Raw genomic sequence first — 144,179 nt, 5'->3', positions numbered from 1 at the left:
CCAGGGCCTGCAATCTAGTAACTTCCATGAGTTGCCGGAGGAAAGCCTCGTCCACCTCATCCCCCTGGTCCGGTGGGCTATAGCAGACTCCCACCATGACATCACCCTTGTTGCTCACACTTCTAAACTTAATCCAGAGACTCTCAGGTTTTTCTGCAGTTTCATTCTTGAGCTCTGAGCAGTCATACTGCTCCCTTACATACAATGCAACTCCCCCACCTTTTCTGCCCTGCCTGTCCTTCTGGAAAAGTTTATATCCAGCCATGACAGTACTCCAGTCCTGCGAGTTATCCCACCAAGTCTCTGTTATTCCAGTCACATCATAGGTCTACTCATGTGAGTAAGGACTACTTGTATGAGTGAGGGTCTAGGACTAGATCCCTGGACTCTTCAGGGCAGGAAGTTAAGTAAGGCACAGTTTGCTGAGGGTAAAACTCATATGTGTGCAGAAGGTCAGCATAAGACCAATGCACCATTGAAGACCCTGTGTAGCGGGGTGAATTCCATCTGTATATTTGGGTGCTGTGTAGACAGATGGCTACATAATACATGACTCCTTGGTTTTAACAAGGATTTTTGTCCTGTGTACTGAGATGATTTTCTTATTAGCCTATGGACAGGTGGTGTTTCCTTTGTCACTTTTTAAGATTTTATCTGGTTACCATTTTCAGCTGCTGCAAGACATCCAGTCCCCTCGTCAGCCGGAAAGTCAGCAGCAGCATAGCCAACTCCTTTCTCAGCATCAAGAAGGACCTGAGGCTCTGTGTAAATCAGAGGGAATGGGCCAGATTCTGCTCACAGTAAAGCCACTGAAGTGAATAGAATCACTCTGGATTTACATTGAGGTAGAAAATCTGGCCAATAATATATAGAACAAGTTCTAATTTTGGGCCAGATTCCGCCCTCATTACTTGCACTGAGTAGCTCCTTATTCTGGGAGGAATCCCATGGGATTACTTGAGAAGTAAGGTACTACTCAGTGTGAGTAAGGGTAGCAGAACTTGGCCCTATGTCTACAGTGAGGTATTGTTCATGCCTGCATGTCTGTCATTAATTACCTTGCCTTTATCCCTGTCCAGCATGAAGTCAGCATGTTCCACTGTGGAGAGGATGTGAAGCACAAATATGGACAAATCCTGAGCCAGTATGAAAAGGTAAATCACTGTTTGCTTTCTGACGTAGCTACTGCATGTGCAGAGAGTTTCTCATGCTGGAAGTAGGAGTCTGGCTTTATTATATGACAGCTGAAATGCTGCTGACTTGAGATGCTATCTTTCCTCTCCGGATCACCTCTGATGGAAAGTGCCCTGTGAGACTCTTGCTCTGCGGCTGCTGTAATGATTCTGTGTTATGTAAAAGGCCATTCGTCCTCCGAGCTGTCAATGCGTTGCGTTCCTCTAGGTGGCACCCACAGACTCTGCAGAGCAGTGCGTGTTGTCTGGGGTTCTCTGCTCAGCGTCACCTCCTGGATGCCTTGTTCTGATCCTAGGACCTTCACTCTCAACCTTGTTTGTTCATTGTTGGTTCCCCAGGCTTGGCTGATTTCTGGGTTCTGTGGCCTCACCCTCACTGGGTAGGGAAGACCTATGTTGCTTTGGTGGAGCTCTGCCTACCAAAGCCAGTCATCAAATAGGCTGGCACCTTTCACCAGCACTAAGATTAACTTTAAAATCAAAAAAGAGAAGAAAATGAAACAAGCAGCTGAAGTTCAGTGTGAGGATGGGAAAGGGCGGGAGGGCGTGGCTGAGCGCGTGCACGAGAGCGCGTGTGTGTGAGCTATTTTCATCGTTTGTCAGAGCAGCAACTGAATATTTATTGCTCTCTTGGTTGCAGACATTGGTTCTGGGGCCTTGTTGGGAAACCAAACGGCCCTTTAAAAATGAGCCTCTGTTGTTATAACTGAATTAGCTGTTCAGCGAGCAATACTCTCCCTTCCCTTTCAGATGGACGTTAAGTCTGCAGGTCTGAAGGCTCTTGGGGAGCTGGATATCTTATTGGACCGGACGGACAAGGCTGATTAGATGGAAATCTAGACCTGCCATCCTGCAAGGCCCCATCTTGCCACCTTAGAAAAACTCCCATTGAATACAGATAAGTAAGACATAGGATTGGGTCCTAAATCAGGCTCTCTAAATAGTTCTTTTAGGGCCTGAATTCCTGCTTCCATTGAAGTCAATGGGAGAGTAACTGTGGACCTCAGTAGGAACAGGATCAGGCCTTTCATTGGCAGAGCTGAGGGTGCCCAGCACCTCACAGGAGGAGGCACTCAGCACCCTGCATGATCACACCCAGAACCTCTGTGGCTCCAGTCCAACAAACACAGCTGTGTAACTTGAAGCATGTGAATAGTCCCAGTGAAGTTCTCTGTAATGTTTTGTGACAGAGAAATATTTTCTACAATGCAGATTTTTTTCAGTTTTTATTATTTATTAATAATTTATTTATTTGTATTAATTGTATTTATTGATCCTCCAGCTTAGTATTGTTCTGGGCTAAATTTATGTACAATGTACCTTTAACGTATTGTTAAAGCCAGCAAGCACGGGTGTGCTCCCTATTTGTGGGGCATCGGACAAGTGTGCGTTCATGGAATCATAGAATATCAGGGTCGGAAGGGATCTCAGGAGGTCATCTAGTCCAACCCCCTGCTCAAAGCAGGACCAATCCCCAATTTTTGGCCCAGATTCCTAAATGGCCCCCTCAAGGATTGAACTCACAACTCTGGGTTTAGCAGGCCAATGCTCAAACCACTGAGCTATCTATTGTACGAACCCCTCCCACTTTTCTGAAATAAAAAGTACTGGAATGATGGTATTGTACCTAGCCTGTATGTGAAAATGTCCCTTAGCCAAACCCCAAACAATAATACAGCTGATTAATAACAGCCTGTGATTATACAGAACCATCCATTCAAAGAGGTCAAAGCACGTTACAAACATTAATTAATTAAGCATCCCAAGAGCCCTGTTCTGGCAAGGTAAGATTATCCCCTATTTATAGGTGCGGAAATAGAGGCAGAGGCGTGAAGTGACTGTCTAAAGTCAAACAAGAAGGTTCTGGCAGTGCTGGAAACAGAACCCAGGTGTCCTAACTTTCGTCCATTGTTTTACATGTAAACTCATCCATTCATGTCCACCAAATGTCTCTACTCATGTCCTTATCTGACCAGTCAAAAAGTGGCTGCTGTCACCTGCAGCTTAAAGAAAGAGCCTTGACATCCCTCATCTGGGTAGGCATTCATACCACTTTCATCACCATGCCTTCCTTCAGTAATGCATTCATAAATGAGTCAAGGTGAACCCAGTTTCATTTATTTAGGGCATCCATGAGAGCATGCTTCCTATGCAGTCCACAGGCATTTTGTGGTTTCAGGCCTGTGGTAAGTGTGTGTAACAGATTAGCACGGGCATTTTGCCTGAGCATGTAAGTCATGTAATTTATGTTCCTGGTACCAGTGTGGTCTGAATGTTTAGGATGTTTAAATTACCCCTGCTGAAGTTGTCCCATGCTGGAAAGTTCAGCACAGGGGTGGGAGCAGCATCCAGGATCTGGGTTTGGCCCATTTAGTTCTGCAGAGGAAAAGCTCCACTTCAAAAACCGTCGAGAGTAAGACATGCCTCTTACACCTGCTTTTCCTGGGACAGGAAGAGAATGATCTTTCCTTGCCTCTCAGTTTTCAGAGACTGCTGGCATGGCACAGCGACAAGGATGGTTCCAGCAGCTAAATGGACAGTCATCCATCAGATCCACTTCAGCATTGCACATACCCTCATGAGACAGAGACTTGCATTTTGCAGTGTCTCCTTTTCTCTGGGTAACTGGCCGGTGTACTCAAATCGTCACCAAGCCCCGGGGGAGGGAATCTGAGAGAAAGGACACATTATTTTTATCCACATAAGAGGACAGTCCTAGACATTTGTATAACTGAGTGAGTTTATTTGTTTCTATTCAGTGTGGCCAACTCCTGTGATTTTATTGTGATTCTCATGATTTTATACTGATTATCACTTTTTTTTAGTGTTTTTCTTAAAGCCCCAGCTGCTGGAATCATGCTATTGCATGAGAGTCTCAGCTTCAATTAATAAAGAAGAAAAAAGAGTTTCTTGCCTGAATAGAAGAAAAAAACCTGGAAAAATAAAGCAAGGGCAACCTAACAGCTGAAAAGTCAGAAGACAAATAAAAAGACCCCAATATTTATTTAAAAAAAACCCCTCATTTTTAAACTCTCACAATTTTGGGGGACTGGACTCAACGGGGATTTTTGAACATTTGGGGTTGGCAACACTATTTGTTAAGAGACCCTGCGCAACCAATCACAAGAGCACTTAGACAGGACTTTACCAATGAATACATCCCAGACACTGAAGCCTTTAGAAAGGGCTCAGTGCCCCCCATGGACTTCAAGGACTGCAGTCAGCACCATTAAGAACATTGTCAGTTCCTAGCGCTAAAGTGCTGAGGTTCATGTGAGCCTCCTTTTCACGCCCTGCCCCTCTCTTCCCACAATGCCTCACTCTTCATGGGCCGATAAAGTATCTTCCAAACCAGAGGACAACCCTAGTCACCAAAGTCTTCCCCACCTCCGCTGCTCCAGTGATTGGCCTGCTGCTGGCAAAGGCAATTTCTAGTGAGGCCTTAGAGGTGGTTTTCAGTGGCTCTTCCCTGCAGGAGCAGCGAGGAGGATAAGAAACCACTTGGGGAAGAGTCTGTTTTCCAGAGTTGTGTAATTCTATCCATGACATATGGAAATAACCTCCCCATGCCATTAAACAGACGTTGCTTAATGCTTGTGATTTCACCACTGTCAGCCCAATCCCAAGAGGGTCTAGCAAATACCTCATCCATCCTGTGTGCATCTAGTCTGCACTGCCTCTCCACGTACATGTTGGGTCCTTGTAGCAGGTGCTGTTAGATTTTTAACTGGAGCCAACTGAATCATTTGTCGCTAAGAAGGCTCTTTTTTTTCTGTTTTCAAACTGACTCTGATTTCTGAGGATGCCTTTGTTACCCGTAAGTGTTCGTGTGGACGCACTTCACGCTAACTGGGCTTTACTCTGATTCGTTTTAAAAAGGAAAAGCTTAAAGCAACGACATTTCGAGCCCGAGACCAAGTCCTTTTGGAAGCTCAGAAAGATTGAGCAGGGACTGTCTCTTTGTTCTGGGTTTGTACAGGACCCAGAGCTCCTGCGATATAAACAGCGCAAGATTTTAAGGTGGATAGAGAGATGATTAGAGCCATTAAAATCCTATTTGAAATGTCCTTATGTCTAAATCGGAAATGAAACACAACATGCAAGATATTTTTAATCATTTTAAGGAAGCCTGTGGTCAACATTTGCCTTGAAAACTCCCCATTCTCTTTTAGATTAAAATTTCCTGTAATTATTCTGGCTAAGTCAGCATTTCGATCCATCATATCGCACCCCCATTCCCACACTGTGGTATACAGACTCTATACAACCCAGCTGTTCACACATGGGATCCAGTCCAACAGGCCGTACTCACACAAAATAATTGACTTGTGTTGACTTCACTGGGACTATGTACTTGACTCAAAACTATACATATGAATAAGGGTTGCAGGATGGGCCCTTATCCTGTACTAGACATTGTTGGCGTTGTGGTAATTATCTCTGAAGTTAAAGTCAAAAGTTAAAAGAGAGGAGATAAAAACACTTAAAAATCATAAAATGCTGCCACCTAATGGCAATCCTGATGCTGCAATAATTCAGGCCGAAAATGTTAGTTGCGTGCAGACTGTAAGCGCAGAAGGGAACATGGGTCCAAACTTTGCTCCCCTTTCCGCCATTGTAACTCCATGGATTTTCAGCTTATCGCTGGTGTAATTGAAAGCAGGATCTGGCCCGTACACCCTGTTCTACAGAGCTTCAGGCTAGATTTGCAAAGGTATTTAGGCATTTAAAGGTACAGATAAGCACCTATTCGGATTTTCAAAAGCTCCTAGGTTGGTTGGGTGCTTAACACTGTGGGGACATCGAACAGCAGATATGATTTTTGCTGCTCACCAAAGACACTACAATGGTACACTATAAAGAGATGTTGCGTTGAAATCAATCGGAGTTAGGTACCTAAGCTCCTTAGGTGCTTTTGAAAATCCCAGTAGATGCCTATCTGGATATTTAGGTGCCTAAATACTTTTGAAAATCTGGCCCTTGCCCGACATAGCATTGGCTTTGTCTCACAGTAATTATGCATTTCTTTTAACTACAGGGTTTTGTTTGCAATATGTTGCAGGTCAGGAGGTTTACTTCTGATTCTTTTCCTTTTATCATGCAGCATAAAAGTGAACAGAAAAGTGTGTCATGGACCAGAGGATATCAGGTGAGAGCAGGTATGAGATTGTGGATTTGTACAACTAAGGGCAGATTTGCGAAACATTGGTCGGGGAAAGTGGTGGAAGAAGTTTGCATGGCTACTGCCTATGCTGGTTCCACCCTGAATATAAGCAGAAGACTTCACTCTCAGGAGCTAGTCATAGAATCAGAGAATATCAGGGTTGGAAGGGACCTCAGGAGGGTCTAGCCCAACCCCCTGCTCAAAGCAGGACCAATCCCCAACTAAATCATCCCAGCCAGGGTTTTGTCAAGCCTGACCTTAAAAATTTCTAAGGAAGGAGATTCCACCACCTCCCTAGGTAACGCATTCCAGTGTTTCACCACCCTCCTAGTGAAAAAGTTTTTCCTAATATCCAACCTAAACCTCCCCCACTGCAACTTGAGACCATTACTCCTTGTTCCGTCATCTGCTGCCACTGAGAACAGTCTAGATCCATCCTCTTTGGAACCCCCTTTCAGGCAATTGAAAGCAGCTGTCAAATCCCCCCTCATTCTTCTCTTCCGCAGACTAAACAATCCTAGTTCCCTCAGCCTCTCCTCATAAGTCATGTCCTTCAGCCCCCTAATCATTTTTGTTGCCCTCTGCTGGACTCTTTCCAATTTTTCAACATCCTTCTTGTAGCGTTGGGCCCAAAACTGGACACAGTACTCCAGATGAGACCTCACTGATGCCGAATAGAGGGGAACGATCACGTCCCTCGATCTGCTGGCAATGCCCCTATTTATACATCCCAAGATGCCATTGGTCTTCTTGGAAACGAGGGCACATTGTTGACTCATATCCAGCTTCTCGTCCACTGTAACCCCTAGGTCCTTTTCTGCAGAACTGCTGCTGAGCCACTTGGTCCCTACTCTGTTGCGGTGCATGGGATTCTTCCGTCCTAAGTGCAGGACTCTGCACTTGTCCTTGTTGAACCTCGTCACATTTCTTTTGGCCCAATCCTCTAATTTGTCTAGGGCCCTCTGTATCCTATCCCTACCCTCCAGCATATCTGCCTCTCCTCCCAGTTTAGTGTCATCTGCAAACTCGCTGAGGGTGCAATCCACCCCATCCTCCAGATCATTAATGAAGATACTGAACAAAACCGGCCCCAGGACCGACCCTTGGAGCACTCTGCTTGATACTGGCTGCCAACTAGACATGGAGCCATTGATCACTACCCGTTGAGCCCGACGATCTGGCCAGCTTTCTATCCACCTTATAGTCCATTCATCCAGCCCATACTTCTTTAACTTGCTGACAAGAATACTGTGGGAGACTGTATCAAAAGCTTTGCTAAAGTCCAGTAATAACACATCCACCACTTTCCCCTCATCCACAGAGCCAGTTATCTCATCATAGAAGGCAATTAGATTAGTCAGGCATGACTTGCCCTTGGTGAATCATGCTGACTGTTCCTGATCACTTTCCTCTCCTCTAAGTGCTTCAAAATTGATTCCTTGAGGACTTGCTCCATGATTTTTCCAGGGACTTAGGTGAGGCTGACTGGCCTGTAGTTCCTCGAATCCTCCTCCTTCCCTTTTTTAAAGATGGGCACTACATTAGCTTTTTTCCAGTTGTCTGGGACCTTGCCCGATCGCCATGAGTTTTCAAAATAATGGCCAATGGCTCTGCAATCACATCCGCCAACATCTCTAGCACCTTTGGATGCAGTCCAGCCCCATGGACTTGTGCTTTTCTAAATAGTCCTGAACTACTTCTTTCTCCACAGAGGGCTGGTCACCTTCTCCCCATACTGTGCTGCCCAGTGCAGTAGTCTGGGAGCTGACCTTGTTTGTGAAGACAGAGGCAAAAAAAGCATTGAGTACATTAGCTTTTTCCACATCCTCTGTCACTTGGTTGCCTCCCGCATTCAGTAAAGGGCCCACTCTTTCCCTGACCTCCTCCTTGTTGCTAACATACCTGTAGAAACCCTTCTTGTTACTCTTAACATTGCTTGCTAGTTGCAACTCCAGTTATGATTTGGCCTTCCTGATATCACTCCTGCATGCCTGAGCAATATTTTTATACTCCTCCCTGGTCATTTGTCCAAGCTTCCACTTCTTGTAAGCTTCTTTTTTGTGTTTAAGGTCAGCAAGGATTTCACTGTTAAGCCAAGCTGGTCACCTACCATATTTACTATTCTTTCTACACATCGGGATGGTTTGTTCCTGCAACCTCAATAAGGATACTTTAAAATACAGCAAGCTCTCCTGGGCTCCTTTTCCCCTCATGTTGTTCTCCCAGGGGATCCTGCCCATCAGTTTCCCTGAGAGAGTCAAAGTATTCTGCTGCTCTGCTTTCTTCCCTGTGTCAGGATCCTGAACTCAACCATCTCATGGTCACTGCCTCCCAGGTTCCCATCCACTTTTGCTTCCCCTACTAATTCTTCCCGGTTTGTGAGCAGCAGGTCAAGAAGAGCTCTGCCCCTAGTTGGTTCCTCCAGCACTTGCACCAGGAAATTGTCCCCTACACTTTCCAAAAACTTCCTGGATTGTCTAAGCACTGCTGTATTGTCCTCCCATCAGATATTGGGGTGATTGAAGTCCCCCATGAGAATCTAGTAACTTCTGTTCCCTGAAGAAAACCTCGTCCACCTCATCCCCCTGGTCTGGTGGTCTATAGCAGACTTCCACTACGATGCTAGTGGCCTAGCATCATTTGTCAGCACTAAATTAACACAAAAATTAATTTAATAGCTAGTTAGCTAGCTAGCTAGATTTCTTCATATGTAAGCATTAAATCTGAACTTCTGGTCTCCTAAACTACCCTTTTTCGTCTTCAAATAGTTTCCTATGCCAAACTGGATCCTGCCTGGGGTTACCTCCTCTAATGCTGTGTTTAATCTGTCTTGTCACAATCAGGTCTATGTATTTTTCCTTCCACTTGTCTCACTGTCAGGGTGCTGTACAATAGTGTCTCAATCCAGAATGGGTGTGTTTCCCCCCATGTGCTTTGAGATCATTTCCCAGAGTCGCTGTTCAGCACTGCGGTGCCTGAGGGCAGCTTATACGGATTATATACGTGGCATGTTTCCTGTTTTCAAGTCAGAGCAACAAAACATGAATGGGGTGGTGACTTCGTGAAATGCCATCACTTCACCTTCAGGTAAAGCTGCTTGTCACAGAATAAAATCCAAATCAGGCTCTTGATTCCTGAGAACCATTCCAATGAAAGCACTGGGACTGCTTCTATAAGGGCCTGATCCAATGAAAAGTGAAAGTCTTTCCTTTGACTTCAGTGGGCTTTGGATCAGCTAAGCAAGGAGTGCAGGACTGGGCCTCACATCTTGGTGGGCCACACGGAATTCCTCTCAGGGTCCAATATTTTTGCATTCTTATCTCATTCACCAGATAAAATTAATTTAATTTAAATTAATTTAATCCATTGGGAAGAAGGATGGTCTTGGGGCAGAGACACAAATCTGGGAGTCAGCAGATCTGGCTTCAATTCCTGGTCTCAGGCTTCCTTGGGACAGGTCACCTCCTCCCTCTGGGCCTCAGTTTCTCTCTCTCTCTCTCTGTGAAATGGGGCTTGTACTGCTCCCCAACCACGGATGTGGGAGGGGTTGTGAGGCTTGACTCACTAATGTTGGTAACAGGCCTTGAGAGAGATAGGTAGAGGTAGAGCTGGTTGGAATATGCTGTTTCACTGAAGTGGAAACGTTTTGTGGAGATGTATTGGTTTCCACAAAAGTTTTGTTGAGAAGGTTTTTAGGTCTAGAGGTGGGGTGAGGAGAAAGGGAGAGTTTCTCTAAGGGTATGTGTACACGTGGAGCTGGGGTGTGATTCTCAGCGGGAGGAGACATACTCACACAAGCTCTCATCGAGCTGACAAGTTAAAAATAGTGTATGGCCACAGCAGTGCGAACAATGGGAGAATGTGCCCATCTGAGATGCTAGGCACGTCCTTGGAGTGGCTAACCTGTCCAGCCGTTTGTGCTGTCGTGGCTACACTCTATTTTTAACGTGTTAGCTTGACCACAGCTAGTGCGGGTATATGTCCTTAAGCTGGGAATAATATCCCCCCTTAACGTGTAGAGCAGTTAGGGTACTGGCAGGGATGTGGGAGAAGCAGGCTCAAATCCCTGTTCTGCGTGACTTGGAGTGATCTGGGATGAAAAGCTCTGCTCAGATTTAGTCAGAACAGGGACTTGAACTTGGCTCTGCTACAGCCCGGGTCGGTACTCTAACCCCATCAGGTTACAGAACACATTCCAATGCAGAACAAAAACAAAGTTCAAAAACTTGTCACGAAACAGAACTGTCGTTCCCTGGCCAGCTCTAAGAGCTCTAGAAGCTCTCAGTAGAGATCGAAATGTTAAATGATTGTTTAAAAGACTGTATAGTGTCATATGCCTTTTTATCATCTGTAATGAGATCACACTAAATATATCTGGACACATGCCCAATCAGCGAGTGAGTCCAAGTTTTAGAGGGAGGGATTTGAAGACAGAATTCCTGGGCTCTGCTAATGAGTTCCCGTGATACTTCGTGGAAATGGCTTGTACGTTTTCATGTGCATCAGTTTCACCTATCTGAAAAAAATACTCATTTTCTTGGGATGGTGGGAAAAGTAATAAACTCCCATTCCGAAAGTACACGCGCGAGGTGTTAAAGCCATGTCAGACAGCGCTGGCGAAGAATTGATTGTTTGCTTTGGGAGGGAGAACCAACAGATGTGTCGTTTTCATTTCCTTTTGAACCCACGTGGACTTTTTTTTCTTGCTGAAACGAAAAACCAAGCAATTTTCCTTTGGGTTGAATGAAATGTTTTCAGTGTGGTTTCGAAATGACATTTCTAAATGAAACTGTTTGTTTGGAAGTGAAATGTCAAAACAGTTCATTTAGAAAACGTAGAAACAAACGGTTTTGGCTTTTTCAAAAAAAAAATCCTTGTTTTTTATTTGGCTGAAATTATTCACCAAATTTGACCCACATTTGTGAATAGTTTCTGTTGCCCACAAATTGTGTTTTTGCGGACTTTACCATTCAACCAAAAAAATTCAAGCAGCTCTAGAGGACTGCGCTATCTGGTACTATAATCCCCCTTTGCTTGGAGTGTAATTGCAAGAGTTTTATTAGCCTGCAGGTTCTTTGGTGTTCTGGTCCCATCTTATGTCAAATGCTAGGAAACAGTGAAACAAGGTGAGTAACTGAATGGCAATGTCCAAGGAAGTTGTGCTGGTGGTTCAGTAGCTGGCACTTTCCCTTTTGACAGGTTTCAGAGTAACAGCCGTGTTAGTCTGTATTTGCAAAAAGAAAAGGAGTACTTGTGGCACCTTAGAGACTAACCAATTTGAGCATAAGCTTTCGTGAGCTACAGCTCACTTCATCGGATGCATACTGTGGAAAGTACAGAAGACGTTTTTATACACACAAACCATGAAAAAATGGGTGATTATCACTACAAAAGGTTTTCTCTCCCCCCACCCCACTCTCCTGCTGGTAATAGCTTATGTAAAGTGATCACTCTCCTTACAATGCGTATGATAATCAAGGTGGGCCATTTGCAGCACAAATCCAGAGTTTAACAAGAACGTCTGAGGAAGGGGGGGGCAGTAGGAAAAAACAAGGGGAAATAGGTTACCTTGCATAATGACTTAGCCACTCCCAGTCTCTATTCAAGCCTAAGTTAATTGTATCCAATTTGCAAATGAATTCCAATTCAGCAATCTCTCGCTGGAGTCTGGATTTGAAGTTTTTCTGTTGTAATATCGCAACTTTCATGTCTGTAATCGCGTGACCAGAGAGATTGAAGTGTTCTCCGACTGGTACATGAATGTTATAATTCTTGACATCTGATTTGTGTCCATTTATTCTTTTACGTAGAGACTGTCCAGTTTGACCAATGTACATGGCAGAGGGGCATTGCTGGCACATGATGGCATATATCACATTGGTAGATGTGCAGATGAATGAGCCTCTGATAGTGTGGCTGATGTGATTAGGCCCTGTGATGGTGTCCCCTGAGTATAGTTGGATAGGTTAACGGTATACTCTTAGCCCAGCAGAAGCAGCTGTCCTATCTCCGGGCCTCTCCTTCTGCCCCTCCACTCCCACGAACATGATTACAGTTCTGTGGTGACCTAGAATCCTATTTTCGACGTCTCCGACTCAAGGAATATTTCCAACACACCTATATTGTTAACCTATCCAACTATGCTCTATACTATACACCCCTGGAACCCCGACCTGGGATATTCTATCTACTACCCAAGATCCATAAACCTGGAAATCCTGGGCACCCTATCATCTCAGGCATTGGCACCCTGATAGCAGGATTGTCTGGCTATGTAGACTCCCTCCTCAGGCCCTACGCTACCAGCACTCCCAGCTACCTTCGAGACACCACTGACTTCCTGAGGAAACTACAATCCATCGGTGATCTTCCTGATAACACCATCCTGGCCACTATGGATGTAGAAGCCCTCTACACCAACATTCCACACAAAGATGGACTACAAGCCGTCAAGAACACTATCCCCGATAATGTCATGGCTAACCTGGTGGCTGAACTTTGTGACTGTCCTTACCCGTAACTATTTTACATTTGGGGACAATGTATACCTTCAGATCAGCGGCATTGCTATGGGTACCCACATAGCCCCACAGTATGCCAACATTTTTATGGCTGACTTAGAACAACGCTTCCTCAGCTCTCGTTCCCTAACGCCCCTACTCTACTTGTGCTATATTGATGACATCTTCATCATCTGGACCCATGGAAAAGAAGCCCTTGAGGAATTCCACCATGATTTCAACAATTTCCATCCCACCATCAACCTCAGCCTGGTCCAGTCCACACAAGAGATCCACTTCCTGGACACTACAGTGCTAATAAACGATGGTCACATAAACACTACCCTATACTGGAAACCTACTGACTGCTATTCCTACCTACACGCCTCCAGCTTTCACCCTGACCACACCACACGATCTATCGTCTACAGCCAAGCTCTGCAATACAACCGCATTTGCTCCAACCCCTCAGACAGAGACAAACACCTACAAGATCTCTATCAAGCATTCCTACAACTACAATACCCACCTGCAGAAGTGAAGAAACAGATTGATAGAGCCAGAAGAGTTCCCAGAAATCACCTACTACAGGACAGGCCTAACAAAGAAAATAACAGAACGCCACTAGCCGTCACCTTCAGCCCCCAACTAAAACCCCTCCAACGCATTATCAAGGATCTACCACCTATCCTGAAGGATGACCCATCACTCTCACAAATCTTGGGAGACAGGCCAGTCCTTGCCTACAGACAGCCCCCCAACCTGAAGCGAATACTCACCAGCAACCGCATACCACACAACAGAACCACTAACCCAGGAACCTATCCTTGCAACAAAGCCCATTGCCAACTGTGCCCACAATATCTATTGAGGGGACAGCATCACAGGGCCTAATCACATCAGCCACACTATCAGAGGCTCGTTCATCTGCACATCTACCAATGTGATATATGCCATCATGTGCCAGCAATGCCCCTCTGCCATGTACATTGGTCAAACTGGACAGTCTCTACGTAAAAGAATAAATGGACACAAATCAGATGTCAAGAATTATAACATTCATGTACCAGTCGGAGAACACTTCAATCTCTCTGGTCACGCGATTACAGACATGAAAGTTGCGATATTACAACAGAAAAACTTCAAATCCAGACTCCAGCGAGAGATTGCTGAATTGGAATTCATTTGCAAATTGGATACAATTAACTTAGGCTTGAATAGAGACTGGGAGTGGCTAAGTCATTATGCAAGGTAACCTATTTCCCCTTGTTTTTTCCTACTGCCCCCCCCTTCCTCAGACGTTCTTGTTAAACCCTGGATTTGTGCTGCAAATGGCCCACCTTGATTATCATACACATTGTAAGGAGAGTGATCACTTTACATAAGCTATTACCAGCAGGAGAGTGGGGTGGGGGGAGAGAAAACCTTTTGTAGTGATAATCACCCATTTTTTCATGGTTTGTGTGTATAAAAACGTCTTCTGTACTTTCCACAGTATGCATCCGATGAAGTGAGCTGTAGCTCACGAAAGCTTATGCTCAAATAAATTGGTTAGTCTCTAAGGTGCCACTAGTACTCCTTTTCTTTTTCCCTTTTGAGTCCATGCTTAGCCAATGACCAAACTCAGGGCCAGGTAATGTGCCATGTTTCCAATGAGATGGCAACCTGAGATTTCAGTCATTTAACGTGGATTGTTGCATTGGCCGAGCTGTATGTTGGAGACCCAGGACTGGACTAGCAGGGCATGCTGCTTGTCAGGGATGAGGTGTATTGGCAGAGATCACTGTCTTTTTTTGCAGAGTGACACGGCACGGGAGTGTGGGCAAGAACAGGGTAGAGAGGGAGATGCTTCAAGGTGGGCTGAGGATGGAGCCGACTCTTTTTTTCCTTCTCAGGAAATCCCCTCCCTTAAGCACTGCCCTCCAGCTTCCTTGCTTGCCACTCCCCGGGGGACACTTTCCATGTACACACCTTTTTCCGTTGCACCAGAGTCATTTGCTCATTTCCAGCAACTCTGTGCAGGCTTGGGCCTGTCACCCCACTCATTCCTTTCTGTGTCTAAGTACACAGTCCATTAGGTCCTTTTACAACATGTGAAACGTAGTGATACGAGAGAAACTGATCAAAGCAGCAGTCTCCCCTTGTGGAGAAGTATAGGGAATATAGATTTTATATATAATTTTTCTATTGAAACGATTAAATATTGTCACTTTTCTTAGCTACGTTCAGGAACAGCAGTATTTAATAGAAATTGAACAGGTTGGCTTCATGGAGGATCTATAGGATTTTATAGGGTGAAAACAACAGAGTTCTATAGAAATTAGAGTTAATCTAATATTAATTCAATAGGGATGAAACCAGCAGGGTTTCACAGAAATTACTCTAAACTCCTATAGATTTCAATAGAAAATGCCAACCATTTGGTAGGTTTTGGGGAACATTATCCAAGGAATTTAAGTTTTTGTTAAATTCTATAGGATTTTTCCATAAGGAATGGGACAAATTCATCCCTGGTATAATTCTTTTAACTTTCTGTTTGAGCTAAATAGATTCAGCTCCCTGAGTCTTTCACTGTCAGCATGTTTTCAAATCCTTTATTTATTCTTATGGCTCTTCCCTGAACCCTCTCCAATTTTTCAACATCCTTCTTGAAGCGTGGACACCAGAACTGGACACAGTATTCCAATAGCAGTTGCACCAGTGCCAAATAAAGAGGTAATATAAACTCCCTATTCCTACTTGATAGTCCCCCATTTATATTACCAAGGATTGCATTAGCCTTTTTGGCTACAGCATCGCACGGGAGCTCATGTTCAGCAGATTATTCACCATCACTCAGAAAGTCTTTTTTAGAATCGCCGCTACCCAGGATAGAGTTCCCCCGCCCAATAAGTATGGCCTATATTCTTTATTCCTGGATGTTCCGAGACCTTACAAATGGCTGCACTGATAAGCTTAGGGGACAGCTAACGCAACTGTGATGTAAAGCTGCCCTGAGGCCACAAGGGAAGGGCTGGTACAGGGAAAACACACAATTAGCACTCAAACTATTTCCAAAGAAGAAAGTTTTTAATCACTACAGTCCTACACAGTATGAGCCAGACTCCTCTCAGGTGTGAAGCCAGTGGAGTAAACTCAAGAATGAATATGGCTCTGACTTCCACTCTCAAGGAAGGCTCCACATCTGGGTCTTAATGCTGAAATCCCAGAACCCTGACTTTAGAAAAAAAAATATCTTCCATTGTTGTATGCAGTATTGTTGTAGCCATGTCAGTCCCAGGATCTTAGAGACACAAGGTGGGTAAGGTAACATTTTTTACTGGACCAACTTCTGTTTTCTCACCAAACACAAGTTGGTCCAGTAAAAGATATTACCTCACCCACCCTGACTCTTCGGAAGAAAACAGCAGACGAATCATTAGTGGCTGAATTTCTTTCTTTCTTTCTTTCTTTCTTTCTTTCAATAACATCTCAATGTGCATGTGCTTATAAGTGTGTGCGTTGATATCTATACACATATTATATATATAATGCCCCTCTGTCATGTACAATGGCCAAACCGGACAGTTCCTACGTAAGAGAATAAATGAACACAAATCGACATCAGGAATTGTAACATACAAAAGCCAGTAGAAGAACACTTCAATCTTCCTGAACATTATATAACAGATTTGAAAGTAGCTATACTTGAACAAAAAAACTTCAGAAACAGACTTCAAAGAGAAACAGCAGAACTAATTTGCAAATTTGCAAATTTAACACCATTAATTTGGGCTTGAATAGGGATTGGAAGTGGCTGGCTCATTACAAAAGCAGCTTTGCCTCTCCTGGAATTGACACCTCCTCATCTATTATTGGGAGTGGACTACATCCACCCTGATCGAATTGGCCCTGTCAACGCTGGCTCTCCACTTGTGAGGTAACTCCCTTCTCTTCATGTGCCAGTATATTTATGTCTGCATCTGTAATTTTCACTCCATGCATCTGAAGAAGTGGTTTTTTTTACCCATGAAGGCTTATGTCCAAATAAATCTGTTAGTCTTTAAGGTGCCACCAGACTCCTTGTTGTTTTTATTTTTATATAATATATATATACTCTCTCTCTCTCTCTCTCCTGTGTGTAAATACACACACACACACAGAATTAAAAGTCACGCCACTTCCTTAACATTTTATAATAGACTTAGAGAGGGTACCATTCATGTAAGGTGCTGAACAGATTATATTTAAAAATAATTCCAGAGAATAAGGCTAGTCATACCCTATTCTCTTTAGTTTACTCCATCATAGTCTGTTAGATGTATACATCATAAAGACAGAGTGGGATATGGGAATATGAATTTCTGTCTATCCTACTGTCCAAACACCTCTGCCCCTTGTTTGACATCTCCACCAAACTTTCACCAGACGATCAGACTCCACAACCTCCCACTTGTTCTAGAAACATAAACTGAAAAACTTGCATCCCAGAGAAACTTAAGTTCCAGCTTTGTTGAAACTATTTCATCAGGGCTATTTCCTAACTTGCATTATCTACAGACCATTCTATCTACCCCACCATCTCATTGAAAAGATAATGGTGTAAACACAGCTATTTTTAAAACTCTGCATTGATGAATTACTTCTTCATGCTGCCTTACCCTTTTTCGATGTAAGGCCAGAACAGGAGCTATGAGAATCACTTGTATTTTTAATGACTTTTGGTGTCTCAGAACCTCAGCACCACCTGGGATCAAGAAAAGAGATTAGAATGTGGAACTGCACTAAATTAGATTGTGCAACTGCACTAAAGCAGGGGTAATCAATTACTGTTTGTCAAAGTCCAAATTTCTTGGTCAAGGTCCAGACACCAGAGAAAATAATACAAAAACAAGAACAATAATGATGATAATAATAAGTAAATAAAAGGATGTTGCAGTCTGTTCGAAAGCATCTGGCGGTCCGGATTTGGCCCACGGACCACCGATTGACTACCCCTGCACTGAAGCAACACCTGCCTGATAGGCTAAATGTCAGATTTTTAAAAGCCCTCAACATCCAAAGTGCTGAAGTCGAGCTCTTTCGAAAATCTGGCTGTAAGTGTCACAAGAAAAACTACTGGGGGCTGAGCACATCTGAAAATCTTGCCATAATATGTAAATTAATATTCCTGAGTAATATCCCGTAATGATAACAGAGTGGAAATGAGTTTCTGTAGGTGTCTGGCTACCTGAGTTCCTGGTGGAATGATTATTTCATTGCTGCTGGGATTTCATTACGTAGTACAATTAAGGAGGTGTTCAAGTGCCTAGAGCCTTGGAGAGGCAATTTTTGTTAATCATTTTATGTCTAAATAAATAAATAAATAAAGAGTCTGGGTGATGGTGGCTGCCCAGCTGTTGATGGAGCTGATTTGTTCATCCTTGACTAAGTGGCAGGTGCCACATACTGGGAGTCACGCAGAACCTGTAGGACATTGTTGGAATAGAAGAAACCTGATGAGAATGTCAGGCTAGCCTGGGACACTCTTAAGGGAGGCTCTAGTTAGTGAGTCTCATGCAGGTGCTGGGCTCAAGACTAGAACTGGGTGAAATTTTTTGACCACAACTTTTTTCTGTAACAAATGCGGGTTCAGTCACCCTGAAACAAATTTTGTGAATTTGTGTCGATTTTTGCCAAATTGATCATTTTGGGGGAAAATCAAATGTTTCCAATATTTTGATTTGAAACACCTTATTGTTTCAAAATTTAATTGCTTAAGAAATGTGTAAATGTTAAAAACTGCTCAAAATTAAAATGAAATATTTTGGTTTGGGTCAAACAATATGTGTAATTCAACCCAAAATATATATATTTTTTTACTTTTGATTTGTTTCACCCAAAAACAATTTTTTTCATTGTTCAGGATTGCCAGTGAAACAAAAAATCCATTTTTGTGCAGCTTTACTAAAGCCTTTATGGCAATTCTGGTTATTCTTTTGACTTTTATTGTAGTTCCTTTCCATGTACTGCACAAGGACTAGTAGGTGATATCACTTCTTTTCCTAGCTTGGGCCCTGTGTCAACATTTTCTTCAATAGGACTAAAGTACATGCATAAGTGCTTCTCGAATAGGGATGGACTTAAGCATGTTCTTAAGTACTTTTCTGAATCAAGGTCTTGGTCTGCAGACCTTTTTAAAAATGAAACAAACCAACTCACCTTCTTGGCCTCTGTTTCAGATAGATAGAGATAATGGTCTTATACCTAATCCATTTACACATTGGTATAAACTATATTAAGCTCTTGGAACTTCTTTCTCAGGTAAATGTTTTGTCTTTACCCTCCTGCATACTCAGGTGCTTGGGGCACCCACCAGTTTCCAGCATTTATTTCGGTCTTGTGCTGGTCTTTTGAGGCTTGTGAGAGACACGTTGATAGATTTGGCTTCTCTCTCTTTTGTTCTGCATCATGTTTCTCTAGGTAACCCTCTTTTCAAGCGGTGTTCATATTATTACTTGCTGTGTAAATGGTGTTGGTGGCATCTTTAAAGTGTGTCCTAAGTGTGGCCATTGTTTTCTTACCACTGTGGATGTTTTAGATTGGGTTTGCTCGCTTTGAATTTCTGATGTTTCAGGCAACTTTCCAATGAACTCTGAAGATAATTTCCAGTTATTTACTCTGGAATAAGTTAATCTTCTTGTCAATTACTGTTGTCCATTTTTCTCTCTCACACTCTCTTTCAGCACCCACATAAAAAACTAACTTCTACTGTCAGCAATTCTGTTTATCTTTAATAAAAACTTAATAAAACCTCTGTTTAGTTACTGTCTTTTGTTAAAAGGAGCAATGGTGTGAATCTTAGGCACTGCATTATTGCAAAGGAAGTAGGTCCTAACCCATCTCCTATTCAGTTTCAAAATCATTATAAATCTGCAAGTACATGAAGTCACTTTCTAATTACTCATGACTAGGATATTTTTTGGGGGGGGTGTTGTGAAACTGTTGAAATATGCAAATGAAGCCTAGACAGGAAGGTAGGAGAAGCCACCCCCACGCTAGTGTACCTAACAGCTGAAAGGGTTGGCAGGAAATTTCCTTTCACTTGTATAAAAAGGACCAGAAACCTGCAGTTAGAAGCAGAAATCCATAAACACCAAACTACTGTCTCCAAGGAACTCAGGTAAGAAATGAAACTGAGTACTCTACTTTATGCTAACATAAAAATAATGATGCTATTTTTTAATGAACTGTATATTAAAAACCAGCATGGTCCAGTGGTTAGAGTATGAGATAAAGATTCAAGAAACCCGGATTTTATTCCCAACTAATGTTGACTTGCCACTTGATTGTGGGAAAGTCTCTTCCATTTCTCTATGCCTCCATTTCCCCATCTGTGAAATGGTGATGTTACTGATGTATCTTTGTAAAGTACTTTGAGATATCTGGGTGAAAAGAGCTATAGAATAGCAGAAGATTTCTTATTGTTTATTTTAAATGGGTTTAAACATTGAACGTGGATTGTCTGCAGCCTAGAGGAATTGAATTATTTTGCTTTAGTCTATGAACACTTTCTATAGCAACAAAAACAATTTTAAACTATGCTTGAAAAACCGGCAAAAAACCTGCCTTCTTGAACATGATATCACATTTTGTGACTGATCATATTTTTGCCCCAGCACAATCTAGATTCTACAGTTGACCATTTATACACAGGGAATAATTAAAATGACATCTAAATATTATTTTCCCATATGAAATCACATACAAAGAGCCTAGAAAGGTCATTTTAAATTACCTTTAGAATAATTAGTAGGTCATTAATAATGACACTGATTACTTGAAGGGATGCTATTCATGTGGACTATCCATGAGATCCCATTATTCTCTTATATTTAGTATGAAAGTAGGAAGGGTGATCTTGTGGTCAAGTGAAAGGACTGGGAATCAGAACTTCAAGGGGTGGCTTGATTACAGTCTATAAGTACCTACATGGGGAACAAATATTTAATAATGGTCTCTTCAATCGAGCAGAAAAAGGTGTAATACGATTCAATCGTTGGAAGTTGAAGCTAGACAAACTCAGCCTGGAAATAAGGTGTAAATTTTTAACAGTGAGAGTAATTAACCACTGGAACAATTTACCAAGCATCAGAGTGGAGTCTCCATCAGTGATAATCTTTAAATCAAGATGGGATGTTTTTCTAAAAGCTCTGCTCTAGGAATTACTTTGGGGAAGTTCTATGGCCTGTGATATGCAGGACGATAGACTAGCTGACCCCTTCGGGCCTTGGAATCTATTAAACTTCTGGTTCTATTCCCCAGTTCTGCCACAAACAGCCCGGGCGGAAAGTCAGTAAACCTCTGGGCCTGTTTCCCCACACGTAGAACTCTTACATACCTTTCAGAGGAGTTTTAGGGACACATTCATTTATGTTTGTAAAGTGCTTTGAGATCCTGGTATATAAAGTGCTCAGGAAGGGCTAAGTATTATTACAGAGTAAACTCATGTCCCTCTGGATTATAAAAGCTTCAGAACCCAAGAAAAATAGAATGAAAAGGGTGGTGTCAAGGGTGAATTTGGCCCATTACTCTTAAAATTAAACAAACTCACTTTTGTTGGTAGCATGGTCACTTTTGTTCATGATTTCCATCAACAACATACCTGGCATTTAATAATATTTAAGAGTTTTAGACTTGGTGAGGAAAATGAATGGAACAGTTGCTCCAGGGAAGCAATAGAAGTCCCATCACCTGACTTAAGACTGTGATTCAACAAAGCCCATAAGCACATATATTACTCCATCACTATTCAGCCAAGTGCTTAAGTATATTATATATTACTATGCTGACTTCTACTAGATGAGGCTCTGTCCCACTGAGTCAATAGGCTGAAGACAATGTCAAAAGGAAGATGAGAAGATAAGGAAAGAAATTGAGAGACAAGGTGGGTGAGGCTACAACACTTCATATTTGAAAGAAATTGAGTCATTCATTTCTAATGACAATTGAAATTGGCAAAGTTGGATTCCATGGAAGGCATTACAGAGATGAATGAACTAGTGGAGAACACATTCAATCATACGTGTATAAACAGCTAAGTATGCTGACCAAAGACTTGGTTTCAGAGGTGCCAATCACTCGTAACTCCAGGTGAAGTCAATGGGAGCAGCAGGTGCTCAACACCTCTGAAAATCTGGCTCAGCATGAATGTAACATTGCAATCCCCATTTCTTTTTAACAGGGGCAGTTCAGCCTGTTCTGTAGAATGATGATGGCCATGAGTCATTTCTGCTGCCTGGTTTTGCTTCCATTTTTCTTTGGTGAGATTCTAATGATGGAAGGAAGAAGGCTCCGCTTTGGTGACTGTGAACTGAGTGGTGTGTCTTTTCAGGAACTAAGGGACTACTTTGGTGCAATCAGAGGAGCCACTGTAAGTACTGCCTGGAAATGCTTGTTGGCTTCCAATCTGTTCACAGGAAATCACAAGTGCATATTCAGAAGTCTGAATTAAAGGAGACCAATCAGAGCATTGGCTAACATGACATCTAGAAGCAAGTTCAGAGGCAGAACAGAAGCAGACTCAGATGAACTGAACACCACATTGAATTATCCCTGTGGAAAGTGAAAGGAATTTGTAACCAACATTCTGCTTTCTTTACCATTTATAGTAGTCATTAGGTTGGAACAAATGCCCATAGATACCCAGTTCAATGGCATTTGAAACCAATGGAAAAAAGAAACAGTAGCCCCAAGCAAAACTCTCAGGTGGCTGGCTATAATTTTAAGCCAAAAATAATGGAAACTGATTTCCCCTTTTCATGCCTTCATTCAAATGATGTCTAAGCTCATGCTCAAATAAATTGGTTAGTCTCTAAGGTGCCACAAGTACTCCTTTTCTCTTCTTTTTGTAATTGCAGCAAGCCCAAGACCGCATGACTGACGTCGTATTGCTGAAGACAGTTGCTCTGCAAGGAGTCCCGGTAAATGCTGTCATTTGTCAATAAATCCTGTTGCTCGGAGTAGGGAAGCTCTCAAGTAATTTCCTGCCTCCTCTCCTCCCGGTTCGAATTTACCTTCACACACAAAAGCTTTTTTCCATTTCTAGTAGCGCTTTTCATATCTTCCTCTTGTCACTTCCCTGAAGGGAGACCTTCAAGATTCCTCATTACTCTATTCCTTTCACCACCAGCCTCTTCTCCTTGTCCCATGCCTTACTTTGCCCTCAAGACCAGAAACCTTAGAGTAATTTTTCATCCCAAAAATCTACCTTACACAGGTCATGTGTCTAAAAGACACATCCCCCCACCTGCTTTCCCTCTTCCTCCAGAATGTCCTGCGCTGTGCCTGTGACTCTTCATAGCTGAATGTGGTCTTTTCATTTCTGCAGCTCTGCCTACACCTAAAGCCCTTCTCTCCAAGACCCTGTGTCATTTGTAATCTAAAGATCTTACTCTAAGAGCTACCTCTGCAGTTTACCCTTTTGAGTGTTTCCCCTTAATGCATTCTGAAAGGCATTTTATGAAGAATACAGTATAAAGAGAAGATATTCTCCTCTTCAAGCTGCCCCAGATCTATTTCTTATTCTGGTCTCCTGCTCTGTGCAGAACTTCCATTGGCTTCCATTGGAGTTTCCCGTGCCAGACATGCACTACAGATCTGATGCCGCTATAGTCACAATAGGTCCAAAGCTGAGCTCAGAGAGAAGCATTTTGCCCAACTTACGTTGCAATGATCTCATGGACAAAAGCAAGCTGAGAGCTTGCTAGATGAAATGTGAGCATGAATACAATGGAAAATAATCTTGGGAAATGGGCATGGCAACCAGGGCTCAGTGTGACCAGAGGAACCACTGCTTGAGCATTGGAGTTAAACTGCTTGAGCATTGTGCTGAATTGCCTATGATTTCAAGATTTACTTTGCAAATATATGTGTGTCTTTCATTTAAGTTAATGCATATAACAAGAGACTTTGCATGCAAATGAATAAGAAACATAGGATATTTTGACACTGCAATAAGCCTCATGTCCTCTCCTCTTCCCTTAGATTTCAGAGAGCTGCTGCTTATTCCGCCATCTGTTGAGGTTCTACATTGAAAGTGTTTTCAGGCACTATGAAGCAACAAGCCCCCTACTTCGCAGAAGAACCAGTAGGCTGTCTAACTCCTTCCTCAGCATTAAGGGGAAACTGAAACACTGTGTAAGCATGGAGGCTATATCAGGTTTCTTTTTAATGCCATGAAATAGGGGCCAATAACATCACGAAAAGATGGAGACTTGGGTCCAATAGTTACAAGAACAGTGTGTGAAATATGTTTAAAAAATAAAACCTTGAATAAAATAAGCTAGCATAGCCTGTGCTGTCAGTTCGAATAACACCTACCTGCTGGGTGACTGAATGACTCCGGAATTAGAAATGGGACATAGGCCCAGATCCTCAAAGGTACTTTGGCATCTAAAATCTCATTGTTTTAATAGGAATTAGGTGCCTAAATACCTTTAAGGAGCTGGGCCATAAAGCTTTTCACCTCTAGGCCACCTGTTGGTAAACACTGACCATGGGTTGACATCTTTTCTGAAATGAGTGGGTGGATCTCTGTCTAACTCCTAGTGGACACTGATGAGAAAAACAGCATCATAACTGGTGATAGTTCCCATTCTTTTGCAGTCTAAGCAAAGTAGGAAAGGACTGACTCCATGGGCCATGGAGATTGAGCAAGCTTTCTCTTCTGCAAACCAGGGTGGGGGCAATATAGGGTAGCCCACTTAGCTCCAGAGCACGGACTTCAGTCTCCAGGGCTGCCCCTAAACCAGTCCCAAAAATAGGCAATAAGCAAAATTGTTTGCTTTGCCCAATAGTTCTAACAATGTATTTGTTTTCTTTTACATAGCATGATCAGCAGAAGTGTTCCTGTGGGGAAGTGTCAAACAGTAGATTTCAACTCATCAGAGAGGAATATGAAAAGGTAACTTGGGGGATTCTCCCAGTCATCCATTGCACAATTGATTTCTATCGCTGGTGGGGGCGGGGAGAGGGAACAAACAGGACACCACCTCATTATTATTAATTTGTATTATAGTAGCACCTGGAGGCTGCAACCAAGATCAGGGCCCATTGTACTTGATGTTGCACAGACACACAGGGCGAGACAGTCCCTGCCCCAAAGAGCTTAGGCCTAGATTTTGAAAGGTATTCAAGCGTTGTTGTACTCTGTGTTGCAACATGTAGCTGACTTAGGAGCCTAAATCTCATTTTTAAAAAGGATCTCGTCACTTTAGGAGTCTAAATCCCATCAACTGTTGCCCAAGTGATTTTTGAAAATGGGAATTAGGCTCCTGCAGCATTTAGGGTTTTTTTGATAATTTTGCCCATTGTTTTTAAGAATCAGAATTTGCAAATAGTTGCCACACGTTGATGTCTAAGCTACCAGCTTTCCTCCAGATTTTACTTAGAAATGAACAGTGGTGACTATATGGTACCTATTGGCTAAATCATGAATTTTCCCGGGGGCTACCATTTCAGTCGCCATTCTTCAATTCATAAGATGAAGAGAAAATCAGTTAAAAAAATTAAAATGAGCTCCTTTAGTAAAGTGCTGCAGGATCACATGAATTACATAAGTAAAACGGGTAGATGCAAAACCAAATCGATATGATCAACCTTTAATGTTATCGACAGCTTTTTATGAAGGCACTAACACTATGACTTGGTTTTATTTCTTTAGCTGGACAGAAACGCTGCAGCAAACAAAGCACTGGGTGAGCTGGATGTTCTCTTCGTCTGGATGGAAGGGACTAAGGGCTAAGAGCACGGAGAAAATCTGGAACACAGCCTATTTTTCATTTTATTTATTTCAAAATTATTTACAAATCTTCCTGTCGTCTTTTTTTTTTTTTGCTTTCTGTAACACTGTAAACTGACGTAGCTTCTTGGAAGCCCAGGGAGGTCGGACAGTGTACCTGTGTGTATGTTAATTGTTTGTTACTGAAAGAGGCAGATGTCTGCATGGCTCAAGGAGAAATTCCCCAAGATCCTGATCTTCAGAATCCCAAGGGATCTAGTGATGTAGGCTGCGAGCTACTTTCATTTGATGGAGCTGCACAGCTAAAACACATTTGCCTGATCCTGGAATGGTGAGCACTCACTGCTTCTCAGCCCCAGGCCACGGAGTGGAGATGTCACATCAGGAACAAATTGATGTTGTTTCCCTTTCACAGGGCCCAACAACATTATATCGCTACTTTTCTGGTACTTACTGCTAACGATGGCCCTGAACTAAACGCTGGATCTAAATCAGTTCAGGAGCATCTCTTTCAGCCACATTGTTGCACCAGTTACATTAAGAAGCCAGAATCTTCACCCACAGATTCAACAGATAATTTTTTAAATTGTTCTTTGCCCCTGTACTGTTTGGTCCCAATCAGGGCTAGAAATAGAGGCACCTGAATACTGTGAAACACTCTTCCAAGAGCATTTCCAGCCTATCTGGAAGGAAGAGGTACCAGAAAACTCACAAGAGCCCCTTTTCTTTTCATCCGAAGGTCGTTCTCAAAACTGTAACCCTTACTCCCCTAAATGGTCCTGTTAACTTGAATGAGACTGTTTCTCTGAGTACAAGATCAGGCACCACACTTTCCAGCTCAAGTGGCCTTATTCTCCTTTCACTTACACCCATGTAGGTCAGGAGTAACCCCACGGTAGTATATGGAGATGTGTAGCTATATATCTGGAGTGAAATCCTGGCTCTACTGAAGTCAAATGGGAGTTTTGCCATTGGCTTTGAAAGAGGCCAGGACTTCACTTCTGGTGTCAGTGAGATGAGAATCAGTCCCAAGAGGTTTAGATGAACTTAGATAAGTATTCACCCGAAGTGGAACCTTTTGAGGTTCTCACATCACATTATGCACAGGTATAAGTGACAAGAGCTTATCAGACACTAACTTGTAAAATATCTTAGAACTAAAACTACATTTCCATGATAACACTCATCTGAGATCTCTAATGAAAGGTACTATGCAAGTTCCAAATGTTATTTATTTTAAATAAGGTCTATTTAAATAATTGGTTTTATTTAAGATGTATTTATAGTAAAACGTATTTAAGGTGTATCTGTTCTTATATAACTAATATGGTATAGATCGTATTGTCTGTTATTCAGTATGTACACATTGTACAAGTTACTAGCAGTGAATAATGTCACTGAGAAACTGATATCAGGTGTAATGACAATATTTGTTCTTGCAATATTTTGAATGTCTAACTGTATTTAAGGTGTATGGTCAAAGTTCTTTGCTTTTTTGCAGCTAATAAAAGTTACTTCATTTCAAAACGGATGGAGATCATTTCTTTCATACAGATGTTAGGGGAAGGGCAGCATCTGAGAAGGGGGAGAGAGGGTCTGTACTGTCCTTCTGTCTGCAGAACAGACAGGACTCAGCCATGAGAAATATAAGGAAGATTCTTTATTGAAGCTACTGGACACAGATGGGCCCTGTGGTTGTCTTTCGCTCCCAGACTAACACAGCCCATTCTGTCCAGTGTATCCACGTGGGGGTCATACTAAGTCCTGTCCAGGAATCCGAAGTCATGGAAGAGAATGGTGACTTGAGAACAGGATCCAGAACCACTGTGAAGGTCACGGTGAAGTAGCCTGGGATGATACCTTCTGCCTGGACCGTAGCAGTATAAGCTCCCCAACCCCACCACACTAGTAGGGGTATACACGGAGGGACTTCTCTAGGGCTGTGATAGTAGTTTAGGGTGTGAATCTAATTTCACTTATACTGCTATAAATTAAATGTGAGACACGCTGAATGAGGTAATGTCTTCTATTGGACCAATTTCTGCTGGTAGAAGGTAGAAGGTACAAGCTACACAGAGTTCTTCTTTAGACCTGGGGAAGGAAGCGGAGTGTTGGAACTGAATATAAATTGGGACAGATTGTTAAGCAGAAAGGGTAACACATTGGAATTAAACATAACTTCACTAATATCAATGGATTTACATCAGTGTTAAATTGGGATCAGGCCTGTAGTCTCAATAACAATAAGCAGTCACCTAAGATTTTCTCCAAAACATTTTTATTTATTTCAATGAAAAACATGTATAAAGTATTTGGAAAGGGGGGGGGACCCCAAAAACCAACCCTCTGTTTTCCAGCCAGTTTCATAGATGATCAGAAATTTCACACCAAAAATGCAGTTGATGAAACATGAGAAAATTTGCAAAACAATTCTCCTTTTTCTGGGCACTGGATTACCAACTATATTCACCTAGTTCAAGCCAACAATAAAGATGAAGTTTAACGTTATCTCAAAATGTCAATGAGCTTATAGGGGTGAAATCCATTCTTGTGCAATGAGCAAACCTAGGCAACACTTCAGTCTATTAACCTAATTTGAGGATTTAAATGGTGCTTAGGTCCTGCACTGGCCCTCTGCATAGGAGAAATCTTCAGCCATAGTCAATAAATATTGAGGGGGAAAGTTTACCTCTGCTTATAATTGTTTGCCTCAACCTGCATGTTTTGGCAACCATCTGTACAGACCAAGATCTGCAGCGCAAATTAGAAAAATCACACTTAAACAACCACAGCACATCCATTGTACCTTTGTAAACTCAGCACGAGCACGTTGTGTGGAGAAAGCATACAGACCAGCTTCTGCAGGGCAGTGTGGTTACAGAGCACCAAAGTAATGCTTTGATATGTAGGGTTCAGGTGCCGATTGGAGGCGGCTTTGTATGGGCCTCAAGTCCTTCCTCAGCTGTGCCTGGTGATCCATGCACAAATGTGCAATCACAGCAGCTCTTATAAGTCAACTCTGCAGTGATATGAGTCATGCAGTACATGAGAACCTAGGAAAAAATCATAGACAGTAGGTGGTAATGAGAGAAGTGTCTTTTTATAAAACATTAAATCTAGCCGTGGGTCTAAGGTGGTGTGAGGCAGGGAAGAATACTATGCGTGCCTACTCATCTCCGTCACGACTAGATATAGTGGAACAGATTCTCAGCCTTTTGTACGGCAGACTCCTATAAGCCGGGCAGGGTTATACCAGTAAAGTCGCCTTATGTTGAAATAACTGCCCACAAAAGGGATTGCATGGACAGAAGGGAGTGTGAGGGGAAGTACTGAGATTCGGCAGGGGAGGGAGTGCTCCCGGATGGGCAGGAGGATCCCAGGGGTTCCTCCCTGCTCCCTGGCTTGATCCCAGGTGCCAAGGTACCTGCTCCCGATCCTTTGGCACCTACGAACTTCTTCCCAGCCCAGTCCCAGGTGCCACGGCAGCTGCTCCAGCCCTGCCAAATCCTACTCTCTGCTCCACAGCTTATTCCTGGGCCCCAAGGCAGCTGCTCCAGCCCCTCTGGGTCCTGCTCTGGGTGTGAGTTTAGGCAGGAATGGCTCCCTGCCAGGTTCCACTGCCCCTGAGAGGAGTCACAGAGGTAAAACTAGTTTGGCCAAAAAAAAAAAAAAAAAATCACACCTCTCGTCAATGTAGCGATGCCATAAAATGTGTAAGTGTAGCACAGGCTAGCGTGACTGAGGAACCCAGGCAGCGATGGCCACTGACACATTTTAAAAGGCATTACTAGGGAGCTCAACCGCTTACTGCCATGTGTGCCTTTGAAAATCTTCCTCACAAAATCCCAGTGACAGCCAGTGACACCAGTGTGCCTAAGTGACCTAGACGCTTCTGAAAACCTGCCTCCGGAGTCGATGGAGCCTGAGGCTTATTCCCTAGCTGTTGTTTTTTTAAAGTGGTCTAAGAGCACCGAGACAACTTTGTACTGCAGTGGGAACACAATCTAATGAGTTAATCTGAAGCAACTCTTGGCTCTCAGTAAAGATTCCTGGCACTTGTGTGCCTTGGCGGCTGGAAACACGTAATCAGCAGGAGCATCATAATGTTTATACAGCATGCTTCAACAGTAGAGGTCAAAGCACTTTGCAAACGAGGTCACTCCTTATCCCTGTTTTACAGCTGGGGCAACTGAGGCACAGAGTGGGGAAGTGCCTTGCCCACGGTCACCCAGTAGACTAGTGAGAGAGCTGGGAATAGAACAGAGGTCTCCTGTATCCCAGCCCCAGTGTTCTAACCCATAGGCAACATTGCCTCCCTTCCAAGATGATGTGACTATTACAGGGTTTTGCAAACCTGGCAAAATCCACTGACTGTCTGAATAGCCAAGACTGCAAAGAAAAAGAAAAAAGAACGACACAAATTACAACTCCCTGTGCGAATTTAACTGCATTTTTCCAGCTTGCCCCTCAATTTTCAGAAAAGGCAGGTCTCTCACTTGTTTCACCAATGCTTAAAAAGCCTCCTTGAACATCCAGTTATCTGGCACCTTCTGTCAATTATTGCCAGCAAAAAAGGCTGAGTCGTGTACATTATGTAAGTGCTGTGCATTTCCCAAATGAAAGCATTTCCTGCTGTGTCTTCTCATAGCATCACTATGAACATGTAACCAGCTTGACTGGGACAAAAGAATAGGGTGTGTAATATAGAGCCTGGCCTGTTGAGTCGGGACTATAATACCCCTTCCTGTAAACTAACACTGGAAATACCCATGGTCACAATCTTTATGTTGGGTTTCAGCGTAGCAGCTGTGTTCGTCTGTATCCGCAAAAAGAAAAGCAGTACTTGTGGCACCTTAGAGACTAACAAATCTTTATGTTAATCATTATCTATCCGTGCCACTATGTCTATCAGAGCTAACGTATCACTCCTATACTTATGAGTCGGTTATATTAATTGAGTTCATTACAATTTTCTAGTTTCGCTATTTAATAGTTTACCACACACGGGGGCCTATTTCGGTCATTCCCAGGGGCTATATGAAGAGGATGACATTTAAAAAGAGAAACTGAGTCTGGGTATCAGGAAAATGGCCTCACTGTGAGATCAATTAGGTAGTGGAATACCCTAAGAAAAGATAACATTCTTGTCATTAGGGACATTTCAACAAGACTAGAAAAATTCTTTAAAAATGTACTCTGTGCTAGCCAATAAGCCTCCTGTGCCAGGACTAGATAACCAAGCTATCCCTAATTTCCATGATACAGATCTGTGCCTCAGTTTCCCCATTGAATTCCCTTGTAACGTGCATTGAGAGCTACAGATGAAAAGCCCTCTGTAAGGGCTAGGTATTATTATGTTATTACTACTACTGTTTATACCCACTCAGACATTGCTCTGATTAGCGCCTCAGAAATGGCAGCATTATAAGGGTTAAACCTGTCAGACAAAAATAAATTGTCAGTTAAGTCACATGTCTTGCAAATTACTTCCTAGTGTTGCAGTTTATTGCATAAACTGAACTCACCACTGGGCAGCCATATCTCATGCCAAAATTATCTCTCTCTTTTTGTTGTTGTTGTTGATGACTGGTGAACTTTTCTCTAGAAGAGGATAATGGAACTAGTCATCCCCTAGAGAGGAAGGAGGTATGAGCATGAACCTGTCTTCCCTTCTGTTACTGCCAAGAGATGAGCTTTTGTTATATCTTAGAGACGTGGGGCAGATTGCACCTCGATGGCTGGTGAGGGGAAGGCGAGTTGGAATTACTAATGGGTAGTTTGCAGTAATGAAGGAAAGAAAGTGCCCTTTGAGGGTTTTTGTCTCTCTGTTTCTCCCTCTCTTGAACCCTCTCCATGGGCCTGAAATACAGATTAACCATAACAACTCAACAAGAGGGAATGTATGTGATGGTTAGCGCCTGGAACAAAAGATCTACAATAACAGCCTGTCTCTCCAGCCCCTTCATGCCTGGTATAGGACGAGCCAGGGTAATGGGAAGCAGTTCTAGGCCTTGATACCCAGAGAAATATGCTTTCTCCAGGCCAGGCAGCCCTGCAGAACACAGCCACAGGGCTGCCTTCTGAGGACCCCATCGTAAGCCCTATTGTAGGGGACATGCTGAGGGCCGGAGGGGTATGTTGCGGTGGGAGATTTGGGGCAGTGCTGCAGCCCATTAAGGCAGCCCAGGGAGGTTGCTGTAACCTAGACAGGCCTCTCCAGCCCTCAGAGCAGCCTGGGAAGGTACTAAAGCTGCCAAAAACTTCCCAAGCCCCATTTCCCTCTGGCCTGTGAGTTCTGTGCTGTGCTTCTTAGAGACACAGCACCAAATCTCACCCCTAGATTCTATTCTGAACGCTGCCATTGATCTCTGTGGGATCTTGGGCAAATCATTTCGCCTCTCTGTGCTCCCGTTTCTCCAGTTGTAAAAAGGGGCGAATAACATGCCCTGAGAAGGGAGCCTTATGTAACTGGCTTTTATAAAGCACTGGGTCCTGGCTATATGAATGCAAAGTGTTATTGTTTATCCCCTTTATTAAGCAGACATGCCCTCAGAAGGCATCCTCAGGAGTTAATAATTGTCTGCTGCAGGTGGACGTAATCTTCACAGCAATATTAAAAGGTTTAATAGGTTTAATAGGTGTGGATTTAAGTTACATGTACTGTTGGGTGAACCCCGAAAGGTTGGCAGATTCCATTTGGATAAGTGTCCAAACCTTTTGGGTCTGAAAATCAGGGCTAGAAATCTCACAAGAATCTCATGCCGTATTTCAGCTCTTCCATTTCTGCTTCCAGTTGGAATCAGTGCAGAGGCAGGAGAGGACATGACCATTAAAGGGAGAGGTGTGGGGGAATAAAATTAACCCAACTTTTTCAACTTATTGTTAATTTAGCATTGTTGGATCAAATTCACCTGTAGTGTAACTCCAATGGAGTTACATCAGGGATGGATTGGGCCCAAAGTATGAAAAATGTAATATACACTTTAGCTAACAAGAGGCTGGACATAATCAATCAGATGAGCTGTATTTTTAGCCCAGTGAGTGGTTTGTTAAATTGAGTCCCAGTTAATAGGAGATCTGGGGTCAAATCCAGAGCCAGTATAAGTGGCTATAACTTCATTGAAATCAATGGAGTTTCACTTGATTAAGCCAGGACTCTGTTCTCTGTGAATTTGCTGTCTGATTCACCATGCAAAGTCCCATAATGCATGGCAACTTCTGTAGCTCTAATCTCCATCTCCCTGGATGGAATGGAATAGCGGCTGCAGTGATAGCAGACTGCAGTGTCCTTCATTCCAACCTCTTTTATGTGTGGAAAGGATTGCCGGGTTCCTGACATCTCTGCAGCTTCTGAGCAGCACGATGAAATATCATTCTCAGCTAAAGGAGCAGTGTGGGTGATGCAATGCAGAAACTGCTGCATGCCTTCTTGGAAAAGCTTCAGACAAGGGGATGGCTTTGATGAGAGGCCAAAACATCTGGATAGCATCAGGAACTGACAGCTCAGGTAATTGTGGATGATACTATCAGCCTTATCATACTTCAGAGAGAAATTCCTACTGAGAGGAGAGGGAGTGGTAGAGGTAGAGAGAGAAAGGCCTTAAAATAGACTCCTTATCTATTTGTACACTTCCTACAGTGTCCGTGTTACTGCTTTCTTGTGGTGGGTGGGTCAGTCATGGGAAATGGCTTGGTGATCTAAGCTCAGCTACCTAATAACTGGATTTCCTAGCAGCCCACGCTTATAGTTCTTTCGTGCTAGTTCTCAGCTCAAGTATGAGGCTCACTACTGAAGTCCTGCTGAACAAAGCAACCATGTAGTAAGCAGCAACTTCCTATAATGGCTCAGAGTTGGGAGTCCAACCTGACTGCTGACACATTTCACTCTATTTCCCTTTTCACCCCCACCAGCAGCTCTTTCAGTCAACATGAACACCCAAGGTTTTTAGTTTGGGCCATCAGCACAGGGTTGTCTCATCCAGCTTGCTGCAGCAATAGGGTCACATCAGGAATGTTTTCAGTATTTGATGGTCTCAGGGCTGGCCTTATGGGTGAACACTGTGGTCAGGGGAATGCCATGGTCAAAAAGCAAGGAGTGAGGCAGGCCTGGGGTGCAAAGCTGCAGAAGGGAGCTTGGAGCAATGTGTGAGGGGAGGCAGTGGGGCCTGAGGCCAATGGGTAGGGGGTCAGGGGCACCAAAATACAAGTTTGACCTGGTGCCATTTTCCCTTCGGCTGGCCCTGGAGGGCCCCTTGCTCACGCATGTCTAGTCTTCGCACACAAGCCCCAGCTGGTGCAGAGCAAGTCTGCCCAGTTCTACAGTAGTGTGCCACTTGGAACACATTAGCCCAGCTCTACAAAGGCTTCACTGGCTTCCTGTGTGTTTCCAACTGCTGTAATTGATCTATGCAGATGGTTTGCCAACCTAACACCCTGCCTCCCTGTGCGTCATCCAGCCCCAAGATCTGAAATTCTCAGTGGTGGGTCCTGGAATTTGTTCCTTCTGTTGATCAGACAGAGCCTGAGTTTGCTGGCCATCAGAGCCTGATGCAAGGCGTATCTGTTTGATTAGGGCTTCACCTAAGAAAGGAAGTGATTAGATAATGTAAGAAGGAGTGGAAGTCAGTCTGGGTCTGTATCTGCTAGCTAACGGTGTATACATGTCCCTCCTAAATTAATTTAAGATCAACAACTTGGGCTGCAGTAGCCTATTGGTTAATGCTCTGCCCTAACATGTAGGAGACCGGGCTTCATTTCCCAGGATTACCCCATAGAGGCCATCTGGGTTTGAGTCTGTTGCAGAGGCGGATCCTGTGTCCTAACTGTTCGTGCTCTGCACGGTTACACTGCCTGGGTAAGCTGGGTAAGGTATCTAGCCCTTTATAGCCTATCTCAGGGGGTCTCACACTTCATTGCACCGTGACTCCCTTCTGACAAAAAAGATTACTACACGACCCCAAGAGGGGGGACCGAAGCCTGAGCCCCGCCACCCCAGGATGGGGGAGGGACACCCGAGCCCCACCATCCAGGGCAGGGGTGGGGGGCCAAAACCCAAAGATTCAGTGGGGGGAGGTGGGAAGCCTGTAACCTGAGCCACGCCACCCAGTGCTGAAGTACTCGGGCTTTGGCCCCGGACGGTGGGGCTCAGGCTGTGGCTTTGGCTTCAGCCCCAGGTCCCAGCAAGTCTAACGTCAGCTCTGGCGACTCCATTAAAACAGGGTCATGACCCACTTTGGGGTCCCGACCCACAGTTTGAGAACCGCTGGATCTGGATGTTCCTGCAGTCTGTATAAACACATTGGTATTACTTGACTTGCCACTTTCCCTTTCCTTAGCACTGCACTGATGCTTGTTTGTCCAGCTGCGCAACTTTGCTTCAGCAATTTTTGTAAATCCACCCCCGTGCCCCCGGCATCCCCCTGTCCCCAACAAAAAGCAGGGAAGGAAAGGAGCAAGACAGGATTCACAAGGCTCATGCTGAACCTGGGAGCATCTTGCACTGTAGCCAAGTGCATTACTACCACAGTGGAGGTGCGTGTTACGTAAGCCAAAGGGAATGGGATTGTCAGGGGTGTCTGAGGACAGTTCCGTAACCATATCCCGAAAGCTCTCAGCCCACACGCCCATCAGCCAGTGGTGCATGTAACATGAGTAACGTTAGACAGTGAGGCCAAGTCTGCTTTCAGCATGATAAGGGTAAAGCTGGGCCGTGTAGGAGACGGAGCTTTCTTGGGAACTGGTCCAATACTGTGGAATAAACTCCTCCGGGAACTAAGGGCCATCACAAACCTCATCCCTTTTCACTCCAGGTGCAAAGTGCGTTTCTTTGACCTTGCTTTCTCTAACGTAAATTTACAGCAATCTGTATATTTAAAAACAAACAAACTTAAAACCCTACCAAGACAAGACCCTGCACTGCATATGCTTCTCCCCCTGGGGAGAGGATGACAGAACAAACAGGTGACAGATGTTGGTCGTGATGTTTAATGCACTACTGGGAGGCACTCAGATGCATTAGCCCATATGAGAACCTGCATAGAATAGAATAGTTGCACTGGTAAAAATGCAAAGTAACTCAAGGGACTTCAGTGGGTTTACACTAACATTGTACTGTTGTAAATGAGAATAGAATCTTGCCCTCTGACATGAGTGAGCACCTGCTGTAGATTGGAAAGACCATAGGTGGAGAACAATTAATTAGAGATTGAATAGTTGTGGGTGAACTTACCATTCCTGTCAGCTCCCTCGAGCCTGCGGGGTAACACGCTGTAGATATTTTCCATTGGAATGTGCCCTTGGCCACGTTCGAGCGCGCTCAACCTCAGATTTATTCCATAGCTTTCACTGGAAGCTGCTTCTCCAAAACATCCAGACATGTAGATTGTAATACCTATAAACCAATGGCAGTCAGCCAGTCTACAGACGAAATACATTTAGCCTTCGTGATTTGCTATAGTCACCCTGACATAAACTAATGGCTGGATTTTGAGAGTCCTGAGCACATGCACCTCCCACCAGTGGAAATGTGCCGTGTTGGCACCTATGTAAATCAGACTCTAAAGCAGTTATACTGTTGGTATAACTTCTACAGCAACTTACAGCCAAAGACTCTGTTCACCAGACTTCACAAAATGGATGACCAGTTGCTTACACTGTCTTCACTGAAATGCAGCCCCCTCTGGGATGGAAGGCAGGCGTATAGCCACATAACACAACAATTCAGGTGAGCAAATGAAGTAGGTTAAGTAAACGAAAAATCGTGAATTGAAATTGTAGGGCAATTTTATGCAGGCAGAATGTAATTAGTCAAATTGGAATTTGGCCGGGACATGGCAACTAACACTCAGTCATCAGATATGGATGTTCACAACGTAGGTTTTATGTTTCATCTGAAATTGTTTTATTGCCTATCTAGCTGTTTGGTTTGTTTGGTTTTTTTTCTAGAAATGAAGCCAGCTGACTGGTAGTTTTTCCCTTGATGTGATAGGTGCAAGTGTGATAGGTGTGGTACAAGAACCAAAATAAAATAGAATAAAATATTTGTGCAAATATCAGCTATTTTCACGAGTATTCGTGAATTTGATCCATGTTACGGTTTTGCTTTTGCAGCTACTTGCAGTTTTCATCGTGAAAAATAAAAACATTATTTTCTGCAAGAGGCAAGGAATTATGTGAATTTATCCAAAGCAGAAATCAATCCTTTTCAAAGAGAAATTATAGTTCTCCAACTGTGGAAACTGTCTTGTCCTTTCTTTTTACCACAGAGTGGCAGGTACCACAGACTGGTATAAGAAGTATGTGACCTTTCTCTTACCTTTCTTCCCTCGTAGCTGTTTTCTAACAATTATCATAGAAGCCACAAGCAGCATCATCATCAGGAGAATTGGTATCAGGATTTGAAAGACATCATTCCCATAATTGCTTCTCAAGAGGCTGGAAAATAATGAGTCAAAGGGGGAAGTGGTTTCACTGCCAGTTCTGACATGCAGATCCACTCCTCACACAAACAGCTTGGTTGACCCGGCAGTATTTGTAAGCTTGAGAGGAAATGAAATGATCTAGGGGAGAGTTCATGCTGGAAAATCCCTGAGGGGGAAAGTTTGTGGAACTCACCGATTTGTATGCCTGGGATTTGCATAGCTGATTGTCCTGGAACTTTTTGGAATCCCTTTTGTTATACTTCCAGTCTCTGCAAAGGTAACAATGCTGCCAGTGACGGCTGCAGGCATGATTATTGTACCTTCAGGGAATTTGATGCCAGGCGCAGCATAGGAGGTATATTTTGCCCATGTTCCATTAGTCATCTGTGGTTGTGTGACTCCTGGGGGAAAGCATATTAAAATGAACTGTTGCTACATTTCCCATTCTTGAACATGTGTAACTTTTCCAATAAAGCAAGTTTCATAGTCAAAACTAGGGATGAGTGCGAGGGGCAAATGTTGATCTCACACGTATATTAACCTGGAGACACTCCATTGACTTCAGTGGAGTTACGTGGATTTACACCAATATGAGTGAGACCCAAACTTGGCGTGGGCTTTTTGTTTTCTAAATTGTAAAGCTCTTGAGCAATATTCTGCACTCATTTCCTCATACTGTATTCGGTAGGTGGACATAACTGAGGTTAGGAGTTAGCCTTTCTTTGGCCTTGAGGATCAAAGATGCTAATTGTAAGGCTGGAGCTAGTCACTATCTTTGAAGGATATTACTGATGATCCATGACAAATAGACATTTGCTGCAAAAAATCTAGATTCTAGAACATAGTGGACATGGTTCTGCTCTCATATAATAATAATTAATCATTCATCATTAATTAATAATATAATAGGCTGAAGCCTGGCTGGGAGAGAATATATGGACAGACACAATGACCTTGCCAAGTGTCTGCATTGGAGCCTCTGTGGCAAGTGCAGATTTAAACACCCTATGCAATATTATGACCACCAAGTTGAAAACCCTCTCGAGAATTAAGAGGCTAAAATTTTATGGACTCAGGCCATTGGCACAGACAGAACAGAGCAGGCAAACGGGCTGAACATAGGTGGTGTAGAAAAGAAGACCAATAAGGCGATGATAATTAATATGGTCATACCAGCAAAAAAGCATAGAAAAAGAAACAAGAGAAGATAGCGAGGTTTGAAGAACTTTCCCATGAAGTGGAATGATTATGGGAAACTAGAACAAAGACAGTCCCAGAGATTATTGGAGCACTCAGAGCAATCGCCAAGGGTATGCATGAGCAGCTCAGGAATATGTTAGGAGTGCAATACATCCTGATCAGTGACCTCCAGAAGTCAGCGCTCTTAGGTACTGTGAAAATTTTAAGGCGAGTCACAGGAGAACCAGTGCATCTGAGCACCTAAAATGCAGGAATTCTGCGGAGCGTTTAACAAAGCTCCTGACTACTCAAGCCAACAGAGTCAGTTTGTGGTCAGGATTTATGATGACTCCTGGGGATAAATTTTAGACAGCAGCTTTCCCTTTTTAAGCTTAAAGATCTTTTATGTTTTGAAGGTTGTTTAAAAAACCCCACCATCCCCATTGTTAATATGAAGGGATAATTAATAATAATAATAATTAACATACTTACCTCTCATTAAAAATATATGTTCTTTAGAGCTGAGAACATGTTACAAAAGAAGTCAATGTTATTATCTACATTTTACAGCTGGGGAGGTTGAGATACAGATGAAGTGACTTGTCCAAAGTCACCCAGTAAGCGAGTGGTGGAGCTGGGAAAAGAACCAGAGGGGCAGATCTACAGCTGGCATAACTGATCATGCACCAGCTGAAGACCTGCCTCAGGTTTCCCAAGCCCCAATCCAATGCCCTATTCATTAGGCCACACTGCCTCTCCCTTACACCCACTGTACACAGATATGACTCTGTTGCCGGCACCCAGTGCCGAGAGGCAAAACAACAGCGGGGGTTCGTTACCTGGTGTGTTTTACTTAATAATCACAACGGGGTGGAGAAGCAGAAAAGTTTATTTGCAGCTGCAAACAAGGTACAGGGAGAATAGAATCTCAAATCCTGCACATCAGAGCAGGTCATTACACACACTTTTTTATTCCTTAATGCTACTGCACTACACATCAGCCAATTAAAACTTTACACAAATACTCTGCCTTCTTTATATGCCTTCCTTATATGGGTTACAACAATGTTTATTTTTTGCAACCGTTAACAAGCATTTTTAGCAACTTAAACAACCAGCACATTTTGTCTGGCCTTGTAACAATCTCCTATTATTTTAACTTGGCGTCAGCAAATTTCACACTATGAGGCATTATCTGCGGCTGCAACATTGTTTTAAGAGCAAAAGAGCTTACTCAAACCAGCCAGGCCTGAATTCTATTAAGGGGGGTTGAGAAGAAGCCCTTAGGCCTTCAGCAGAGAGACTTCCTCGACCCTTATGGCCTTTCATCCCCTCAACTGAACTAGTGGCCATGCCCTGGGGTCTCCAACAATTCCCTCTTTTGAGAATACTTATTTTTATTGCTTGAGTTTTTTTCTTTTTATTTATTTACTAGCGGGCTATGCATAAAATTAAAATTTTTAAAACTATGCAAAATAAGCATTTTTATACAGGACCACATTTAAAACAGTAAACATAACATGATTAATACAGGGAAAAAAACCTTAAATAATAGGCTAAAGAACTTACTTAGCCACGGGGAAAGGCCCCAACTAGAAAGTAGAGAGCCTAGCCAATTTCTTTTAGCTTGTTGATGAATGCCCTTTATTAGCTGCTTTAGGCATTGTAAATTAGCTTTTACGGATGGCCTTGCATTTGTTATATTAAAGCAACACATGCCTGCAAACTTTTGGCATAGGTGACCATGGTGTAGAAGCAAATAGTTTACAGCCAGCCTGTTTTGTAGCATACCCTGAGGTATTTTTTTTAACTTATGTGAGAGTTGGGCCAGGACGGTTGAGGTTAAATTAATGGCCTTTGCCACCGTGCAGACAAGGTGCTTTATTGCGTGATAATTATGCACCACAAGCCCAGGAATATTAACTAAGGAAAAGGCCAGAGCTGCTGCCTTAGTTTTTGAGAATAAGGTTTTTTGAGAACGACGTTGCGTTTACTGCACTTTGGGCTAGTGCCAGCCAGGTATTTACGGGTACAATGCCTGAAACAGCCGTACCAGTTGGGCACATGGCCAAGAGAGGGAATAAAATATACTTTTCCATCTATTTTTTTGCCTTTTTGGCGGGATGCTGTTTAAATAGTAAGTTTAGTTTAAGATTTTTAGTGGAGGAGGCTGAATGCACGGTTTACTTTTTAGCCTGGGGGGGGGGGTTGACACCGCTTTCAGCCGGGTATAATGAATTTAATTTTTGTGTTTTTTGACTTTTGCTGCCGTGTGGGCGACCAGCAGGACGGTATAGGGTTTTTTTTACTTTTTTTGGAGGGGCTCGTCTTTCCAGGTACGTACGAGCACTGAATTACCAGGCTGCAGGGAGTGGATGGGTGAGTTTAAGGATAGAGGCTGGGAATTTTTAGTATACCTGTGAAGAGACAAAAGAACAGCAGACAGAGAACACATATACTGAGACAGAAATTTAGTTTTTAATTTTTATTTTTTTTTGACACAACCAGTGTACTATTTATAGGCCATGCCCTTTTAAACATAATTTTAAAGGGACTGAGCTTTAATTTATTTTTTGGGAGAGCACGGTTGCGGAACAGAACTAGGGGCAGGGCATCAGGCCACCGTAGGGAGGCCTTTTGGCATACTTTTGAGAGATGTTGCTTAAGGGTTTGATTGGTTTGCTTTACTACCCCACTGGCTTGCGGTTTTTAAGGTGTATGGAGTTTTTAGGGAATTTGTAAGGCGTTTGCAATGCTTTGGATGATTTTTGATGTGAAGTGTGTTTTATTGTTAGATTTTATTTACTGGGGAAGTTTAAAGTGAGGAATAATCTCCTTAACAAACTTGAGAGCCACGGTTTTGGCAGTGCAATTGTGACATGGAAAGGCTTTTGGCCATTTGCTGAATTTATTTACTATGACAAGGAGATACTTGAACGCTTGGGTTCGGGGAAACTTAGTAAAGTTTATTTGCCACACCCGTCCGGGGCCTGGAGTGGGTTCCAGGGCCGCTGGTGGTACTGGGTGTTTTGGTTGGGGGTTATTTTTTTGATAAACTAGGCATTTTGCCTGTACCTGGGCAGCCAGGGGTTTGAGTTTGGAGGTTATGAAGTACTTTTTTATTAGTTGGATAAGTGCCTTTCTGCCAGCATGAGTGGTTTGATGTAATTTTTGTAATACTGGCAGAATTAGGCCCTTTGGTAAGAGGACTTTTTTTTTAGGGAATGAAGCCATTCCTCCTTTTTTCTGGAGACTAAGTTTGTTAGCTAGCTGTTTTGTTTTTTTAGAATACTGAGGGGTTGGGAGCTTTTTTACTGATGGGATAAGGGCATGCATATAGGTGTTTTTAGTTTGAGGGGACATTAGGGTGGCAGCATGCTTTGCTTTTTTATTTGCCCTGGCATTACCCCTGGTTATATTTTGATTTTTTTTTTTGATGGGCCTTATAGTGTGCCACTGCCACTTTTAAAGGGAGCTGCCGTTAGAAGCCAGAGAATTTGGGGCCCGTACTTCACTGGAGAGCCTTGGGCTGTCAGCATTTTTTTTTTTTTTGTTCTTACAGGCCAGCATGAGCATGCAGCACACTAAAAGCATATTTGGAATTAGTGAAAATATTGACTTGGTATTTTTTTAGGCAGTTTGAGTGCACGGGTTAGGGCTCAGCCAATTGGGCAGAGGTTTTAGTGGGCAAACTTTTAGCTTTGACGGTGTTATTGAGGGTTATAATAGCATAACTTGCCTTTTTTTGTTTATTTATTACTATGCTGCGACTATTAGTGTATCACTTATAATTTGCATTTGGGAGGGGCACCTTTTTTAAGTTTGGGCGGCTAGAATATTGGGCATTTATGATTTTTAAACAGTTATGTTTTTGTTTTTTAGTTTTTGGTAAGAGGGTGGCAGGGTTAAGGGATGGACAAGGCTGCAGCGTGACCTCAGGGTTTTTTAAGAGCTTTGCTTGGTATCTTTGCCTGTGGCTTTTGTTATAGTGAGGGAGTTTGCTACTGGCAACTGGAGGGGTTGATTTATAGCAGTTTGTGCCGCTTTAGAGTTTACTAAAAAAATCTATTTTATTTTTACCTGCATTTTTACTCAGGGTTCCGGGGGTAGGATGATTTGTTTTTTTTTTGACACTCCTATTTTTGTTTTTTTATTGCTATTATAGAGGTACCCCTCCTTTTTTTTTTTTTTGTTTGGGCAATTATTATTTTAGTGTTTTTTTTGCTGATACAGGGCACACTGATTGCGCCCCAGTTGTTTTTTTTTTGTGGGCCTGGACGTTTGCGTCCACGGCCCCCTTTTTTTTTGTTTGTTTGTTTTTGGTGCCTGCCTGCACCGCCGCTACTATTAATTTTACTTTTTTTTTTTTTACTTTTTTTTTAAACTATATACTTGATTTGTTGTTTTTAAAATTTGTGCCATGGTTATACTTATTAAATTTTTTTTGTAGCTTTTTTTTAATGTCGGGGGCTGCCCTGCTTGTAAATATTTTTTTAATAATTGCTTTAGTTTGCGGATTATTAGGATTTGCATGGGTATACTGTTGGATTGTGTTTTGAATGCGCTGTAAAAAGGCTTTAGGGCTTTTTTTGGAGTTTTGCGCTACTTTATATGGTTTAGTTTAATTATTCTGTCTGACAGCTGCATGACGGAGTCCATACAGTAGCAGCTTTTTATAGGAGGTAAGGTGGGTTATAGCCTGATTGTTATTTGGGTTTTATTTAGGATTTTTTTATAGGAACTTGATTATTTGGGATTGGGATATTGTTACGGTTTTGGTTATATTGCTTTTTTGCTTTTTTTTTTTGCTTTAGCTTTGACCTGTTTTTGTTTAACCTTAGTTAATATGTTTGCAGAAGGACATTACAATTATCCCAGTCTTGCTGGTAGCTGCTAAGACATTTTTTAAAAACCGATACAAACTTGCTTGGGTTGATAGAAAATTCTCCAGCCTGTGCTTTGAAAGAGGCCAGGTCTATAGGATTAAAAGGTGCATGAGTATAGACCTGCATAGTAAGAGCAGCTTGTTCTTTCTATTGCATTACGGGCGATTTTAGTTTTGGTAAGTAACAGGTATAGTTCAGCAGATGGAGCTTGAACCTTACTATGAGCTTTACTAGGAATTTTATTTTGAGCCTCGCTCTGTGTGGGTGTAAGGGCCGAAGGAGCCTCGCTCTGTGTGGGTGTAAGGGCCGAAGGAGACACCGGATCTGCCATTACATTTGGGGTGGGGGTCCGGGGACTGACATTAATTGCTACCGGGCCAATCGGGGTTAAATTACAGCATTGTAAAATATTAGTACAAGACCACAAGGTTATAAACAAGTAAGCATACGAATGCTTATTTTACTTTTTTGTTTGCTGACAGAACAGGAGTAACTGGAGGATTGTATTATGATTTAGTGATTTTTTGGGAGGCCACTGTTTTTGGTTTTTTAATTGGTACTGAGGCCAGTTAACTATACAAAATTGCTTTAATTTACCCTTAGTTATTGGATTTGATTTAAATACCTTTTAATTTACTAAAATACACTTTAGGGGCGTGCACCGTACCCTACCTCCTGTGCTTTGTTTCTGTCCCATATCTACAGGGTAACTTTGGGCGTTTTTAGGTTTTAACAGAGCATACAATTTGGATTTTAAAAGGTTTTTATCTTATTTAAGGGACCAGTTCCCCACCGTTGCCTGCAGCTGCTTTTTTACTATGTGAGTTCGTTGCACCATTGTGCCCTTCGGGGTTGATTAAACTGCGTCTCCTCCGCGCCCCCCGATGAACTTACTGGTGCGCGCTGGGCGTCAGTTGTTGCTGCAATCCTTGACCTCCAGAATGGATTTGGGCAAGGCTAAATTGCAGCCTTGTTGCCCACCCAAAAACGCCAAAAGCTGTTGCCGGCACCCAGTGCCGAGAGGCAAAACAACAGCAGGGGTTTGTTACCCGGTGTGTTTTACTTAATAATCACAACGGGGTGGAGAAGCAGAAAAGTTTATTTGCAGCTGCAAACAAGGTACAGGGAGAATAGAATTTTAAATCCTGCACATCAGAGCAGGTCATTACACACACTTTTATATTCCTTAATGCTACTGCACTACACATCAGCCAATTAAAACTTTGCACAAATACTTTGCCTTCCTTATATGGGTTACAACAATGTTTATTTCCTGCAACCTCTAACAAGCATTTCTAGCAACTTAAACAACCAGCACATCCTGCCTGGCCTTGTAACTATCTCCTATTATTTTTAACTTGGCGTCAGCAAACCTCACACTATAAGGCATTATCTGCGGCTGCAACATTGTTTTAAGAGCAAAAGAGCTTACTCAAACCAGCCAGGCCTGAATTCTATTAAGGGGGGTTAAGAAGAAGCCCTTAGGCCTTCAGCAGGGAGACTTCCTCAACCCTTATGGCGTTCCATCCCCTTGACTTAACTAGTGGCCATGCCCTGGGGTCTCTAACAACTCCACTGATTTTGATGCAGTCACTCCATACTCCAGTCTAACCGAAAGCCAAATCAAGACTCACGCTGAATATAACCATTATAGCACAGCCAGGTCCATACTGTCCTAGTTCTGGCAATACAAGCCAACAGCCCCAGGGAAAGGAATGGAGGAAACAAGCCCCACTCCTAAAAGGGAAGGCAAAAAGAACGAGAAGAAGGGATGTGTGTCACACAACATTGTCTGACCTTCGTGCCTGTGCACTCACCCATGGGAAGATCTAACGCCCTATTAACTAAGATCCAGGAGCCTGGTTTTCTGAGTATATTAGCAGTGGCAGCTGCCACGTGTTTATAAATATAGTCAGAGAGAGTAACAAAAAACGACAACAACTTGTTGAGTCCTCAGAGGCTTAATCTTGATGGGAACATTCAAAAATAAATGCCTCGGTATTTAGGATTTGTTGATGATTTTCTTTTTGAGAGGAAAGACAATCTCACAGGGAAATCAGTGGACTGGGGCTCAGGAGATTTGAGTCTGCCACAGACTTCCTGTGTGAGCATGGGCAAGTCACTTAGACTACATTGGGACTCAGATCCCCATCTGTCAAGTAGGGAGGATACTTCTACAGCCTCCCTGTGAGGATAAAAACCATTGACAAGTGCGAGGTGCTCTGATACCACAATGATGAGGGGGAAGAATATAAATTCCTAGATTAGACAGATAATTATACAGTAGTGAATCCAGTGCTGGTGAAAGGTGCCCTGAAAGCTTCCAAACACTCACAGCCCAGGCAGCTATGGCATACAATTCCCACGTGCATCACCATATTAGTGTGAAGTTGAGAGACCTCCCGCACTCTAAGGGAGAGATGGGGACCAGTTAGTGCCAATTCCCTTCCCTCGCCTCCCGTGGGGCTACAGAGAGGGATGCAGCAAACCTCACCTTCAGTGTCAGGGCCTTTGCTGCCAGACTCTTCTGATACCACAATAGGTCTCTCATGTCCCAGGGGTTCAGCAGACAACATGCCCGTTCTGGGTGGAGCGCTCCCTGCATGGAACAGAACCAGATGTGTTCTAGAGCACATTCTAAAAAGTCACGATCCAATTTTCATTACTAAAGCTAGACTGTAAGAGGTACTGCCCAGAGTGGTGGTGTGTCACCAGTGACGCTGTGCAACCAGAGTGCTACTGTACAGAGTGCTCACATCGCCTCCGTGGCACTGTGTCGGCAATGATACTGTACAGAGTGACACTGGATTAGCAGTGACACCATACCGTCAGAGTGATACTGCACTGCAGAGGGAGATATACTGTACAGAGTGACTGTGGAGTGATCCCGTACCATTGGAAACCTCCAGCTCCACTTGGAGGGTCCTTCCACTGCCTCTGTCGTTTTGATTTCCTGTCCCACACGTGTACAGCCCAGCGTCCTCCTCTTCCAGCCTTGTGATTGTAATTTGAAATATTCCTTCCCGAGGCCCCTCAGTGACGGATATTCTATTCCTGTAATTCTCATTGATGTATGGAGAGGTGGAGACGATGGTGACACAGATCCCTGTCTCGAGCTCCCTGCACCAGAATTTTCGCCTGGAAATGTCCTTCGCGGGACACTTTATAGTGATGGATCCTCCAACCTCACCAGTCACTTGAATGCGTCGTCTTGCTGCACTTGAAACTGATGACAGAGAGAAAGAAGTCACAGGGCCTGAGTCACATTTATGCTAAAGGGGCGTCACACCAAGGCCCTGTCTTCACTACCCAAAAAGGTGGGTCCTGACCATATGATAACTCTCACAAGGTAAAATATGAGTGAAGACAAGGCCTTAGGCCCCTTTATAGAATCATAGACGTGTAGGACTGGAGGGACCTCAGTAGGTCAGCTAGTCCAGTCCCCTGTGCTCAAGGCAGGGCTACAGAATAACCAGGCCATTCCTGACAGGTGTTTGTCCAATAGCTGTTCTTAAAAACCTCCAATGACAGAGACTCTACAACAGTGGTGGGCAACCTGCAGCCCATCAGGGTAATCTGCTGGCAGGGCCGTGAGACTGTTTACATTTTTCAGAGTAGCAGCCGTGTTAGTCTGTATTTGCAAAAAGAAAAGGAGTACTTGTGGCACCTTAGAGACTAACCAATTTATTTGAGCATAAGCTTCCATGAGCTACAGCTCACTTCATCGGATGCATTCAGTAAAAAATACAGTGAGGAGATTTATATACACACAGAACATGAAAAAATGGGTGTTATCATACACACTGTAAGGAGAGTGATCACTTAAGATGAGCAAACACCAGCAGGAGAGCTGGGGGGGGGGAAGAAAACCTTTTGTAGTGATAATCAAGGTGGGCCATTTCCAGCAGTTAACAAGAACGTCTGAGGAACAGTGGGGGGGAGGGAGGGGAATAAACATGGGGAAATAGTTTTACTTTGTGTAATGACTCATCCACTCCCAGTCTCTATTCAAGCCTAAGTTAATTGTATCCAGTTTGCAAATGAATTCCAATTCAGCAGTCTCTCCTTGGAGTCTGTTTTTGAAGTCTTTTTGTTGTAATATTGCGACTTTTAGGTCAGAGATCGAGTGACCAGAGAGATTGAAGTGTTCTCCGACTGGTTTATGAATGTTATAATTCTTGACATCTGATTTGTGTCCATTTGTTCTTTTACATAGAGACTGTCCAGTTTGACCAAATATACAAGGCAAAGGGGCATTGCTGGCACATGATGGCATATATCACATTGGTAGATGTGCAGGTGAACGAGCCTCTGATCGTGTGGCTGATGTGATTAGCCCCTATGATGGTGTCCCCTGAATAGATATGTGGACACAGTTGGCAACGGGCTTTGTTGCAAGGATAGGTGCCTGGGTTAGTGGTTCTGTGGTGTGGTGTGTGGTTGCTAGTGAGTATTTGCTTCAGGTTCGGGGGCTGTCTGTAGGCAAGGACTGGCCTATCTCCCAAGATTTGTGAGAGTCATGGGTAGCCCTTCAGGATAGGTCGTAGATCCTTGATGATGTGTTGGAGAGGTTTTAGTTGGGGGCTGAAGGTGATGGCTAGTGGCGTTCTGTTATTTTCTTTGTTGGGCCTGTCCTGTAGTAGGTGACTTCTGGGTACCAACTAAAACCTCTCCAATGCATCATCCCCCCTCCCACCCCCCGCTCTCCTTAAGTGGTAATTGGTATTAGCTCATCTTAAGTGATCACTCTCCTTACAGTGTGTATGATAACACCCATTTTTTCATGTTGTGTGTGTATATAAATCTCCTCACTGTATTTTCCACTGAATGCTTTCGATGAAATGAGCTGTAGCTCACGAAAGCTTATGCTCAAATAAATTGGTTAGTCTCTAAGGTGCCACAAGTACTCCTTTTCTTTTTGTTTCTTCGTCCGCAGGCATGGCCACCCGCAGCTCCCAGTGGCTGCGGTTCACAGCATTCTCTTGATCAACATTATATGTCTCTGAGGGTATGTCTACACTACAAAATTAGGTCGAATTTATAGAAGTCGTTTTTTAGAAATCGTTTCTACATAGTCAATTGTGTGTGTCCCCACACAAAACGCTCTAAGTGCATTAACTCGGCGGAGTGCTTCCACAGTACCGAGGCTAGCGTCGACTTCCGGAGTGTTGCACTGTGGGTGGCTATCCCACAGTTCCCGCAGTCTCCGCCGCCCATTGGAATTCTGGGTTGAGATCCCAATGCCTGATGGGGCAAAAACCATTGTCGCGGGTGGTTCTGGGTACATGTTGTCAGGCCCTCCCTCTCTCCCTCTGTGAAAGCAAGGGCAGACAATCGTTTCACGCCTTTTTTCCTGAGTTACCTGTGCAGATGCCATACCATGGCAAGCATGGAGCCCGCTCAGCTCACTGTCACCGTATGTCTCCTGGGTGCTGGCAGACGCGGTACTGCATTGCTACACAGCAGCAGCAATCCATTGCTTTGTGGCAGCACAGTGCAATAGGCCTGAAAACCATCATCATCGTGTCCGAGGTGCTCCTGGCCGCCTCGGTAGGGTCGTTCAGGAGCGCCTGGGCAGACATGGACGCAGGGACTAAATTAGGAGTGACTTGACCAGGTCATTCTCTTTAGTTCTGCAGGCAGTCCTATTGTACCATCTCCTGCCGAGCAGCCAGGAGATGTGGATAGCTTGCAATCCTACTGCACCGTCTGCTGCCAGCCAAAGATGTAAAAGATAAATCAAGTGGATCAAAACAAGAAATAGACCAGATTTGTTTTGTATGCATTTGCTCCCCACTCCCTCCATCTGTGAAATCAACGGCTGACAATCATTTTGGTGAGGTCTGTCAGGGGCACCTTGAAAACTTTAACAGAGGTTCAATCCTGCCTGAAATACCAGAGGCAGGGATAGCTTAGTGGGTCGAGCATTGGCCTGCTAAACCCAGGGTTTTGAGTTCAATCCTTGAGGGAGCCATTCTGTGTGACAGTTGTTTTTGTTTCTCCTTGATGTAAAGCCACCCCCTTTGTTGATTTGAATTCCCTGTAAGCCAACCCTGTAAGCCATGTCGTCAGTCGCTCCTCCCTCCATCAGAGCAACTGCAGACAATCATTCTGCGCCTTTTTTCTGTGCGGATGCCATACCACGGCAAGCATGGAGCCTGCTCAGATAACTTTGGCAATTAGGAGCACATTAAACACCATGTGCATTATCCAGCAGTATATGCAGCACCAAAACCTGGCAAAGTGAAACCAGGCGAGTAGGCGACGTCAGCATGGTGACGAGAGTGATGAGGACATGGACGCAGACTTCTCTCAAAGCACGGGCCCTGGCAATGTGGGCATCATGGTGCTAATGGGGCAGGTTCATGCGGTGGAACACCGATTCTGGGCCCAGGAAACAAGCAGAGTGGTGGGACCACATAGTGTTGCATCTCTGGGACGATTCCCAGTGGCTGCAAAACTTTCGCTTGCGTAAGGGCTCTTTCTTGGAACTTTGACTTACTTTCCCCTGCCCTGAAGCGCATGTATACCAAGATGAGAGCAACCCTCACAGTTGAGAAGCGAGTGGCAATAGCCCTGTGGAAGCTTGCAATGCCAGACAGCTACCAGTCAGTCAGGAATCAATTTGGAGTGGACAAATCTACTGTGGGGGCTGCTGTGATGCAAGTAGCCAACACAATCAAAGATTTGCTGATATCAAGGGTAGTGACCCTGGGAAATGTGCAGGTCATAGTGGATGGCTTTGCTGCAATGCGATTCCCTAACTGTGATGGGGCCATAGACGGAACCCATATTCCTATCTTGGCACCGGAGCACCAAGCCGGCTAGTACATAAACCACAAGAGGTACTTTTCAATAGTGCTGCAAGCACTGGTGGATCACAAGGGACGTTTCACCAACATCAACGTAGGATGGCCGGGAAAGGTACATGACGCTCGCATTTTCAGGAACTCTGGTCTGTTTCAAAAGCTGCAGGAAGGGACTTTATTCCCAGACCAGAAAATAACCGTTGGGGATGTTGAAATGGCTATAGTTATCCTTGGGGACCCAGCCTACCCCTTAATGCCATGGCTCATGAAGCCGTACACAGGTAGCCTGGATAGTAGTCAGGAGCTGTTCAACTACAGGCTGAGCAAGTGCAGAATGGTGGTAGAATGTGCATTTGGACGTTTAAAAGCACGCTGGCGCAGTTTACTGACTCGGTTAGACCTCAGCGAAACCAATATTCCCACTGTTATTACTGCTTGCTGTGTGCTCCACAATCTCTGTGAGAGTAAGGGGGAGACATTTAGGGCGGGGTGGGAGGTTGAGGCAAATCACCTAGCTGCTGGTTACGTGCAGCCAGACACCAGGGCAGTTAGAAGAGCACAGGAGGGCGTGGTACGCATCGGAGAAGCTTTGAAAACCAGTTTCATGACTGGCCAGGCTACGGTGTGAAAGTTCTGTTTGTTTCTCCTTGATGGAAACCCCCTCCCCTGCCCCTTGGTTCACTCTACTTCCCTGTAAGCTAACCACCCTTCCCTCCTCCCTTCAGTCACCGCTTGCAGAGGCAATAAAGTCATTGTTGCTTCACGTTCATGCATTCTTTATTAATTCATCACACAAATAGGGGGATAACTGCCAAGGTTGCCTGGGAGGGGTGGTGGAAGAGGGAAGGACAAGGCCACACAGCACTTTAAAAGTTTAAAACTTTAAAACTTATTGAATGCCAGCCTTCTGTTGCGTGGGCAATCCTCTGGGGTGGAGTGGCTGGGTGGCCGGAGTCCCCTCCACCACGTTCTCGGGCGTCTGGGTGAGGAGGCTATGGAACTTGGGGAGAAGGGCGGTTGGTTACACAGGGGCTGTAGTGGCGGTCTGTGCTCCAGCTGCCTTTCCTGCAGCTCAACCATATGCTGGAGCATATTAGTTTGATTCTCCAGCAGCCTCAGCACTGAATCCTGCCTCCTCTCATCACACTGCCACCACCTGTCAGCTTCAGCCCGCCACTTACTCTCTTCAGCCTGCCACCTCTCGTCCCGATCATTTTGTGCTTTTCTGCACTCTGACATTGTCTGCCGCCATGCATTTGTCTGTGCTCTGTCAGTGTGGGAGGACAGCATGAGCTCAGAGAACATTTCATCGTGAGTGTGTTTTTTTCACCTTCTAATCTTCACTAGCCTCTGGGAAGGAGAAGATCCTGTGATCCTTGAAACACATGCAGCTGGTGGAGGGAAAAAAAAGGGACAGTGGTATTTAAAAAGACACATTTTATAGAACAGTGGGTACACTCTTTCATGGTAAACCTTGCTGTTAACATTACATACATAGCACATGTGCTTTCGTTCCAAGGTCTCATTTTGCCTCCCCCCACCGTGTGACTACCCCCTCAACCCTCCCCCCCCCCCCGTGGCTAACAGCGGGGAACATTCCTGTTCAGCCACAGGCAAACAGCCCAGCAGGAAAGGGCACCTCTGACTGTCCCCTTAAGAAAAGCACCCTATTGCAATCAGGTGACCATGAATGATATCACTTTCCTGAGGATAACACAGAGAGATAAAGAACGGATGTTGCTTGAACGCCAGCAAACATACACTGCAATACTTTGTTCTACAATGATTCCCGAGTGCGTGCTACTGGCCTGGAGTGGTAAAGTGTCCTACCATGGTGGACGGAATAAGGCTACCTTCCCCAGAAAACTTTTGCAAAGGCTAATGGAGTACATCCAGGAGAGCCGCGAATGCCAGGGCAAATCAATCATTAAACATGCTTGCTTTTAAACCATGTATACTATTTTAAAAGGTACACTCACCAGAGGTCCCTTCTGCAGCTGGCGGGTCCGGGAGGCAGCCTTGGGTGGGTTCAGGGGGTACTGGCTCCAGGTCCAGGGTGAGAAACAGTTCCTGGCCTTCGGGAAAGCTGGTTTCTCTGCTTGCTTGCTGTGAGCTATCTACAACCTCATCATCATCTTCTTCCTCATCCCCAAACCCTGCTTCCGTGTTGGCTCCATCTCCATTGAAGGAGTCAAACAACATGGCTGGGGTAGTGGTGGCTGAACCCCCTAAAATGGCATGCAGCTCATCATAGAAGCAGCATGTTTGGGGCTCTGACCTGGAGCAGCCATTTGCCTCTCTGGTTTTCTGGTAGGCTTGCCTCAGCTCCTTAAGTTTCACGCGGCACTGCTTCGGGTCCCTGTTATGGCCTTTGTCCTTCATGCCCTGGGAGATTTTGACAAATGTTTTAGCATTTCAAAAACTGGAACGGAGTTCTGATAGCACGGATTCCTCTCCCCATACAGCGATCAGATCCCGTACCTCCTGTTCGGTCCATGCTGGACCTCTTTTGAGATTCTGGGACTCCATCATGGTCACCTCAGCTGATGAGCTCTGCATGGTCACCTCTGCTGATGAGCTCTGCACTCACCTGCAGCTTGCCACGCTGGCCAAACAGGAAATTGAAATTCAAAAGTTCGCGGGCCTTTTCCTGTCTCCCTGGCCAGTGCATCTGAGTTGAGAGTGCTGTCCAGAGCGGTCACAGTGGAGCACTCTGGGGTAGCTCCCGGAGGCCAATACCATCTAATTGCATTCACAGTACCCCAAATTTGACCTGGCAAGGCGATTTCAGCGCTAATACCCTTGTCGGGGGTAGAGTAAGGAAATCAATTTTAAGAGCCCTTTAAGTAAAAAAAAAAAAAAAGGGCTTCATCGTGTGGACAGGTGCAGGGTTAAATCGATTTAGCGTTGCTAAATTCAACCTCAACTCCTAGTGTAGACCAGGGTTGAATGGGTAGGGTCCTGATCCTTCCACCCTGTTTGTCACTGCAGCATCTGAGTTCCACTAGGGCACTTGTTTGAATTCTCCTTGTATTTAAACTTGAAGGTTCCCAACTCTGGAATTCAGTCCCCCTCTAGTGTAACAGTGCCCCAGGTCTGTTGACCTTCAGCATATAACACTGTGTCCTCCTGTCAGATGTTTGCCTGAGGGAGGGTGGATCTGAATGGGCAGGAATTGTTTTCTGGTTTGGTAATGCCCTTTTCTGTTGGCTTTTTGGGAGCAAAGGCTGATTTTCTGGAGCACAAAGTCCCAACAACTCTAATTGAAGTGCATGAAAGCTGAGGGAAGATCAGGCTCCATGTTTTTATTGCAAGCCATTCGTGTGCCCTGAGCTAAGTAAGGGATGGCACAGTTTATAAATCAATCAGTAATTCAATAAAGTAAAACATCAGGTTATGGGCAGGGTTCCCCATCCATCTGTCTGTGCTGTAATCCCTTGCTGTGATCTATTTTCCTGGGCCTAGCTTGATAAAAATAGCAGGATAAATTCCACACATTACCACAGTGTGGAAGCTAATGGCTTGCTAACCACAAAACAACATGTTTTAGGAGTTTCAGAGTAACAGCCATGTTAGTCTATATTCGCAAGAAGAAAAGGAGTACTTGTGACACCTTAGAGACTAACCAATTTATTTGAGCATAAGCTTTCGTGAGCTACAGCTCACTTGCATCCGATGAAGTGAGCTGTAGCTCACGAAAGCTTACGTTCTAGGAGTGCTTATGATTATGCACAAAATCCAGCAATCTCTGATGCAGTGTGGGAAAGAGTTGCTTCCAGATGGAAATCTTGATTGCAATATGAGTTTTGCTTGAGTAACGATGGCTGGCTGGACTTGACCCTATGGGTCAAATCCTGGCTCCTTTGAAGTCAATACTAAAACTCTCATTGACTTCAGTGGATTCAGGATTTCACCCCTATATCTTTAACATCCTGGATCCAGTTTACAAACATTGAGTTCATTTGAAAGCTTTTATGTGCCCAGTATCCCAATTTAGCTAACATTAAGTTAATGTTGTGTGCCCAATTAACTAACTTAGGTTTGTAAATCACTATGCATTAGAAACAAGGCTCACGTGAACAAGGCTCACGTCTCTAAAATAAAAATGTTCTTTTGTTCTGCAAAATTAAAGCATCTCAAGCTATTCAGTGTTCTTGGAAAGCCACAGAAATATTTCATGGTCCAGCGTCGAACAATTCCTGACATTTCAGACTTAACCAACTGCCAGACCCTTAATTTCCCCCCCACGAGAAAGAAATGTACAAAGTTTTAAAAATCACATTGGACGTTTTTGGAGGGTAAAAACCCTCTGCAATTTGTGATAAAAGCAAACAGGCCCAGTAAACTGTTTAACTGTAGATGACCCAAGTCTAAAAACAAAGCTCAAAGGCATCTTCTTTGTTCTTACCTGCTATTTCCCTGACACACTTTTTTAATCTATACAACCCCTTACCTTGCAGCAAGAAAAGTAACGTCCTGATGAACTCCATCTTCTCCCTTAGTAAAACAGGAGAGTGCACGCTCCGTGATGGCTGCTTGCTTCCTGTGGCATGTATTTCCAGTAACAGAAAGGAATAAAGCAACAAAAAGCACTCGCTATGCTTGAGGTTCTCTGTCAGTTCCTTTCTCTCTCTACAAATGGTATGCAAACCATAAAGGCCGTTTTATAGGAGGCTTCAAAACATATTGGACCAAATTCATCCCAGGCGTAACCTTGTTGTGAGGTTGCACCTGGACTGAATTATTTTCTTTCTTTATTTAGATTTCTGTCTTATGTGAACCCCACATCAAAGAGCACTCCGCCCCCACCATCCAAAGCTCTGGGTGCTTTAGACATACCGTTAAAAACACGGGAGATGCAAAGTAAAAACCAACCCAAAGCAGCAGCACTTGTTCCACTTAATGTATGTCATTTGATCACCAGTCCTATCACCAATGCAGCTTAAACCTTCCTTTACACCCCAAGCTTGTCTACACGGGGGAAAAGCCCAGAGTAGCGGCTGTGCACTAGCTAGTGTTCACTAGCTACTCTGTGTGGACGCAAAAAGAAAAGGAGTACTTGTGGCACCTTAGAGACTAACCAATTTATTTGAGCATGAGCTTTCGTGAGCTACAGCTCACTTCATCCGATGAAGTGAGCTGTAGCTCACGAAAGCTCATGCTCAAATAAATTGGTTAGTCTCTAAGGTGCCACAAGTACTCCTTTTCTTTTTGCGAATACAGACTAACACGGCTGTTACTCTGAAATCTGTGTGGACGCTCCACCTGCCCGCTAACAGTGCCCTCAGCAAGCCCAAAGTTAAGCTAACGCACACAAAGGCACTCTGAGTCAAAGGAAGTTGCAGCATGTGTAGACATACCTGAGCTAGCTTTGATCGGGCTAGCTCCAGTAACACCCACAGAAGCATGGGTGGCAGCATGGGCTGCAAAAGTCCATCCAGGACTCTGGATGTGTATTCGAGTGACTAGCTCCAGCTGCACCCTGTGCTGCCATGGCTTCACTGCTATCGTTTTTGGAGCTAGCTAGAGATCTATTTCGGGTATGGCTACCCATGCTGCAGTGACATCTCCGCAGTGTAGACATACCCGTAGAGTCGGGCCAATTATGTTAGCATAACCAATATGGCATGAGCTTATTTCAACCCTACTTGAACTGCCGGAGTCCCAGAGTTCAGGCTGACCTTGGATGTTACTGCTTTCATGCTCTGCTTGAGCAAGAGGGTGGGAAAGGGAGTGCCAAGGGGAAGTGAGAGAGGCAATCCGGTGGGAAAAAACGATGAGTAAAGCTGGAGAAGAGAGTGAGGGAGGGTGAAAAAACAAAGGGAAGGAGCCTGGATACAGAGAGAAAACTCTCGCTTTCCCCCGGTCCTTCGGGCTAAGGTGCAGAGGGTTTGCGGAGGGAGGCAGCCTCACTTTCCTGCTGTCCTTCTTGGAACTCTGCCATGGTTCCCAGTCTCCAGGGCTGTCTGCCCAATACCTTTCAGCAGCACATTATTAAAATAAAGAAATGTAGCATCACTGACCTCTGCTCACTGAAGGAATTAATAGGGTGATACATGAGTGGCCCATAGCAGGCACACCCTTCCTTTTACCAATATGTATATGTATATCCCTTTTATAGGTTGTGAGAACCCAGCCAGTGTTACTTAAAAAAACCAGCCTATTTTTGCTTATAGTATGTGGTACAATAATACAGGAAGCGTTCATGCATCTCCAGGCAGGTGGTGTGAGGCAGGGTTTGCCCCTTTGGCTAGCTTCAGTGTTATCGCTATCAACGTCCCCTACTACTAGCCGAGCAATGCTCTCGTGCTTCCTCCCAGCTCTGATGACAAACCACAGTGGCTTTCTTTGAAGCAGGCGGATGGCAAGGTCAGGAAATAACACTGCCTGGAGGGTGTCGTCATGGAACATTTTCTTGAACATGAAGACTATGGGCCTGATTTTCTTCCTGTTTACACCAGTTTCACATCATGCCAATGCCACTGACTTCAGGGCAGTGACGTCCCCTTGTTTACACTGGTGTTACTGAGAGGAGAGTCAGACCCAATAAACCTGAATCAAAGCCCATCATAGTCATTGGAAAGACTCCCATTGACTCCAATGGACTTTGGGTCAGGACCCATGTTCAAAATGTCTGAGTGTGGTTTAAAACTCTTCACTTCTCCTTTTTCTCCCACTCTGCGTCATGCCTCTTCTCCCTGAAACAGACTCCCACTTTCCATATGTCAAGTACCCCCCGCTTCTTAAAACCCTCCATGAAACTTTCCGACATTTTCCCTTGAACCTTCTCACGTGTGAACCACTGTCCCATGTTTTGTATTTGTCTATGTTTGGTTGGAACCTCGTTACAGCAAAGGCCCTCTCTAATGTCTTCAGCAAAGTTCAATGCATTTATTCACCGCTCTGTGCAATGACAGTGCCTTAGGCAGCTGCTTTGCTGAGACCACCTGTTTTTCATGCTGACCAGTTTTGTCTCATTGTTACTTTGTTCCCCTGTCTGTCTCCACTTCTTGTCTCACCTCATATACTCAGACCATAAGCTCTTTGAGGAACCTGACCCCTGACTGTGGTCCCTAGGAGTGCTGTCATGGAAAAAATAGTTAATGTATAAAACTTTTAAGAGTTCACAAATAAGGCAGTAAGAGAACAGGTTGGTTAGAGAAGTACAAGGATCTGGCACTAACCAAAGGACTCAGACTTGTTTGTGCGTTGTGCTATTTTTTATTAATTTTTCCCGTGGCTTTTCCAAGTATCAGAAGCAGCACAGGAACCAGTACACAGGCCCCCAGATGCTGCAGTGAGCATGAAATAATTCGAAATGTCTCAAATACAAGGTCTTTTTGCCCTAAACTTGCTGCCGCCCCAGCTGCCCTTCACTGAGATTTGACGGGAGCCTGTGTCAATAGATTGATGGCTGGTCAAGTGTGTTTTTTGTACCAAACGCTATGGAATGAGGAAGGTCAGTATTCCTGTCTCAGGATCCTAACCAGATCTTTTGGTTTTCTGGATGAAGGATTCTATTGATAGCGGGTGTGCAGCTGTTTGTTCCCTCTGCTTTAGCCCATCTCCATATCTGAGACAGCCACTGGAGTTCACCTTTCAGAGTAACAGCCGTGTTAGTCTGTATTCGCAGAAAGAAAAGGAGTACTTGTGGCACCTTAGAGACTAACGAATTTATTTGAGCATGAGCTTTCGTGAGCTACAGCTCACTTCATCAGATGCATACCGTGGAAACTGCAGCAGACTCTATATATACACAGAGAATATGAAACAATACCTCCTCCCACCCCCTGACAGTCAGTGCCGGTGGCCTGTTACCCTGATGATCTCAGAAGGGAGACGTGAAGGCCCCACCAGAGGGGATCCTGGCACCTAGAAGTGAGGATGGCAAGAGATAAGGGTTTAATCTGGGTCAGATTTTCTTCCTCAAACCAGCTCCTTTGCACCGTGCAAGGGGCATAAAGAAGCCTGAACCGGGCCAGATGAGAACCCCCTTGGTGAAAAGCCAGGCACCTCCTGTGATGGTGCCCCCCATAGGGCTTTATGGAAATATGCTTATGAATATATATGACATAACTGGAAGATGTTCTATGCTACATATGCCATGTAACATATCTATGTAAAGGGTATGATCTACTGAATCTATTAATCCTATTTGCATGTATCATTTTTGTGTTCAAAGTTATGAATATTGGCCGTGTATTGGCTTGAGTTCTAAATAACCTTAGTTGAGCGTTTGGTCAGTTCCTGGAGAAAGGAATTCGCCAAGTTAAGTGCCCAGTCAAGAAGCACTTAAGGAACAATGCATCTTGGAAGGCTCCAATCCACATAAGAAGTCTTCCTGGAGACATTCAAGATGCCATGTGGCTGCTGCCTGTAAAACTGAGTCATGCATGGACATGTGACTTGTCCAGGTGACTCCAGAACTCCATCTTGGAGCTGGACTTTGCATAGGAGAGAGGAGGGGGTCTCCACCTACAAGAGAAAGTCTATTTAATCCCATGGGAGACCTCTCCATTTGGTCTTCAGCTGGCTAAGGAGATAGCCTCTCCACCCCCAAGGATACCTGAAAGAAACTGGAACAAAAGACAGTAACTACAGGGGGTGTGAGTGATTGCTGGACCTGGACTAAAAGGAGATTAGTCTGTAAAAGGAAGCTTACTGGAACCGGTGAGGTTTTGTCTGTATTCAGTTTTATTAGACATGCGGGTTTTATTTTATTTTGCTGGGTAATGCACTTTGTTCTGTCTGTTACTACTTGGAACCACTTGGATCCTACTTTCTGTATTTAATAAAATCACTTTTTACTTATTAATTAGCCCAGAATATGTATTAATACCTGGTGGGGGCGGGGGAGACAAACAGCTGTGCACATCTCTCTATCAGTGTTATAGAGGGTGAACAATTTATGAGTTTACCCTGTAAATTTATTTAGGGTTTGGACCCCATTGGGAGTTGGGCATCTGAGTGTCAAAGACAAGAACACTTCTGTAAGCTGCTTTCAGTTAAGCCTACAGCTGTTAGGGGACGTGGTTCAGACCTGGGTCTGGGTTTGCAGCAGGCTAGCGGGTCTGGCTCAAACTAGGCAGGGCACTGAAGTCCTAAGCTGCCAGGGCAGGAAAGCAGGAGCAGAAGTAGTCTTGACACATCAGGTGGCAGCTCCCAAGGGGCTTTCTGTGATCCAACCCATCACACCTCCATTTTCTGTGCCTGTAATCACCCATCCCTTGTGTAGGGGAAGTGCTGGGGACAGGAGAGGATGGGCAGCTGAGCACAGTTGTGCTCTACCAATTCTCAGTTGGTGTACGGTTCCTTGGGGACCATAGCCAGCTGGTTTTGAGTCAGGTTAGTGCAGCCCCTGGGAGGGACATAGGAGGGCTTGATCTGAGTGTTCTTGACACCTAGAAGACAGACCAGCAAGAGAAAAGAGTTAGATGCCAATCTTTCTAATCCCCCTGTGCTGCTGTAATTTACACTGAGATCTTGACTGGCTCCCAGACAATCCCCATCCTTACTCCACTATAATGAGCAGATCCCAGCCCAGGAGAGAATCTAGCCCTATATGTATATGTTACAGTATGGTATAAGTGTACCTGGTGTCTCCAGAGGCTTCTGGTTTTGAGTGACGAAAACTAGGAGATAATCCCAAATCCCAAGTGTTTTTTATCCCTCGCCAGCCCCTTGCAAAAATGTGCCTCTCCCCATGGCATTCACTCCAGGTGGTATCAGAAATTGAACAGAATAACTGATCTGCTAAAATACAATCATATTCTTTATTGGTTGTGAAGAAAAAACAATTCCAGGCTACTTGTCCGGCCTACAGGTACTGCCTTATCGATTAAAACGCTCACAGGAATCAAAAGAGAGACTCACATTGTTCTAAAATATTTCCTGGTGCTTTAAAATCAAATGAGATGTGAATCTTAAATGTATCCTTAGGTCACTGCCATCCTTGGGGCTTGGTGAACTCCAAAAGGTGTGAGCCCAGCCTGCAGGAGAGCAAAGGCATTAGACCTTTATTGCTATTTCACCTCAAATTTGCTTGAAATGAGATCCTTTGCCCTAAAAAAAAGGGCTGGGGAATCAAACTTCTGAGGGTTCAGCTTCCCCAAGGCAACTTATTTTTGACCAGAAGATTCTTATTATATCACCACTCACAACCTCATTACAAATCTTTGAGGAACTGAAAGATCTAGATGTAGCAAAATGTTTGACAGTAAGAAATAGTGCAACTTGCAGATCTGTTGTTCACTGATTCAGAACACAGGATCCTTTTCAATCATTATTGCTTTTTGCTTGTAGCATCTTCAGGAGCAATTGTACTGGGACAGTTGAGGAACTTGCTAAGCCTGTCCTTGGGCTACTTTGTTCGCTTGAAGCAGGAATGTGGTGTAAGCAAGATCAGCCTCCTCCTTGGAACCCTGAGTAAAAGGAGAGGAGAGCTTGCTTTATTTCCAAATTTTTCTCATATCATAAAGACACTTTACACTTGTCAAGTGACTTTCAGCTAAGGATCTCAAAGAAATTTACTAACCAGTTAATTCAAAGATACTAGAAGAGCATTCTTCATAAGAACTTTGAAACTTGTTCCCTATTCTCACCACCTTGGTCCAAAATGGCCCAAACATGGCCTTCTGGCAATGCTGCAAAAGCCTATTTATTCTATAACAATTTGGGGGGCAAGTTCCTAAAGGTGTAAGGGGCTTTTCTGATGCTTTGATTTACTGTTTGGGCTCCTGGCACCATTAATTGTTAGGGCACCTAGAACTGTTTGTTGTGGACTTTTTTTTAATAGTTTTTGACAGCTTGAGGAACAATAATCCGTAACTAAGCCTTACAGCACTCCTGTGGGATGTGAGCATATCTTTATCTCATTTTACAGCTGGTTAAAGTGACTTGCCTGCAATCACACACAAAGTCAGGAGTAGACTTTGCAATAAAACAAGGGAATCCAGACTTCTAGTTCTCCCACTCAAACCACCATACAGCACTCCTTCCTGGCATTAGAGAACTACTTGGTTTAACAGAGAAGAACCCGAAAGCAGCTGGATCACTGTGGCAGGCTCACAGCTCCTATTGATCCAGTAATCTGGCAGTTTTGGATTTATCAGTCTCCTCGCCCAGACTCAGGCTTCCAGAACAATAACACCTGCTAATATTTCCAGCGGAACTGAAACCATGAATCAAAGCTAAGTGACTGCTGTTGAGTTCTATGCTCTAATGATGTAGGTGCAGCAAAGGGTTAGAAACTCCAGTGGAGAGGCTGCAGGTGTGATGCTGAATAGGCTGCTAATTGAGAAGTAGTTGACCATAAATAGGGCATACAGGGGGGAAAGGAGCTTTTGCTGCTGAAGCTCTGCTGCCTGAAAGAAAGACTAGGCTGTATGCAGCACCTTGGGTTATACATTCTAGCGGTTCTTACCCTTTTCACCTTCGGTGGTTCTTCTGCACCTTCAGCATTGCCAGGGGTAGTTATAAATTCTGAAAAGCATCGGAGATGTTAGGGTACTCTGCATGGGAGATCGTGCACTGTAGGCCAAGCCCCACTTATTCAGTAACTCCTACATGCACTAAACTGCTGCTGATGTTCAAGGTACAACTTCTTCTCTGGGATGGATGTCAGGCTGAAGTACTAGTACCGTAAAGCTTTTGCAAACGCAGCCACGACACTTCCTTTCCCATGAGCCAACTGTGCTGCATCTGCATTACGTGCTAAGCATCCCTGCGTATTGAGCCAGGAAGCCTCTAGATTTCTAGGGTAGAACAAACATCTTTGTGTTTCTTTAAAACAAGTTGTATTTTCTGTTTCCAAAGATGGCAATCACCAGTGAGACTATTGCCCACACACTCAGTTTGGCATTTAATATTGTAAGCACTTCTGGGAGAATCTGTTTTATATTTAGCCCAGTGTAGAAACCATCCATTTTGCAGTTGCTTGCTAGATACATTTTTTTTTATTTTAAGTTTTGCTTTTGCACAACAAAGTGAGAAGATCCCAGTATCTTTTTAGTAGCCAGCAGCCTCAATGCAGAATCCTCTTTATCTGCACTATCCCCTAGGCCAGTCATTTCTTTACCTCAAGATACGTTATGGGTGGTAAAGTTTTAATGTGGAACTTACCATCCACTCCTCCTATCTGGGTCTCCTGAGCATCATTTATGCCCACATTGTCCTTCGCTCCATAATCTGCGGCATTCTCAAATTCTGACATGCTAATATTTGTTCGGTAGCTTCCAACCGAAACCAAATCTGTTAAAAGGGAGGCAGAGAGCAGACATACACACACAACATTATTTAATACAATGAGCTCCTTTGTTTTATACTTTCAAGGCTTTCTTCAAGCTCTCTGCTACTGCCTGGTTTTTAGAGAGAGACAGCTATAGATCTGAGCACACGGCTGGGGGAGCGGAAGCTCTAATGCCAGGAAGACATGGCTCTTGTTGCAGCCTCATTTTCCCTGTCTGTAAAATGGGATGGTGGGAGGGTCAATCAGCTAGACGTAAAGTGCTCTGAAGTACAATAATATTATTGCGTCCAGGCCATACATATTATACTTTGCCAACAATGTTTTATGTGGAGTTTCTTTGTTCCGGGGCAAAAGGCTGGGACACTGTTCCCACCATTCCTATATGAGTGCTCTGACGGGGAGGCCCATAGGAGCAGCCCAGACCAGTACAGAGACTGTTCTACATGTCATACACCTTCTACCTCCAAATCTACAGTATTCCCAAAGCTCCCTGGGAGGCTAATAAAGAAAGTTAGGACTCACCTGTGCGCTTCAGGAGCCTAAATTTAACAACCACAAAGGCTGTAGCAAGGAGCAGACACACAGCAGCAATGGGGAGCAGGACTGAGAGAATCACCTTAGAGCTGTCATGTTCCTGAGAGCTGGAAAGGGAGCAATTGAGCAAAACACATGTGTGATCCCTGTGATTTTATATTGCTCTATCCAAGACTGTATAACACAGATGAACCAGCATAGCCTAGAAGATCTATATAGAAAGCTTGTGTACAATTACGTACACAGAAATGCTTAACAATGGCAAAATCATGGATAGCCACTCAAAATTCAGAATTGAGTGGGATTTTTTTTAGAACAAAATCATCATTGCCTTCACATAGTGATATTCATCTACAGATGTCAGAGCTATTAATAAACAATTAATAAAGCATCTTGACATTCCAATGAGGCAGATAAATATCTTTATCCCCGTTTTGCAGATGGGGTAGTTGAGACACCGATGGGTGAATTGGCTTCTCGCAATCCCAAAGGGAATGAGCGTTCCAGGTTCCTGGACCTCAGTGTACTGTTCTAGCTACTAGAACATGTTGCAACCTTTGTACCAACAGAAGCCTGAGAAGAATGAGTATTTGCCAAATGGCATTATGAGAAATGATGGATAAAAGTCAAAAAAATTGGAGTTCAGAGTGAATAAACCTAAGGAGTTTGGATGATTACCCAAAACTGAGCCAAAATTTTGATATGGGCAAAATTTTGCTGGGAAACATGAATGCACAGTCTCTGACAGTAATTCATACTCATTGGAACTGAACACATCAGAATACATGAAAACTATAAAAAAAAAAAAGTTTGGTTGTAAAAATGGACACAAGTTGGATGGGGCAGGGGAATTCTTACTCTTTTCCAAACCACTTTGGAACAAAGTCTTTGAGGGACAGACCTGGGTGAAGAGTTGTCATCTAGGACCCCGGCTCTGTTTCGGGAATTAATACTAACTTCGGAGCCTGTGTCGGAAACAGCATTGGGAGAGACTGCAATTTCAGCTTCAAACCGTAGTAGATGGAAGTGGTGGGTTATTTGCATCCAGCATCACGGCAGAGAGAGAGAGAGAGAGAAAACCCCAATATATTGTCAGCACTTGATTCATAAATAAGACAATTTTCAAAAGCACCTAAATCCCTTTTTCAAAATGTTCCCGTTGATTTTCAATGGAACTTTGATTCCTAAGTGATATTTTAAAACAGGAGTCACTTGTACCAAATGACCTCATAAGAAAATCTTGAGTGGTCTTCCTAGCCATGTATTAAAAATAGTTTTTAATCCCAAACTGTGTTACTAGTATGCTCCAGAATACGACTCAAATATTTGATATGCTTTTCACCATTTATATTGCATGTTACTTTTCGCATTTCACTCAGCAAGGACACTGCTTCCCTTTCATTTCTAGCCAGTTGCTCTTCCTGGTTCTCATGCATTAGTTAACACAAGGATATTGGGTTTGAGTTTCCAAAAACACATGGTTGTGTTTGCCCCCAACTTCCTCCAACCCTCTATCCCAAGAAAAAATTATCTTTATTTTAAATGTACTGAGATGGAGTTGATCAATCAAGTTTCCCATCTATAAAATAGTACAATAGTCCTTATTTTCTTGTTCCCTGTGCTCTTCTCTATGTAAACTGTAAGCTTTTGGGGGCAGGGAGTGTCTCTTATGAGCACAAAGGGACCCTGGTCTTGGCCAAGCTTCCTCAGTGCTGCTGTAATATAAATAATAATAAATAAATAATAGGGGGCTGAAATGTAAAAGTGGTGCAGACTCCATTCTTTTTCCAGACTTGTTATAGTGACTGGAAAATGGAAGAATGCTGTAACCAATGCGTGAATGAGAGTTACAGCGATAAACATTGTGAACACCGTGAGATCCTTAGTGAAACAAAGTGTGGTCTGTCCAAGACAAAGGAGATTATGATGTTCTGAAATGCCACCACTTGGTTGTTGTTTCAAGATAGTGCCTCTCAATGGAATGACACCATTATGGGTGAGCATCGTGGCTACAGAGAAAACCTTGCCTGTTTTGTCTTGTAATAAATCCTGAAGCTCACCTCCGTTTACTGTCAGGTACACTGCCATGGTTTCCCCATAGCGACCAGAATTGCTCACTCCACACCAATACCACCCTTGGTCTGTCTGTATTACTTGGTCAAAAGTTAGGTAGAGTGTCCTCTTCTCCTTGTCACAGTTCACAACCAGGCCGGTTTGGTTTTGCTCAGAGGAGATGAGAGTTTGGCAGCCAGTATTACGCCACTTGCACCAGTATTTCTGGTAAGAATAATATTTGCATGGATAAGAGCATGGTATAGTGACCCGTGTACCAATGACTGCATCAATCTCTTTTGGTCCTGTTAAACCAGGTTGCCCTGTTAGAAGGGAAACAAAAGAGTGAGACTGATTTTGATGACTTGAACAATTAATATTCAGAAGTACTGTTATCAACAAGGTGTTAATAAGAATATATAATTACTATGTAACTACATGGTACAGAATGTATCTATGAGGGTAAACGCACTTTATATTGCTTTTGTAACACTTAAATGTACTATATATGTGTATGGATACATATATCCCTATGTACTTTATAGTGTGTATATATATGGCATTTAAATAGCATTTGTGCCAGAAAAGCTTGAAAAAATAGTAAAAATGTTTGGTGGGAAATTAGTGAAATCTTTGCAAAAAAATTTCAAACATTGTCCAAAAAAAAAGTTTCTGCTGAAATCTTGGACTTTTTGAAAAATTTCCACCAGCTCTAATTTGTACCTTAAAATGTCAAGCTTTACCCATTACGATTATGAAGCTAAGAATTAGAAAATAGTTCTCCTCAGGAAAGCGAGGCTCTGCTCTTGGATGCTGCTTTGGGAGGAACAAAGATCAGGTACCCGTATCGCTTGTGCTGGCAGAGACCCTCATCACTACATGTGCTTTCATACCTTCTATAATCTTCAGCTCCTTTGTAGATTTCCTTTCCGTATCTCCATCCGTCATACACCAGTAATATCCTGCATCCGCTGCTGTCAGCCGGTTCATTATTACCGTGAATGTTCCATTTTCCGGGTTATCATGCAGGACTATCCTTCCTTCATATGAATCTATCATACTTGCAAGGTTGTTTATTAACTGACTGCACCCATTCTTCCTCCATTTGCACCAGTATTTGAGTGTGTAATTCCCACGTGGATCATAGCGGCATTCGACAGATACTGAACCGCCTATGACTCCATTTATTACATGTCGTCCCTGGGGGACAGATGTCTCTGGAGATACAAAATGGAACATGTTCTGTTAGGCTCCTCTCACACATTTCATGTTGTGCTAACATGCACGCTGCGTGTGCCTCATGTGGTTGGTTGGGTCTGTTCCTTATAAAAAAACATTTTAAAGTCAAGTTAATTGCAGGGATGAAATATAACAGACTGACAATGCTGGCGCCGGCAGAACAGAACCATCACAGCATGGTCAGAGAGAGCTCACGTTTCCCTCACACACTGCCTCCTGCCAGCCCCCCGTGGAATAATGGGAGTCTTTCCCCTGACTTCTGTGGACTTTGGATCTGGCCCTTGTGCCTCAATCCTGAACTGGAGGGACCCCCCCTAGAAGCCAGAGAGTAGTTCAATCCTCCACAGACCTGTCAAGAGAGCCAGCAAGGACACCAACGATAATGGGCATTTCCTTGTCGATTAAGGTTTAACATGGATGGTTCATGAGAAGTTTTGGTGTCCCCTTCACTTGGAACCTGTGGAGAAAGCTGGGGCACAATGGCATGGCATCAGGCCAAACAATGTCTTCTCCGCGCATCTGGGAATCCAAACACAAGTGGAACAATAGGAGCCACACATGCCTTAAGTGGCTGCTGTTCCTCTTGAGGCAAGTCTACACAAGCTCTGCATTGGCGCAGCTGTGCCGCTGAAGCGTATCAAGTGAAGATGGAAGACGTGCTCTCCCGTTGTTATAATTACTCCACCTTGGCAAGAGGCGTAAGCTAGGGCGGCAGGAGAGTGTTTCCTGACAACATACCGCTTGTGTCCCTTGGGGGGTGGGAGTGGTGAATTTTTCACACCCCTGAGCATCATAAGTTAAATTGACTTAAGCGGTAGTGTAGACCTGCCCTAAGATTATTAGTGCATCCAACTGAGCATAGAAATACCTTTGTCTTATTGCCTGTAGCATCTGCTCTTTGCACTTGTGTTTCGGAAACTAATCCAGAATGAAGCAATGAGGCTAATTTGCAGCAGGCAGATTATGCAAAGGGAGATCGATTCTAATAGGCAGTAGTCTCCCAAAGAAAGTGGTGGAAGCCCCATCGTGGGAGACATTTAAAACTAGACAGGAGAATAGACTGTAGGGAGCTACCTGGGATGGCTGAGGGGCTAAACTGTATGGGCTCTGACCAGCTCTAACCTTTTCTAAATTCTGTAGTTCTTTCTCTTCATCTTGGATCAATATTTCTAAAAATTGCTTAGGCAGGCAGCCTTGTGGTCAGGAAAATGTGTCTGGGTTTTTTTTCTTCTATAGTCTGCATTTGAGATAAGCCAGTTAACTGGATCAAGCAGGAGTTTGCTCACCCCAATTCTGTAAAGAGAATTTGCCTTTTGCACGTGTCATCATGACCTTCTCTAAAGGCTGGCTCACACAGAGGGTTACAGCCTATCACAGCTGCCTACTAATGGAGTTACTTCTTCAACTCAAGTGATAGTTTTTCTGATGAAGGCTCAAGTTTAAACCCCTGCTGTCAACAGACAATGGACATTGCAACATAGAGTCTTTGGGAGAGGGATTTTTGTCTTCTTTTTTGTCTGTGGACGCACATAGGACACCGTTGGTAGCTAAATAGATGAAAACATAAAAGAATAACAAGTACAATTCTTGTTCTCTCTAGATAAAATTAAGAGTATCAGTGAGATTTTCAAGGGAAACTCAGACCCTTTGTAAATAAAATATTAGTCTCTTCAGACTGTTGGAATGGCTGAAATCTACACACCCTGGCCATCGCTCACCTTGGTAGACATGCACATCCAGTTCCTTGGATTCTCCTTTCTCTCCGTAAGTCCCAGCCCCACACAAATATACACCCGAATCTTCCTTCCTCAGCTGGGTCATATAGAGGCTGAATGACCCAGGAGGCTCCTGAGGGCTCAGCAAAACTCTCCCTTTGTAGTTTTCGTTAACGTTCCCGTAGGTGTCGATGACAGTAGAGCAGCCGGTTTTCCCCATTCTGCACATGTACTTCCTCTCACTGCCATATTCCGGGCCAAACACACAGTTGATGGTCACAGAACCGCCCAGCTCAACGTAATAGAGTTCGGCTTCTTCAGGCACTTTTGGACCTGTGTGAATGATAGTCCAAGTCAGTATCCAGAACCCAGATTGTATTGCAGTTTACAACACGCTTCTATACCATGCCCTATTGCACTTCAGTAATCATACTCTTCTATACTTCTCTATACTACCCCAGACTGTACCATAGCCTACTCCAGTATAGTATACCTTACTGGACCATACCTCTATACACATTACCATACTTTTCAACCCTGCATCATTTTGTACCAGGCCACCCCATATGCACTGCATTGCAGGATATCTTAATGCACCATGCTACTGTGCACCATATCATATGTGTCTACGCTATGTCATAGGGCACTATTTACTCTCCCATACTACAGTAGACCATGACGCGTCATGTACTATGCTATGCTGCACCACATGATCGCATATGGTGTTGTAAATTACAAACAACCTTTATTTTTGCTGAGTTAGCCCCTTCCACTCAGGAGAGTAGATAAATCAAGGACTGGTGGAGAATTTTGGCTGCTGTGAACAGAATTAGTGTATATCTCCTATTTTATATGGTACCTTTACATTATAGCAATGGGGGTCCTAGAAATGCAGAGATCTTGGTTATTACTCAAGGTACCAATCACCTTGCTCTCTTGGATATTGTCGATGGATAGATTTCCTAAACACAATTATTACAAAAGAAAAATAATATAAGAACCCCCAGGCTGTAGCTACCCTTGGAAACATCCAGCTTGACTCTGAAGGAAAGTCCTTTATCATTGAGACCAATGCCACATTTATAAAAGCTGATGTCCTTTTCCGCTAGCTTTGAGATCTCAATGGTGAAGATGCCTTGCTCTGGGAAGTCTGTGATTGTCGCTCTGCCCGTGAAGTCTTGAGCAGTGTAGCCACTGGAAGAAATGACGGTCACACATTGCCTTGTTGATTCCTTGCACCAGTATTTTCTGTCGTGGCGGTTCACACTGGTGCGAGGGTAGAAGCATTTCACAGTAACTGATCCTCCCTGCAAACCAGTCACCTGCCTCGGTCCGAAGATGGGGCTTGAACTTAAAACTGGCAAGAGGAAACGTGTTTCATGTTATTCACTACAAATCAAGTTATTATTACACGAGCACCTTCAGGCCCCAATGGAGATAAGGGCTTCACTGAGCTAGGCACATAGCTACAAACACAAAATAAAAGATAATCCCTACCCCAAAGAGTTTTCAGTCAAAATAGCCAGGACAGACAAAAGGAAAATTAAATGGCTTGCCCAAGGCCACATAAGGAGTCTATGGCAGAGCCAAAAATTAATCTCCTGTGTTCCAGTCTAGTGCCTTAGCCACAAACCTCAATTTGTTTCTGAAAGCGCTGTGAAATTTCTGTGGCAATACAGAGTGGCAATACAGAGTGGTAGTTACTTGTGATGGTTCATCCAAACCAGTTTAAGTAAGAACCAATTCAAACCTTCATGCCAAACTTGAAATGAACCTCACTGTTTTAGCTCACTTGGCTTTTTAACATTCTTTTAATGTTCTTGCAACCTTGGATTTTGAATCATAGGCAGAAATATTAAATAGTTGTGAAAATAGTCACTGTTCTAATTATTCCATCCTGGCTCAAACCAGCATATAGCTGAAATCTTGCAAAGCAGTGGGTCCCTGTCAGAGCTAGGCAACTCTTCCTTAATGATGGTTTCATCTGCTAGTTTTGTTGCAAACCCAAAACTCAGGTTTTGCCCATAGTTTCACTGAGTTTCAAGAACTTTTGAGGGGTTGGGGGGCCTGAATTTGCAGAGGTCCCTGGGGCTGATTTTATCTTTTAAAAGAAACAATGCTGAACATGATGGGTATTATATTATTTTGGGCCAAACCCAGGCAAATTGATTGGGCTAAGCTTTACACTGAAATTTTAGGTCCACTTGAACCCAAAACTCAAAATGAAACTCGGGCTGTGGAATCCAAACAACAAAATTGAGGAAAGGTTTCTGTGAGCCCCCAGGAACAAATACTGCAGTGCATCACACAGCTCTTGTTCCTAGGAGATTTCAGACGAAATACCACACCAATGAGAAAAAGACAAGGAATGGGAAAGCCAGGAAATCTGATATATCAGCTGACTTGCCTGTAGTCTGAATGGTCTCAAGAGATCAGCAAGGGCTATAAAGAACATTCATCTATTTGGTCATAACTATGTATTCACTGATAGCGACTATATAAGATTAGCCTTACACTGACTGTGCTAAACATCGACACATCTCTCACACTCTTGATTAGATACTTACTTCTTGCAGACTGAGCTTGGAGGAAGGAGAGCAAGAAGATGAACATCAAGAAAGTCATTTTCCTTTCAGATGCCTGGTTCCCCAACCTCTCCTGAAATCTGTAAATAACCACATTCAGAAGGTCACAGTATTTATTTAGTTGGATATTTAAAAATTTTTAAAACCACCTACTGAACTGGTCCATGATACAAACACCCTGAGTCATGAGTTCAGCCACGTGCATGGAGTGTTACCAGAAACATAGGCCTATAGCCATTTGTACTAACGGAAAAACAGTGTGATCTAGGGGTCACAGCAGGCAACTGGAACTCAGAGTTCTTGTGTTCTTGGCTCTACCATTGACTTATTATGTGATGAGAAATAGGTCACCTAATATCCATGGACCCTAGTTTTTTCTTAGTAAAATGGGGTGTCAGGTTGTTTGGGGTGCAATCCAGACCAGTGAGGGGTTGAGTCACTACCTGCCTCATAACCGTAGGTGCCTCAAATGCTATGCTACTGTAACTCCCTGCCTGGGATGTTCAGTCAGCAGCAAGCATGCCGGTCACACCCTGAGTGTCTCTATAACGGCAGCTCTGATCCAGCAACTCTGAACCCAGCAGTCTGCCAGCAGCACATCAGTCACATTCCTGGTCTCTGTCAGCCTTGGTTACTACCTGTAGAGTGGCCTCAGCACACTCCCAGTCCTGAATTTTCCAAAATCATGTGCTCTGTAATGTCCAGTCCCCTCCTGGGCAGTTCAGAAAAAATAATGTTTATTTTTCCCCTCTAAAGTCACTTCACTGGGGCAAATACACCCTGCATTAGTTTATCGTAAAAAACCCAAATGTATTAACAACAGGACATAGGATAAATGATGCCAAGTAAAAGCAATAGAGTTTGAAAGGGTTACCAACAAACACAAGTGAAAAAACACATATCTAAAAGACTAAAACTTGATCTATCAAGGTACAGGCTTTATTTAAAATGTTTTGTCTCACCAGTCCTTCTCCTTCCCAGCCATGGCTGTTTTTTCCTCTATCAGGACCTTCCACAGAAGTCCAAGAGACTGGCTTCCCTTGTCTTCCTAGGTGAAAGATGTTTGCCTAAGTGGCATTCAGTTCCTAGAGACTTCACCCCCACCTTGTTGAAGCACCCATCCTTCTCAGCTCACAAAAGCTCTGTCCCCTTTTGTCTGTACTCTCATATCTCTGCTTATATCTCCCAAAATTTAATGACGTTGCTTCAAGAGGCAGGATGACTTCATTCTTCCCTTCCTGTGGGCTTTCCATCTCCCTGTATGTAAACAGAACTTCCATTGTCTTGATTCCACCATGCTTAGTTTACATAGGAGACAGGTAAATAGCTGTTACGTTCCCTCCTGTACGGGAGAGACGTGTTTCTCCCTTTGTTTGGACATAGACTGTAAAGCCTTATATCAATGAGTATCCATAATTCCTTAACATCCATAAGTGTTAATACATACATTTTATGATGATATTAAACACCAGTGTGTCATTAGTTTTCATAAACACCTATTTGATACACTTTAATAATACAATAATATTGTATACAATCAGTTGATTCAGTTGCTTATCACTTGAGGTTCAGCCCCCTGTCTTTATAGATCAGTAAACTTTCACAATGTAGTCTCTGGAAAGTAAAAACCCAGAACAAGCTTCTCTCTCCTTCTGGGGGTGGACATAGAGGTTCTACTGTCTCCTTGCCCACTTGATAGATTTATTTACCTGTGTGATGGGGTGTCCCCCACCCCCCACAACACGTACCCTGAAGGGGTTAATGGAGCCCAGATAGGCCAATTAACCTATTAGGCTGAAGGCTGGAGGAAAGCTCTAAGTAGGGGAAGCTCACCTGTGCAGGAACAGGAGGGCTTCTATAAAGCCAGGGAGCTGAGAGCAGGGAGGGGACTGTAAGGAGGTAGTCTGCAGTAACTCCCTTGGATTTGGGGGCTATAGAGACAAGTAGCCCATGGTGACTCCCTAGGAGGAGGGAATAGAGAGGCTGGTAAACCCCAGAGATGGGGGAGTGCCAGGGTAAGAAGCAGCCTAGTGAGTAAGCAGCAAGGTTGGGGACTCAACTGACCTTGGTTGTGTGTGGTAGGGTGTGTGGTTGTGTGTAGCTGGGACCCAGAGTAGAGGGTGGGCCTGCGTTCCCTTACCTGCCACTGGGGAAGTGGCACTGGTGGGGCAGTGACTGGAAGACTGCCTGGGTCACTGTGCGAGTGACAGAGACTTTGAAGAACTGTCTCCTGGAAGGGGAGAACACCAAGTGACCTGGCTGGAGGGCCGAGTCACGGAGAGGATGCGGCAACTCCTGGAGCAAGAAAGAGGCTGCAGACCAGATTGAGAGAGGGAGTGACGGCATGCCACCGAGGAAGTGGCATTGTTTCTGGTGAGCTATTCCCCAGAACAGCCAGGAGGAGGTGCCAGACCTGTGGTGAGTGAGTGCCCATCACAAACTGATATGTAAAAATGGGCCTTCATTGTCTCTGCCTGAAGACAGGCTGGTCAGAGAATCAAGTGGCCATTCCGTTGTCTAAGGTACATTGTGCTTAAGCGTTGCTAGCCATGCACATTTTAAGACTATAATTTTAGCACATGGTCATAACATTTTGCACAAACCCTGTGTATACATCATACAAGAATATTAATGCTCGGCAAATTACTGGTTTTCCAGTGATACCTTACCTGACATCTTTTTAGGTACAGATTGTAACCATAGTTGACTTGGGGTACACTGCATTGGTCAGGCCAGCTGAAACTCCTAGCCTGATACCATTAGACCTCTAGCTATCTGGCATCAGGATGTTCTTAAAGTCTTATGGGGATAATCATAGTAACCTGTCTCCCGTGGGGTATTGCTATGCTAAATGAATTAATGTCTGTTAAATTCTGTATCGTCTTTGCATAAAAGTCACTATAGTCTGTAGGCCTGCTTTCAGAAAGATTGCTTGCAAAGGTCTGATTTCCATCCATTAGAGGGCAGTGGTATCATTCAGAAAGTACCATCTAGTGCATATTTCCTGTCTATGGTACAATGGCATTCTAAAACAATCCAGTCTGGGCAGTGTTAGCACATGAGTTTCTGTAAGAATGAAATGAATTATATGAGAATAAATGTACAGTAGATCTCTGCCCAGTGGAAGGTTTCCATGGATAATTTACTCTGGAGGACCAGGCTTGGACCACAGCATTCCACAATATGACGTTAATTATTTTTGACTCTTGGTACAATCTTGGTTTGGAGAATGGATTCATCCGGTGGTGGTCTCTGTTCCGGAGACACTCTCTGTACAGAGAATGAGTCAGACACCTGGATTCTGTAACCCTGAACAGTCTGTAAAAGCCAATAGTTTTCTACAACAGTTCAGTATTTGTAAGGCATAGTCTTACATTCAGGATGGCAGCCTGCACTATGGAATTTCCTTGCTTCATGTTCCCTTCTGCCCCCTGAGTTCTCTTGTTATGAAGGTCACCTCAAACCTACTCTGTGTGTGTGTGTTGACATCATTATGCTAAACCACTGCTCAGAGCAAAGTATTAGGGCTTGTCGACACTTACAGCATTGCAGCTGTGAAGATGCTACCTACACCGACCGGGAGCGGCTCTCCTATCAGCACAAATATTCCACCTCCCTGAGAGGCAGTAGCTATATCAACAGGAGAAGCCCTCCCGTCGACATAGCGCTGACCACAGCAGGTGTTGAGTCAGTATAACTGCATCGCTCAGGGATGTCGATTTTCCACACTCCTTGCTGATGTACTTACACTGACATAAGTTTGTAGTGTGTACCAGGGCTCAGTCTTCTCCAGATGAGAAATGGGCCTGATCTAACCCCCTGCCCCAGGTTTTAGGTTTTAAAAATCCAAAGCAAAATCTGGACCCACACTCCTAGCCTTATTATGGGCTGAACGCAAACCTAAATCCAAACACCCCTGAACTTTGAAGGGGCAGGGGGAGGCATGAGTAAGAAAGCCAGACTGGGATCTGGATCCAAACTCTTCAACTTGGGCCCATTTCGGAACAAAGCCCCTTTTCAAGAGTTTGGTGCCTCAGTTTCTCCCTTCTGCTTTTTAACATTATTCACCCAGCAGGAAGAAAGATTGCTCACTTGGCATCACATTGGTTGCCAAAACCATGCCTTAAAAACCTGCTTCCATAGCTCCCGTAAGACTATATTTGATTTCTGACCATTGTTCTTCTGCCCTTTTCAATCACAGATGCAGATCTAAACAAAGTTTTTCCTCTTCCTCCTTCCCCCCCCCCCCCCACCGCAACTGCTGTTAAGTCAATGGGAGATGCAGGTACTCAACATCTTTGAGAATTAGACTTAAACTGCAGAGTACTTGTCACACCCCATCTATCATAATGTATCCACTGCTACACAGCATCCAGCCAGGGGAAGACAGATTAGGTCCCCAAAAATGAAACCAGGTGTCAAGGATCAAAATTCCAAACACTGGGGCATTAAAACTCTCCTAATCAAACTGTGCACATCTTAATCTGAGTCTGTCTATAATTCATGTTTCAGAGTAACAGCCGTGTTAGTCTGTATTCGCAAAAAGAAAAGGAGTACTTGTGGCACCTTAGAGACTAACCAATTTATTTGAGCATGAGCTTTCGTTTCTCAAACCTTCATATGTCCCAAACCTTTAATGGTTTGGATGGGCTTTTGAGTGATGGGCTGGAAGGAACTGGGGTTCTTAATATTTTAAACCTGCTTGCCTATCACTGAATTATTGAGAGCACTGGATTGTGTGTGTGTGTGTGTGTGTGTGCAATGCATGATCAGTGACCCATCAAATAATCCAGGGAGCGGTGGTGTTTGATTGTTCAGTTACCGAGAATACGATGGGTTACCAGAAAAGTTGTGCAAATAGCCAGACTGGTTTGTTCTCTGGGCATCAGGTGACAGGCTTAATTTTATAAGGGGTATTTCCCAGCAAAGAGAGGGTTTTATTTCCTCCTTCAGATAAAAGGTGTTCTGTTGTGCTTTCTCTTGCTGAGATATCTAATTGTTCAATGGCTACTTGGTTGTAGCAAATAATTAACTCCTGGAGCATGAAAAATGCCCTTAACTGGTCACCCCCAGAAGAAGCTGGTAAGATAAACAAGACCCACTCAGCTGCAGAAAACCAAATCAACACAAAAATGGGCCCTGCTTTTTGCGGGCAGTTACTGTGTTTTATTGGAGCTGACCTTGTTGCCTAAGGACCAGCTCGTCTCTGCCTTGCCAGCCTAGGAGAGGTGGGGATAGGCCAGGACCCCACGCCCTTCCCCCTCCTTCTTTGACAAGATTAAACAGCCCAAGGGAGAGGTAGTGGGAGAAGTGAAAAATCTCTGTGGAGTCAGCAGTTAGGCTGGCTTCATTGCAAATAGTCAATCATTCTGTGGTTCTTTATGGTCGATATTTGTTGTTAGGTAACAAAGGAACATCAGCTGTGGTCTGTGAGCTCCTTGGAACACAGCTGTAGCTTTGTTCAAGGACACCTGGAACGTAGGAGCATGTTCTGGTTTGTGCAGGTGTGTTAAATTGCATGTGTGTGCATAAGATCATGCAAGCATCCATATCAACACAAGTGCACGTGTGTGTGTTTGTGCATGTGTGAGCACAACTGTATTCACATGGGTGGGCAAACACATTTATGATCACTGAAACCATCCACTGGGTTACTGGCAGTCAAATCCTATTGGAGACTTAGTCCGATTCCTTCACTGCAAACACGGCATTTATGGAGAAAATGTCCCCCAAGTAACTAGCTCAAGCAAGTACAATCAGCTGTTGCGTAAATTGCTCTTTGTCTGATACCTCCATGGCAAGCGTGAAGATAGGTCTGAGGATGAATGTCACAGGAAAGCCCCTTTTCTCCTGCTGCGTATTATGCACTGCGCTCAGGAAGAATGCCATTTCCCAGGTACAGACAAATGGCACAAGCAAGCTTTGCTGCTCTGTCTACAAGACCCAGGCACTATCCAAGACGCTGGAAAAGAATTTTATCAAACCTCTGTTGCTGACAGGGCTCTTGTTTCATGGTGCTTCCAAAGACCATTTGATGCTGGATTTGCAGATACAGTGTGAGACTGAACATCAGGCTACCCACAGAAGGGAAATTAATGGAGTACTGGTGTGAAGGGGAATGCAAGTAAGTACCATTGAAATTCACTAAACTTTACTGCTTGTGCAGATAAGAGGCCCCTGAAGGGGGGAGAGAGTGAGAGGATGAGGCAGTTACTGTTTGCCGGGCACTGTCAAAGGGACTGAAGAGGATTAAAAGCAAAGTGATATGCCATCTATATTGCATTCTGACCAGTGATGAAGAGGGTTTATAACATCCATGGTGCATGTTTGGTTTAGAACAATGAGTATGCTCTAAATTTTTGTTCTACTTACATAAATCTGACATCTATTGAGACGTGCACCAGCTCGAACACTTGACTAAGCCTAATGAACGTGGCGGTAGAGTGTTGAGACTGGTTTCTGTCTAGTGAAGTGTGTTTGTGCCCAGTCTGTGCACTACAGCCCATCTGCATAGGTATCTCATAAAGGTTTTTATCATGGGTTTTCAGGAGTACAAGAGGAGAAAAATAGCCTTTCTTTGTTAGTACATATTAGGATGAAAGCTTGGCCCCACTCATGTCAATAGTAAAATGCCCATTGACTTCATTAGAGCCAGGATTTCACCCCAAGTCTCCAAAATAGTGTCATCTGCACCTCTGCTGTGAACATAGGAATTGCCAGACTGGATCAGACCCAAGGCCCATCCAGTCCAATATCCTGTCTCTGACAGTCACCAGCACCAGCTGCTTCAGAGGCAGGGGCAAGAAACCCTGCAGTAGGCAGGGATCGGATCACCTGCCCACAGGGCAAGTTTCTGCCTAACCCCTCGTTAGAGGCTGGCTTATCCCCTGAAGCATGAGGGCTTATATACCTTCCACATCTTTCTGGTGAAAGATGACCTTGATTGCGTTGAGATTTGAAAATGGTTATACATACAATTAATAACTCTACTTCGCACTTTGATCCAAAGGTCTCAAGGCATTCTGCAAACTTCAGTTATTTCTATTTACATTTCATGTGAGTTTACAATAGGCTGCTGGTTGCCGGCTGTGCTGTGTAATTAAATGGGATATCCCTGTATTTTTCAGAGTAGCAGCCGTGTTAGTCTGTATCCGCAAAAAGAAAATGAGTACTTGTGGCACCTTAGAGACTAACCAATTTATTTGAGCATAAGCTTTTGTGAGTGAAGTGAGCTGTAGCTCACGAAAGCTTATGCTCAAATAAATTGGTTAGTCTCTAAGGTGCCACAAGTACTCCTTTTCCCTTTATGTTTCTCATTCTTACTCCAGCTCCTCCTTAGAGATAACACACCTGTCCAGACAGACCACTTCTCCAGAGGGATTCTGATCCTTCTCAGATAAGGAAGGGCGCTGCTTGGCAGACCAGGGTGGCCCAAGGAATTGTGAATGGGATAGACCCCTTCACCCATGGGTCATAAGATCAAATACATCTTAAGCTGGGACTGGCCAAAAGTTTAGTGTCTCGTACGCAATGAGCTGGGTGGGAGAGGAGGGGCTCAGTCCAGTTATTGGTGGAGAAAAGCATGCAGCCCACCTTCCATAGCTGCCCCCTTTGTTGACAGTTTCAGTGAAGAGGCCCAGGATTGAATGGGCACTGGAGGCTGGACTGTGCTGTCCCCTAGACTGTGCTGTCCCCCACTGATGGGCTCACTCTAGGCCAGGTGTGAGAAATGTCAGAGGAGTGGTGTGTTGGGGGGAAGCTTGGACTGCCGCTGCTTGTGTTGTATCTATGCATACAGACTGAGGAGATCGGTCTTCAGGGCTGCCAATCCAAAAATCTTCCACCCAGCATTAAAAATCACTTGTCAAAATGCACTTAAAAATAGAAATATTAAAATCACAGAGAGAATCTGCATGGAGGGAGTGGAAGAGGCTGGTAAGGAAGGGATGAAAGGAAAAGATCTTGTATCCCCACTGTGGTGGGAGACAGCAGGCTGCCACTGTGCAGGGAAATGTGACCAATATATGTGCAACGGAGCGGGAGGAAGCTGTGGTGCAGAAAGTGTCTCCTACAGGGTCTGTCTGCATTCTCTCGTGTTTTCTTCGGGCTTGTACTGCCTGCATGATTGAAGCTGCTTTCTTTTTCTCTCTTTCTATATAAACAGAAAGCAAAATATCTGAAGAAAAAACAAGCTGTGCCAGTTCCCACTGATACTCTTTGCCTCTCAGCAAATAACTGGCATGGGAACAAACATATGGGTAGGCTTGTTTTATCAAGCAAGGCACAGGTGTGTGCTGGCCTTGTTTGTAAATTCCCCTCTGCAAAATTCAAAGGTCAAAATCCTCAGCTGATCTAAATTGACAAAGCTGCATTGAAGTAAATCATCTACTCTCATTTATATCAGCTAAAGATGTGGCCTATAATTTTTATGAAAGGATACGGCTTGTCTTGCTATTTAGGTGGAGGGGAAAATCTGTTTGTGCTTGTATTTTAACGAATGAATTGCATTACAACCACAGCAACACCCCAGAACTGTGCATTTTCCAAGTCCACAATACCAAAGCTTTGGATTCATGCTTCAGGATGAGGCAGGCACTATTTCTTTGTGTGTGTGTGTAAAGCACCCAACACAATGATTCTGATTGAGGCTTCTGGACATTAGTGTAATATTAATAACACAACCATACCGTTGGGTCATCTAGTCCATTCAACTCGCCCTCCTGGCCAGTGCAGGATTGTTCCTGACAGTGTATTTTCTATTGCTTTGACCAATCTAGTTTTAAACACACCAAGCAATGATCTCTCCTCCACCTCCTTTGGAAAGGGCTTCTAATATGCCTCTGTTCCACAAGGTAATAGATTTATTCTGATAATTCATCCTCCATTATCCTTTTTCTTAATGCTCTGGGATGATTTCTAATTGTGTTACCATCCTGAGATCTCCAGAGGAAATCAAGCAAAAAGGAAAACAAGAATGTTTCTCCCCCCACCCCCATGGCCAGCCAATATAGACCTCACCAAGGACGCACAAATGCTATCATAAGGAAGATATGAGTCACTCTTGTTAAACAGACTAGAACATTGGTGTGAGCCTTGGTTATAATGGCCTGTAATATACCTCTTTGCACTGTTTTACTTGGATTAGACTGAAGTTTATTCTACTCTGCAAGAATGCAAAAAGCCGATTAGATATTTGCATATGAAACTTTCTGATCTCTTCCTGGTTAAGGGCAAGAATTTGGACTCCAGTCAGACAGTTTCTTAACATTGAAAAGTGCTTTATCCATGTATGTGGAGATACAAGAGCAGTTTTTGTGAAGGATTTTGCTACCTTCACTGGGTTCTCATGGTGTACATTCGTACCTGCACACTGTGTACGTCTACCTTCCAGCGATTGTTCACCTGGGAGAATCTGTCACTGAATCCCCTTTAGCCAAAACAAAATTTTACATTTGCATGAAACATATATTAATCACCCGGAAATCTTTGTTTCCGGTGATTGTCCATGTTCTGGTTGTTAATTATTATTTATATTGCGTTAGTGCGTCCAAGCCCATTCATGGACCAGCTTCCCATTGTGCTAGGCATTCTACAAACATGACACAAAAAGACGATCCCTATGTAGGTCTGGGACCTAATCAACCCCTCCCCCGCATCATATTAAACGAGCCTGCGTGAAACTCAGGGATTTCATCACTGCTGCAGATAAAGAATTAATCTATCTAGGCTATTGTATGGTGTCCATCCCTACAGATGCCAGTCACCTGTGAGAACAGCCTCTAGATTTGTGTTTGCATTAAAACCTCTCATTAACCTATGAGCAAAAAAAAAAGACTAATTCCCTCATTAAAACATCAGTGCCCCATATGTGCCATTAAAATTATAGGTTCTATCAGCAGTGCTATTAGAAGCACCTATCTTCAAGGCTTTTTTAGTATCAGTGGGACATAAATATTTACGAGGAACTTGATGTGTGACTCAAGGGCTCTGAGTGCGATATGCCACCTCTCAGAAAAAAAAACCCAAATTTGTATCTTTTGAATTGCGGGTGCATTTAAAGCGATTGAAGATGGTCTACTGCCCACAGTCCAGCTGCACCATTCCTGGAATCTTTGTGGCAAGGGAGGTGTCCAGGATGGGAGGTCTCCATGATCCCAAGAATGCTACAATTGCTTTAGGCCCAATTCCCCTACGTGGCAGATTGCTGGGCCGCAGTCACGAGAAATAGACACGTGTCCAAAGCTGGGAATGGGCGACAGGGGCGGATCACTGGATGATTATCTGTTCTGTTCATTACCTCTCTGGCACCTGGCATTGGCTACTGTCGGAAGACAGGATACTGAGCTAGATGGACCTTTGGTCTGATCCACTATGGCTGTTCTTATGTCACTTCTTCTAGGCCACAATACAATAAATGTAGCCAGTGGGGGAAAACTGGATAAAAGAAAACTGAGGGCAGCACCTGGAAAGCAGCAGTGCGGCTTGTAATTGGAAAGAAGCGCTGCACAGGAGGTAGCCCTGCTCACTAGATCTGATTAGAGATTTAGGAAGAGTGCGTTTCCGGGGTTAGAGCAAGGGATTGGGTGTCAGGACGCCTGTCTTTTCTCAGCTCTGCCACTGCCTTTGCGTGCAACTGTGGATACATCTGTGTCCCTCATCTGTAACGCGGGAACAGTAATGCATACATGGTGTAGGTAGTATAAGAATCTGAAAGGGCTGGCTAAGAATAGACTGCCTTCACTACAGGCCTGCTGCAAGTCTAAATTCACTCATATTTATGTACTTTGAGATTCTCAGTTTAAAAATACTCTAGAAGTGGGTATATGAATCTTTCTTTGATTTTAACTTTGTAGTCCTTTCTATCTTTGTGTTTTTCTTCTTACTCAAGTGAAACAGTGAGAAACCTTTTTAAAAAGTTGCTCCCAGGGGCTGATCTCCTGATCTCGGTTATACAATTGTAACGCCATAGACATTATTGGAGATGCTCCAGATTTGCACTGTTGCAACTGAGATCAAGATCTAGCCCCAGGATTTCGTAAGAACTGGTAATCAGCTGCTCTTGCTGCAGAGGAAAGTGCCAGAGCTCCCTATCCAAATTCCATTGACTCGGCTCTGTGAATGAACCCTAAGGAACTGGTATATGCTCACAGTACAGATAGCCTGGGGCCAGCAGTCTAATCCATTAGTCATTTACTATTGCTCTCAATAATGGCTAATGTTAAGGGAGCATTAATTACTTGATAATTAAAGCATTAAAATAACAGTGTACAGTTTGTAATTTTACCAAATGCCCTTTTTTAAAAACAATTGCTGCTGTCAAGCTGGTCACATTCACCAGGAACATGAACAGAATTAGTCACCTCTGGGTAGAAAAAGGGTCTTCTTTGGAATGGACTTTTTGTGTCTGCTCTAAAGCATTGAGGAGCATGAGTTGGAAGAAGGCATTAATGGCTGCAGTAAAGCTTCCCGGCATTGAGTAGCTAATGATGACAGTGGTAACTTTCCTGAGTTTTCAAAAATTATTAGTGGGCAAGTTCACAAAATTCAGCAAAACACGATGAGCGTTTTCTAAATCAGACTGTTTCACTTCCCTCACTTTTGCCTTAGGTGAAAATAGAAGTTGTGCTGTATTGCACCTTGAAAGAGTATGAGGAAAAATGAATTTTTGTGTGCGTCACAAAACATTAGCATCCCTTGGTCTTTCACTCTTTTATCCAAACAAAGACCTGTTCCAGACAAAGTCAGTCTAATGTGGTTTTATAAACGCAGTGGATAATGCTATTTCTAGACATTCTTGAGTCTGTAGGCTCATTCAACATAACTCAAAATGTTTGAGATAACAAAGATACAATAGAAAAATGTTTTTTTCCCCCTCTACTGCCTTTTAAACCAATGTGTACCACAAACCAATGAATAAGACACAGCAGTGCAGTTGCCTGGTACAGACACAGATAGAGACCATTTTTTGCTGAGCCATGGCCTATATGCATCCTCAGAGGTTAGAATCTGTTATGTCATGAGTAAGGCTAAGATTTTGTCATGGGTATTTTAAGTAAAAGTCACGGACAGATCACGGGCAATAAAGAAAAATCCACAGATGCCCGTGACCTGTCCCTAACTTTTACTCAAAATATCCATGACAAAATGGGGAGCTGTGGAGGTCTCTGAAAGTCATGGATTTTGTGACTTCAGCAACCTCCATGACAAAATCGTAACCTTAGTCATGAGTAGGGATACTGAGGGGCTATTCCCTCACCTTTTTTTTTGAAAGTTGCCACAGGCTCTTCACTTTGCCCATGTAAAGTCACCAGAAGTGGTCGGATATAGACCTCTCTTCTGTACAGAAGGATTTTGATTATTTATCTGCCTTGTAGAGTCCTTTTGCTGCAAAAGAAAAAAAAGGAAGTAGGATGATAACTAGGGAAGTAAACCCAAGCCAAGGGTCTGACCCTGCAAATCTTTACAAGCACAAGTAGATTTTACTTGGGTGAGTAGCCAAATTCAGTGGAGACAACTGATCTGTTTTCAGGCAAACGAAAAAGAAGATTGAAGTGCGATAAGGGAACATTCTTGACTCAAATCAGCCTCCGAGAGAGGCTTTGACTTCACCACAAGTTTAATTTTATATTTAGCAAACAAAATTTTGCTCTTACAATGGATTTATAACAAATAACTGACAATCTAAGACTCACATTTGTCCGCCCTACAGGAGAATAGGGGCTAAAAACCCAGAACCAAATGCTGAATGCCTTAGTCACACCTTAGCAGAGTTCACTTAAGTAAAATATTAATTGAAGTCAATAGGATTTTGCCTCAGTAACAACTATAAGATTTAGTGGTTCCCTTGAATTTACTAAGAATTAGAGTATTCCAGCAGAGCCACTTCACAAAAGGGATCATGAAAAAAATGACTAAAGAAGGGACCTCAGGGTCAGGAGAATCAGTGACATGAACAGGGTAGGAAGGTAAGTTTGCTGATGGTGAGAAGGTAAAGCTGTAAGCAGAAACAAGACAATGAGAACCCGATAAAGCCACAGCTGCATTTCATTGTGTCTCCTTTTACAATGTGACTACCATCTAGCACTTCTGTATTTGGTAGTGCCTTTTCTTCGGAGGATCTCAACAGGTTTCTTATGCACACATGAGGAATATCAGCACCCCTCTGAAAGTAAATATTACAGCCATTTTACAGATAGGAAAACTGAAGCACAAAGTGGTCGTAACTTTCTCATGGTCACATTGGAAGCCACTGGTAGCTCACCCGAGAAGCTTGACTCCCAATTCTGGATTATAATTACTAGACCACATCCCATGCAATGTTACATTCTTAGGTTGAGAATTCAGCCAATAGGCTGCATTGGCAATATTCAGATATTAATGTAGCAGCATATTGGATATTTCAGTGGGACCACCACCATATGCATTGAGAATGATGAACTTTTACTGCCTGGAGAAGGAAATGCAGCAAGTCCACAGGGACAGAAAATTTCTAATGCATTTTGTGGCGCTCTGAGTAAGCAATTCATCATTGCCATCCTGAGCAATCTGTCATCCTTGGAAACAAGGAAATACTTCAGGTTCTGAATCAATGTCCCTTCATGATGTTGAATGAGTAGAAAATAAATAATCATAATGAAATTGTGATGTGCTGAACAGAAAGTGTCCCAGGATTTATGATAAAATCGACTATTTGCCTGTCTTAGGGTTTTCTATAGCATCCGGGACCTTCATATCTACACACTTATGTGCTAAAATACACATCCTAATATTTGGAATCCTTGTAACATGTATAATCATCATAGCAGGTTTTAGGAATTACACTCTGAAGATTTTCACCACAGAATATAAGTGACTAACATCAGACAAAGACTGAAATTCACAGTACCAGGAGTGCAGGCTCCCAGATTATCTGGTCTCATGTTTAACCTAAAATGTGTCACACTACGATATGCCATTTTTGCCAGGTCTCAGATATTTGGGATTCTTACAATTCACAGGTCTCTCGTTTTCTGTTTGTTGTATTTGAGCCGCCTTACTTGTAAAGGAAATAGAATGACAGTTGAATGCCATTAAAATGTCCCACAAGAAGTTCTTTTAATCCAAAAATACTTGCTGTGTTGCAACTGATTGCACACTATAAAGGTTTGACAGAAGTAGATATTGCACCAGTGCATATATTTTAGGGTTAAAGAAAGGTAGATGTTCATTGTTTCTCCATACTCTAAATGATAACACAGACTCATAATTTTATGAGCATATTTGCTGGGCAGAGTAAAAATGTTGTTGTGGAGAAAAGGCCCTTCTCTGCCATGGTATAAATGGGATAGGTGATGGGAGAGGGTGCAATAAACTTTCTATTTTCATGACTTAGGGATAATAAAGTATAAACCATTCATTGACTGTTTCCACCACCTCCCATCTCTGTCTATTGTGCAAACATGATTGATTTTTAGAGCCCACCAAGGGAATTAGCTACACAACTCCCACTGTAATTAGCAGGAGCTGTGTAACTAAACGCCCTACTTGGCTTTAAAGTCTTGGCCCTTATACAAATCTACTACAACTTTCGACACTAATGATCCAAAATGCTTTAATAATCTGATAATGATCTGCAGTGTGTTTATTACTGTAGAATACAGTAGCACTTTTTAAATAAAGAAGTATTTTGTACATTTCCCTGCAGACAAGAAACAATAAAAATCTTGGGCCCAATCCTGCAGTCCTGACTTCTGTAAAACAAACAAAAAACAAACCAAAAAAACCCATTGAAATACCCAGTGTGTCTGTCTGTCTGTCTATCTAGGTTTATATATGAATAAGGCTCCCTGAATTTATTCAGACTGGAAATCATGCTATAAATTATTCTGCTTCTCCACTCCCCACAGGTAGCTTACAAGGGATTTTATATTTTAGGGAGACAAATAATAAACATTACTCACACTCACTGTTGGTTCTGCAGACTATTTGGGTGACTTCTTTTCTCTGTTAGTCTGGTCACTTTAACTCTGCTTCCATCTCAGAAACCGGACCTCTGAGGATCCTGTGTGTGTGTGTGTGTGTATGTCCTGCCTCCCTCTGTGCAGTCAACAGGACACTGAATTCTGTAAGAATTGAAAGTGATTTAAATACTCCTCTCAACTCTAGCACTGAACTTCTACCTGTTGAGCCTTCTTAAAGAAATATCCTCCAAAAATGCAGGTAGGTAGGAATATCCCATGTGATCATTTGTTCAAGCCTCATTTTAGTTTTGCTGACGTGTTGTTTGTTTATTTACATTGTCGTTTACTTTTTGATTAAATGGTGCAATAGTTCTATGGTGGTAATGCAGTTATTATTGGACTACGTGATTACTCTGGGTGTGGGAGAATGCATGTTTGTGACCAGCCCTCTCTTGACACCCATGATCAGGGGAAGGAATCTTGGGGCAGTTTTTGAGCCAGACTTAAAGGAAATTCCTAGGCCCACCCTCTTGCTGGCTGCTTGCTGGATAGGATCCCAAAGCATGGATTTAACTGGGCCACCCACACAACAATGTCCAGACGTCTTCTTTCCCCCATAGGTTTCCACCGTGCAGGCTTTTCTGAACCAGCTGCAGGAAAATGGCTTGCCTTCTTTCATCTGCCACTGGAGTTCCCAAATGGGGGCCCATGGAGCACATGCTGGTGGTCTGCAGAGAGTTGGCTGACCACATGGTGTGTGTGGTTCCTCTTCCTCATTTCAAGCTACTAAATTGGATTAAAATAATCTTAAAAACACATTAAGAACATAAGAATGGCCATAGCTGATCAGACTAATGGTCCATCTAACCCAGTATCTTGTGTTCTGACAGTGGCCAATGCCTTATGCTTCAGAGGGAATGAACAGAACATGTAATCATCAAGTGATCCATTCCCAGTTTCTGACAATCAGAAGCTAGGGATACTCCCAGCATGGGGTTGCATCCCTGACCATCTTGGCTAATAGCCATTGATGAACCTATATTTCCATCCCCCTTCCATATTCAAAACCTGAGCATCTGAACTTTCCAAGATCTAACCAGTGCCCTTAAACTCAGAGGTCACTGGGGGACACTGCTATTTACTTCTCTCCATTCTGAAAACTGGCCATTTATTACTACCCTGTGTTCTGTCTTTTAACCCTTTTACTGATCCATGAAAGGACCTTCCCTCTTACCCCATGGGTGCTTACTTTTCTTAAGAGACTTTGGTGATGGACCTTGTCAAAGGCTTTCTGAAAGTCCAAGTACACTATTTCAAATGGATCACCCTTGTCCATATATTTATTGTTCCCCTCAGAGTTCTAACAGATTGGTGAGACATGATTTCCCTTTACAAAAGCCATCTTGACTCTTTCCCAACAAATTGTGTTCTGTGTCTGAAAATTCTGTCCTTTACTATAGTTTCAACCAATTTGCCTGGTACAGAAATTAGGCTTACCAGTCTACAGTTGCCAGGATCCCCTTTGGAGCCTTTTTAAAAAGTACTTAAGTACTTTCCTAATGTTACAGTTGCATGTAAGCAACTGCTGAAGTTCCCAGGGGCCTGTTAATTGATTAGCCATGGGAAGGCAAGAGGATTCCTCATCATGAATGGGATAGGATGTTTCCATGGATCAGTCTCTCCATAGCGGGCCACGCTACGAAAAAGTCTGAGATTCCCTGTTCTAAAGATCAGGTCTTAAAAGGCTCAATCAAAATCCTAGGTGCAGAGAGTCCCAGAGACCTCTATGGGAGCTGGATCAGATCAACGATGCGGTGCTCTTTTATGCCAATTCTAGCGAAGCAGCCAGTCCCCTCCTCCTGATGGACCTTGATATTTGCAGTGTCACACATCTTCACAATACAGGCCCATCTGGGGATAGTCCTGAAGCGATGCGTTGCTAGCTGTTCAATCACATACATTTCCCGCTTTGCATCAAAATATCTTGCACCCTCACACCTCAGCCCTCGTGTGCTGTGTGGAAGAGCACAGAGCTGAGATCTTCATGACTCTGGTGTCCTGGTGCTGTCATTCAGCAATGAGTGGAGCTGGTGGCAGAGCAGCCTCAAAGAACCACAAGATGAGATGGAAATAGAGGAGAGAGAGGAAAGAAGAGAAGGGGGAAATTAACCTGTGCCAGCAGGTAATTTTTTTCATGAATCAAGTTACTTGCAGTTTGTATGAAGTGCACTTGATGGAGCTCATACTGCTTAGTCACATTTGGTCATTTCCAGTACATTATTGCCCCACTGCTCAGTGCTGAGAAAATTAGATCTAAATTTGCTCCGGATCAAGTTTTTCAACTCTTCAGAAAACAATGTCTTTCAGTCTTTTCCAAGGAGACCTGTGTAGATGGCCCTTCCAAATCAGCAAGGCTCTGCAGGGGTGCAAGGCTACCCACCCATATTGCCCTGATGGGGCCGTACCATGTAGGGAGGCAGAGACTGTCCTTGCTTGCATTGTACACAGTGCTGAGCACCTTGTGAGCTCTTAACAAATGAAAAGAAATAAACAAAAATTCTCCTGCCATCTTAACTATGGAGTCGCTACTGCTCCTCCAGGAGAGGGAGGGATTAAGCAAAGATCTGTTGTTAAGTAAGGTGCTATTGGAAACCCAACCACATGGCAAACTAAAATGATAAAATATCCCTTTGTGAGGGATCAATCATTAATTTGCTCTAGGCATGGACTACTTGTTTTTTCAACCATGATTTCATTTAAGGTGAAATGCGACCCTAAACTGTCACTGTTTATTTCTAGAAAGCTATAAGCAGAAAGTTGCCCAGATGTAGCAGAGGAATTGTCAGCACACAATGGGAGTGCTGTTTAATTTTTAAACAATATCTAGGCCATCTTGTTTGGTTTCAGTCTTACAAAAATCTAGGCTCATTATTTTCTCTGTGGCCATGAACTAGACTGCCAGATTTTTACAGGCTGAGGTCTACAGTGCCACTTTAGTTTCAGTTTTGCAGGCCAAGCTTTCCTATGGTGTAAAGGTTAATGTACAAGAGACATAAACAACTGGCTTCTTATTTTTATCCATAAAGCGTAAGGAAATTTCAGGTTTCCAAGGAGCTATCCACAAGAGGCACAAACTGTGGATAAAACCTCCTGCAAAGTGCCAAGCTTAAGAGCATTTGCCCATTCAGAAGACTGGACTAGGTGACCTCTCGAGGTCCCTTCCAGTCCTACGATTCTATAATTTATAGGTAGCCCAAAACAGACTCACCTTAGTAATGTAGATTATATCCAGGCTGCCCTACCAATGTGTCTCAGCTATGAGCCGGAGGGCACCACGTGTAGGAAGAATTTCTAATCTTTCAAAACATCGTAATCCATTTGTCATGTTCTTTGTGACAGTTAAGGCCTATCCATGTTTCCACTAAAATACCTGATTTTTAGGTGGTTTTGTCTTTTACGTAAGAATTTGCTGTGGTTGCATCTTGATGACAAGAGGGGGAGAAATTCCTTTCAATGCTATTTGAAAATTTGGGGCTCTTTAAGATAACAATATAGCTCAGCCTGGCTGTTACAGGCTTGAGGCAGGAATCACTGAATGGGATTCTCTGGCCTTTGTTATGCAGGAGGTCAGGTGGGGCAGTCACCATGGTCCTTTCTGGCCCCCCAAAAATCAATGACTATATTAATTCCGTGTGGCTGTGAAATGATGCGGAGGTATTAACGGAGGGCAAAAGACACTGGAATACTTTGCTCCCTGGGCTCTGATTGAAGACCTAACCAGGGATGGCAGCTGTAAATGCTGCAGACCACTTTGGTGACAGTTGGGGAGCAGATTGCTTTTGTTCTCCACTTATAATTTGTTGTCGTAGGATCTTAGCTTCAGGCATTTTTGTCCTGGCAGCAGACATTAGGGTCCACTGTTGGAGTCAAGAGTTTTGCAGGGGGTGTTAGGTCTCCCAACCCCACAGAGGAAGGGAAAGGATGAAGTGTCTTTTACTGTGGATGGGGCATCCACCCACCTTCCATGCAATAGGCCTGCATCTGCAAGGAACAGTCAAGCTCTTGTTAAGTGGTTCTATATGGCCTATGCAATAGCTTACACAGGATTAGCTGCTATCCAGCCCCAGGCATAGAAAGGTAAAATGTTCAGGATTTGAGTATCAAAACAGGACCAAATTGGTGACCATTCACAGCTGCCATCCCATCCCCAAGTCACTGTTGCCAGGACAGAGGTTGCCTTTAGGTTTATTCTGTTCTGTCCTCGGGCAAAAATTATTAATGTTGCAGCTACTTGGCCACAATTTACTTGTTTACATCTGCCCTCATTAGCACCTTCCATTAGCCATGTCCAATCAATCTCTTTTTTTGAATTTCTACATGCCGCTGCCCTGTGCTGTCTTTCCTTCTTGTTGTTTGCACTGAGGAATAGAGTTTTTAAGAGCATCTGTGACTGAATAGTTTGTAACTGGTACCAGTTTGGCATTTGAAGAGTGTGCATAATGAATGCAATGTACACAGCGGGGGGTATGAAAGGATTGTTGCTGGAAAACCAACCTAGAAACTGGCCCGGTGACTAAATGAGCTGGAATTACATGAGCATATTTACATGGCTTTAACTGACAAGGAAGTGTCTTCTTGCCAAGCTACAGGCTTCCAATACATTCTGGTTTCTCAGACAACAAACCTTAGCTGTTTCTTCTCAGTCCCAAGAATGGTGTATAACATTAAAACCAAGGACATTATTTGGGTCTGAGCTAAAATCAGGCTAAAATGGTTTGATAATGGGTAGCTCTGAGGCAGAGATGGATTAAAATCAGGGCCAGTTATCCAGATCCCCTGCACTTGAGCAGCTTAGATATAACGAGTCTCAGATCTGAACTGCCTCTGGTTTTAGTTTTGCAAAACAAAACCTGACAGGTGAGGATTTTCAGAAGCCAAAAGCACTCCTCGATTTTTGCCCATCTCCAAGATAAATAAACAGCGTTTCAGTCTGTCATTCATTCAGGCTTGCTACCTGTACACATTAATTATGGCTAATGTGCCACATGGATGCTTCCATGTTCCCCTTGCAGTCCCTACATAGAAGCTTTCAGTCACTAACGTTTTGCCTGTAATATACATATAAGAGACATTTTGCTCAATAACAGTTACATACATATTGTGGCTGTAAAACAGACAATTTATTCTCTGTTTAGCAAACAGTTCAACTAAATGTGCAGTCTGTAGTTCTTCTGCACTTCATATAACGTGCAGTTAAATTAAATGCACCCTGTTGAGGATGGGAACAAGCTAAGAGTTCAGCTGTGCGATCTGCAATTTATAGCGATGTCTATCTTGTAAGTCAGCTACTGAGTTTGTGAACACCCGGATTTGCAAGGCAGGGAATCCTGCCCTATTTCCCTTGAGACTTCAGCAACTGGTACTTCACTGTGTGTTGTTGGCAGCTGTAATTGGGAGAACAACATTTCCCATTGGATCCCTGCAAAAACAGAGGAAAAAATATTAGCTGCTATTGTCTCCAGCTAATATTTTCAAAAAAGATTTTGGGTGCGTCTATCTGTGGGTGCCCAACCTGAGATACATTTAAAAAGCACTTGTATAAGAGCTGGGTATTAATCACGATTAACGGGGCCTGATTTTTCAGAAAGTGCTAAGCACCCACCCTCTAAAAATCAGGCCCTTTTAAGTTGTTTCAAGGTGGGCACCCAAAATCAATGAGAACTTTTGAAACTCTTGACCTCTCTTCTTACTTTTTTGGACTCTCAAACTGTAAAATGTCGTCATTGCTTTTGCAACTGATTGCTTCCCCCACCCCCAAGCCCTAGATTTTAAGCAAATAAATTCTCTCTCTCATATATTAGAAACCTCAAACATTAGGTTGAATAAAAATCCCTTGTAAAAAATACTACATCTTTCTAAAATAAGGCCCCCACAAACTATTGCAATCTGTAAATTTTTGTTCAGGTTTATGTTACCATCTGCAGTATTTTCTAGATCTCCGACATTATGACTGACATTTTCCAAAGCCATTTTCAAAGGATTTGGATGGCTAATTCCTACTGAAAGTAATAGGAATTATGTATCCAGATTCCCTAAACAGCTTTGGAAATCTCTGCATACATCAATAGATCGGCTACCTACTTCTACGGAAGTCACTGGAAGTTTTGCTCTTGGCTTCATTAGCCATGAGCAGGCCTCAATGGTTTACCTGAAGTCTATGATTGGGTTAGTCTAACGAAATTTTGCACTCTCTGGGCCAAATTCTCTGCTGGTATAAATGGTACAACTCTTTTGGTGTTTCACTCATTTACACTAGCATGGAATCAGGCCCTATATATTTTCACAAAATGTCATCAAATCCCTATAACTTTCTTTCTGTTTTGACCATTCCTCAATGGAGAAGAGTAAATTTTACTGATATCAAATGCAACAAAAGGGGGATCCCTGAAGATTTTTCAGATGTCCCAGATGCTTCTTACAGGAATTCCTGACCTAAGACCACTAATATTCTGAGAAAACCCCACTGTTCGTTACCTTGTTAGACAAACTTAGAGATTTCATCTGGGCCATCTAGATCTTTCAGCAGTCGTGAAGAATGTTCTGCGCACACGGAACAGAAGAGTTGGAATGATTGCAACATAATGAACAAAAAAGGTTTCTGTATAGCCCTGTGATAGGTTATAAGCAATCAGATATTTTTAAATGACTGCAAACAGGAAAAGAGAGAACTCGCTGGCTTTGAGTAAGCAATCCAACAATACATTTATAATCTTAACAAGCAGCCTGATCCAAAGCCTGCAAAAGTCAATGGCTTAAAGCCACATAATTGGGCAAATGAGGGAGTCTTTTTTGTTCTATTCAGGATACAAAATTACATTCCTTCACCAGCACTCTATCAGCTGTATGCAGACATCTACTGACTATTCTGTCTGGGTACAAATATAGGATATTCAGTTAAGGTCTAATCCGGCAAACCCTCAGCATGGAACTCACATTACTCCTATTCTTCTAGGAGAATTTTACCCGTAGATATATTTCTTGTCTATAAACTGGGGGAAAAGCCCACAATTTAGTATAGGACACCGCATACACCGTGCTATAGAAAATCCTAAAATAGCTAGACCGATACTAAGGTTGGGGAAAAGAGTTCAAGTGAGTTCAGTTAGCTCCCACTGAAATTAATGGGATTTGAGTGCCCATAGAGTCCTTTAAAAAAATCTCCACCTAACCAGTAAACATGGGTATAAATTAAAATATATCAATAATCAGAAGTGAGATCAGGCAAAAAGTAGAATAAATTCCAAGATACTCAAGATGGTCACAAAATTTTACGTTTTTGATATTTCAGTGAAAACTTTTGCAAGAAAAAGTTTGTTTAGGTTTTTCTTCAATTCACTTATGGAGTGGTCAACATTTTTAAAAAACCTGAAATTTCAATACAAAATTTCCTGAAAAGTTTTGTGGGTGGGTTTGTGATCTTGTGTTTACGTACGTGTGCACATGAGTGTGTGTATGTGAAAAGGTTTCTGCATTTTTTTTTTTTAACCAATTCTCCCTGGCTCTCACTGACAGTGCTTTTTGCACAGACTTTCACTTTGTTTTTAACTGTCCTCTAACCAGTGAGATGATATTTGTAGCACAGAATCCAGAATATGTCTACCTTTGTCATGGCCCAGTTTAGGTTCACATTGCTTTGCTGGATCCATATTTTCCTCCATCATTTGCTCTTCTAAATACTTTATATCACTCAAGGTTTCTGTTGCTTCAAGGTTTCTCACAGAACTTCTCTTCATTTCTAAAAAGAGATACAAAGATGCCCGTTGACTTCAACAGGCATATGTTCAGACCTATAGTTTCTTCTTGTTGTGATCCCAGTGACTGAATAAGATATAGCTGCCAGACACTGCGTTCATTAAAGTTTGCTTTCAATTTCTAAATTCATCTCTAAGACAATATATTCTTCAGTGAGATTTAGCAGAATTTTCATGTCATGGTGAAGGACACCAACACAGAACAGCTGCAGGTAAATGATTATTCTAGTAAATCTTTCTACCATTTGGAAAAGAGCTGCTGTGTTATAGGTTTGTATCAAAGAGCAAGCAGTGTGTCCCTTGTCCTGCACCATTAAAGACAATGGGAGCTTTTGTCATTGACTCCTATAAGCGAAGGATCGAGCCCTTTATACTCCAAATTTTCCAGATGACAATGGAACAATAAACCTGTTATGTTTGTTCCCTGCACGAAGAGCAGGCCTTACTTTCAGTTTGAATGATCTTTACTTTAGATTAAAAGCAAGAAAGAACAAAAGTGAAGTCTCCTGGGGCGAGTTCACTGTGTGTGTCTGCTGTGATAGGCTGCATTGAGCTCAATACAAAATGCCTGTTTCTGCAGAGGGCAGTTTTGAGAGATTCAGAGGTGTTGTGCACAGAAAGCCAAGGCACATGGCTCAATACAACACACAAAACATCAGCGGAGGGGTGCTGCTCTGACTTACCCTTCTTCTTTTGAAGCTTGAATTTAATAAATATAAGAATAATAGCAAAAAGAAGCAGGAGCACAATGAGGGCTGGTACCACAACTGGAAGCAGTTGCAGTTCACTTGTTGATGAGCTGGAACGATAAAGCATCAGGATTAAATGGGATTTAGTGACAGGGAGTGTGCACATTAAGGTGCCTTAACACTGGCTGGGTTTGCATGTAGCCCAGCTGCTTGCTGCAGGCTGAAACGTGAAACAAAAAAAGTGGCAAACACTCAGCCTGACTCAAAGGAGAGCAGTCAACAAGGTCAAGTGGTGAATAAGCCATTAGATCTGGAGTTTGATTCGGAGCAAGTCCTATCTGTAGCTACTTATGACTGTGCCCCACTCAGTGGAATTTATAGTGCTGGCTGAATTACCCACTTCAGAATGAAACCTAACTGCTCCTGTTTCACAAGTTCCCTTGTATAGGTTCTTACACAGTTCCCATCACCATGGTATCAGAGTGCTTCTGAAAACTGTCTCTGTGCAAACTCTATAGAGGTACAGTCAGACTGGAAATCTCAAGTGCTCCATATCCACAGAGTAAATTATGTTTGCCACTAAATAGAAATCTGGGACTTGAATACATCAGAATAATACCTTGCCTACCCTCAATCACACAGGGGGTATGGGAATGGAAAGTGTTCTTTTGGAGGAGGATGCTGCGTGTATTCCCCTGTAGGGGAAGCAGGCACTGGGGTAAGAGGCTCCATCTGTGTTACATTTTGTGGGATTCATTATACAATGTGGTCTTGCCTCAGTCCTTTTGGGTACTGCGTCTGTAACGCTGCCATATATTTTCTCCCTGGCGAATCCCCAAAGCTCCTTACAAGCGGGCAAACAAACGACAGGAGGGAAATCAGTCCACCCGTCACTGAAATGTAACAGCTGCTCACAGCAACATTAGATAAACAGTTTAGGACAGGAAGTGAAGAAAAATGTTTGCACCCAGTCAGAATTAGTGGTAGGGCGTAAGCAAGCAGACACTTAGCCTGGGCACTGGGCTGAGCAATTGGAGAAAAGTGGCACGGAATCATTGCTGACCGCGGTGGTGCCGCCTCCAAAGCCCAGTGCCCGCCGCAGCCCGGCCTCCCGCAGCACCCCGTGGGTTATTGATGGGCGACGGACTCAAAGGGAGGCGTGGCGCTTACTGCATCACCTGCATCGCTGAAGTTCCCTGCAGATTTCCTCTCCCAGTAGGAACCATAGGAACATAAGAACGGCCAGGCTGGATCTGACCTGTGGTCCATCCAATCCATTGTCCTGTCTCTGGTCCTCTGCAGATGTTTCAGAGGAAGATGCAAGAACCTTGCAGTAGGAGGACATGGGATAATCTGCCCCCCATATTAGGTTTCCTCTTAATCCATTCCAGAGATTGGCTGAGGCCCTGAGGTATGAGGTTTTATCTCCCTTTTAAAATTGGTTCGCATTAATTATATTATATTATCTGTATAAATGTCCAATCCCCTTTTTTGTATCTTGTTAACTTATTTGGCCTTAACAACATCCTGTGGTGAGATGTGCCACAGTCTGATTACTTTTTCACACAATATGTATTTACTTTAATCAATTTTGAATTTGCCACCTTTTAGTTTCATTGAAGGTCCCCTGGTTCTTGTGTTCTGAGACAGGGAGAATAGAAGCTCCCCATCTCCCTCCTCTGACCATTTGTTATTTTACAGACTTTTATCATATCCCTTATTAGTCATTTCTTTTCCAGTCCAGCCTTGCTTAGATCCGATGGGATAAGAGCACAAGGTGGAATTGCTGCAGGATCAAATATTTTTCTATTTTCTGCATATAAAGTATTTTAAATGAAGTGAATCCAAAGAATCTGAATAGACTTTGTGTAAGTTGACATTATCAATGGCGATTGGGGTAAGAAACACTTTCATTAACTTACCTGTCATAGACTGCATTGCTAAAGGTTACAAATCTGCCTTCAGGGGTTGTTTTTTCCAATATTCCTTCCGTGACACTGCTCACGGGATATGTCTGATTTATGACATTTACATGACTGGGGATCCTGTGGAGAGCAGATGTAGACAAAAGTATTTTAAATGAAGTGAATCCAAAGAATCTGAATAGACTTGGTGTAAGTTGACCTTATCAATTGTGATTGGGGTAAGAAACACTTTCATTAACTTACCTCTCATAGACTGCATTGCTCAAGGTTACAAATCTGTCTTCAGGGGTTGTTTTTTTCAGTATTCCCTCGGTGACGCTGCTCACGGGATATGTCTGATTTATGACATTTACATGACTGGGGATCCTGTGGAGAGCAGATGTAGACAAAAGTATTTTAAATGAAGTGAATCCAAAGAATCTGAATAGACTTGGTGTAAGTTGACCTTATCAATTGTGATTGGGGTAAGAAACACTTTCATTAACTTACCTCTCATAGACTGCATTGCTCAAGGTTACAAATCTGTCTTCAGGGGTTGTTTTTTTCAGTATTCCCTCGGTGACACTGCTCACGGGATATGTCTGATTTATGACATTTACATGACTGGGGATGCTGTGGAGAGCAGATGTGGACAAAAGTATTTTAAATGAAGTCAATCCAAAGAATCTGAATAGACTTGCAAAAAGAACAGGAGTACTTGTGGCACCTTAGAGACTAACCAATTTATTTGAGCATAAGCTTTCGTGAGCTACAGCTCACTTCATCGGATGAAGTGCATCTGATGAAGTGGGCTGTAGCCCACGAAAGCTTATGCTCAAATAAATTGGTTAATCTCTAAGGTGCCACAAGTACTCCTGTTCTTTTTGCGGATACAGATTAACATGGCTGCTACTCTGAAACCTGATACTTGGTGTAAATTGACATTGTCAATGGTGACTGGGGTAAGAAACACGTTCAGTAACTTACCTGTCATAGACTGCATTGCTCAAGGTTACAAATCTCTCTTCAGGGGTGGTTTCCTCCAATATTCCCTCCGTGACTCTGCTCATGGGATATGTCTGATTGATGACATTTACATGACTGGGGATGCTGTGGAGAGCAGACGTTGCTGATATTGGGCTCACAGATGCAGATGGTACTGGCGCTAGTGAAGAGAATGATTGTAACAAAGAAAATGAATAATTTCAGGGCTTGAATATTTGCCCTTTGCACGTCTGACAATTTTTACCTGTGAAATGCACAGCGCAGCCTTCTTGGTAACCTTCTCCTCCCCCCACCTTTCATTTTACCTTGCAATCTGTGTCATGGACAAACAGGCAGCACAAAAGGGACCACGCCTTTTTCGCTGTGGCCGTTGGCCGTACAGAATATTACATATAAGTATTCATGAAATCCATGATCAGTTTTGGCAAGTCAGACACTTTTGCTAAAGGTCACTATTTCTACCTTGTAAACTCTGGAGACTGCATAAAGACACCATCCGTTACGGAGAAATGTAAAATGGATACAGCATCCCTATTCCTGAAGTAGTGACCTCAGTTATTGGTTGTTTTGGTTGTTGTTGTTTTTTTTAACTGTAGGGTCCAATATCCAAATGCTGGGAAACATCTGTATCTTTTTCTACATTGAAGGTCTAAAGACTGAAAAGTATTTTTCTGAAACAACTTGTGTTATTTGTGCCTTAAATTGGGGGTGTGGAGGTGAAAAAAACTAACTCATTGACCCAATAGGGGAATTATTAAAAAACAGAGGTTGAGAAATAAGTTTGTCAGGTGACGTTCAAGGCAAGAGCTGTGTCTATCTCTGTCTGACTGGCACTTAGCACACTGGAACCCTCATCCTGACTGGGCACTACAATAATATAAGAAGTAAATAATAACAACAATAATTAATATGATTTCTCATTAGGGAGAGCTTTTCAAAGGCATAAAATATAGATAAATATCCAACTTCTATTGAAAGCCAGTGGGAACTGGGCACCAAACTCCAATCTGTGCATTTGAAAATCTCCCCCTTAGTCTTGACTTTACCAAACATCTCCATTTCGGTCCATTAATTGTTTATCATTAGACTGCTATTCTTTGATCAGCAACAGGATAAGAATTCAGCAGAGCAAAGCTTATTAATCAGCAGGATGACTTTTCTTATCACCTGTGACTGGGAGGGACACATGGGCTATGAGTGACCAGAATAAAAGAGAGCAAAAGAAAGAGGTATTAATCCCAATGGGCAAAGCCCCTCAAACCACATACCCTTTTGAACGTGTAACTTCATGGAGGATGTTTGCTCTGTGTCTCCATCTTTAGCCCCACACCAGTACCATCCTGCATCCTTTTCTTCCAGATGGCTCATCACTACGGTGAAAGTCCCATTTTCCTGATTATCACTGACGATCCGAATTCTTCCTTCAAATGCATCCTGTACAAATCCACTGGTATCCGCCACAAGGGAGCACCCAGCTTCCTTCCAGCGGCACCAGTATTTCATTTCATAATTCTGTTGCGGAGCGTAGTGGCACTTGGCAGACACCAAGCCTCCTTCAGGTCCATTCAAGAGCCTGGGTTCCCTGGGAGCGGTTGACTCTACAGGTTGCGAATATACTGAGTTAGCCTTACAGACTCGTTAACTGATACCGCTCTGAATTCCCAGCAAACACAGGTTGGTTTTTGGGACCACGAATGCAAATACAGCGCTGTTAGCAAATCTCTATCTACAGCACCTTCTGAAAATTAATTGGTCTTTCTTTCTTTCTAGACTTACCTTCAGTCACTTGTAGATCTATGGTTCTTGCATTTCCAGAATCATCAAGCATGGCCGTCCCACACTTATACAGTCCAGAGTCCTCTTTTTTTAGTCTGTTTATCAAGATTTTGAAAGTACCAGAGCTTTCTTCAGGGGTAATAGAGATCCTTCCCTCATAATTCCTGGCCACATAACCATCAGAGTCTGCTATGACAGAACAGCCAGTTTTCCCCAGTTTGCACCAGAATTTCTTTCTTCCGCCTTTGACGTTTTCAGGTTGGCATTGTATTGACACTGACCCTCTGAGCTCCCCAAGCACAAGCTCTGGTGATTTAGGTACATTGGGACCTGTTTGAAGAGAACATACCAAAACATCTTAATGCAACTCCTATTTCACGTGGAACAATTTCCCTTTTTCTTCATTTTAAATTTCTTAACAGCAGTTTCAGTAAAATCTGAGTGCTTTGTAGAAAAAAAGAAAAGTTCTACTCCTACAGGTAAATAACAGGCTCTTAGCAAGGGGATGGGGAGGTATGAATAAGAAGTCAAAGTTGGTGCAACAACCGCTGTCTTAGGTTGAAATGCTCATTAGTCAACACTTAGGACAGTGGTTCCAAACGACTCTGTAAATGTGGCAGCAGAATATTTCAAGTCTGGTGTTGCCGACTCAGAAGAGAGATTTGGGTCTGTACCTTTTGCAATCAGCCTGTTGTGAAGATCCCCGGCTACTGTACCTTCCAAAACTGTTAGATTCATGCTGACGAATAAGGCTTTGTTGTTGCTGCCGATGCCACATCTGTAAGCCCCAGCATCATCCCGCTGCAGCTGTGTCATTTGTACGGTGAACGTGCCGTTCGTAGGGAAGTCGGTGATGGAGGCTCTGTCTTTGTAGTCTTTAGAGATGAAATAGCTGGTAGAAATGATGGTGTTGCAAACTCTTTTGGCTCCTGACATTTTACACCAATATTTTCTGTCATGTCTGTTGGCTTTAGTGGGTGGATAGAAGCATTCGATAGTGACGGATCCTCCAACCTCACCTGTCAAAAGCCTTGGTCCATATAAGGCACTTGAAACTGTTTTTTTTTTTTTTAAAAAAAAATGTAGAACGTGCATTAGCCAACTAGAAGGCCAGAGCCTCAGCTGGTGTAAGACAGCACTGAAGTCAGTGGAGTCTTACTGATTTTCACCAGCTGAAGATCTGGCCCAGAAAGTGTAATAGTTATTCTGGATAATGTATGTTACTGTAGATCAGATACAGGTCTCTCAAATCTCCCGTTTGTTATCCTATGCTTTAGAGGATAAAAGATTGGATAAAACCCCTTGTTTGCATTATGTATCAGCACATAGCAAAAAACTCTTGAGCTCCAACTCAAATATTGCACAGTCTCTAGCCAGGTAAAACTCCTATTAATGCCAACAGGAATTTTGCCTGAGTTAAAAGCTGAGTGATGCATGCAGTATTTTGGCCATACAGATTGTGGGCTGTATTTAGTGACAAGCAAATCCCAAAATAATCAAACATAGTTAGTACGTACACGGCCTGGTGTCCCGCTGCCTTGCAGCCTGTGCTGTCGTTGACATCTGTATAAAATGCTTCCAAATCTGAATATCCATTCGTGGCAGTAGTAACATTTTACACCTACTTTGCAAATGTATCTTTCCATTGGCTTTTGGGCTTTTGGTCAGGCCTCAAATGGAGATACAGGGCTTGCTCTTCCGTTTCCCCACACCTTGTGTAGTCATTTACACCGGTGTAACGTGGGTGTGAAACACTCTCCTTCTGATCTGAAAGCTTTTCATACCTCTCTGCACTCACTTTGCACTGATATTAATGGCTGTACAAGGTGCAGGGCAGTGGAGAATCAGGCATTTAATCCTGAGAGCACTTTACAATTAACTAATTTTCCCAACACCCCTGTTAGAGGGACAAAGTGGGTGAGGTAATATCTTTTATTGGACCAACTTCTTCTCCAGAGCTCTGTGTAGCTCAAAAGCTTGTGTCTCTCATCAACAGAAGTTGGGTCAATAAAATGTATTACGTCACCCACCTTATCTTTCTAATATCCTGGGACTGACACAGCTACAACAACACTGCGTACAACACCCCTGTTGGACAGGTAGGTGTGTCTTTTATCCATTGTGCAATGGGGACATATCACTCCAGCTGCCCTGCGTAAGGAGGGGTGTTCCCTCATTTTAAAGCCAGATTTATTTTTGTCCCCTACAAGTGTGGCATTCTCTCACTTTTATTATAGTGATTCGCATCAGCAATGTAGCTCCCAGCTACTCACCTTGTAGCAAAGTTAATAAAACAATGAAGACAGCCATGTTTAATCTCCAAAAAATGTTCACAAGGCAGACATCTGAATTTGACTCTGGATGTTGAACTCAAGATGCCCTTTCAGATTCAGGTGGAAATCTGAAGTACTGACTTTTTCCTTTTACCTGTCATCAGCCGTAAGAAAAAAAGAGAAAAGTGATACTGGGGTTTTCCAGGGACCTTCTGGAAGTGCGGCACCCAAACTGCATTGAAATTTCAACAGGAGCCAGACATCTAACTCCCAGACAATGCTTTGAAAATCCGAGCCAGCGTGAAATTTCACAGACCCAATGAGAGGACATTTGTTGAGGATAACAATGCTTTTGCACTTGCAGGCAAGGATCTCAGAGCCTTTTGCACAGAGAAGCAACTTGCCCAAAGTCACACAGTGGGTCAGTTGCAGAGCTGGGACTAGAACCCAAGTGTCCTGCCTACCAGTCTCTGAGGCTCCATGGGTCTGCTAGTTCCTGGACAGCTGTGTGTCCACACTGCCACCTCCAGTGAAATAGGGAAAAGCGGCCGACGAGCCCTGCAGTTTCAAGCACCACCAGATATCCCACCTATGGTAGTCATGACTGGTGGAGCCTACCGTGTTCTCTGATTGGCCCAGGCACGCTATTTTAGGGTTAGGGAAAACACCTGGAGCCTGTCTGTGTAGCTAGCAGGCTCCCTGGCTTGCAGCTGCAACAGACCTTACTGAATGCTCCTGATCCCTTGCCTTGCTCCTGGTTCCTGATACCTAGCCTCAGTCCCTGGTCCCTTGCTCTGCCCCTGACCCCCCACACTCTCTCTGTTCCACTAACCCAGCTTTGGCAGGCTCACGTGGCTCCGATCCAGCTCATCAACCTCAACTCGGACCTGATCTAATGGCATGAAATTGATATGTATCGCTGCATCTGGCCTTGACCCTCTAGACCAGTGGTTCTCAAACTAGGCCTCCGCTTGTTCAGGGAAAGCCCCTGGCAGGCCAGGACCTGCCACGTCCACAGGTTCGGCTGATCGCGTCTCCCACTGGCTGTGGTTCGCTGCTCCAGGCCGATGGTAGCTGTGGGAAGCGGCACGGGCCGAGGAATGTGCTGGCCACCCAGGGGCTTTCCCTGAACAAGCGGCGCCCCTAGTTTGGGAACCACTGCTCTAGACTGAATTTGGACCCCATTCTCAAGTCCTCTCCAACCCAGGCCCTGGCCTGTGCCCCGTAGCTGGGATCCTGATAGAGTCCAGTGCTGTAATCACTAGATCAGATTCTAAGTCTCCTTGCATGCTCAGTTCAGAAAATAAACAACTTTTATTATTTGTACAGTGATGTACGTAGACAATATGCGAACTACACCAACCAGGAACTAAACCCATGGTGGAGGATTTACAGAGTGAGGGTAAGAGCTGGTACTGCCTTTCACAGTACAACCCACACTGAACAAATGCAGCATAGCAGTATAGAATCAGGGAGTTTTCAGTATTGTTCTGAAGGTGAGAGATGGGGCCTGGTGAATATTGAGCAATAATAATACCTAGCTCTTATACAATGCTTTTCATCCAGAGAGTGACAAAGGAGGTGGGTATCATTATCCCCATTTTCCAGATGGGGATACTGAGGCCTAAGGGGGCATCACCCAGCAGATCAGTGGTAGAGCCAGGGCTAGCAGTAGCACTCAGATCTCATGAGTCTCAGTCCAGTGGTGTAACCACTAGACCACCTCGGGATGGGAGGCTGTTTTAGGACAGGAAGAGAGCACAGCGAGAGGCAAACAGGTTGAACTTGTATGATCCTGGCATGAGTGATGATCAGTTTCTCAGGGAAGCACAAATCTGCCTAAATAAGGGCTCTAACTGGGCTTTCTGAGTCTGCAAGCAGACAAAGCTGTAGAGAAGAAATTAAAGATTTTTATCAGCTCAGCAAACTCCAGCAAAACAGCAGGTGGTGCATCGGGATTCCCCAAAAGTTCCCTACCAATAGGAGATTGTCTTTCATTTATGATCTGCAAAAAATAACTCTCTTCCTCCCCTTCACTTCTTGTTGGAACTTTTTGGACAGCTTTGCTGCCAATTTTAGCTTTGAATCAAGACACTGTTCATGAGTCCAACTCCCCACTTTGGGGCAGACAGTGTCTGGAATTACTTCCCCACTCGAGTTAAAAATTCACTGGTTGGTGTTTCGTTCTGAACAGGCTTTGTTACAATTCTTGGCTCAGGAGTTGCTCAATCAGTGCGGTTAAAAACACCGCTTCCTACAGGCGCACAATGAAGGTGAACATTTGTAGTTGTGAGGTTAGTTGGGTCACCTCAAAGCATTTCTGGAGGCAAGAAAAGGGAAACGAAAAGGTTCATAAATCCATGGCTGAAACCAACCATGGGTTTGGGCAACTGCAAAACTGTTTAGCCACTTCTGTAAAGCAGTTGTCATGAAACGTTCTAAAGGCTCATGGATCTTATTGTTCGTGGCAGGTATTTGCTTGTGTTCTAGGCATATCTCTTTGAAACATCAACCGAATATCAGTGCCATAAAGGAACTCCACCACATGTTCCAGTACAGGACTGGAACACAGTAGTGAAGTGGTTAAGTATTATCGTGTGCCTTTACAAAGGGGGAAACTGAGGCACAGAGAAGTAAAGTGACTTGCCGCGAGCCTGTTGCAGAATGGAGAATAGAACCCAGGAATTCTGACTCCCAAGTCTATGCTCTAACCATTAGACTTTGCTGCCTCTTTGCCCATGGAATTTCCTGCAACAACCAATGTTAGGGAGGGTGCAAATTGTTTGAATGCAGGCAGATTAAAAAAATTTATCAGTTAGCTTCACTTAGCTAAATGCAGGAAGAATACAACAGCAAAATTAACCTCTTCCTTTTCTGATTTCAGAGTAACAGCCGTGTTAGTCTGTATTCGCAAAAAGAAAAGGAGTACTTGTGGCACCTTAGAGACTAACCAATTTATTTGAGCATGAGCTTTCGTGAGCCACAGCTCACTTCAGATGAAGTGAGCTGTGGCTCACGAAAGCTCATGCTCAAATAAATTGGTTAGTCTCTAAGGTGCCACAAATACTCCTTTTCTTTTTCCTTTTCTGAGATGCTTAGGCAGGTTCAAAAAGAGAGCACAACGGGTGGTGGTGATAATGAAGGGGTATTACACATAAAGAAGTGACACAGCCAAAACTCTGGGTCTGAACACCACTGAACTTTGAAAACCCAGATGAGATTTTTGTGACTTGTTCTCTTCTCTTATGAAGGTGTCGGCTCAGTCCTGCCCTCTGCTGGGCTAGGGCCCAATCCAACTCCCTCCCTTTAATGGCAACAAGACGTGGAAAGGGACATACTACAGGGAGTCTGACCCCACACAAAAGCAGCAGAACAGGGTCCTTGGTCAAAAGGAGAATGCAAGGGCTGGGCCAGCCTGATGCACTAGTTACCAGGTGCTACGCCACATAGTCTACAGGGTCGGACGCATGTCCCCACCAAGCCAAACAGCTCCTATACTGCTGTCAGCAATAAGTGCCTGCTCGCTATGCATGTTGCTCCTGCTCAGTCATGTGAACTTAGCTCTTGCTACACTGTAATAAATCAATGAACCTTGTGCAATGGGGCTAGGGGAATGTGTTCTCTTTTCAGGCCATATGCTGAATTGGTTGTGAGTAGGAATCATCCTCGCTTAACCACTTGTTCGCAGTTCATGGGACACCAAATATGCTTTATTGCATTTCATCTCTCTCTATTTCTCCCCAGGGCCAATGCTGCCTTCAGTACAAAGGTAAATAGCCCCAGGGAGCTTTCAATACAGGAGGCAAAATCCACCTCATTTTCATCCAAACAAAATTACGAGGCTGCCAAAAAGGCTATCTGAGCTGCCGTGTTGTTCAACAACCTCAAAGTCCAACTTCGTAGTAGCCCAGGAGGGATCGGGGGGAGGGTGCGCAGATTTTTATAGCAATGAATGTGACTGGGTGAGGTTCTTTGGCCTGCGTTATGCAGGAAGTCAAAGCAGTTGATGATAATGGTGCCTTCTGACATTGAAATCTATGATACCATCCAGCATCCAAAGGCTGTTTCGTGAGTAAGTCAGAGCCGTCTATAAAACACCATGGGCCAAATTGTGGTCCAGCTGGTGTCAACTCACATTGACTTCAACAGGACTGGGCATTAGCCCCTGGTCCCTAACGCTGAACATTGCAAAGCCAGTCTGGCAGCATCGCTGCAGGAGTAACTTGGTCATTAGCACAAAGTGTATTGCAAGCAGAGATAGACCAAGGACACCCAATTCATATCCAGATTTCAAAGGCACCCAAAGTTCAGCAGGTTCAGATGCAAAGTTCTGGTCTGGGCCCAACTGCAACTGAAGGTCTGTTGAGATTTGCTGCAAAATCTCATGAGAGTAGCCACTGGCATTTTGTTCATGTGGATGAAGCTCTCACATACTGGAATCGTCTGTTTATTAAAGTTCTGATATGGTGCCTATTGCCGTGGCAGGTGGGCACCTCACAACTGGCTTATAAATAAACACGTTTAAACTAATATGGCTCAGCAAAATGGGTGACTAAGAAAACATCATCATCATCAGAAACCCCTTGCTACAGGAATAGCCGGCTAATTAATTAAAAGTATGAATTTTATCCCATGCCATGATGATCACCAATCTTGGGGTCCGGAAAGGGTGAGTGTTTTTTACCACAAGAGGAAGAAAAGGGATGAGTTTACAGGTAGAGAAAGACACCCTACTTATTCTTCCTGACAAAATGGGTATCATGTTACCATCTAAAATAAGCCATTTCTTCTTTTTATTGCACAGCACCAGTGACATTTAGTAATTCTATATGATGCTTTGCACAGGAACTTACAGTATCAGGGTAATTTTTAGCAAAATGGAGCAAAATGCATTAAAAATCACTACAGTGCCATTACTGGAGTTTACAATGATCTGTCTATTTATATCTCTCTCTATATTGTGCACATCACTGCAGTATCATCATTAGTTTCATATCCATTTCATATTGTATAACTACAGTCAGTTAGTGATGGCTGGTACGACCCAAATGTGTGAAAGTGACATGTGGAGTGCCAATTTACAGTGGCAGCTAGAAATAGTAGTGCATTGAATACAATGGACAGCACCTACCATTCTACCCAAAGGAAACACTCTTCTGCACAGATTGGCAGTAGATTAACACTTTGCTCCAAGAGCAAAATGATTTTACCTACCTTAAGTTACAGTGAATCTTTACTGTAGACTTTCTCCTATGCCACATTCCAAGCTGGATTTAGACGCCTGAGGGCTCTCCCACCTGGCAGCTGGGTTAGTTAGTGTTCAGATCTTGATGTTTATTCCAATTTTGTATAAATGTCCAACACTTACATATTAAGCTTTTCTTCTTCTCACATCCAGGCCCCTGGAATAGTTTCCTTTCCAGGCTGCTGTCACAGATTTGCCACCAAGAAGAAGGTATCAGACGTGATCGAAGAACTTTACAGGAATGCGAGAAGTGCCATCAGCTCATTGAATATGGAACCCCAAACTTCTCCTTATGTATTCGGCTCCTTTGTTCACAAGTGTTAATGAGGTAATAAATTAAAAAAAAAAAGAGAGAAGTTATGATCAGAAATGGCGAGGATAAAGGAGAGGAATCCCCCTGCTTTCTGGGGAACTAGCAAACATTTTAATACAAAGCACCCTACTTTTCTGCAGAGCACAGAGTTGAAGTAAGTCCAATATCCTTTTAGATCTGATGATATGTTACCAATCAAGATTCTAATGTGAATTAATTCATTAAGTTCTTTTAATGGAACATTTCAGCATCTTTTCCCTGCCACCCCCCCAAAAAAATCTGCAGTTCAAATGAAAGAGAACATACTAATTTCCTAAAGTGCACCATGCTCCTAAAGTGCATCATTATTATTATTATTATTGGGGTAGCACTTAGGAGCCCTAGTCATGGACCAGGATCCCATTGTGCTAGGTGCTGTACAAACACAGCACAAAAAGATGGTCCCTGCCCCCAAAGAGCTCACAATCTAAGTAGAGTGACTGCTACACTGAGAGCACAGCATGAATATTGCCTCTTGATATCACAGATGCTGCATAACAAACACAAGTACCTGGAAACAATCCCTTTTACTGAGCAATTTGAGTCTATTTTAAAACATGTCTAGCATCCTTTTCTTCCAGATGGCTCATCATGAACAGAACAGGGAATCATCAAATGATCCGTCCCCTGTCACTCATTCCCAGCTTCTGGCAAACAGAGGCCTAGGAATACCATTCCTGCGCATCCTGGTTAACAGCCATTGATGGACCTTTGAGAAATACATTAAAGACTATGAAGTGCTTTGAGAGCTACTGATGAAAAGCACAATAGAAGAGATAGGTGTTGTTTTTTTATTATTGGATGAAATTAAGCAAAGTAAAATTCAGTCAATATGTCACCAAAATTTTTCTAGCAGTGAGATCTGTTAGACTGTAGAATAGTCTCCCAAAGCAAGCCCCAGTCTTTGAGTAATTTAAAATAAAATAATTGATAAAATGCTGTATGGCACAATCCTGCAATGTCAGAGGTATGAAAAGGATGATGTAGCAGGTCTTTTCCATCTCTACTTTCTGTGATTTTAGTCAGCATTCCAAGGGCATCCCCAGGGAGAACGTAATCCACCTCCAGCAATGTATTTGTTCACATTTAAATAATAATTTTAAAAGACCTCTATCCAAGGGTCTAGGTGCCCTATCACATCATTAATAATAAAATAAAATCCTAGCAGCATTAAAATAACCATTTAACTCAGCCAGCCAGACACCAAAGAAACCCCTAGGAGTGTTTGGCGATGGACAGAGACTGATGGCGAATCATATGAGACAATCAGTGTTCTTCAATCACTTCTATCACGATCTCAACAACTTGAGACAATTGCCTGCAGCCATCCCATGGCAGGTGGGGAAGACTCATGCATTCCAGGCTAGTCAGTTACAGACATGCTAATGAAATAAAATCATATTGGAGCATTGCAACACAGCCCAACTGAACCAATTGCCAGAAGACAGTGTTAAGAAATAAAAGAAGCAAAGAGCATAATCCCAAAGTGCCATGGACTTCATTTGAGAAGATCTTTTGCCTGACTCAGTAACTGAGTTTGAATTATTCATGTGATTTTTATCACGGTGCATTTTATATGTTGCTTGTTTGATGGCTTTAATGTTCTTTTGTGGGATGGGTTCACATTGTAAAAAGGTGCCATGCAAAGAAAATGTATTTTGTTATTTTTAATTAAAAAACTAAAACCAAGGTGGCTGCTACTGCTCTGCACTGACAAAGCTCAGACATTTATAATGCCAGGGTTAACATGGTTACTACTGCAATTTGGTTTTCATAGATACATTTTAATGTGTGGTTGCAGCTAGAGTAATGATAATACTCATTTCCTACTGGGAACTGGAGAGAGAATTGAGAATGAGTCATTCATACCCACATAATTTCAGATTAGCTCTAAATAAATTGCCTTAATTAAGAAGGGAAAAGTAGCTAAAATGTGTGTGTGTGTGTGTGTGTACAGGAGATTCTTTCCCTGGAGATTTTCATCTGTGATTTCTTCAAGGGAAAATGTGGGAAGAGAAAGTCAATCAGAGGTATTGTTGAGACTGCTCCAGAGTAAAATGTGGCCCTGACACTTTGTATTTCCATGAGGTTTGTAGCAACAGTGATGTGAGAAATGGCCCAGAATTCATGAGACACATGGAAGAGTTAATATGATCTATTGGAGGGTTTGTTCCCCGTTTTTTGGGTTTTTTTAATTTTTTGTGGTGGTGGTGGTGGTAAAAGTGTTTTAAAAGTCCTGATCTTGCATTCCTCATTTTTGAGGCCCTTTGAAAACTGAGTCCACATTGTTTGCAAGTCAGTCCATGAAGATCTTTGGAACCCTGAGAGATGAAGGCAAATCTTCATTGAGCAGATCTGCATTCTTTATCATGTTATGATTAGTTCTACCGCAGCAATAATCTCTATTGCTCTGTGCTGGATCTGCACAATAAACAGCTTTTGAAATTGATTAAACAGCTCAGCAACTACTCACCCTCAGAAACCATTTATTGCTCCATAACTTGTGGAGCAATAAGAGACAATAGAGATTGACCCACTGTTCCCCATCACATTCTGTGTACAGTCTAGGGTTGCCAACCCTCCAGGATTGGCCTGGAGTCTCCAGGAATTAAAGATTAATCTTTAATTAAGGATTATGTCATGTGATTAAATCTCCACAAATACGTCCAGCCAAAATTGGCAACCCTAGTACAGTCCTTAGTGTGGCATACACAAAGAACAAACCACAGGAGTTTGACAGGGCTCTGTAGGACCTCCCCACCCTCCCGTCCGAGTCACTGTATCCATTTTGGGAGCTTTTTCCAACATGCCTGTAGGGAACCCAACATGGTGGCTGGATGGGGAACATGCAGGTCTTTGAGTTCCCCAGGCCAACAGCTCTCTTTCTACAGCGATACTTTTCAGTCATAGCACTCCACAGCTGTCATTTCATTATGTGCCTTCCACGAGGAGGAGGGCCCGCTGAGGTCACTGGAAGTTAATGAAATTAAACCAGTGTATCTGAAAGGAGAATCAAGCACAGGCTATTCCCTTCTTAAATTAGTGCTGAGTTGACAACCCTAGAGGGTGAAGTTCCCTATCTCTCCCTGCAGCTGGTACAGCACAGACAAGTAACCCAGAATGGCGGGGAAAGCATCTGTGAGGGGAGGGGATTTGCTAAATGGATAATCAAACATTGAACCAAAGGGCCAAATCCTCAGGCCACTGCCTCAGTTCTCCCTTGGTCCTGACTGGCAAACTCCTGAATCTTCAATGGAAGCCTTGACTGAGCGTGTAAGCAGCCGAGCAGTTTGCCCCACTGAAATTAGAGATGCAAAGAATAGCTCAGTTCACTTCTAGCCCACACTCTGGGCAGTGCAGGATGCACCTTGTAATAGATATTTTGATTTTTGCTCAAGCTGGTTTTAAATTGCTGTAGAGTTGGGGCTTCTATCACTTCCCCTAGGAATATCTTCTACAGTCTAACCGATCTCTCAGAGTAAGATTTGTTCCCATGCAGAAGAACATAAGTAACATTTAAACCCTATTATGAGGGTTTAAGTGGGGCCTGGGCTTTGTGCTAGCTCTCTGCATGCTGGGGAATTGCCTCAAATTCCAGGGATTATGTCCCAGTATTCAGCTTGAATTTTTTTTTTCTTAATTTCACTCTATTACTCCTAGCTCTATCCTCTGGGATGATAAGCAGTTCCCTCTCACCTTGGGGTTTATACCTTCGTGTGTAAGCTCTTATCATATATACAGGCCTAAATTTTCAAATGCAGCCAGTGATTTTGAATCTCTTGTCTGTGCCCACTTTAAAGGGGATTGCTTTCCCCCAGTGTGGAGAACCCACCCTGTGAAAATAAAGCCACTTTAAAGTCTCAAGTTGGGCTACCAAAATCAGTAGTCATTCTGAAATTTGGAATTCTTGGACTCTGCCTAATCACATGAGATATAAATACATCCTATTGGTGAACCAGCCAATAATCTGTGGACGGCTTTCCATGGACTATCAATGTTGTGAAACAGACACAGAGAGCACCTGGGAGTGAACACAAGAATGGCCATATTGGGTCAGACCAATGGCCATCTATGCCAGGATCCTGTCTTCTGACAGTGGCTGAGGTCAGATGAACAAAATAGTGAAAATTTATCGCATGATCCATCCCCTGTCATCTGGTCCCAGCTGCTGGCAGTCAGATGTTTTGGGACACCCAGAGCATGGGGTTGCATTCCTGACCATCTTAGCCCTATCCTCCATGAACTTATCTAATTCTTGTCTGAAACTAGTTACATTTTCACAACATCCCCTGACAATGAGTTCCACAGGGTGACTGTGCATTGTGTGAAGAGATACTTCCTTATGTTTGTTTTAAACCTGCTGCCTACTGATTTCATTGGGTGACCCCTGGTTCTTGTATTGTGTGAAAGGGTAAATAACACTTCCCTATTCACTTTCTCCACTCCATTCAGAATTTGTGACGGGATGTTCACCCCACACCATCCCTGAAGGGGTTAACTTGGCTCAGAAAGGGCTACTTGACAGGATGGGCTGCACCTGGGTGAGGTGTAGGCTAGAGATACAGCCCTAATTGCACCTGAAAAGCCCAGCAGGGCAGGAGAAGGAAGGACTTCTCTAAAGCCAGGGAGAGAAGAGCAGTAAGGGGCTTCAGGGGGAGGGAGGCTGTAGTCATTCTCAGAGCTGAAAAAAATGAGTAGGAAGAAGCCTAGAGAAAACAGCAGCAAGGGTGAGACTGCGTGGACCTTAGCTGCTGAATACAGGGTCTCTAGACTGGAACCCAGTGTAGGGGATGGGCCCGGGAAAGTGGCACAGACAGGGAAGCGAACTTTGAAGGCTGCCTGAGGTGGTTTGTTGAAAGACACTTGGATACCCCAGAAGGAGGCAACTATAGTGACCTGGTCAAAGGGCCAAGCTATGAAGAGAAAGCGCTGCAGCTTGTGGTGTGTGCGAGAGGCTGCCCAGTGAGAGACTGGGACAAGGGGCTGAGTAACCACGCGAGGAGGCGTCAAACCAGCGCTGAGCTAATCCCCAGGCGGCGACACAACAGTGAGTGGCATGAACCCAGTGATGTGATTTTCTAGATCTCTAACATAGCCCCTCTTCATGTCTTTTCTAACCTGAACAGTCCCAGTCTCTTTGCACTCTCTCCCCGGATGGTAGCTGTTCCAGACCCCTCATCAGTTTTGTTGCCCTTCTCTCTACTTTCTCCTATTTTTTGGGGGGGGGGGGATGGAGTGACTTGGACTTCATGCAGTTTTCATGCAGTGTGGGCATCCCTGGATTTATACAGTGGCATTATGATATTTTCTGTTGTCTTATCTATCCCTTTCCTAATGGTTCCAAACACTGTTAGCTTCTTTGATTGACGCTGCACAATGAGCCGATGTTTTCAGTGAACTATCCCCAATGACTCCAGGGTCTCTTTCTTGAGTGGTAACAGCTAATCTAGATGTATAGTTTGGATTATGTTTTCCAATGTGCATTACTGTGTACTTATCAACACTGAATTTCATCTGCCATTTTGTTGCCCAGTCACCCAGTTTGGTGAGATCCCTTTGTAGCTCTTTGCAGTCAGCTTTGGACTTAACTAGCCTGAGTAATTTTGTATCCTCTGCAAACTTTGCCACCTCCCCTGTTTACCCCTTTTGCTAGTTCATTTATGAATATGTTGTATAGCACAGGTCCCAGTACAGATCCGTGGGGGAGACCCTGCTATTTATCTCGCTCCATTCTGAAAACTGATAATTTATTCCTACCCTTTGTTTCCTATCTTTTAACCAGTTCCTGACCCATGAGATGACCTTCCCCTTTATCCCATGCCTACTTTGGTTAAGAGCCTTTGGTGATGGACCTTGTCAAAGGCTTACTGAAAGTCCAAGCACAGTATATACCGTTTCACCCCAGTCCACATGTTGGTTGATCCCCTCAAAGAATTGTAATAGATCGGTGAGACACGATTTCCCTTAACAAAAGCTGTGTTGACTCTTCCCCAACATGTTGTGTTTGTCTGCATCTACTAATTCTGTTCTTTACCATAGTTTCAATTAATTTGCCTGATACTGAAATTAGGCTTACTGGCCTGTAAGTGCCAAGAACGCTTTTGGCGCCTTTAAAAAAACATCCGTGTTAAATTATCTATATCCACTAGTCATCTGCTAGAGAGGCTGATTTAAGTGATGATAGGTTACATACCACAGTTAGTGGTTCTGCACTTTCATATCTGAGTTCCTTCAGAACTCTTGGTGAATACCATCTGATCCTGGTGACTTTTTACTATTAAATTTATCGGTTTGATCCCAAACCTCTTCTACTGACACCTCAATCTGGAACAGTTCTTCAGATTTGTCACCGAACAAGAATGGCACAGGTGTGGGATACTCCTTCACATCCTCTACAGTGAAGACTGATGCAAAAATTTCATTTCTTCTGAGGGTGACTTCTGCCTTTTGCAGGTGGGAGTCATAGTGCTGAGCCTGAAATATTTGATTAAATCTCCCAGTGAGACTCCACAGCAGAATGCAGAAGAGGAAGCTGGGGACGACATGTGGTTCCTTTCTTTAACACTCACAAAGATTCCTTTTCACTTCACTTTCATGACTTAGCATTTCTGGTGTCAATATCTTACAGATAATACCAGTTCTGTGTGGGGATGGAGGGGAATTTGGGCCTAAAATTAACAATGTGGCCTTGCAATCAGGGAGAGGGGTGAAGTATAGTTGTCTTGTGCACCTCGCAGTTCTTAACTCAAAGAATGGACTGACACTCCTGAACCAGGAGCATGCTGGTGTGAGGAGTGGATGAGGTGCTGGTGAGGTTGTTCCTATGCCCTGGCTATTCTGCAATGGATCGAAATTGTCTTTTTGTTCTGTGTACAGCGCCGACCACACTAGGGTTCCTGGGAGCTCTGATAACACACATACAAAGAATAATGATCATGATGGCCCTCAGAGGCCACTGCAGCCAGGGTAGAGCATGCTTGAGGACTGCATCTTGCAGCCAAGTGCAGCCCTAGGGTAGTGGAGCCACAATTTGCTCCTCATCTCTGTGCCTGCACTGGTATGGAGGTGAATTGTGGTCTTTATCCACCCAAGGGGTGCAGCTGGGGGAGCTTACCTCATGTCTGCTAATGTGCCTCAACGTAGACCTAGGGAAGACGGGCTCCTGTGGTGAGAAGGGAGTTAGGTGTCCAAAGGCCCCGTCAGTTGAAAGCTGGTTTTTGGTGTTGCTGAGAGATGTTACGTTGTGACACCTGTTGTTCTTTCTCCCATTCCCAGCCTTCCAGTGATACCCCTCATATGGCACTGAGCTACTGGTGAAATCTTTCTAATTTCCTTGTCCCATCCTGTTCTTTCCAGCCTGTCCTGCAGAGCACATGTGAGTTTGCTCCCTCAACAGATGGTAACTTGTGACCACTGCACCAGAGTCCCCAATGAGTAGCACTAGGGGGGACGGTGCAGTGATTTGGGTGTTAGCCAGAGACCTGGGTTCAATTCCCTGCCGTCACAGACTGCCTGCATGACCTTGGACAAGTCGCGTAGAGTCTCTGTGCTTCAGTTTCCCCTGCGCAAATGGCCATAATAAATAGCATTCCCCTACCTCACAGGGGTGCTGTGAGGATGAATACATTCATGATCATTAGGTGCAAGATATTACAGACCTGGGGGGGCATGTAAGTGCCGAGCTACAATTAACAGCCTTCGGCCTCCATGACACGTCATAAAGTCCTGCTGAGAAACCGGACTCCTTCGTTCTTTTTCCTTATTTATTTACTCCTCTTGGGGAGTATTTGATATGCTCAAAGGTTGCTATTATACTTATCTTATTGCCTCTGATAAAGCAAAGCCTAATTATTTCTTTGGTACTGTTAATAGTTCACTTTCATTGTGATGCCAAACTAGCAGCCAGGCTTCCCATTCTAGCGCTTCTGTCCAATCGTTTAAGAAAGGAGAATTTAGAGCTGGACAGGTGCTGGGCTGACTGCCCTGGAGGGTGACATCCTTTAGCCATCCACTGAACAGGTGCAGCAAGGGGAAAGCTGGCTGCCCCCACGTGGGCAGAAGCTTTTCCTTGCAACTGTGTGAAGCAAATAGGGAAGGTCCCGTTCAAAAGGTGCAGTACCCCCCACTTCTCCCATCCCCGCACTCCATGGCCGATTGCCCTCGTTGGTGGTGTAACTACAGAGGAAATGCCCTCCACAATGTGGTGATAGGGCTGGTGTTAGCTTTCTGGTTGTTTGGCTTGGGGGGCAGTTCTGCTCCTGCATCTGAGCAGCTGGCTTTAGCACAGGCAGAGAGTCCTGTTCACACTGCCAGTGTCCAACTCCCCTTCCTTTTATCCCCAGGCCACCCTCACTCTGTATGTTTAACTGGAAATGGCTTGTTCGCAACTCCATTTGCAGAACTGATCTCTTCACAGCTAGGGTTTCCAAGCCTCCCAAGTGGCTGACACCTCACAACTCGAGCTGGAGAACATTTAAAGCACCAGATTCTCTCTTGTCTATCTGATTCTGCCCCTTGCTGATCTCTGTAGCATCAAGCATCAGTGTTGCTCTGTTGCCAGTCCCTGCTGACAAGTACGCCAAAGCCCTGTACATGTTCCATTTGGGACGTGCTCCCTAAGTCAACCTAGGCCTGTCTATGTTCCAAGCATGGACTTTATTACATTCATACAGGACTCTGTTCTGGGGACCCTCATGGCTCAGCCAGCAGGTATACTTTATTTGTACTGAGCCAAGAAATAGGTTCAAGGCACGACCAGTTTGGATCAACGGATGCAAAACAGGGGAGGGGCCCTGGCTTCTAAAATATCATCTGTCTCATCAGCCTGTATTTCTTAGTTTAGACAACGCCATTTTGTTTACTCAAGTAGCAGTTTCTAAGCAAGAGGTGGTGAAAGCAGACTTGTGTCCTCTGCTGGCTACCTGATCTTGCTGCGCTTTCCCCTCTAGCTGTGACTATCTTTAGCTGAAGGTTTAGCTGGAAACATCTGGTAAGAAGCCGAACAACCGGCCTAGAGGACATTTCTAACTAAGCTTTGAATCACGCAGTAAATCTTAAACTGTCTGTAACCAACACCAAAAAAACACATAGAAGTAACCCTGAGTCTGAATGAGACAGACCAAAACCAGGAACTTTGAAATTAAGGATCCGTCCTCACAACACGGAACTCGGTCAGTGTAGCCAGCAAATGCAGAATTAAGGGGAGCAAAGGCAAATGTAGGCTGCATATAGGCTGCATATCTGCAGGTGCATATAGCAGTCCATCAGTGCAAGCTGGTCCCTCTCTGCCAGGTAACATTGTCCTTTGGACACTGTTTCTATTGTGGAACAACATTGCCACCCTCTGGCCCAAGAAAGAGACACGTCTTCCCTGCGCCAAAAATCCTCTGACAGGTGCCAGTAAACCATCCACAGACCAAAGGGAATCTGTGCATGCCTAGCAAGGACATGAGAGGGTGGATGTTGTTATTATTGATAGTCACTGTCATTTATGTCATGCAACAAATGGTGCATGACATAGCAATCAGGTGCACCAAGAGCTGTGTGCGCCCCAGTTCCTCTCATCAAACAAGCAGGGTTCTGCAGCTTAACTTTCATGTGATTTTTAGGAAACAGGTTCTGCAGTGACAGCTTGGGGACTGGAGTTCCTGTATTTATCTACAGAACAGGTACAGTTTAGGCAAAGGCAGGGCAAGCTTCCTCCCCTGCTGTTCCACCAGTGTGACTTCTGGGCACAATGGGGTGACAAGGCAGTTTGGTCTCTCTGGTACTTTCAGTCCTTGCTCTCTGGGCTGAGGCTGCCAGCCAGAGATGTGGGCCCCTGGCTGCTGCAATGGACAGAGACTGACCAAACTTACAGCACACAGACCAGCAAGACAGACCTTGGGTGGTGACAAATACTTACCACTGTTAACACGGGCTGGATGTGAAGCAGCTGTGTGGAGAAGAAAATGGTCTACACAGCCCACTACTGCCCTCCACTCACCACAAGGCTAGTCTTGAAGGAAGCAGGTCATAACACTGGGAATTTCACAAGCAAACTTGGCCTGGTGGAATTTCCAACCTTGTTTTGCAAACTCAAGACACTTTTGGGCACAGTCTACTTCAGAGCCAAACCTGGGGCCAACACAGATTAGGAGTGGAAACCACTTTACCTGACAAGCAAAGAGGCAAAAGAAAGGAAAGTGGCAGGAAAGCAACCCTAGGAGAGAGTCTTCTAAAGCAGAGTCCTTCCCTGTTTTGTCACACCCCTTCATGGCTGCTCTTCTTGCTATCCCCTTCCACCCCCTGTGCATACCGTACATCACCATTTATGGTTTCTCTGTATTTGGCCTCTTGTGTGGTCTCTCCATCTCATAGAAGATTTGCCCATCACCCTATGTAAGGAGCCTATCACCTTGGTTTCTAAGCACCAAGTATCCACAAGCTGCAGAGATCCAATTTTCCATGCAAACTTTTTAGGCTAAGAAAAAGTGTAACTTAACCCAATCTTGCTGCAGCACTTCATTACTAATGAGCTGGAAATGCAGCTGGAGGGAGGAGCAGCAAGGCACAGGATGATTAATGCTGCTTCTTACCCCTGGGCATGAGCAATAAATATGCTTCCTGATGTCTGTGACCCCCTCAGAGCACCCTCAGGGGTAAAGACCTGGTGAACGGTAATAGATTCTAGGGTCAGAGCTTGGCTCTGACAGGAGGGGCCTGTTAGGTCAGTGGTGGAAATAAGCTGCTTTTAAGTAGTAAGGTTGCTATTTTGCCCCCTGACTGAATTCGGCCTGGGGCAACGAGGGCTCATCTGCACCTGCTGGCACACCTCCAAAGCTGGCAGAACAGAGCTGTGAAAAACCGCAGAGAGGGGCCGTGTCAATGCTCTGACCGACTTCAGAACAGCAGGCTTCCTGGCTCTTGGAAATTGCTTCTGACTACAAGCGTTCAGAGTAACAGCCGTGTTAGTCTGTATTCGCAAAAAGAAAAGGAGGACTTGTGGCACCTTAGAGACTAACCAATTATTTGAGCATAAGCTTTCGTGAGCTACAGCTCACTTCATCGGATGCATACTGTGGAAAGTGAAGAAGATCTTTTTATACACACAAAGCATGAAAAAATACCTCCCCCCCCACCCCACTCTCCTGCTGGTAATAGCTTATCTAGATAAGCTATTACCAGCAGGAGAGTTGGGGTGGGGGGAGGTATTTTTTCATGCTTTGTGTGTATAAAAATCTTCTACACTTTCCACAGTATGCATCCGATGAAGTGAGCTGTAGCTCACGAAAGCTTATGCTCAAATAATTGGTTAGTCTCTAAGGTGCCACAAGTCCTCCTTTTCTGACTGCAAGGGGAATGTCTTCGAACAGACCGGTTTGTTCCTGTGGTGCTGCATGTGAGACTGCAGGGCAAGCCTTTAGGGGTAGAGGCCATGTTCCTTCATGGACTGTGGAGTCCACACATTGCAGGAGCTCAGTGAATAATAAAAGATTGTAAAGCACTGCAGAGTCCTTCAGGAGGAAAGGGCCCTTGTAAAGATAAGAAATAAACATTAACGAAGGTAGATGGACTGGATTTGGTGCCCCTACCCCCTCCACACACACACATTGGTGACCTCTGGGACTGGAGCTGAGCTTTGACTCAGCTTCATCTTGCACTGTTGTTAATAAATAATTTTGGCCTATGCAGCCTGGAGGAAGGAGGCTAAGATGGAGTCGTTTACAGTAAATAAGTACACCTGGAACTAGATTCCTCCCCCCCCTCCCCAAGGGTACAGCACCCATAATGGGGAGCAGATTTTTAAAGGACCAACTACTCCTACTGCTTCTTCAGAGCTCTGTGCAAGTTCAAAATCTTGCCTCTCTCACCAACAGAAGTTGGTCCAATAAAATAGATTTACCTCACCCACCTTGTCCCTCTAATATCCTGGGACTGACGTGGCTACAACACTGCATTCTTCAGGTATCAGGCATTTGAGATTCAGTTTCTAGAATGTTGGTTCATTGATTTGTATTTAGACATGAGGCTGAGGTGCAAAATTCAGAGCCAGATTCCAAACCACTCCAAGTCAGGAGTGTTCAGATCAGGGGGTTTGGACTTTGCTCTGTCTCTGCTGCACATTTACGATGGAGTGCTTTCGTTTGTGGGAAGCAAGAATGATAAAACAGCCAAGGTATTTAATCTTTTGCGTGTTCCAGGTGACACCTGCCCTGCTGTTGAAAGTTCTATCTATAAAACCTTAGGGTTTTATGCTGCCACCCGATACTGTAGTATCTGTTCCTTCCGTGTGAAAGCAATAACGGTAGCAAAGTCCCCGGTGGACTTCATGGAATGGTGCCAGGTACATCCACTATATACTGGTACTTTGAGGAAAGTGCCATCTGCCTCAGCAGGAATGCAATCAATAATTTGCGACAGTCATTTGTTTAAATTGCCCTCACAAGACAGACACGACACTGCTTCTCTCACAGTGTGTAAAGGTACTGGGTAAGGTAGATCCAAATTCATGGTAACGTTTCCTGTGCATCGGACACAGAGCTGGGTTTCCCCTCGGGTTGCAATGTGTGTTTCAAATCGCATGATGGAGAAGCAGAGCCTTCTAGCTCAAAGAATCGTAACATGCTACGCCGACGGAACACTTCACTGCTGAAATACACCCACTCCTGGGGTGGACCCCAGCAGCCGTTCTTCTCTATCCACAGTAAGCAACAGTGTTTAGGAGAAGAAGTGAAGAATAATGTATCTTCTCAAACTGCGGTGGGGGAATTGAGAATAGCAGAATGCTACTGAAAATGGGCCAGGACATAGCGGTGAATGCTCCTATTCCTGCGAATAGTGCAGTGGGAACTTTCGTGACAACATATGGTTTTACATCTCAGCCGAAAGGTGGCACTATACCCATGCTGGGGCTCTGGTTAGGAAGTGACTCAGATGCCGTATCATTGTTTACACCTGTACACTGCCAGCTCAGGGTGACTGCATTTTGATTTTGCACATGTAAATGATCTACAGTGGGTGCAAGGAGATAGAGCATCAGGACCACCAATGCCTGAGTTTTCTGTAAACACTTCCCATTCAGGTAGTGACCTAGCCCCAGCTCTGATTTGCGTATGGGAGCACAGCTGGAGGTGCTATGTCCGCAGCCAAATATCATCTTGCCTTCCCAAGCTGGCTGGCTTGAAACTCAGCAGCACCTCTTACCTGCCCCCACCCACCCCACCCCTACCGTTAGCACGTAGGGGGAGATGTGCAGCTTCACTGGAAAATGCGGAGGAAATCCAGACATATGGTAGCCTCTGGGATAAGAAGAAGAGCAGCTTGTGCTACCCAAAGCCCTGTAATAGCAATGAAAGAAACACAAACACAGGGATGGGTCTAGATCTAGAGCCAAACTTCCCACAGGTTCAGGGTGTTGGGATCTAGGTTCATTTAATTGCAAAGTATGTACTGTGCAGACGTCCGAGCACATCCCCTGGCTGTACAACCCTCCAGAAGCAGAATCAATTGAAAGCGGTGTTTTACAACAGGACTTCCTTTCTATCTATGTGGGAGAGGATCACAGGTGTTGACAGAAGGCCATTAAGGATTGCTGTCAAACTGGCCTGACTAGCAAAAGTCAATCAGGCCTGATCATAAAAAGAACACGGTGCATAGATATGGCCAGGTCCTTAGGGTGGAGTCAGATTGCTTTTGGAGTAGGAATTAGGATGATCAAATATTTAAAATATTTTTAAAAAGCAGCAGCAGCAGCACTGGGAGGAACATGAGACGTGTTCCCAGTGATGTTTGTAAAGCCACTCCAGCGCAAACAGGAATATGGCGCAAACAGACTTGAGCATATTTATTTGTAGCCAAGAGTTGTCCCTAAAATTAGTGTTGGTTCAGTGGGCTCTTCCCTTCGTCTTGAAAGTTAAAAATGGGGCCCAAGCTGGAAAATTCAAATTGGGATCTGGTTTCCTGTGGGCATTCAGTGCTGGGGTTTTAGTTCACCCCATCTCTAATAAAAAGAGAGCAGCTCCCTCTGTTTCCTTGTTTTGATCATTCAGCAGCATATGCCTAAAGAACACAGACAGATTCTGTAGTCAACCATACTAGTCATTAGTCTGCACCCCCCCACCATTTCCCTGCCCCCATGGCATAATATAGTACAACCAGGTATTTGAGGAAGGATTACACATCACTCTGAAAAATCTGGGACTGACCCCATTGCAGACAGAATATTAGGCTAGCGGGATGGTGGGATGTTCTCAAGTATGGCAGGGCAGGCGTAATGTTACATCTTGAATCCTTTATTGCTGGCTCCATTATGCAGTGGGCTGGTGAAAACAGGCCGATCAGATTCTGAATGGTTGGAGCAACAGAAGCATTACGCAGACACAGTGCCACGGACTATTTTCCACCCGGGTTATTAATACAGGAAGTGGCTGTGAGACTCCATAAACTGTTCAGGGAGCCTTCAGCATCCTCCAGAGGACAGTGCAACACACATCTTAGAAACATTGATTTTTTCCTGCAGATTGCAATGATTATTTAAAAAGAGGAGGTCAGACTAGATGATCGAATGGTTCCTCCTTGCTTTAAACTCTGTTAATCTATGTATCGATTGACAGTGAGGAAGAGAGAGCGTGCCTACAGGTTAACCAAATCAGGGCCCTACTGCACCAGACATATCATAAATGACAGTCCCTGGCCCAGATAGTTCAATCTACAAGATAGGATGTAACAGGTAGATGAGACAATGGCATGTGACTGCTAGTAGCAAATATCTCCAAAGGCTAGTGATGTGACTCTTGATGAGGATGGCTGTGAATTACTACAGAAAATTTTCTTGGGTGTCTGGCTGCTGGGTCTTGCCCACATGCTCCGGGTCTAGCTGGTTACCATATTTGGGGTCAGGAAGGAATTTTCCACTAGTAGAGACCCTGGGTTTCAGTTTTTGGTTTGTTTGTTTGTTTTTTGCCTTCCTCTGCAGCATAGGGCCTGGGTCACTTGCAGGTTTAAAAGAGTGTAAATGGTGGATTCTGTAACTTGAAGTATTTTAATTGTGATTTAAGGACTTCAGTAACTTATCCAGAGGATATGGGTCTATTACACGAGTGGGTGGGTGAGGTTCTGTGGCCTGTAATATGCAAGAAATCAGACTAGGTGATCATGATGGTCTCTTCTGGCCTTCTATGAGACAATCAAGCAGGCTGGAGTGGTAGGTGGGGAAGACATGATAACAACAATTATGGGAGGTGTGCAGTACCTAGAGAGTGAGGAGGTGTAATCCCTACCCGGTTTCAGCTTGTCTTGTGCATCATAGAAGAGCTATGTGCTAGGTGAGTAACAATTTGCGCAAACAGGCCTTCCTCATTATGGAAATTACCTTCATTCATATAATGAGCAGCTGGTGACAAGTGAATCTGTTTATACCAGGAGTAAACCAACCAGGCATAATGTACAATATGTGGGGCCTGTAATATCACCATGGGGCATTGCACTGAATCTATAGCCAACAATTGCTAATGATATGTAGTTGTCGGGAACATGTTATCAGCACATCAACACACCCCATCACTGATCTTCAGTGCTCTGCAACTTTTTAAGCAACCTCCTACCATTTTTGCAAATCAGTTAGAGTTAAAAATGAAATCCCAGCCAAAGAGGTGCTCTTGCGAAACAACCCAGATAAATTATCGCTCTGCAATGTCTCCTGCATAAAGCACCACAGCTACCCCTCCTGTCTCTATTGAGCTGCAAAGTTGCAGGGCATTACAAGCCGAATGCAGCTGCATTTAGTTAACATAAACTGATATATATGTATGTTCTCTGCTTGCCAGAGTTGACTCAATTTATGGCATGATAATCCAATTGGATGCCATAATCTAAAAGGGTTGGGCCAGGTCAGAACATGGATTCTGTCCCCAGAAATGAGGGGAAAGGAATCCAGTTTGGTATTAAGATTCCAGGCTGATAAACCATGGCTTAACTTGTAATCTTGATTGCCTTTGATCAGGAACAGTCTGTATTGAAACCCACAATGTCCTTCGTGGAGCTTGTCATTTACAATCTCGCCTAACGACAGCTGCATTTTCCAAGTGCCCCTCTGCTAACAGGGGCTGACTGAAGAGGGATAGGAAGAAACTTAGTTTCTGAGAAGGTCATTCCACACTTGCTCACTTTAGAGTTTGCTGCACCTTCCTCTGAAAAATGCCACAGGGTCCCTAATGACCACAAGCTGTCCCAGGCCTTGGTTTATGTTGAATCTAAAACATGGCACCTCTGCCCTAGGACTCTGAAAAGTCATTAGCCCAGCACTGACTCCGGGGACAGGGTCACACATTGTGAATCACTGTCCTACAACACCTGGGTTTTCCTGGATGATCTCTCATTCAAGGACTGACCCAGCAAAACCTACTTAGTGTAAGGAAGCTGACAAGAGAGTTGCAGGCTGTAACAGCAACAACATGGATATAATCATTAACCATTTGTATGATAGTACCACTCAGATGTTCCAACTGAAATGGTGTTCCCGTTCTGCTAGACGCTGTACAAACAATGATAGTTTGTGCCTTAACCTCCTCTCTGACATTAAACTAGCATCATACTTTTGTCAATCAATCACCCAAAGAATTGGTGAATGTAACCCTAACACCTCATTACACTTGGACAAATTGCTAGGGGGCCATCTCGCTTTGGGCAGCGAAGTCCTCTGTTACCATCAAGGCTGAAAGGAAATGTAATCTCAGTGCCCCACAAGCACTATCTACTGCCCCCTCAGGACTATACTGTCTTAGATGTATAATTTTTTTATCTGTGTGAGTTTACTAGGATTTATCACCCAACAAAATATACCACATAGGCTGTCATAAACATACAGCTCAACGTAGCATAAAATCCCTCCTTTACCTGTAAAGGGTTAAGAAGCTCAAATAACCTGACTGGCACCTGACCAAAAGGACCAATAAGGGGAGAAGATACTTTCAAATCTGTGTGGGAAGGTTTTTGCTTTGTCTCTTTGTATGTGTTCTCTTGGACACAAGGAGAGAGACCAAGCAAGTAATCTAGCTCCTACTGAGTGATACATCTAACTTACAGAAATAGTAAGTAATAGCAAGGAAATGCATTAGAGTATCCTTTTTGTTTTAGCTTGTGAATTTTCCCTGTGCTAAGAGGGAGGTTTATCCCTGTTTTTTGTAAACTTTAAAGTTTTGCCTAGAGGGGAATCCTCTGTGTTTTGAATTTCATTACCCTGTAAAATTACCTTCCATCCTGATTTTACAGAGGGGTTTCTTCTACCTTTTTTTTCTTTTCTTTATAATAAAATTCTGTTTTTTAAGAATCTGATTGGTTGTTAGGACACTAAAAACCAAGGGTCTGGTCTCTGCTCACCTGGTTTACCTATTGGTTGGTAGATTATTCTCAAACCTCCCCAGGAAAGGGGGTGAAGGGGCTTGGGGGGGATATTTTGGGGAAACAGGAACTCCAAGTGGTCCTTTTCCTGAATCTTTGTCTAACTCACTTGGTGGTGGCAGCAGTACCCATCCAAGGACAAGGAAGGATTTGTGCCTTGGGGAAGCTTTTAACCTAAGCTGGTAGAAATAAGCTTAGGGGGTCTTTCATGCGGGTCCCCACATCTGTACCGCAGAGTTCAGAGTGGGGAGGGAACCTTGACATAGGCCTATTATTACCTTGCTCAGATCCAGCACAACTGGCTGATTAGACTCAAACATGAGACCCTTCTGCTCTCTAAGTGAGGAGTAAAGGTCTAATTTCATGTTGGTTCAAAACTGTGTTTATATGGTGGCCACTCAAAGAATCTCATATGACTGGCACCTGTTTGCCATACTGGCCAAATGCAAAGAAGCCCTAGAATATCCTGAGCCACAACCACAGTGGGAAATGATTATTAATCATAATACTCTCTAGTTATACAGCATCTTGCAGCAGAGGATCTCAAAGCTCTTGAAAGGCATTAAGTAAGCCTCACAATTATTCCAGGAGGAAGGTATAATTATCCCTATTTTACAGAGGGGTAGGTTAAGGCACAAAGAGTGACTTGCCTAGCATTGTATAATGAGCAGTGCTGGGAAACCAATTCCAGGAGGTCCTGCAATTTAGGACTATAATTCAGCAAGGTGCTCAAAGCATGCAAAGTGGCACACTGAAGTCACCTCCTTTGAAGTAAATGAGACTACATAGGTGCTTAAAGTTCTACATGTATTTCCTGAATCAGGACTTGGGTTCCTAACTATTAGCTAACACTACCAATAGCATGATCTACTCCACAGCTGACATGCACTCTCTTAAGGCAAGGGGGCAGGCGTGTCTTTCTACTCAGGTACAGGAGCTGGCTTCCTTACCAGGGACTATGTCTTTTGCTGAACTCCAGGTCATTTTCAGGCTCAGTCCCTGGTCAGTGAGAAAGAAGAACTTAGTGAAATTAAAAAGTGGTCAAGCTTTGAAATAGATAATCAGTGCTCCAACACACGTGTGAGGATGGTAGGCATCTTTCCCTGCTGTGTTAACCTGATGACCCAACAGGCACTTGGCTCTTGCTGCCTGGGTTGGGAAGACATGGCAGATCTGAAAGTGAAGCTATGGGAGTTTATCTATAATTTTGGTTCAGACCTGCAGTTTTCAGTTTCTGACATGCATACATGTATATAAAGGGGAAGAACCTCTGCTGGTATATTGACATGGCTCCAGTGAAGTCAACGGCTGCAACAATTCACAACAGCTGACAAACTGCCCCACGGTGTGATAAACTAAGAGCATGTCTAAGACAGAATATGTCAATACATACTGGAATATATGCCCCATTAAAAAGCCACAGACATTTATCCCACGTCTCAGATTCAGAACAAGCAGCTGTAGAGAATCCAGCTAAAACATGTTTCCCACAGGACAGATTTACTATATTGTCTAGTGTTGAGATTGAGAAATGTCTGTCTTCAAATGCTTTTATTTAAAAGGTTGATGCTTGCTTTTCACCTTGAGGATGGGCTGTTCTGCTCTTGAGCTTTGAGAGTCTGAGATTCCCAGGCTAGAAGGGACCAATAGAACATCTAGTCTGACCTCATGTATAACACAGGCCAGCGAATTCCACCCAGTGACTTCTGCATCTGTCCCATATCTTGGGGTTGAGCTATAGCATATCCTCAGATGAAAGGTGCTATGTATCTGCAAAGTAGTAGAAGTTGTAAAGGTTCCCATTGAAATTATGGCACAATTAGGTTGGTGATTTCAATGCTTTTTTACTGATACCAGTTGCTTTGAGGTTCCTGAAGTACTAAACATAAGAACAGCCATACTGGGTCAGACCAAAGGTCCATCTAGCACAGTATCCTGTCTTCCAACAGTGGCCAGTGTCAGGTGCCCCAAAGGGAATGAACAGAACAGGGAATCATCAAGTGATCCATCCCGTCTCCCATTCCCAGCTTCTGGAAAAACAGAGGCTAGGGACACCAACCCTGCCCATCCTGGCTAATAGCCATTAATACAATCTGGAATCGAGGGAATCAGGATTTAACTTCCAGATTAAACAATACAAGGGCATCATCTTTGATGTCATCAGATTTTAATAAACCACTTATCCTGGATTTGAGCGGGGTTGTTCAGTTGGGTGATAAATCTTGGTAAATTCACATAAGAAACAGAAACTACCTATCTGAGCCAATATAGCCCTGATGGGACAGTACAAAATCCCTGCAAGGCATTAAAATTAAATTGCCTGACAGACTTTATTCTAAGTCATAGGGAGAACCTTACTGCCCACCGTGAGATGTCCCCACTTTGTCCAAGTATATTAAAGTTGTTGAGGTTACATTCACCAGTTCTTTGGATGATCCTTCATTACATTCTCTCTTCACCCCAGTATCTCGGGCTCTGCTCATGGTCTTGTCCTCTCTGTGGCTCAGTTTCCCCATCTGTAAAAAGGGCCTAATACTTCCCTACCTCACAGAGGTGTTATGAAGCTACTTTCAGAATGTCTGGGAAGGGTTTTGAGATCTCTAAAGGTTCTGTAGAAACGTAAAGTATTGTTCTTATTAGTAGGAACTGTATCCCTTTTTACTTTCTGTCCTAAGCTGCAGTGCAGTGTTGCTGCATTTCAGTGACAATAGAAGTGATTCCTGTAGCTTTTAGAATCATTAGTTTGTAAAACGCTCTGAGACAGGAACGGTCAGCTCATTAGCTAATCTAATCTGTAATCTATAGATAAATAGATATAAATATATCTCTATGACAGTGTGTAGTTTTTCATACTAGTGGCTCCTTATCCTTTATAATCCTGCAATTTATTTCCCCCTATGGCATCAGACAAGGTTTGAATTAATATTTGATCAGAATATTCTAGTTCAAAAATAATTAATTTATGAAGTTTAAGTGTCCCAGATAGGCAAATATATAGGTTAGAGTGAAGACAAATTCATTCTATACATCTAAGGATTATGAGTTGCATAAGGGATATTAAAAAAAAAACCTCCTGCCAGTGTTTATGGAACAATCACATCAATTAATGTAAGTGAAAGAATGTCATGACGGATGCTACATTTCCCAGCCCCTACAGTAAACATCATTGAAAGAATACCTGTTGTGTTGTGTGTAAACCGCCTTCTGACCCAGCAGGTTTAAACTAGTTTGGGGCACAAACAGCCGCAAAAGAAGTTTCCACTCAGTTATGAACTCTTTACACCATATACTTTGGAGTGCAAATGGTTGTCTTAAATGAAAAGTCAGCAAGTTAACCGAGAGAGAGGAGAAGAAATTTCAAGATTGTGCACACTGAGTTTGTCAGTCTGTATTAACACACAGTTGTGCTCTGAAACGTGACTCTCTCAAGATGATATCAGGTGGCTCCATCTTTATTGACTCCCCATGTGTCCAGGCAAATTTCCTCACTTTATAAGTCCAAAGATGTTATCTGCTCCCTCCCCAGCTGGGATCTGAAAAATCAAGATTGGCCCTGCCTGTCTCTTATGTTATCACCAGTGATAGAGATCCTGCAGGCAGAATTTAGCTGGCATCTTTGGTGATGGAAATGTAAGGCAGAATGGAATCCAGCTCTCTCTCCCAGAGCTGTGTCCACCCTGATGAGTTGATCACATGAGGGCACTTTACTAGGATGCTTCTTTTTGTTTGCCTTTTAAACTCCAGTAAATAAGGAAAATCTGGCAGGTTTGATGTCTTATCATCAGCATGGTGTTCCCTTGGCTACCAGTGGGCTGGGTGAGATCTCACGTCCAAAGGTTACACTATTGGGCTGATGCTTCAGTGGACCTGCACCCATTTACACAGGCTGTGGATCTGACCCAATGGATGAAACCAGAAAGGGCACTAAAAGTAAGACACAGCCCTATAGCGCTTTGCTCCGCCCCTCTGGTGACGCAGCAGCAGATTTGTGGGAGAACGCCAATGGGCTCCAGCAGAAACGTTGTCAATACCTCCCCTGTGGAGTGAAAACACTCGGCTTTTCTCCCACATCCTTCCTCCTAGGGTGTCAGGTCCTTTACTATTAATTAGTTCAGCCCTACACCAGGTAACCAGCAAGATATGCACTTTACTGATGGACGTACTAAGGTGCACAGAGGTCCTGTGGCTAGATGAAGATTACACAGTGCATGAGTGAAAGAGCAGAAACTTTAGGACAGGAATCCCTGTTCTAACCATTTGATAACACTTACTCACTAAAGGAAAAAAGATTCTCACGGCTCTAAGAGGGGCTCAGAAGAGACACACTTCAACCTTCCCTCTTAAATCACTCTGGGCCTAATTCTCCACTGCCTTGCACAGTCTCTAGTCATTTGCACCTGTGCAAAGAGAATGTAAACCCCCACACACACACTAGAAAGGTGGCATCTTCCCTTCTGCAGAGGTGCAAATGATCGCACCAGGGGCAGGACAATGGAGATTCAGGCCTTGAGTGTTACGCTTCTCCCACTTTGTACTAAAAGAGGCTAACCTGAACTTTTTTCTGGTTAGTCCAGTTCTTCTCCAGACTTCCTCCAGCGCTGAAAAACAGTTGAGTGTTGTTTGGGGTTCTGTAAAGGAATTTGTACCCATCCATGACTCATATGTCATGCATCTTAAAAAGAGTGTTGTTTTTATTAGACATATTTTAACACAGATCCCTAGGCAGCTTTAACCTAAAGGTAATCTGATCTTGTTTATCTAAGCAAAAATGTAGAGTCTGCCAGTATTCCTCAAAGAGCTTTTGTGTCATATAAAACCTTCGCTTGGTTAGCAGCGTGATTTTGAAAGAGAGGCACCATTCCAAAATGATCTTGGATAAAGGAAACATCTTTCGGTGCAAAAGATTCAGTCTAATCTAACTCCCCGGGGATATTATGGCATCATCTTTGTCATGCCGTGTTGCGAAGTATCGGTTCAGTTTCCGGATAGAGATCTCACTTCCAAAGTTTACACTATTCTGCTGACCCTTCAGTGCAGAGATGCCCATTTAAACTGCTGTGGATCTGGCCCGTGGGATGTAAACTGAAAGGGAACTGAATAAAGTCAAAGCTTGACAGCTTAACACCAACATAAGGGTGCCACAGCTTCTCCTCTGCACCAACTCTAGCTGTCTGTGCCTTCAATGGTGTAAATTAGATCTCGATTCTTATCATGAGTGGGTGGCTGTGCGTGTTTTGTACCCCTAGCCTGGCAGCAGCTGCTACCTCTCGCCTTCAAACAAACCAGGGCAACTTGGGGGCCAGCTCATTTTATAGAGTCACTAGAAACCAAATGATTTATCCCCACAAGTCGTCCTACCCGCGCTGCGTCTGTGCTTCCAGAGCTGGGACATGGGAACAACAGGCACATATTCTTGCCTGGTGCCACATGGCATTAAGCCCTCGTGTGTAATCAGTACAGAAAAGCGAATTCTTCTCCAGCAGGGAGGGTAGAGCCAAGCCATGCCGCTGATGTTGTTTCAGCAGGCAGGAAGGGCTCCCCAGGACCAGTCTGCCCTCTCTACTTCTAGTCTGAGCCAGTGTGACTCCAGAACTGAACATGTGGCTTCAGACCAACATGGCTGGGTACGATCTGTTCCTAGGAGAGGCGTGAGGAGGACTGGGGTGGGGTGGGACTGATGTGAACACAAGGTTTAGAAACACAGACCACGTCCTCCCTTGATCCCTGCTCAGGATGAGCCCAGAGGCATGTCCGCAAGCCAAGATACCAGGAGGTTGCATTGTGGGTCTCCAATACAAATAACTTGTCACGTGACCCACTTGTAGTAGGAAAATGGAATCCTAGGGCTAAACTCATCCCTGTACTGGTGCAGGGACTGAGAAAGGGATGGGCCAGTACAGTAAGTTAAAGCAGTCATACTCTGTGCCCAGTTGCACAAGTCCCCTATGGGCCTTGTAACAGCTGGAGAATAGCTGTCCCAGCCCTACCACTTAGAATCCCTGCCTCCGTCCAGTATGCATCTGACACAGGGGGCTTTACAGGGGAAAAGCAGAGCAGGCTCTGCATCTGACACCGAAGACTGCAGCAGGAGGCTCTGTGGCTGCTTTGCAGCCCCTGTGGACCAGCATATCCCAAGGGAACAGCAATTTGGACCCCTAGACTTGCTAGGCCTGGAACGGGCCCATAGTAGGTCTGACTCCTGGATCAAAGTTCAGTAGCAGGATTTTCACAGTGGCAAAAGAGCTTTAGGGAAAATTCACAAGCTCTTCCAGTAGGATCCAGTGAGTCTGCAGGATATTTCATACTGGGCAAACCAGAAGGGTTTCCAGCTAGGCACTGTTCAGCATAACTCACCTGCTTCATTTCCTCTCAAAGGTGTGTGGGTTTGGGTTAATGCTGACTAGCCCACAACTAACTAAGATAATAGCTTGCCTGTAAACAAACTACTGCTTATGAAAACAAACTTTATCAGGCATCTTTCTCTGACATTGTTGGGATTCTTTCCAAAGGGCGGTACTTTTCATTTGTTCATATTATTTTGTTTGCTTCCTTTAAAAGCCCTCCACAAAATAGAGCAGAAAAAGAGGTAGGGAGCTGGACCGATTGGTGGGGATTGCAGGAAAAACACTTTTAAAAGAAAGATGGTCCCAACCCAAAATCCTAGCTCCTAATCCCCCCCCCCCCACAAATTTTGGATTGATTAGATACCTTGCTCTGAATATTGTAGCCTGCACCCTTCTTTAGGTTTTTAAAACACCATGGCACAGCTGTTTACCAATATTTAAGCATGTTCCAACCAGCAGTGCAGGGTCTAAGTGACTTAAGGCCCTAAGTGTCATTTGTAAAAGTGACAATGGCTACATACCTTTGAAAAATCTGGGCCTATTTGCATTATATTGACCTTTAAAAGGAATGTCAATGGCTTAATTTCACTGCCAGGGTAGCTGTCTTATCTCTGGCCTGTGACTTTATGTAAATATTGCACAGGTTGACATAGGTACTGGTAGGCTGTACTACTTTTATCTGTTAGGTTTCCTGCTGGGAATAAGGACACTTGATTTATACACCCCACTGAATCTTAAAAATGCACAAACTTGAGAACAAGACTTCCCTATGAGCAAACTGTAAACTAACGTGCAGAAAGTGGCACTTGTATGCTGCTGGGTGGCATATCCACAAAATACCACCTTGGCTGATCATTTGGGGCCCACTTCTACTTTTGTCAGAAGACAGGAGCCATTTTAACTGATTCCCAGGGCACCAATGGCAGGACGCCCACTGGCCAAATTTTTGCAAACGTGGTCATGGATTGTGAGTGCCCAACTGTGCCTGATTTCCAGAGGTGAAGCCCATAGGACATGCAGCAGCTCAGTCCCTTTGAAAATCAGGACCAATGTATTAAAGGAGAAAATGTTCAAAAGGGGCCAGCCCATTTAATTCCTTTTGATGGGCAAAACACACAGTAAAATGAGGTGAGAGACTCTTGCTCTCCGTATCTTTTTGGTTCTTCTAGTTCAATACTTTTAATAAATTCATTAATTACACTTATAGTCTGAGGAGTAAACTACAAGAAAGTATGAATGGTAGAGTGGAGGTTGGTGATGGAAGGCTAGCTAAAAAAGCAAGTTTGGAGCAAAGCCTGGGTGGCAGAACAAACAGACAGATGAAGTTTTAGGTCTGTAGGGATTGGGATGGGTGGCAGTGAACAAAAAAGGTTGCAGAGAAAAGCGGAGGAGTTTGTGGGAGGAGAGCACCATAGGAGCAAAAATGTCTGGAGCATTCACTGAACAAAGCCACTGTAGGTGGCCAGAAAGACACGGGAAATGATGTGCACATTGAAGACAAGGATGTATCATCTGGTATAGAGGGGCATGCAGGCCTCATTCCAGCCATCTTCTACTCTAGGAACTCTTTAACATTGCATTTCTGGCACTAATAAGGTCATGCATCAGTTATTATGGGAGACACTATTTCCCCTCCAACAAATGTGGCTGCCTAAGGCTACAGGAAGAGCTGCTCAGGCTTACAAGTGTTCACATTAGAGCAGCAGAAGATCCCAGGAAGCCTAAGGGGATCAATGCGACAGGTATAACTTATGACTTTCAGCTCTGTGAGATGTGCATTAGCTTGAAGAGTAGTCCAACATCTGTTTACCATGCTCTCCCTGCACCCCACTTCTTGGACGGGGGAGAGGGTGGCAAGGGAAAAGCCAGAAGTTGAGTAAATTTATTAAATGCCTCTTTTACATTTGGGAGGTGGAGTCTCAAATTCCCATAACCTGAGCAAAGTAACAGAGCCTCACCGTAACAGATGCTTTTTATGTAGTAAAAGTTGAAATATCCATTGATGGTCTGAGCTTGTAAATCTGAAGCAATCTTTTCATTGCTACTACCACCATTTCTGTTCAGCTCTCTTTTATAGTGAGTTGCAGCATTTTGTACAAGAAGCCAGGCCACAGCAATTCAAGGAGCTTACAATAATAGAGGCAAGGCCTGGGAACATATAGACAGGGGCTAGATACTGCAGGATATCAGAGAACCCTCCAGGGAAAGAGAGCAAACAAACCTAACTCAAGGCTGACAAGGGGAGAAAAATCTTCCCCTGGTGACCTAATTAAAACATGGAAGAGTCTTCCAAGGACTTGGCTGGCACTAATGAGTTCTATAGGAGTGGAAGGGAATTCCTGGGTCAAAGTCCAGCATGCTGCTATTGCAGGCAGCCTCCTCAGACAGTCCAGGCTGGCACTCTTAAATAAAAAGGAAGTGCCCAGAGTAGTGTTCAACCCTGAATTGGTAAGGGGGCTGGAGCAGCCAGGCCCCAACCAGCTTTTTAAGGGTCTCACATCTATGCCACAGGAACTGGCTTTTGCTATTCTAATAACATGGGCTGGGGGCGGGGAAGGGAAGGGGGAAATCTGTTTCCAGCCCCCTTTTTGTTGAAATTTCACCTCCACTTTCTAGGAGCAGGAAAGTTACAGGAGGTGTGGCATAGCAGCCTACCACTGGCCAGCACCCTCACAGGAGAATGTGGGTTCTGACAGGTCCCTACCTGTGCTCCTGTCAGTTTGGAGGGGCAGGTGTTGCCCTTGTCTCAACTGTGACATTGTGTAACACGTTTCTCTCTCCAGCACAAAGGTCATCTAAGTGTAACACCAACCCACTGTTCTGACTGTACAAAAGTTTGTGCTGTAGAGTGGAGATTTGAAAGTCCAGAACTGTAGTTGTCCTGCTCACCAGCTCAGCCTTGCAGGATCTTCTGTAGCGCTGACGTGATCACCCAGAAGCACGAGCAACTCTTCCTCTAGCCTGAGGCAGCTATATCCACTGAAGGGAAAATATTGTCTTCCATAGTAACTGATGTAAAACTCATGTGGGACATTCCTGGAAGAATGCTATGTGTCCAATGATTAGTTAGAGTTGACTCTGTTGCCCCTAGATACATGCATTATTGCAAGTTTTGCCAAGTCGGGGCAAGGCTTCATTGGATCTATTCATGAGCAATGAGCCAAAGCAATTAACCTATAAAAATTTAAAAAGTGTATTGTAGGCAATGAACTTGGAGAGGAAGCCAAGCCCATAGCAGAGAAAGATTTAGCCTGAGTGGTAGCTACTGCATCTCTCTAGTCTAATGTGCTAGAATAACTGACCATATAAAGGTCAGTTCAGAAGTTGAATCAAGTTTTGCTCTGGCCACCGTCCAACACAACCCTGCTCACTTTAGTGGGTTGCACTTAATCTCACAGCAAGACCAGTAACCGCTGCCATATTCTAGAAATGGACGTAAATACCCCATTAAACTAGAACCTAAAAAGTTCAGGTTCCTTATTGGCTCAACTGCTCTGGATTGAGAGGACATTTAAGAATAAAACTTGTTCTTCCTACCCTCCCAACTGTTGAAACATACTGTCTTTTTAAAAGAGGAAATCCACAATATATAGTCATTTGGCCATTTAAAATAGTTTATTACCAAAATAAAAAACCTCTAAGATAAAAGGGGCATAACCTAAAAGCACACAAGGCGTCAGCAGTAGTTTGCTCATACAGCTGGATATAATAAACCAGAGGTCAGATAAAAGGTCATGAAAGCAAAACAACATCAACTTCTACTCATCTGTATTTTCCCCCCTCATACTGGGCAGCAGTTCTGAATCTGCTACCTACACAAGTTCGATTGCCTGAAAGGTGACTGGCAGAGCAGCATCAAGCACGCTTACTTCTCACTCCTATCTGGGCTAAAATATCCAGGTCCTGATCACACTAGCAGTTGCACATGCATCGCTCCCATTGGCTTCAGGAGGTACGTGCATGTGCCCAATGAAATGATCAGGTCCCAGAAAGCTTTGAATAAATGTTGAATAATAAAAAAAAAAAAATCTAACACCCACCCCTGAGCCAAATCCTGCCATCCTGTCTTTCCCAGATTGGCTACCTCCATGCCCCTCCCCCTCCCACCAAACCACATGCCAGGAGTTCATGATTTCCAAACAGTGAACATTTAGGGGAGCAAATGCAATAAAACATTTAAGGGAATGTTCCCATCCATATACTTATTCCCATTGCATATAAATAATTATACACACTATATACACATGTGATGTCTATTTAGCATGAAGCTTTGAATAATTTTAATGGCAGTATTAATTCAGGCCAGTCTTCCTGAGGCCCTGGAGGGGTAGAAATCAAACTGTGAAGATGCTCATTTTCATGCTGCTGGTTCAGAGTGTGCAGAATTAATCTGTGTGCCTAGAACCCTGTTCCAAGACTTTGCTGCGTTCACCCAAACAGTTTGTCCCACTTTGCTTAAGAGGAAGGACAGAAGTTCCTGTATTCATAGCATAAAAACATAGGTGAATTTGCACAAAGCGTTGGATTGTTTATTCCTTCAGTAGGCCAAGTTTTTTCAGAGCCTCCCGGCGGTTTTCATCTTTTGCTCCTTTAGGGGTGATTTTTACACTGACACAAGTAGGCCGGGGAAACTTCAGCAACGGGTAAGATTTGCGCTTGTCACCTTTCCCCAGCTCCTTATCAGTTTTGGATGCTTTGAATTCAATAAAGTCTTCCCTTGTGCCAAGGGAAGCTGGGCGTGTTCGGTTATTCCTAAGAACACTGAGAGCCATCATCTTAGAGATGGATGTTTTGCCAAGCGAGCTACTGTCCATGTTCTGGTCCTCCCTGCTCAGACCTATGCCTGAATGGTCTAAGGAGTTGGATTTGATTGTCTGGCTCAAGCCAGGAGCCGCACGCTCTGCTGGATTTAAACCTGGAGCATGATCAGGTTTCTCATTCATAGGAGCATCAGTTCCATCATCACTGTTTAAGTTATCCCTACTACCAGCCCTAGGAATGAGGACAGGGTTTGGTTTGGGAGCAGTAGGAGGTCTGACAACATGGACTTTAGATTCCCTTCCTTTATCATGTAGGAGTCCCAACTTCTCCAGTGCCTCCCACCTGGCTCTTTCCTGCTTTTCCACAGAAGAGTCACTGGTGCTGGATTTGTACTTGGGTGAAGATGGAGAAGGCCCTTTTCTATTGTGATTAGGGTCTAAGAGTGGTGCTGGTCTGATTTTGCTAGGTTTAAGGATAATATTTGGTGGCAGTTTTCTTGGCTTTGGGGCTGTGGGAGGCCCTGGCTTGATGTTTGAATCCAGAGAAGCTTCTTTTGAGGGTAATTTCCCTTGGCTGCCTTGAGGATCAGTGGCTCTCTCTTGTCCCTTCTCACAATGTTTCTTCTCCTCTTTCAGAGGCAGCCTTGCATTCTCTGGAGCAGAAGGCTGTGGTGCAACTTCAGCCTCATTCCCCGTTGCTGCCTCAGGGAGTAGTTTGTCTTCACTGCCATTAGCAGATCCCTTGCTTCTGGGATCCTGGAAGGGTTCAGGGGGGTGGATAATTACAGACTCCAAGTCTGATGGCTTTATCTGAGTACTCACTCTGGGCTGGTGATTTGACGTGTCCTCAATCCCCATTTCCTTGGGCATCTTCCACGAAGACTTCCCTGTCTCTTGAGCTGTTGGAGTTGGACCATCAGTGAGGTTAGTTGCTTTGCTGACAGAAACCTTGGTGGTGGTTGGTGCGCTTGCTGCGTTGACACTCCTTGGAAGGCTGCGGTAGCCTGAGCTTGTAACCACCCCTGGAGCAGAACTTGAGAGAAGCGATCCATGCTTATCACCCTTTTGTTCTACTTCATGTAGCTGACCAAAACTTTCAGTGAGAGACCCACTGTCCAAATCTAGACAAAAAGATAAGTGTTAAGTATGCACCTACATGCAGAGCATTGCATCAAGACCACCCACTAGTTACATACAGAGCTAGCCTTTTTAATAGGGCTGCCAATGATCAGAGCCAAGATACCCAACTTCAAAAAATTTATGAGGGGGATGTTAGCGCTGGGGAAGTGAATATATTTTCTTATTGCAAAGATATTAAGTTTGCGGTTAGTGACACACAGCCTAATGAGTCCTAGTGTAAACAGCATATAGATATTTTGTCCTACACTTTTGCAGACTAGCTATTTACCTTTACCAGGACAACCGGCAGGCTCTTCTCCAAGGGTAATCTACACTAGGTGCATTGGAGACAGACAAACTTTAGTCCCTTCTCCCTACCCCAGCACAGATTTTTCTAGTCAGTTGTGCACTACCAGATGTTTACTGTATGAGGGAAGCTGGGACAACATTCTGTCCCCTCTAAGATTTCCTGTGTCACAGGGCTTTCAGTCCTGGTCACAGAAGGTTCCGAGTTCTCTGGGGTTCAGAATGCAAGTTTTAACCTTACTTTTTGGAACACAGTCTCTCTTTGGCCATGTTCTGGGGAGCTCAGAACGTTCAGCATAATCAGTCTCATCAGCAGAAACCCCACTGTCTGCTTCCGTATCCAGAGAATCAATAGTTTCTTCTAGGAACATCAAACATTCCTTTTCTTCGATAGATAAATAATCATAGCTGTTATCACTCTAAAAGAAGAAAACAAAACCACCAATGGGGAAATTAGGCATAATGCGGTTTATAATCGAATTTATAGTTTAAATGAAGCCAAGGACAGCTCTCTCCCACAGGATCTAACTGTTGAATACCCAGAAACTGCCAGTCTGCCAAGTGACAACAACTTAGCCACACTACCAGAAGCACTACTTAAGGGCAACCTCATTTGGGAGTATAATTAAACAGCTTCTGAGGATCTACCATTCCTGATCAAGCAATTAGAATCCTGCCCCCAGCAGCAGCCACTAACTTTCCTTTGAAGCATCAGTAATCCCGTAACACATTTGTCTGGCTAGTTGTACTGTAGACAGGCCCCATTTGTATGGATCAGCCATACATATTGAGTTTTGGAAATGTGGCTAAGCATCCAGAAATTCAGAGGTCTTAAGAGTATGATGGCTGCTCTCCATGCTCTGTAACCCCCCATCTTTTATAGAAGCACTGTAGGATCTGTCTCAATCATCACTGGACCGTAAGCAACTCTTCTGCTGTGTCACATCAACATTAGTTTCAGGGCCAATGGAAGATGTTATTCAACTCTGCAATGCAGCTTTAGATGCCTATAAAACTGAAGGCATGGAAGGGAAAACATGTATTAACCATGACACACAAGCCTCCACCTCGAGGGGGGGCGGGGAATACTCCCTTATTTTAGAAAAAAGCATCAAGCTGGATCTGGTATCATAAAGCAACTAGTCTGTCCATCCCTCTTAGTTATACACAGGTCTATTTCTGGTGTGCAATAGCACGGAGGGCCTGTTCTGTACAGAACTGTAGTGAGTTCATTGCAATATGCTCCAAGTCAGAGAGCAGTAATTAGTCTCCCTAATCCTGAAATGTGTTTGATGCAAACTAGCACTAATGGATGGGTGCAAATGCATGATTTTCACCATTTAATGGGCCAAATCAATCACTGGTTTCATTACTGACTTAGTTGGAATTAAATCTAAGTGGAGTGTGGTTTAATACACATCTCCTTTAGCTTAACTTGGAGTCAACTTTGTTATAGTTAGTCACACTTTGGTCCCGCTCAGGAGATCTAGCCAACTAGACTCCTCCTACGTACTGAGTGGAGTGCATGGGCCCTGCCCCCTGACACAACCCAGGCTGGATTCAGGGCTCTAGCAATTCAGAAGAGGCAAAATGATAGTCCCCACTGGCCAAGCCATTCTGAGCTACACAAAGTTGAGCACGTCAGCAAACACAGACCAAGCCAACCTGCACATCAGTTGGGAGCAGGTGATCAGCTTGTTTTGTAAACTTATGTTTGCCACTGCATGGGTCTCTCACGACACTCTTCTATTGTACTACCAGCTGGGAGCTCCATAATGTATAACTCTTAAGCAATGCCATCGCAGTTCAACTGCCCAGGGTGCTTGACTGAGAGCAGCAGTGTTACGATTGCTTTGGAGCCAGAGAAGGAGTTTGGCATCACAATTCAGCTGTACTGATTCATGCCTGTGGTGATGAGTCTTTTATAGGACTGGGCTTCACTCTCTTTGCTTAGGCTTAGTGATAGCCTGTGTTTGTGCTGCACCATGGTTTGATTGCTGGAATATACCAGAGAAAGAGAATCAATGAAAAAACTGCAAACTCTTTGGGACAGGAACCATCCTTTTGTTCCATGTTTATACAGTAACTAATACAATGGGGTCTTGATCCATGACAGGGGCTTCTTTATGCTACCCCAGTACAAATATGTATTTAAAAAATTAGAACAGCACTTTCTGCCTATCTAGAATCCCTCCTTCAGAATTTACAGGGCCACCAGCTGCTAGCCCTGGAAAATAAAGGTTACTTAAAATGTTTACTTACAAATTCAGAGTGGCTTGAGATAGTGCTGACCATGCTGTCACAACTGCCAGAACCTTGACCAGCTGTCCCTAGCCACAAATCCTCTTTCGGCATATCACAAATCACCACGGCAAGAACTTCCAGGAGCAGGTGTAGAGTAGTTCAAACTCAAGCTGCAGAAAGAGCATGATGTGCTCAGTATTGCATTAGTTATGCTTGGAACCCACTCGCACCAAATCAGACCCATCAGTTATATTTGCATTCAACTCTAGGGAAGCAATGAGGACTTCAGATTTGTTTGATGTGGCCATCCTTCTGTTCTGAAGAACTGTTCACAAGTTAGTGACTTTTTTTTAAAATAGTTATCTGGAAGACTCCAAGGCTCAATAGACCTGTAACAGGGTAAATGCCGTTGATTCAAATTGAGCCCATTTTGGTAGTGATCACAAGCTGTTGCTATCCACTGACAGTCTAGGGGGTCTCTGCAGCATGGGTAAGGTAGTGATTAATTGGCAAGGGAAAAGAAAGCCAAAGAGCAAAAGCAATGCAATGGTTAGTTCTCAGCCCAGCTAGGCTCAGTTCACATGCTAGGATGCGATGAAGCAATTTCTGAAACTGTGCTGACCACTTTGTCCTCGTCTCCACTTGCTGTTTTAAACAATTTTTAGTGCTGGTTCAACTGCATCCATTGGCAGAAGAGGGTAAAATTCATAGCATAGACAAGACTGAAAAAACATAGCCAAGGTATTTTGGAGAGTTTAACAGGTGGGGCTAAATCTTACCAGCCTGCTAACTAAACTGGTTAGCATATTTCTTTACCATAAGCTTCCTCTTTGCAAGGTGCTAGTTTTTTTCCACCCCACACCTAAATGATGCAAGTTTGTCAGCTGCCACAGGGAGAGGTGCTTGTTTACCTAAGTCATGAGTTTAGGTGGGTGTGTTCATGGCATAGCCTGTGTGAAGAAGAGCACCTCAGAGGTTCCTTATTCTCACTGGAGAAAGACATATCAATAATGCTAAGAGGAAAGGGTCTTGCTTTAGACAGCCCTAGGTTTGCTAAGGGTCTCAGTGAAACTGGATTCAGAGGCCCAGATAAACTCTAGTAACTCATTTAATGGGACTGTGGGTGTACTGAGAGCTTTGATTTAAAAAAAAAGAAAAAATTATGGAAGTTGAAATTCAGAGACACATGCAGATGTATTTTTCCTTGGATCAGTGAAATTCCAGTTACATACAAAACATTGAACTCTTCTTTCATCCTAGGATTTAAAGCAGTATGCAAAGCGGGAGTGAATTATCCCCATTTTCCACATAAACAATCGGAAGCTAAACAACTTGCCAAAGTCCCACAGCAGGGCAGTAGCAGAGCTGAGAATGGAACACTGGCTTCTCTCCCTACTCTAGCCACTAGACCATGCTGCCTTGTGACCACACTCTCACAAGCTCAATAATTAAATCTGTGACCAGCCCTACATCATAAAATTGCCAACTCCACCCTCTACACATTCTAAAAGTCATCCAGCAGCTGATCAATATTGTTCCCTCCCATCATGGGCAACTGGTATTTAGACTAAGATCAGATCTCTGACCCACATTTGTTAGGACCATTACAGTCAATGTGGTGCAAATATTACCTATTTTGTGAATTATTGTATGACAAGCCCTCTAAGTCCAACGTGTCAAAATGACCACTGCAAAGAGAATGTCACGAGTAAAAGAAATAGCTAGGAAATTGTAACTGATGAATGCACAGCCCATATGCAATGGCTGCTTTTCTAGAGGTCACTTCTTCCCCTGATATACCAGCAGGTATTTGAATGTTTCTAGGCTAATATGTCTAAGATAGAGGCTAAACTCAAGTGTATTGTTATCTGTAATTAGCTCCCAAGAGACTTCCAGCTCCTTATACCTGATGGCTAGCTCAGACGAGAGGGTTGCTTTAAACATGTTGCTTTTAGAGAAGTTTGTATGTACAGTATCCAGTGACAACGCTTTATGGAGGCAGAGAAAGCGCCAAGTATTTCAGCAAATGTGAAGATATGAAATGGAGGTCAAATGTTGACCAAGAATGAGATGGCCTTTTATAAGCTTAACACTAGAATGCGCTGCTAAAGATTTAGGGTGTGTGATTAACTCAGGTTAACAAAGGCTAAAAGTTAGCTTAAAAAAGTGTAGTTATTTATAGCCATAAAATCTGAGACATGAAATATTAACATTGTGAAACACAGCTCAATGATACTGCATATTTTAAAAAAGTGATACATATTTTCCAGATGCATGCTGCCTATTCATCAAAGAGAGGAGAAGGGCTGGGCCACAAATACTGAATCCACTTAAAATACAACCAGCATTACCCATCAGAAGGGAAGGCAAAGCAATTCTTTGTAGCGTAACCTGGTGGGGCTTTCAGCAGGGTGGCAGCTGGCTTTTTTTTATTATTATTAAATAAACAGCATCAGGAAGCCACATCTAGTAATGCAGGATTAGTCAGACTGAGAATTTTTTTTAAATCTTTCCTGAATAAAGATAGAGAATAAATTCCAATACACACCACAGGAGATATGATCCCTCAATGCATACAGCAGTCTTAATTTAAATGTTCGATTAAGTATTACTTTAAATAAACCACCACCGTTTGGTCTAGGAAAGCAGGTGGGGGGGGGGGTTTGTTTAAACAGCACAGCCAGCTGTCCAACAGTTTGGCAATATGAGGACCAGGTTGAGCGTAAGGGCTCTTAGGACATCATGGGATCTCTGACTTAGTAATGCTAACAATGCAAGAAGCCACATGCTAACATTAGTTTGAATGAGACCCACAAGTTTCCTTCAGTGGTACTTGTAAGCTCTTCATTAGTTCCCCACCCATAAATATTTAGGATTGAATTGGTTTTTGTGGGAAGTCAGTCTTACACTGACTTGCGTGATGGCTGAAACCTGAAGTGGCTAGTTCAAGCCAGCGTCCTGTTTACAAGCGTTAGTCATCCACACAACAGAAACAATGCCCTGTGACCAGTTACACATCACAAACAAAATACAGGCTCTCCAAATTTGAGCACAAGAGCTTTAGGTTCAAAATGAAGAGGTACAAGTCACACTGTCTGTGAAGAAACCTAAATTCATCTAATTATTAGGAACAAAAAGTTCACCTGGATCCGTATCACAGCCACAAGTGTGGCATTTACAAAAATATACAACTAACCACCATACAGAGCTGCATGATTACTACACAAGGTCTCATTTGTTCTTTAGGGCAAAGCTGGGGAAGAAAAGCATTCTAGACTACCAAGACATACACACATGCTTATGGGGCAGATCAAAGGTACCAAAAATGGAAAGATAATAATTTGAGTTTACTTTCTTGTTTCCGCCCCCCCCCCCCCCCCCCCATGATCTTCCATCATGAACTTCAACCCACTATAGCTGGTCAAAAAGTGACAAGAAAAACTGAGTGAGGTTTTTCCCCTTTTCCAAGGTTCAAAATAGTTATCAAAAACTTTCCCATCTACCAAAAAAAAAAAAAAAAGTGCCAGCAAACTACATTTCAGTAACCATTTTGATTTTTAAAAACTACAAGGAACAAAATTTCAACAATGCCCAGCTTTTCTACTTTTTTTTGTTTGAGGAAAAAGCCATTTTTCCAACAAGAATCAAGTTGAACAAAAAAAAAAACAAAACCAAACCACACCCAAAAAACAAATAAATGCTGGTAGCTGGATTGCTACAACTGCCCTTCAAAGCTTTGACCCTCAGTCAGCAATGGGCTAGGCAACACTTAATTCTGTATGTCAAGGCAGCTTTTAACGCAACTACTAACACAAGTATTAGTGACACAGCTATTTGAGCAACACATTCATGAAGCTTTTTTTGGCTAGGGCAGAGCAAGTACACAAAACATGCACTTTGCACACAGGTGCAAAGGACACGAGCCTGGTCAACAGACCACTTCCACAGGTACAAAGAAGTGTAACTAAAATTCTTGGTAGCTAAAGTTGCAACTCCTTTAGTTCTACAACAGGATCAGAGGTATCAAGGCTCAAGCTGAAAGGAGATGAGAGCTACTGTCTTACCAATTCCCCTTGGTTACATAAATAGATCTAATTGATAAAAGCTTTTCTTGTTAGCTTCTAACTAGCATGGGAAACTGTATTAAAAACACCAAGTGCTTCTAAATTAGAAGAAATTAAAGACTTCCCCCCCCCACACACACACCACCACTACTGATCATAAAACCATTTTAATTTTTAGGGTCTAGAAGCTAAAAATCCAGAGTAAAATCCTGACTTCATTCGAGTCAATGGGATTTACATTTCACCCTTGTGAGTTTTATCTCCCATTCTCTCCAGCCTTCTCCCTAGAGACTATGCAAAATAAACTATTACTTGTCACTCATTAGAAGCTTTTAACTTCTGTCACCAAGCTGGTTGCAGAGGAACCTTTTCAAGCACTAATAAGGAAGCAGTGAGAAATCTAGAAAGCTTTATAGATACCAGAAATTGTACCCCCAAGGGATTTCACCTGGCCGGCAGCCCCTGCAGAGCAGGCAGATTGCAGCAGAAGATATTGAAATGGCAGGGAGGAAATCTGAGTTAGACTCCAAAGCTCTTTCCCAAACTCTTTTTCCACCCAGCTCCTCCCCAACTGTCCTAGAATCTCTCCACTTTATGTTAAACAAATACAGCTCAGTCAGATATTAACTCACCTTAACTAGAAGAGAGAGAGAAGGATCAAAAGTCTCTGTTTCTCTAAGCAAGGAACTAAAACCCCAAACAGACCCCTCCTGTTCTGTTCAGCTTATGACCTATCACTGACTTACCTGGACAGGTATGCCTCACCCACCCTACTGTTGACTGCCACCCAATCACAAACTCTCCTCCCAACTTCTCACTCCAGCTGTTCTCAAAAATAAGGAGGGAGGGAGGGGCTTGATATTGGGGTGGGACGAAAGATTTCTTTGCTAATCAAAACTCTGCGCTTCTTGCTGTGACAGCCAATGAGATCAGAGGGTGGAGTACACGTTGTGGCAGCTGGAGAGGGGCTAAGTGTGCAGCAAAAAGGGCTCTTATAGTCAGCTGAGGGAAGGGGGGAGGAAAGAGATCGGTGAACAAATGTAAGTTAAACTAATTTCTCAACTGTCATGAGAAGCTTCTTCGCTGCTCCTAAATTGGGCCATTTTCTCTCCCTTTTCCTTTGTCAATAGCTTAGTGCAACTGAGGTGTGCAGACTGGCTAATTCAGGATGCTTTAGTCCTCTGTCCACAGAACAGGTACAGGTGGGGCAAGCTCCCCATCTCCCTATGCTAACAAAATGCCTCTTGCTTGGACCTAAGGAGGTCAGTTGCAGGCTGACTCAATCCTTTCAGAATGCTGATACTTTGCATGCCTAGAGCAACTTTCATCTGAGGGAAAGCGCTTTATGATCCTTCTCTAATTATGCCTGTGAGAAAGGTACTACCATGACTCTTTTATAGCTGGAGAAACTGAGGCAAAGTGACTCCATGGTAGAGCTAGGAAAAGAACTCTGAAGTCCTGATTCCTTGTCTTTTGCCCCACAGCCCCGGTCAATAGACCCATTGCCTTCCAACTTTGCTGAGACTGACCAGGTATGCCAGTTGCTATGGTGTTTCTTATTGTAAGATCACCTGTCCTCCTTCAACTAGACTGAGACAACCAAGCCACTTCTTACAGGTCACCGAGCAGCCCTTTCATTTCTGCTGCCCCCAATCCCTCTAACTTCCTACCTCTGTCTCAAACATT

At 43.6% G+C, this 144,179-nt stretch overlaps 3 protein-coding genes across 5 annotated transcripts; all 3 read right to left on the bottom strand.

Annotated features, from left to right (window-relative positions):
• Positions 1 to 27,262: 27,262 nt before the first annotated feature.
• FCMR (Fc mu receptor) lies at positions 27,263 to 54,634 on the bottom strand. Of its 3 annotated transcripts, XR_013348533.1 has the most exons (8): positions 54,365 to 54,633; positions 45,996 to 46,328; positions 45,597 to 45,701; positions 37,231 to 37,438; positions 36,932 to 37,050; positions 35,846 to 36,007; positions 28,424 to 28,670; positions 27,263 to 27,708 (listed from the first exon to the last, which is right to left on the bottom strand). XR_013348533.1 is itself a non-coding variant. In XM_077839352.1 (7 exons), the coding sequence occupies exons 1-7, from the start codon at positions 54,399 to 54,401 to the stop codon at positions 28,624 to 28,626; spliced, it is 975 nt and encodes a 324-aa protein (XP_077695478.1). In that variant the 5' UTR covers positions 54,402 to 54,634; the 3' UTR covers positions 27,879 to 28,623. The 3 variants fall into 3 exon arrangements, 2 of the variants coding, with proteins under 2 accessions (XP_077695478.1, XP_077695477.1); XM_077839352.1 differs by lacking the exon at positions 27,263 to 27,708 and having other exon boundaries at positions 27,879 to 28,670; positions 35,846 to 35,971; positions 54,365 to 54,634; XM_077839351.1 differs by lacking the exon at positions 27,263 to 27,708 and having other exon boundaries at positions 27,879 to 28,670.
• A 5,620-nt stretch (positions 54,635 to 60,254) lies between these two features.
• Positions 60,255 to 99,343, bottom strand: PIGR (polymeric immunoglobulin receptor). The gene is made up of 20 exons (XM_077839567.1): positions 99,082 to 99,343; positions 98,408 to 98,737; positions 97,900 to 98,229; positions 96,614 to 96,791; positions 96,137 to 96,259; positions 95,891 to 96,013; positions 95,645 to 95,767; positions 93,717 to 93,832; positions 92,883 to 93,017; positions 91,771 to 91,822; positions 70,266 to 70,363; positions 68,717 to 69,055; positions 67,702 to 68,031; positions 65,638 to 65,961; positions 64,753 to 65,067; positions 63,594 to 63,696; positions 62,681 to 62,799; positions 62,032 to 62,160; positions 61,334 to 61,392; positions 60,255 to 60,332 (listed from the first exon to the last, which is right to left on the bottom strand). Exons 1-20 carry the CDS (start codon positions 99,341 to 99,343, stop codon positions 60,255 to 60,257), a joined length of 3,666 nt encoding a protein of 1,221 aa, XP_077695693.1.
• A 35,186-nt stretch (positions 99,344 to 134,529) lies between these two features.
• On the bottom strand, positions 134,530 to 138,540 carry C21H1orf116 (chromosome 21 C1orf116 homolog). Its single transcript, XM_077839024.1, has 3 exons — positions 138,448 to 138,540; positions 136,427 to 136,604; positions 134,530 to 135,881 (listed from the first exon to the last, which is right to left on the bottom strand). The coding sequence occupies exons 1-3, from the start codon at positions 138,538 to 138,540 to the stop codon at positions 134,530 to 134,532; spliced, it is 1,623 nt and encodes a 540-aa protein (XP_077695150.1).
• Between the last annotated feature and the right edge of the window lie 5,639 nt (positions 138,541 to 144,179).

This window comes from Eretmochelys imbricata, chromosome 21 (assembly GCF_965152235.1).
Source record: "Eretmochelys imbricata isolate rEreImb1 chromosome 21, rEreImb1.hap1, whole genome shotgun sequence".
NCBI classification, from domain to species: Eukaryota; Metazoa; Chordata; order Testudines; family Cheloniidae; genus Eretmochelys; species Eretmochelys imbricata.
The sequence above is the reverse complement of the archived record's forward strand: the minus strand, read 5'-3'. Positions and strand labels throughout refer to the sequence as shown.

Coding starts and splice junctions, on each gene's coding strand:
- FCMR (XM_077839351.1), bottom strand. CDS start 54,401: ATGGAGTTCATCAGGACGTTACTTTTCTTGCTGCAAG. Junction 37,439..45,596: donor CAAAGGCCCTGACACTGAAG/GTGAGGTTTGCT, acceptor GCTTTCCCCCAG/GAGTCACACAACCACAGATG. Junction 36,008..36,931: donor ACAGCTACGAGGGAAGAAAG/GTAAGAGAAAGG, acceptor ATTGGTTTATAG/GTATTACAATCTACATGTCT.
- PIGR (XM_077839567.1), bottom strand. CDS start 99,343: ATGTCAGGAGCCAAAAGAGTTTGCAACACCATCATTTCTACCAGCTAT. Junction 96,260..96,613: donor AGCAATGCAGTCTATGACAG/GTAAGTTACTGA, acceptor TGCTCTCCACAG/CATCCCCAGTCATGTAAATG. Junction 60,333..61,333: donor AACCACCGAAGGTGAAAAGG/GTAAGAACCGCT, acceptor CCTTTTACTCAG/GGTTCCAAGGAGGAGGCTGA.
- C21H1orf116 (XM_077839024.1), bottom strand. CDS start 138,540: ATGCCGAAAGAGGATTTGTGGCTAGGGACAGCTGGTCAAGGTTCTGGC. Junction 136,605..138,447: donor TCTCAAGCCACTCTGAATTT/GTAAGTAAACAT, acceptor TTCTTCTTTTAG/AGTGATAACAGCTATGATTA. Junction 135,882..136,426: donor GAGAGACTGTGTTCCAAAAA/GTAAGGTTAAAA, acceptor CTTTTTGTCTAG/ATTTGGACAGTGGGTCTCTC.